The sequence below is a fragment of the Populus trichocarpa genome, chromosome 4 (assembly GCF_000002775.5).
Source record: "Populus trichocarpa isolate Nisqually-1 chromosome 4, P.trichocarpa_v4.1, whole genome shotgun sequence".
Lineage (NCBI taxonomy): Eukaryota > Viridiplantae > Streptophyta > Magnoliopsida > Malpighiales > Salicaceae > Populus > Populus trichocarpa.
The window spans coordinates 18677436-18780902 of NC_037288.2; the positions used below are offsets into that span (position 1 = coordinate 18677436).

At 34.3% G+C, this 103467-nt stretch overlaps 9 protein-coding genes, 1 non-coding gene and 3 pseudogenes across 17 annotated transcripts; 8 read left to right on the forward strand and 5 right to left on the reverse strand.

Moving 5' to 3' along the window:
- The first annotated feature begins 1801 nt into the window (after positions 1-1801).
- LOC7477872 (zinc finger CCCH domain-containing protein 39) lies at positions 1802-5032 on the forward strand. Of its 3 annotated transcripts, XM_002305458.4 has the most exons (4): positions 1802-2049; positions 2355-3090; positions 4105-4346; positions 4553-5032. In XM_002305458.4, exons 2-4 carry the CDS (start codon positions 2496-2498, stop codon positions 4571-4573), a joined length of 858 nt encoding a protein of 285 aa, XP_002305494.4. In that variant the 5' UTR covers positions 1802-2049; positions 2355-2495; the 3' UTR covers positions 4574-5032. The 3 variants fall into 3 exon arrangements, with proteins under 3 accessions (XP_002305494.4, XP_024454607.2, XP_024454606.2); XM_024598839.2 differs by having other exon boundaries at positions 1802-3090; positions 4105-4353; XM_024598838.2 differs by having other exon boundaries at positions 1802-3090.
- Positions 5033-10972: 5940 nt separating this feature from the next.
- On the forward strand, positions 10973-26271 carry LOC18109837 (probable amidase At4g34880). Of its 3 annotated transcripts, XM_006388067.3 has the most exons (6): positions 10973-11528; positions 23560-23588; positions 23943-24157; positions 24297-24542; positions 25327-25522; positions 25606-26271. In XM_006388067.3, exons 1-6 carry the CDS (start codon positions 11033-11035, stop codon positions 25978-25980), a joined length of 1557 nt encoding a protein of 518 aa, XP_006388129.3. In that variant the 5' UTR covers positions 10973-11032; the 3' UTR covers positions 25981-26271. The 3 variants fall into 3 exon arrangements, with proteins under 3 accessions (XP_006388129.3, XP_002305495.3, XP_052308108.1); XM_002305459.4 differs by lacking the exons at positions 23560-23588; positions 23943-24157; positions 24297-24542; positions 25327-25522; positions 25606-26271 and adding exons at positions 11904-12118; positions 12271-12507; positions 12596-12794; positions 12922-13465 and having other exon boundaries at positions 10973-11557; XM_052452148.1 differs by lacking the exon at positions 10973-11528 and having other exon boundaries at positions 22938-23588; positions 24309-24542.
- LOC127905203 (probable amidase At4g34880) lies at positions 15000-16038 on the forward strand (annotated as a pseudogene).
- Positions 26272-26543: 272 nt separating the features above from the next.
- On the forward strand, positions 26544-29134 carry LOC18109838 (dirigent protein 23-like; annotated as a pseudogene).
- Positions 29135-30191: 1057 nt separating this feature from the next.
- LOC7477878 (mitogen-activated protein kinase kinase kinase 20) lies at positions 30192-31143 on the reverse strand. Its single transcript, XM_024600142.2, has one exon. It carries the CDS (start codon positions 31141-31143, stop codon positions 30229-30231), a length of 915 nt encoding a protein of 304 aa, XP_024455910.1. The 3' UTR covers positions 30192-30228.
- An 822-nt stretch (positions 31144-31965) lies between these two features.
- TRNAQ-UUG (transfer RNA glutamine (anticodon UUG)) lies at positions 31966-32037 on the reverse strand. The gene has a single exon. It is a non-coding gene; the product is annotated as a tRNA-Gln (tRNA).
- A 795-nt stretch (positions 32038-32832) lies between these two features.
- On the reverse strand, positions 32833-37843 carry LOC7453634 (translocase of chloroplast 120, chloroplastic). Of its 2 annotated transcripts, XM_024599870.2 has the most exons (3): positions 37679-37843; positions 36278-37381; positions 32833-36232 (listed from the first exon to the last, which is right to left on the reverse strand). In XM_024599870.2, the coding sequence occupies exons 2-3, from the start codon at positions 37365-37367 to the stop codon at positions 33132-33134; spliced, it is 4191 nt and encodes a 1396-aa protein (XP_024455638.1). In that variant the 5' UTR covers positions 37368-37381; positions 37679-37843; the 3' UTR covers positions 32833-33131. The 2 variants fall into 2 exon arrangements, with proteins under 2 accessions (XP_024455638.1, XP_024455637.1); XM_024599869.2 differs by having other exon boundaries at positions 32833-37381.
- Positions 37844-39871: 2028 nt separating this feature from the next.
- Positions 39872-51215, forward strand: LOC7453635 (pentatricopeptide repeat-containing protein At2g21090-like; annotated as a pseudogene).
- Positions 51216-53080: 1865 nt separating this feature from the next.
- LOC7493452 (uncharacterized) lies at positions 53081-54484 on the forward strand. Its single transcript, XM_002305463.4, has one exon. The coding sequence runs from the start codon at positions 53347-53349 to the stop codon at positions 54301-54303; it is 957 nt and encodes a 318-aa protein (XP_002305499.2). The 5' UTR covers positions 53081-53346; the 3' UTR covers positions 54304-54484.
- Positions 54485-61373: 6889 nt separating this feature from the next.
- LOC7470383 (uncharacterized) lies at positions 61374-65172 on the reverse strand. Of its 3 annotated transcripts, none has more exons than XM_002306137.4 (8): positions 64860-65172; positions 64212-64417; positions 63681-64134; positions 63369-63573; positions 62796-62903; positions 62555-62701; positions 62407-62476; positions 61374-61731 (listed from the first exon to the last, which is right to left on the reverse strand). In XM_002306137.4, the coding sequence occupies exons 1-8, from the start codon at positions 65087-65089 to the stop codon at positions 61652-61654; spliced, it is 1500 nt and encodes a 499-aa protein (XP_002306173.4). In that variant the 5' UTR covers positions 65090-65172; the 3' UTR covers positions 61374-61651. The 3 variants fall into 3 exon arrangements, 2 of the variants coding, with proteins under 2 accessions (XP_002306173.4, XP_024454371.2); XM_024598603.2 differs by having other exon boundaries at positions 64212-64385; positions 64860-65090; XR_002981179.2 differs by lacking the exon at positions 61374-61731 and having other exon boundaries at positions 62555-62720.
- A 6376-nt stretch (positions 65173-71548) lies between these two features.
- Positions 71549-72312, forward strand: LOC7453636 (chaperone protein dnaJ 11, chloroplastic). The gene has a single exon (XM_052452150.1). It carries the CDS (start codon positions 71609-71611, stop codon positions 72083-72085), a length of 477 nt encoding a protein of 158 aa, XP_052308110.1. The 5' UTR covers positions 71549-71608; the 3' UTR covers positions 72086-72312.
- Positions 72313-78210: 5898 nt separating this feature from the next.
- On the reverse strand, positions 78211-81017 carry LOC7470384 (uncharacterized). The gene is made up of 2 exons (XM_024599319.2): positions 79405-81017; positions 78211-79190 (listed from the first exon to the last, which is right to left on the reverse strand). The coding sequence occupies exons 1-2, from the start codon at positions 80920-80922 to the stop codon at positions 78759-78761; spliced, it is 1950 nt and encodes a 649-aa protein (XP_024455087.2). The 5' UTR covers positions 80923-81017; the 3' UTR covers positions 78211-78758.
- A 13100-nt stretch (positions 81018-94117) lies between these two features.
- On the forward strand, positions 94118-96598 carry LOC7453637 (uncharacterized). Its single transcript, XM_024598918.2, has one exon. It carries the CDS (start codon positions 94442-94444, stop codon positions 96419-96421), a length of 1980 nt encoding a protein of 659 aa, XP_024454686.2. The 5' UTR covers positions 94118-94441; the 3' UTR covers positions 96422-96598.
- The last annotated feature ends 6869 nt before the right edge of the window (positions 96599-103467 follow it).

Sequence of the window (103467 nt, forward strand, 5' to 3'; positions counted from 1 at the left end):
AAAATGTTTCATTTGTTCTCAAATAGTATTAACTAAGAAATCCTTGGTCAGGGTAAAATGAGATTTGAAAAGAGTTTCAAATCTTATGTAAACGATCAATGACTATGATGTAGAGAACAAACATGATTTAACATGACAGATATACTTCATGCTTTAATGTTAAATCGAAACATTATTGATAAAATGATTACACTAAGAAATCAGTCACTAAAAGGTTAAGTCAAACCATAAATGACTTTTCTAATATTTGAGGGATCATGACACGTTACTAGACGATACACCTGATCTTCAAATCTAAATTAATCAATTGTTTAATTGATAATTAAGTAAATTATTTAATTCTATTTTATTAGAATTATAAATTATATTTAAGTCAACATATTAGGAATATAATAAGTCACATACATTAAAAACCATTGGTCAGAATTTAAATTAGGATGATTTAATTAAGTATAACTTGATTAAAATATATTTTAAAAATTAAAGATTAGAATAAAATTAATACAGGGATTATATTTCTAGACCTAAAAAAAATAAAGTAAGGACTTGATTGAGTTAATTTCTAAATTTTTTCTAAATTAATATATCGATATTATTTAAGGGAAAAATTGATATTTTGCTAATTTATAGGGTTTTTCAGATTTCTCTATAAATAGTAAATTATGCCTCTTATTTTTTTAGAGGTTGTCTAGTAGATAGAAAAACTATGTAAACATAAAATTAGAGCTAGCACTTTAGGCACACTAATCCCTTTATCCTAAATACAGATTTAGAAAATTTCACATTGGTAGTTTGTGTGGATTATCATTGGAAACGGAACAATTAGACGGCTTGTGTTTTGCAACAACCTAACCTTTAAAGAATTATTTAAAATAAAAAAGATCAGATTTTAAGATAATAAATTTCTAAACAACTCTAAATTTATCTAATAAAATTTTAGAAACTTCCAAATAATTTTATTTTATAATTTTTATTACATGTATAATATTAAAAAAAAAAAACCCAACAGCATGGGTATCCTAGACTTGAATGCCATGGTGCTGCTCTTGTCGTTTAGGCGAAATGGAAGATTGTCTCTTGTGGTCGTGGATGACGAAGGCAATCCAACCATGAATGGTGGAAACTAAGAACATAACGAGGGGTTCTTTATTTTTTTTTTTAACTAATAATAATAATTAATTATGCATTAGAGTTTGAAAATTTTCTTCTTTCATCGAAACCTTGCTCTATTATCTATTGTATTAATTGATTCCTTAATTTTTGCATAATTACTTGATCAAAGGTCCATTCTCCTTGCTGGTATTGCATAGTAGAACACAGGATCACTGCTTCTCCTCCATCTCAGCTGTTTGATTGCTTAATTACTTGATGCAGTCCCTTGATCACCATGAACTCAGAGCTATAAATTAAGGCACGCCTTCAAATTTGACCCGACATTGTTTTAAAACAATTAGTTTTTTTATAAATAAAAATAATTAAGACAATAATAATAAAAAACACGTCGTTCAATATTTTTATTTTAACAATTTAAATAGAAAGAGATAACGTCGGTTTAAGAATTTTCTTCCTGGTCAAATTGTCTTAAACGAAATACTAAATCATTTGTTGTTTGCCTCTTTCTAATTATTTATATTTATAAAAAAATTAAATTATTTTAAAACGACGTGCTCAGAGCATTGAGAATAACTATCAGAGTTCAAGCATTAGTCTTGACAGTCAAATTTAACAACAAATCTTAATTTGTCTGATAAATAATAATTTAAGAATATTAATGGACAAATTAAGAGGTTAAGACTTAAGAATTATTTTACTGCAACTCCTGAAACAGGTCTCTTCAGGCTGTCTCCTAAAAGCAAATAACAAAAACCCTATCAAATATGAATTAGCTCAATTTGGCGGCTAGGGTTTAGTTTGTACCATTCCTGTTCATTTTTGGACTTTGTATATAAACCTGTTTGTTGAAGCTATAAACTTGTCATCGTTATGAGCCAAATTTCTCATCTGGGTTTTGTCTAAATTCTTTTATCAACCATTCATTAACTCTCTCAAGTAAGTCCCAAATTCTATTGTTTTTGTTTAATTTTCTTTGGTTTTGATCAAAATATAGATCCGGGTTTTTCTTTCTTTGCCCAATCTTGATTCATTGATTCAGTTCTAAACCAAAAGTTCATATCTTTAGTGAAAAGTTTGTGTCTTGGTGCTAAAGATTGCATCTTTCTTAATTGGTTTGTTAGATTTTAGTGTTATAAATCAAGGGTTTTTGAGGTCTAAGTTAGTTCTTCTCAAGAAGTTTGATTCTACATTGTAGAAATATGAGTTACCCTGATTCCCCTGTTTCTTTTATGGGATCACAGGCCTCGTATCAATCAGGCAGTGATGCTATTGATGTGTGGCCTCAATTTGTAACGAATAACAATGAGCAATTTGAACAACAACAACAACACCAACCTCCTTATAAAAGACCTAGAAACTCTGAGGACAATTCCAACCAATCCATGAGTTCTAGGGTGCCACCAACAAACAGCCTTCCAGTCCACAAGGGAACAACCAACATCTTTTTCAAGACGAGAGTGTGTGCAAAGTTTAAGACTGGTACTTGTAGGAATGGTGAGAATTGCAATTTTGCTCATGGAATGCAAGATTTGAGGCAGCCCCCACCAAATTGGAAGGAACTAGTGAGTGTAGGTGTAAGTAGTGAAGATGATAGGTCAACAGCGACGAATCGGGAAGATGATCTGAGGATAATTCACAAGATGAAGTTGTGCAAGAAGTTTTATAATGGGGAGGAGTGTCCTTATGGGGATAGGTGTAATTTCCTTCACGAGGATCCAGCAAATTTCAGGGAGGACACGGGGAGGTTCAGGGAGAGTTCTGCAATAAGTATAGGGACTACAGACCACCTGATGGGCCAAGGAAGTGGCATCTTTAATGCTGCTGAAGTTAACAGGCCTGCAAACAATGCTGTTTCGGATGCTCCTCGATCAAATTTAATAAAGCCTGTTTATTGGAAGACAAAGTTGTGCACGAAGTGGGAGATGACAGGTCAATGCCCCTTTGGAGAGAAATGTCACTTTGCTCATGGGCTAGCAGGTGCTTTCTGTTGCTTAAGTTGCATTTCGTTGTTATATTTAACCTGTTTGCCACTACAGTAATTGTTAGGGTTATAGTTTGGTTAAATCTTGATGAGTCAGACTATTTGAATTGGAATTCTTCATTTGTTTTCCCAATAGGCTTTAAGTATATGATGATATCTTGATTTATCTTTCTGGAGAGCCCGGTGACTTCCAACTGAACTTGTTTAAATAAATCAGTGAGTCTAAGCTTAAAAATTCCATTTTGTAGTTTTAGTGGCCCCCGAGATACTGGCATAGCTCTTATATGTCACCTTATGTGCCTTCGAATTGAGGGAAAATCCTTGCATGAAAGTTAAAGGCCTATCATTTATAGAGAGAAATTCATCTTGTGCTAACTAATATTCAAATTTCCATTTTCTGGAGATGGATCCCTTGGTCAATCAGTTCTCTTTTAATCAGTTCCTAATTCTATTCACACTGTATCTGTTTAGAATAGCCTGTTAATGTCCTTAAAGAGTCGTGTTTTTTGATGTCGAGTCTTCTTAAGCTAATATTTAACAGGATCAGCACGTCCTACATCTTGATTTTGCTTTGTTCTTTTGACTTTCTGTGAGGCTGTCTTCTTATCTCCTGAAAAGGCACTCATCATTTATCTCTTTAAAGTATATTATTTATTTATCTAGAACAGAATTTTATTTTTTAGTTAGAAACTTGAACCGCTGCGTCTTGTGTAGCAGTAATGGTTTTTGGGTCCTCAGTTCTAGTTCTATGACTAGAGATAGACAGAATTGGTCACAAGCATGCACAATGTTGATAGGAGTGAGCAGTAAGAATTGTATGCAATGCTGTATTTGTCTAGTTTTCTTATCTTCCATTGATTTCTTGACTAGAAAAGTTGATCCTTGTATTTGATGCGTGTTGCGTCATATAATCACAATTGTGTTCCTCTAGAAAAGATGCAAAGAAATCATCATTGATGGGCTCTGTTTTTGTTTTTATCTATTAAATTCAACTTTTCCATTGAACTCAGAGTTGCAAGTTCCTGGTGTACGCACTGAGGTGGACGCAGGCAATGCAGGCTCCAATGTGACTAAAGCACCAACACCTGTTCTTCCTAATAACATGTCTCCAAGTATGACGGTGAATGTGCCTAGTTTAGTTGAAGAAAAGGGTACGAAATGTTTATTAAAGTGGAAAGGACAGAAGAAAATAAATCGGATTTATGCTGATTGGCTTGATGATCTGTCATTAGTGCACAACTCGACAAACCAGGTGCAGAGTTGAGTTTGAGTTCATAGTTAAAGTTTGCACTGTATTCATGTTTTAGTCGAATCAAGAGTTTTTTGACTGTTCTGTTTCCAAGGTTAAAATTTTGTACTACAGAATGTTGAGTTGTCCAAAGTCACAGGAGATGAGGCATTTTAATAGTTTTCTTTTTTCACCCATTGTTTTCTTTCATTGATATGTTCTTTTTGTAGATTGGAACTAGCCACCATTGATTCTTGGTAAACACACAAAAATTGAACCCAAACAACAGTGATAAACACACATAGAATCAGTGTACAGAAGGCGGGCATTTCAGGGGGAAGACATGGTTCTAACTATAACCGAGTTAATGCAATGCAAGTTATAAATCAAAGAGAAGTGCCCAGCAATATTGAACAATTGAAAGAAAAGTGAGCTTGTGAGGGGACAATCAATTATGTTGGAAACAACAATGGTGTTGATGACCTTGACTCTATAATTCCTGGGATCCTCTCAAATCGTCGAAATTTGAAGTGATTCATCAATTATTTATGCTTGACTAGATGATGTTCTTCTAGGACATGCAACTCTATTTTTTTACAATGCCTTTATTTGTACTATTATAAAACAGGGAGCATCATGCCTATACAAGATCACAGTTAATTGAGTCTTGATACACAGAAGCCACACAAACTATTTAGAGTTTCTTTTAATTCTTAGCATCTGCCTTGTTTGACAAGATGGAGTTTCTGTAGTGATGAATCAACAGGCCCCTAGGCCATAACCAGGACGGTGTTGTTTGATGTGATTGTGGGGTTTGATCCAAGAGAATATGAAGCAACGCATGAAACAGCCAAGCCCATAAACCCCTAGCGGTTACAGGAAATTCCTTGAGCCAAAATCACTCTTTTGGATTGTCAAATTTCAATTCGTAACCGATCACTAAGGCCAACAAACGGAATTGGCAGCATTATCAAATTTATCAAAACTGACAAGAGATGGGTTTCAGAAGTTGATGTCAGATAACAAGCTAGATGCCTTGGTAACTCCCAGCGCATCTGTTGCTCCTGTCCTTGCAAATGGAGGATTCCCAGGAATCAATGTCCCATCTGGTTATGACGATATGGGGGTGCCTTTTGGCATTAAGGGTACAGAACCGCAGCTGATTCAGATTGCATCTGGCTTTGAACAAGCTGCTAAAATCAGAAAGCCTCCTACATTCAATGCTGGAAAAACTTCAAGAGAAACGTCTTGTTTTCTTTCTACTTCTATGAATAATTATCTAGGAAAGCGGTGAGCCGTATGTCAATTGGCACAGTGTCACCTCCTACAGGACTTGTTTGAGTCTTCTCGTAAAAAATAAATAAAGGAATAGATAAATACCCGAGGAACCCTAGACTTGTTCATTCAAGTGGTAGTAGTTCTGTGAATCAAAGACAAGCTTGAAAAACATCCAATCAGCAACTCATTCTTAACGGGCCAAGCAATGAGTAGGGAAAGAAGAAAACACCCTTCAAAGCCTAAATCTGGGGACTTTATTCTTTAACTGTAGCATTTGAGGTTGTAACTCTCCCTTCCAAAGAAGCCGAAATTAGGCATCTTTGCACTAAATGTTTAACTGCAGGGGGCTCTTCCATTTTTTGATCTTCACTGCTATTTTTGAGGACTGTATCTGTTCAAATTTCAAACCTTGTCTCCAAACTGTAATTGCATACAACAATGAAGCAGTCACTTCCCGAAGACTAATTAATACTGTCTAATTCGAAGTTATTTTAGCATAATTCACTCATTATGAACACTAAAACAGCTAATAAATTTGATATTTGGATTGGTTTTTGGAGAACTTTTAGGGGTTCATCCCCTGAAAGAAGATAGAAACCTGTTGGCTGAAGACAGACTGTCTAAAAAATGGTATCAAAGGGTATCAGTTGACTTTAATTATCCTGATGGCCATGTTGCATTTGGTCAAAGGGTATCAATTGACTGATTTTGATGTCCCATGAAAGTATGAACTGTCATTGAACTATTGAAACTCAGATACAAACACATAATCCATACATTTATAACACCGAAAAGCAAGAAAACTTCTTTAGAATCTATGGTGAATTGTTGTCCATTTGGCCCTAGCCAAAAGCAGCAAACAAACCATAGAGCAGGACTGTTTCAGTGCGCTGAATACTTTCCACATAAAATAATCTAAAGCTTCAGAAATCATTAAAGAACAAATTGCCAGGAATGGACGGCAATTAAAAAACAGTGCGCGCACAGATTTGCTAGCGATGCCTTGAATGTTTTCCGTATAAAATAATCTATAGCTGCAGCTATCATGCATGAAAAACTGCCAGAAACAGAAGGCAAATACCGGTGAGCCATGAATTGGTCATTCACCAGAGGCCTTGCTGCAGCCTTGACTTGGTCATAAACCAACCAATACCTCAGCTCACTGCTATAAGAGTATTCTATAAGGGCATTTCTTTTGTGCAATGAGTTAAGAAAGCCGATTTTGCCATCATTGGTGCCTTCGCTTTTTTCAAAATTAACCAAAGCATTCTCTTATAATCAGCAACATTAATTATATTGCCACCATCCATAAGGACAAGTAGAATCCTGTCAGAAATAGATAATCCCGGCAAAGATCTGTGCAAAGTTTTAATCAAGTGGCAGTATTTAATTAACAGAATGATTCAAATAGACTGTCCACAATATGCATCGCAGGCACTGGTATATTCATTGTTTCTCTATGTGTAGTCAGGACCATGTTGGGAATTCCGACCGGTGATGTTCTGATAGTTGACCATTAAAGGCTTAGCACACTGAGACACAATATTTAACGTGGTTCGGCAAATCACCTACATCCACGGGAGAGTTTCATATTTTTAGAGATAGAGAAAGGATACAATACAAATATATAGAGGAGAAGGATCACATCCACTCTACTCAACTCCCATTTCTCTCACACTACTGCACAAGACAGCAGGGCTGCTGCCATTGGCAGCCACTTCACTTTCTCTCTTGGTCTCTCACATTCTGCACTCTCTCTCTCTCTCTCTCATTTTGCTCTCTAACTTATGCCTCTATTTATAGGCATAAATGGTTAGATAACTTGGCCATAAATTATGGCACTAATGGTGGCAGCACATGGGTTGCACCATTTTATCAATGGTTGGTGCAGCTTGTTTGACAATACCCACCTACCATTGTAGCCTTTGACAATGGCAATAGGCTACAGATGCTTCATTGTCAATGGACGGTGCAGTCCATTGATGATTGCTGCACATTAATGGCAACAATCCTAACAATCACCCCCTTTGCCATTTATATAGGCAATTGTCATCTTGCTTCTTCAGCACATACTTGCATTATGCAGCTCTTCCTAACTTACCATTTTGAGAGCGTTTGTGGCCAAGTTTATAGGTACTTACCAAACCTTTTAATCACCAAAGTCACCAAAACACCCCTTTGCTCAAACCAAAGGATCACTACAACCAGATGGTCTACCACATAACATCTGAAGAGTGTTAACGCTTGTCTCTGGGACACAACATTCCCCTTCGAGCGTATCAACCATGCTCGGCCTGGAATAATTTTTCAAGCACTAAGGCTTACAACACCCCCTCAAACGGATATTCTCAAGTACGATAGTCATTATCTGAGTATCTCAATATGATCACAAGCTCACCACTCTTCCAAGAGTCTACTCATCCCAGAGTTGCGTTTGCCCTCTGTTCCACCCTAGGAACCACGCCTTACTTCTTCGTGAGTCTCTCGCTCTTAGTCCTAAGAGTTCAGGTAGCTCTCCACCTTTAACCATGAGGGCAGCCCATTAAAGGTTGATTCATATCTATCTTGATACTCTGAGTATTACAATGCCTTCACCGAGCTCACCACCTTGACAAGAGTCAACTTGTTCCAGGAACCTGCGCATGCCCTCTGCTCATTCCTAGCAATCACGTCTTAATGCTCCACAAGTCACCCACTTATTGTCCAAGGCAAATGTCTTCTAGCTCATTGATCTTTAGCATGGAGGCAATATCCATGAAAGTCAATCCTGCATTTGTCTCCATACTCATCATAGCCACTTCATTGACTATCCATACACATGTCCACTTATATTTAGCCATCACATTGGCTTTGGGGTGTTCTGAACTTGGGCTCTTATCATGGCCCTCACACCTTTTCTAAGGTGTTTTCGCCCGTTGTCATGGGGCGGTCTGATCTTGGGCTCATATCATGGCCCTCACACCTTCTCTCTAAGGTGTCTTCACCTTTTATAGGCGGTCGCATCCTCCTTTAGCTGAGATGCTTCAAAGTGGCTCTAAAATTCTCTACCACCATGTGGACTATGAGAGAGATCACTGCCACTGATCACATAGAAAGAGAAATTTGCGGTACACTCCTCCCAATCCTCCATCTTGATTTTTATGTTTGGAGCTTCTACGCCTTTCTGCTTGACAACTCCACCTACACCAACTCTCTTTGGTGTCTTCACCTTTCATAGGCGATCGCCTTTTATCACAGGCGTTTGCACCCCCTCAATTAGGTGCCTTTATAACAGCTCATCTTTCCATCCTTGCATGCATTGGAAAGGTCTTCGCCTGTTGTTTTCATTAAGAGCACAAGAGACTTCCTATTGTACACAATTTTTCACAGTCTCTGCTCTGAGCTTCATCTGGGAACACTTCTTCTCTTTGCACCTGTTGTCTCATTGTAGTACCTCGTTGGATCACAGGTACTCCTGCACAATCTGTGTGCCCTCGTGCAATTTCTATTCTCCAGATTTCTCCATATTCCTTGCTTATGTTTGACAGCAGCTCATCCTGTCACAACACCTATCAAAGTCAAAATAGGGTGTCAATCTTTAACCCCTTGCTGTATTTATCTTCTATTATCAGGGTCTTCATCAATTCTCCCTTCGAGAAATCACAGTCACCGAATCTAACTTCTTTGGAGAAATCACCACTCTATCAGATCCTTGAATATACGAAACTCAACTGTTCCTTTATGCCGTCATCTTGCTAGTCTTCAACCGTTCCATTACAAACTACTATATATACGAAAATAGTACCGTATGGATAATCCTTCAACTAAGCAAGTTCCGAGGAAAGATTAGAGGGGTCACACCGGTCTATCTATCTATCGTACTATCTTTCCGTATATACAACCATTTGCTAGCTTTGTTGTGACTTTCCTTTACAAGTGATCTGGAATATTTTAGTTTTATACCTGATTTCTCAATATCTGGCGAGACTACCAGTGCTTAGATTCGTCAAGATTGGTCTTCATCAATTTCCACTCTCCACCTCAAACCGTCCACATGATCGGGTGTCCAGAGTGTCCCAATTTTGCCTTCCCTCAAGGCAACTGAAATCCCCACTTGCAATTCAACACACATAATTGGGCAAACATGTGTGACTTCTTCTTTTTCATCTTCATCAACCACCATGATGACCTTCAGATGCCTCCTAATTGGGCAATCTCTCTTAATAATTCACCACCATCACTTTCGGTCTCAATCTCAATGATCGGACCGTACCATTGCATCCGGAACGATCAAATTAGCTAGAAACAAGTTTGAAATCGTCCAAATCACATTTCAGACGACTACGATTTGATCAAAACAATTCTGGCCTAATCAACGGCCCATATTCAATCTCACATCCGGTTGCACGTAGGATCAACCACACTGGATCCTATCCCTCGGCTCAAACCCGGCTCGACTCGCGGCTGATGGCGTGGCATGTGGGACCCACTGTGCTGACGTGTCAGCTGACTGGTCGCTGACATGGCATGCCAATTGGGCATGCTGACGTAACAATTGCGTCATGCTGATGTCATCCTCATCCGGGTCATGCACATGGGTCGGGTCATCTAGTATTCGGGTCGGGTCAGCCCATCCTGGCAAAGAAGACGCGTAGGGCGTGTCTGCGCGCGTGGATAGACGCCTCGCAGGCGCATGCGGTCATGTCCGATGTCCGATTTTTGCGTCGTTTTCACCAGTGTGCTGGTCTCTTCCTCCTCTTCACAGTGGTATGGTCAAAATACCATTTTGACAACTTTTATTTTTGGGCAAGAATCAAACACCACTTTAAACCATATGCTTTGATACCAATTGTTGGGAATTCCGACCGGTGATGTTCTGATAGTTGCCCGTTGGAGGCTTAACACACTGAGACACAATATTTAACGTGGTTCGGAAAATTACCTACATCCACGGGAGAGTTCCATATTATTAGAGATAGAGAAATGATACAATACAAATACATGGAGGAGGAGGATCACATCCACTCTACTCAACTCCCATTTCTCTCACATTGCTGCACAAGGCAGCAGGGCTGCTGCCGTTGGCAGCCACTTCACTTTCTCTCTTGGTCTCTCTCATTTTGCTCTCTCTCTCTCTCTTTCATTTTGCTCTCTAACTTATGCCTCTATTTGTAGGCATAAATGGTAAGACAACTTGGCCATAAATTATGGCACTAATGGTGGCAGCAAATGGGTTGCATCATTTTGTTAATAGTTGGTGCAACTTGTTTAACAATATCCATCTATAATTGTAGCTTTTGACAATGACAATAGGATGCAATGCTTCATTGTTAATAGACGGTGCAGTCCATTGATGATTGCTATATATTAATGACAATAATCCTAACAGACCATTTCACATCTCACTCAAACACAAGTTCAACATTGAACACAGTTTTACAGCGACGTACGATATGGTTACCAAGAAACCATTGAGTTCTTCGCTTTTCTCATCACTAATTTTCTTTCTTTTAGCAATATCATGCCATGCATTCTCGATTAGAGAAGCTAGCATAAGTGATCTCCAACTTGCTTTTAAGCAGAAGAAGCTCACCTCAAGGCAACTAGTCGAGTTCTACGTTGGAGAAATCCATGGGCTCAATTCAGTCCTTAAAGGGGTCATAGAAATAAACCCTGATGCACTCTATCAAGCTGATAGAGCCGACTATGAGCGGAGGGTTAGGGCACCAGGTGCTCTGGTTGGCTTGCATGGCATTCCTATCCTGCTAAAGGATAACATCGCCACCAAAGATAAGCTGAACACAACAGCTGGCTCTTTTGCGCTGCTTCGATCAGTTGTCCCTCGCGATGCAGGGGTAGTGGCAAAGTTAAGGAAATCTGGCGCTATAATTCTTGGAAAGGCTAGTTTGAGTGAGTGGGCAGCTTTCAGATCACTTAATGCACCTAATGGTTTTAGTGCTAGAGGTGGCCAAGGAAAGGTGAGTAAGAGGGGTGTTTGGTATTCAAGTTGAATATGTTTTTTATTAAAATTTAAAGAAAATTTTACTTTAAATTAATTTTTTTATATTATTATGATATGTGAATATCAAAAATAAATTTTTTAAAATTATTATTTTAATATATTTACAAGTGAAAAACACCTTCAACAGTTTTAACCCCGTAAACCTTGCCGAAGTTTCTCTGTGTTTTTTGTAGATCAGTTTTTGTTGGCTTTTCGCTCTTCAATTATTTGCTTGAATATTCACGAGATGATCAGCCATGTCCCAAAGAAATATCCATCGTAGTTGGTAGAGTAACGCTCTAGTGTTCTGGATCTTTGTGCAGAATCCATATGTTCTATCAGATGATCCTTGTGGATCAAGTAGCGGATCAGCAATATCGGTAGCAGCAAATTTTGTAGCAGTATCACTAGGGACTGAGACTGATGGCTCCATCTTATGTCCATCTAATGCAAATTCGGTGGTGGGCATAAAACCAACAGTTGGTCTCACCAGCCGAGCTGGGGTTATCCCAATTTCTCCTAGACAGGACACTGTTGGGTGAGTGTTCTTATATTAATCCTATCACATCACCGCATTAATCTTCACTCAATTAGTCAATCATATCAGCAATATATATGGTCTACTTATTGTCAAGTCGTTCCATTGATTTCAGTCAACAGATAATCACTCCTTGGCTTTGTATGGAACAGGCCTATCTGCAGGACTGTATCGGATGCTGTTATCGTCCTTGATGCCATTGTAGGTGTTGATTACAACGATGGTGCAACCCAAGAAGCATCAAAGTACATCCCACACGGCGGCTACAAACAATTTCTCAAGCCTTATGGATTGAAAGGGAAGAGACTTGGAATAGTAAGGAATCCATTCTTGGGTTTTGCCAGTAAAGCAGAGAGTCAAGCTTTTGAGTACCATCTTCAAACACTAAGGTAATAAAAAATATTCTAACCATTAATTTAAGTATTTTTTTTTATCAAATATGTGATTATGTAATACAAGTTTTATCTTCAAATGAAGACAAGGAGGTTCAGTTATAGTTGACCATTTGGAAATAGCCAACATCAATGCTATCTTAAATTCCACTGGGAGCGGTGAAGCAATAGCATTGCTAGCTGAGTTCAAAATATCCTTGAATACATACTTGAAAGATCTGGTGGCTTCCCCAGTCCGAACCTTAGCCGATGTTATTGCATTCAACCAAAAATTTGCAGATCTTGTGAGTATACGGGAACAGGTTTTCTTTCATTTTTTTGTGTACAATGATCAATATTTAAGCTACATCAGTAATTCTAAGAATGCATGATTACATCTTACAATCTTAATATATTTGAATGGCCATACAGGAAAAGATCAACGAATTTGGTCAAGACATCTTTCTTTTAGCTCAAGCTACAAATGGGATCGGCAAAGTAGAGAAGGCAGCATTAATAAATTTAGAGAAACTGACAAGAGATGGATTTCAGAAGTTGATGCGGTATTATAAGCTAGATGCCTTGGTCACACCTGGTGCAGGTTTTGCACCTGTTCTTGCAATCGGAGGATTCCCAGGGATCAATGTCCCCGCAGGATATGATGATAAGGGTGTGCCTTTTGGCATTAACTTTGGAGGATTGAAGGGTACAGAACCAAAGCTAATTCAGATTGCATTTGGTTTTGAGCAGGCTACTAAAATTAGAAAGCCTCCCACATTCAAGGCTTGAAGCTTCAAAAGAATGTCTTCTTTGAAATTCCAAGTTTTATATTGCATTGATCAATAATTATAGAGTTTTTTTTTTCTTTGGTCTTAGGGTATGTTATTTTGTATCTGTTTTGTTGGCTTAAAGGTATGACTATAGCCAAATCTGTTTTGTAACAAAAAAATATGCAGTAACTTGGATCCGAAATCAATTTTATTGTCTTATGTGAATTTAATTCCTAGTAAAATCAGGAAATCTCTCTCCTTCTATGTTTCGGATGAGATCAATACTATATATACCTAGGTACTCAGACTTGGTTTTCTCGCAAATTCATTCAAGCAACCTTCGCGGTTTTTCTCTTGCCAGTGCTCTCTATTCACAAGTTTAGCCTTCTCAAAACCATTAATCCATTGTCTTTCAATCATGGTTTTCAAGAAAACTTTGGTTATTTTCTTCTTGACTACGGCTCTTTGTGGAGTCTCCATGGCTGCTCGTCTTTACCAGGTTGGTGGTTCTGCTGGTTGGACAAGCATGGGGGACGTTGATTACCATGATTGGGCAGCCAACAAGAAGTTTCATGTCGGTGATACTCTTGTTTTCCACCACAGGACCACAACTATCGATTCCACGATGTGAAGCAAGTGACTCGCCAAGATTTCAAGTCATGCAATGTAGCATCTCCAATAGCTAGTTACTACAATCACCACGGCTATGATTCACTGACTCTTAATAGACTTGGCCACTTCTACTTCATATCTGCTTTCCCTGATCACTGCCAAGCTGGACAAAAGATTGATATCTTGGTCACACCAGAAACTTCAAGTCCGACTCCTCCGCCTTTGAGCTCACCTATCAGTGCTGCATCAGCAACGTCCAGTGCTCCATCTCTTCATCTATCTTGGACTCTGAGCGTGCTTGCGTTCTGTCTCTTAGGATTTGCTTGTTAGGAAGTTTTTCAAGCAGATTCTGTGTCCATCTTGGATGGTTTTCCTCTCGTTGTATTAGTTCTATAACCTTTATTATTAACTGATAGGAAAGATTTAAAATTAAACTTACTTTAGGATAGTTTGCAATTCTATCTTTCTTTCGATCTCTTCTCTGAGTCCAAATTCAACTGCTGTCTACATGTAAATGGTGTTACTTACTCTGAATTTTTCTGTTGGCTTTGGCAGTTTGATCACTGCGTCAAATGGAAAAATTGGCAGATATTAATGTCCCGTTTGTACAATCAATAATTGAATCCCAGATACAAACGCATACTCTCTGCGTTGTCACACTGAAAGAAAACAGAAGCTTAATAACATACAATATTGTAAGGAAATGTAATACAGTAGAGCCAAATTTATTTGCTTTTGTCGAATTTTTTCTTGTGATATAATCTGCAAAACTCCAGAGAGAAGAACTTCAAGAAATGGACGGCAGATACCATAAGCCATGAATTGGACAAAATATGCACCAGAGGCCCTATAGGCTTAACATGCTAGTAAATTAGCGAGTACCTCAGCTCAGTGCTTTAAGGATATTTTTCTAAAGTTAATATCAATGCTGCGATATGTTAAGAAAGATGATTATGACATACTTGGAAAGATAAAGAACAGACAATTCTGACAAAGAGCAGTACAAAACATCTCAGCAAGTGTCTATGACTCACAGCAGCAATTTAATTTCTTTGAGTTGAGTTGGACCATTTCTCATCTCGGTCAAATCCAAGTCCAAGCAGAATACAGTTCTCCATTCAGTTAGTCATGGCTACCAAGACAGTACTAAACTTCTCACTCCTCTCGTCACTTACTTTCATTATTTTAGCAATACCAATCCATGCATTCTTGATCAAGGTAGCAAGCATATGTGATCTCCAACTTTCTTTTAAGCAGAACCAACTTACGTCAAGGAAACTGGTTGAGTTCTACATTGGAGAAATTAATAGACTGAACTCATTCCTAAAAGGGGTCATAGAAATAAATCCTGATGCACTTCGCCAAGCTGATAAGCCTGATGACGAGCTTAGTGTTAGGGCACCAGGTTCATTGGTTGGTTTGCATGGCATTCCTATCCTTCTCAAGGATAACATTGCTACCGTTGAACACCACGTCTGGATCTTTTGCACTGCTTGAATCAGTCGTGCGTCATGACGCAGGTATTGTTGTGAAGTTGAGGGAAGCTGGAGCTATAATTCTTGAAAAGGCCAGCTTGAGTGAGTAGGCTGCTTTCATGTCACTTAAAACCCCTATGGTTTGAGTGCTAGAGGAGGCCAAGGAAAGGTGAGCTAAGGTGTTTTAATTCTTCAGATTGCAAGACTTGGACAGAAAGATTATACAGATTTGATAAACTAACTTTCTGGTGTTTGAATCTTTTTGCAGAACCCTTGTGTTCTTTCAGCAGACCCTTGTGGATCAAGTAGCGGGTCAGCAATATCAGTGGCAGCAAATTTGGTAGCAGTGTCTCTAGGAACTGAGACTGATGGCTCCATCTTATGTCCATCTAATGCTAACTCAGTGGTCGGCATAAGACCAACAGTTGGTCCCATCATCGGAGCTGGTGTTATCCCGATTTCTCTTAGACAGGACACTGCTGGGTTAGTGATCTTCTGTTATCCATATCAGCCTATGAGATGTGAAAGACGTATTAAAGAAGCAGGAATATTCTCCCAATCACAAGTAGAAAACGGCTACCAAAAAGAAAATGATTGTCATGAAGATGAATTAAACTTTATATGTATGTTTCCACTGCATTTTAGCAACTTGTAAAGCTATACAGCGTTTCACCTAAAAGAGTATTTGTTAGTCGTCGGGTATAAGTAATTTGTTAGTCATTACAACTACACAGCAAGGTTGTCAAAATCACGATTCAACTCGTAAAATCATACGATTTTACGAGTTGATATAGGCTTTACGTGCTAAATCGCTTGTAAAACTCGAAAATGGGTAAAATCGGGTCAATATCGGGTAAAATCGTTAAAATCGGGTAAAATCGTGATTTTAACGATTTTGCCCGCAGGAAAAAAAAAGCCATGTGTCTGCCAGGTGTCGACCGTCTATTGGATTTAACAAAGCAAATGCAAAATTGCAAATGCAATTGCAATGTTTGTCTTCAGTCTTCTTCGCATTTCAGTTCATCATTCACATTCAGAACCAAAAAAAATCCCTAAATTGAAATCCCAAAATTCCAGTTCCAGCCGTCCCTAAACTGAGGATTCCTCAGTCACTCAGTGTCTCAGTCTCTACTCTCTATCTCTTTCTCTCAGCCGTCCACGATTCCAGTTCATCATTCACAACAGCCCTTGCCCCTCATCGACGACGTCCTTTTCACCAGCCACCGTGAGAACCAGAGTCCACCCAACAACAACGGCGTCTCTCCAGTCTCCACCAGGTAAGTTACTCTGTTCATCTTGTTTCTCTGGTTCTCTCTTCTCTGTTGGTAACTACCAGCGGTTGGGGGTGCTTTTTTTCCCCTGTCCGTTTCTTACTCTAATGCAGTAAGCCAGTAATGCTAATATTTGTTTGATTGGATTCGCAGGCTCCAAGTTTGACTGCAATATTGATCTCCTCGGTGCTCACTGCTCAGAACAGAGGTCAGAGTTTCTTACCATGTCCATTTCTTACCTTGTTTGTAATCTGTCGTGGCTGTTGTTTAGGACCATTAGGTGCTTTAATCTTTACAGTTTAATGATGTTAAAGATTGAGATTTTGATTCAAAGTTTCTGTGACTGTCTATTATTGAGATATTGAAAATCAATTGGATTAAACCGTGCGGTGTGTGTGTGTGTGTGTGTGACTCTGTGAGTCTGTGACTCTGTTTTTTCACATAAATCAATTGTCTCTGTTTCTTGATCTGAACAAGTTGGAGTCAGGTTAGTAATCCATGTGCAATTTCGTTAGTCCTTGTTAGTTGTTAGTAATCTGTCGTGACTGTTAGTTGCTAGTGAATTGGGCTGTGAAGCCTGTGATTATGTTGAAAATGCATGTTGCTTCTGTGTGCCTATGCACCGGCACCCAGCATGCATTTGCTATCATGTATTGGGTGTTTGATGTTTCTGTTTCTTGCCCTTTCCTTCTGGCTTTTATTTCTATTTTTTTTTGGAAGCTGTAATGGTTACCTTATATGCATAAAATGTTTGGATTGATTACAGGGTTGATTTGAATTGATTCTTGAATTGTTGAACTTATGGCATCTAGGAAAAATTCTTCTGGTAATAGGCTTGATGTGGGATGGCAACATGGTATAGATATTGATAAGAATTCTAGAAAAGTTCAGTGCAAGTATTGTCAAAAAATTATCAGTGGAGGTATTTTTCGTTTTAAACAGCATTTGGCTTGCACTCGTAAGGATGTTGAACCATGTCAACAAGTACCAGAAAATGTTAAGCAGATGATTTTAGATGTTTTGGTGAAAAATCTAGAAGCAACTGAAAAGAAAAGAAAGGCCCATCAATATAGTGTAAATGATGATGATGATGATGAAATAAAAGAAATTAGCTCCAGGGACAAAGGAAAGAGAGTAGCTAGTGGGAGTGGAAGTACACAAACAACTCTAAATCAATTGCTAAAAAAAGATATTAGAGAAGAAGCATGTCGACAAATTGCAAGGTTTTTTTACACTAGTGCAATTCCATTTAATTGTGTAAAAAACCCTGAGTTTCTTAAGGCACTTGAATTGGTTGCAAAGCATGGGCCATGTTTCAAGCCTCCATCATACCATGATATTAGAGAGAAGTATTTGAAGCAAGAAGTGGACCAAACTATGAATTTGCTTGAGGATTACAAGCTAGAATGGAAAAAAACTGGTTGTTCAATAATGTCTGATGGATGGACAGATAAAAAAAGACGTTGTATTTGTAATTTTTTGGTTAATAGTCCTAAAGGGACAGTTTTTTTGTCATCGGTTGATACTTCTAATATGTCCAAAACTGCTGATAAGGTATTTGAGATGTTAGATGCCATTGTGGAGAGGATTGGGGAGGAAAATGTTGTCCAAGTAGTCACCGATAATGCTGCAAATTATAAGGCAGCGGGACAATTATTGATGGAAAAAAGAAAGAGTTTGTTTTGGACACCATGTGCTGCCCATTGTATTGACTTGATATTAGAGGATTTTGAGAAGAAGTTAGAGATTCATCAAGTAACTATTGCTAAGGGGAGGAGAATCACCTCATATATTTATTCAAGAACTATTCTTATTTCCATGCTAAGGCACTTTACGAAAGGAAGGGATTTGATTAGGCCTGCTGCCACACGGTTTGCTACTGCATATTTGACTTTGGGATGTTTGAATGATCATAAAATGCAGTTGATGACTATGTTTACTTCCAATCAGTGGAGTTCATGTAGGTTTGCAAGAATAGAAGAAGGGAAACGAATTCAAAATTGTGTTTTGGACATCAGGTTTTGGCATGATGTTACTATATGTATTAAGACAGCGTATCCTCTAATTAAAGTTCTTCGATTAGTTGATTCTGATGAGAAACCAGCTATGGGTTTTATATATAAAGCAATGGATGAAGCAAAAGAGAAGATACAAGTGAATTTTGGTTCTGTAAAAAAAAGGTATATATCTTGCTAATTTCTATTTTAAATGTTGTCATCTATTAATATGAATGTCTTTAGAGATACTTTCAATTGAGATATTCTTTGAGTGTAATGAATTTTTATTGTTTTTTTTATATAGTTATATACCTATATGGAATATTGTTGATGCAAGATGGGAACTTCAACTCCACAGACCTTTACATGCAGCAACTTATTATTTGAATCCTCATTATCATTATAATCCCAATTTTAAGGTTAATGCCAACATTAAAATTGGATTATATCAATGCTTAGAAAGGATGGTGCCTAATGCAAGTGAAAGGTGCAAAATTGACTTGCAACTTGAATCATTCAAGGATGCAAAAGGGTTGTTTGGCATTGAGGCTGCCAAGACAGCAAGAGATAAAAAAACTCCAGCTCAATGGTGGGATTCTTATGGAGATGAATGTCCAGAATTACAAAGGTTTGCAATCCGAGTTCTAAGCTTGACTTGTACTTCATCTGGATGTGAGCGTAATTGGAGTGCATTTGAAATAGTGATTTTTTTTATTTTTTTATTTTAAATGTTGAAATATTTGATAAAAATCTTATAAATTTGAATTCAATTATTTATTTAGGTTCATACAAAACGAAGAAATCGTTTGCACCAGAGAAAAATGAATGACTTGGTATTTGTAATGTGCAATCTGAAATTGAATAATAATCAAGTCAAAAAGCAAGCAGATGATTTTGGTGTAGAAGATGATCTTTCATCTGATGATGATTGGATAACCGAGGGAGAAAAACATTCAAACATTGATTTGCTTGATGCTATTGACAATGCAACACGAAGAAAAAATAGTAATGAAGATGAAAGTGATGAAGAAGAAATTCCTAATGATGCTGAAATAGAGATTCATGGTACTGAAGATGATTTGGAGATTCAAATTGATGATATTGGTGTTGGTACTAGTAGTAGCACTAATGCTCATAATATTGGTGTTGGTACTAGTAGTGACACTAATAATCCTCTTGATGAGTGTCTGAGGAATAATGAGGAAGATGAAGGCAATGAAGCTGGTTTTAGTTTACATGATACACCAGCAGATTATTTGTTTTAAGTTTGTTAATTATTAGCTAATGAATAGTTATTTAAGTTATATATGATTTTTTATTTGAACCATGTATTTTAAGATGCTTGAATTATGTATGGATTTTTATTTGAAGCATGTATTAACCATGTATTTTAAGGTGCTATGAATTTTTATTTGAAACATAAATTTTTTTTAATGTATTTTAAAATTCCTTACGATTTTACGATTTTACGATCCGTTTTTACGATCCGAGTTTGGTTTGCATGTTCCGTGCCGTGTCAAAATCGCGATTTTGACAACCTTGCTACAGAGTACTCTGTTTTGAAACTATTGTATTGAATTCAAGCAACATAAATGCATTTCTTGGCTCTGGATGGAACAGACCTATCTGTAGGGAAGTTTCGGTTTAATTTCTAAAATATATTTTAATTAAGTTTTATTTTATTAAATAATTCTATATTAATTTTTGACTAATAATTTTTAATGTATGTGACTCATTAGGTTTCTAATATATTATCACAAATATAAATTATAATTATAATTAAATAATTTAATTTATTATTAATTCAAAAATTAATTAATTTATATTTGAAAATCAAGTGCATCATCTAGTAATGTGTCATAATCCTCTAAATATTAGAAAAGTTATTAGTGATTTGACTTGACCTTTCAGTGGCTGAGTTTTTTAGTATAATTAATATTCTTTCATAAATAATATTTCGATTTAACATTAAAGCATGGAGTATGTCTATCATGCTAAATTATGTTTTTTCTTTATATAATTGTCATTCATCGTTTGAATAAAATTTAAAATTTTTTAAAAATCTTATTCTACTTTGACCAAGAATTTCTCAGTCAATACTATTTGAGAATGAATAAAACAGTTGATTTCTTTCATAAAAAAAAACATTATATATATATATATATACAGCTCTAATGAATGTCCAGTATTTAAAAAAACATTAACTAGAAACATTTTAGAAATAATGCTTTTATGCAAAAAAAAATTTATAATTTTCTTTACAAAGCATTTTTATTCTATGAATTTTATCTTTACTTTAAATTTATTAATTTAATACTATATAAATATTAAAGATAAATTAATTTTTGTTAATAATAAATATATATTTATATAAATATAATAATATCACATATAACCAATCAATTACTACACAAACATATTCATATTCACATGGTAACTTGGGAGATTATATGTTTTTGCTGCAACATAATTACAGGTAGGACCCATCTATATAAAGACTATTTGTTCTCCTTTAACTTTCGTTGGTAACTTGTGCAGAATCGATGGAGATGAGCCCGATGGAAGCTTTTGCTGTACGAAGAGCAGTTTCTCAAATTTCATTTATTATTATTGTTATTTATCTTGATGAACTGGAACACTTCTGCATTTTTATACTGAAGAAAAAATTCATATAATTGTTTATGGATTTTTAAAGCTTTTGTAATAAAACAACTCAATTACATCATAAAAATTCAAAACAAACCTTGAAAAACTAAAAAATACTAAATATAACTTGGATCCATTCTAATAAAATCTCAAAAGAAACCCAAAAATATGTAGCCTAAAAAAAAAAAACCAGATAAAAAAAACTTAATTAAAATAATTTTGACTTGAATCAGTTTAAAAAAAATAAACTAAAATTAATAAATTTAAACTTATTTTTAATTTAGTTTGATTCAAAAACTTAAAAAAAATAATTTTAATTTAGATATTTATTTTAGTCAACATCGAATTAAAATGTTTCGCTCTATTTAGAGGGTGTTTGAGAGTGTGATGATATTTATTTTTTAAAGTATTTTTGTTTGAAAATACATTAAAATAATATTAATTTTATTTTAAAAAAATATTTTTAGCATCATCATATAATTTAAAAACATAAAAAATAAATTTTAAAAATAAATTATTTTAAAAATATTTTTAACGCACAAGAATAAATAGTAACTTAAGAGCCCCACACCGTGTGATTTTTCCTCCTTGATTGGTGCACTTCTTTTTGAAATCCAATATCCAAAAAGCAATAGCACTGTCGGAGACAATCATTGCAATGCAACATAAAGTTATGTTCACACTCTTGTGCCGAGTAAGCATAATATTAAATTAATATGAATTGACCATCCTAAGCTATGGCCATAAATTAATATCTAGTTAAGTCCTATATTATTGACTCTAAGGTCTGGTCAAGTTTTTTAATATAAAAAATTAAATATTATTAATATTTTTTTAAAAAAAATTAATTGTATAAGAATTAATTTGATATAACGTGATTCAATTTGCAGGTTAAAAAACAATTTACACAACTTCTAAAATCACAATTTGGCTAAAAAAATTAAGATAATATTCTTTTAATATTAAGATAACAACAAAATGGATTGAATTTGGTCAATCTGGTCAACATGTTAAATTTATGATTCGAGTTATGAGACTTTGATAACTTCATAGAAAGTAATCAAAATAAATTATGAAGTCTAATTCTCAATCGAACCAATATTGAAATTTAAAATTAAAAAAAATAAAAAATGATTTAATTGGTCATGAGACCAAGATATCCTCATAGAAAGTAAATAAAAACAAATTATAAAACTTAATTCCCAACCGATCTAATATTGAATAATAAAATTGAAAAAAAAATCAATTAAAAATAAGACATAAAAAACAATCTGAGTATACTCGGGTTAACCCTTTAAGCATTATTCTCAAGTCATGAGGTTCAAATAACATAATAAAAAATATAAAAAATAAATTATGAAATTTAATTCTCAATCAACCCAATATTAAAAGATAAAATAAAAAAAATAATTAAAAAAATAAATCAACTAGATTATCCTGCTAAACTCGTAATTTGTATAATAAGAATATAATAAATCAATAAAAAAAACTAATATTAAAAAATAAAATTAAAATAAAATGATGGAATTTTTTTTTAAAATAAAATAATATTTAATTAATAATAATATGCGAAGAGAGGAGAGGTACCGTACCTTCTCTTTTAGTTTATAATTAATAATTAATTAATTAATTCTATCAGTAACCATAAATTAATATAAATATATAGAAACGTCCTGTATTGCTGCTTCAGCCTGCAGTATTTGTCTACTTAAGGCAGCACCATCTCCTATCTCACCCGTAGCCTACTTCAGACTTGAAAACTCAGCTGGGCAACTCAGTTGAGCACTTCTCATCTTATAAGCTATGGCCAACAATTCTCTACTGTTTTTAATTCTTGCCTTTTTATTATTATCTGGGTTCTTTACCAAGACAAGCAGTGCCTTCTCAATTGAAGAAGCAACTATAGATGATCTTCAACTAGCTTTTAAGCAAAACCAACTAACCTCTAGACAACTCGTTGAGTTCTACCTCAAACGGATCCGCAGACTCAATCCGCTTCTTAGAGGGGTCATAGAGGTGAACCCTGATGCACTCTTTCTAGCCGATAAGGCTGACCGAGAGCGCAAGGTCAACACCCCAGGGTCAACTGGTGGTTTGCACGGGATTCCTATCCTGCTCAAGGACAATATTGCAACCAAAGACAAACTGAACACTACAGCTGGTTCTTATGCACTACTTGGATCAGTTGTGCCTCGGGATGCAGGTGTGGTAATGAAGTTGAGGAAAGCTGGAGCTATCATATTAGGGAAGTCTAGCTTGAGTGAGTGGGCTAATTTCAGGACAGATGGCGCACCCTCAGGTTTTTGTGGGAGAAGCGGCCAAGGAAAGGTGAGTTGCTTAATTACTCGCACAAGTCAGTTGTTCAAGCCTTTCTTGAAATGATTCATCACTTATCCAGGCTTCTAACTGCATGTCATGACTCTGCTCTGTTAAACATTACCGTCATCTCATGGACTTTTGGAGTTATGTCTGAAACTAACAGATAATTCTGGGGTTTGATTGTGATTATAATCAATCATTTTGTAAGATTCAAAAGGTTTTCTAGCTGTTGCTAAGAACAAACAAGCAGGAAGCAGGATTGGCATTCCAATGCTACATGTTCTGTGACGATTGTCTTCCGAATGACTTGTGAATTGCACTGACGACATGAGATAATAATTGATGTGTGGCCTTTATTTGCAGAATCCATATGTTTTGTCCGCGACTCCTTGTGGGTCAAGCAGCGGGTCAGGAATATCAGTGGCAGCAAACTTGGCAGCCGTGTCACTTGGGACTGAGACTGATGGCTCCATAATATGTCCATCGAGTTACAACTCAGTTGTGGGCATCAAACCCACTGTTGGTCTCACTAGTAGAGCCGGGGTTATCCCCATCACCCCTAGACAGGACACTGTGGGGTAGGTGCATTCTTAGCCAATTGTGATAATTTTACTAGCATCAGCAATGGAGATAATGTGAATCAGTATTTGCTGTATTATACTGAATGGTCAGTAAGATTTATGCTGGTTTCTGGTTGGTACATGTTGGATGGAGCAGGCCAATGTGCAGGACAGTATCGGACGCTGTATATGTTCTTGATGCCATTGTAGGCTTTGATTCAAATGATGCTGCAACCAGAGAAGCAGCAAAATATATTCCAAACGGTGGCTACAGACAATTTCTTAACCCTCTTGGGCTTAAAGGGAAGAGATTGGGGATATTGAGGACTCCATTTTACAATTCGGGCAACGATAAAGGATCCCGTCGGCATCAAACTTTTGAGCACCATTTTCAAACACTAAGGTAACAAAAACTAAGTGTTTTTCTGGTGTCACTTTCGTTTTTTGTTTTTGTTTATAAAAAATTGAAAATAAAATATAAAAACTTGGTTGTTTTTGTTTTTTGTTTTCAATAAATAAAAAATGACAAGAAGTTTTCAAAACTAATAAAAAAAAAGTTTCTCAATCTGCATAATATATAACTAGAGTAGTTATCAGACTAAGATCATCTGCGAGACACTTAGATGGGCGAGACACCTAAATAATTTATGATTAGGTGCGGTAATGGTTATTTTTTAAAATATTTTTTATTTAAAAATTCATCAAAATAATATTTTTATTATTTTTTAAAAATTATTTTTGATATCAGCACATCAAAATAATCTAAAAATATTAAAAAAAAATTAAATTTATCCAACCTTTATTTGAAACGCAATACCAAACAGAAGCTAAATCCATGATACTTGAAGGTTAGGTCATGACTCAGGATATATAGCCTCAGGAGTTGGGTTATGACCCGGCTTCAAGGCGACCAAGGGTTGAGTTGAAAGCCAGGAATAGGTTTAAGCCGCCCTAGAGGGTTGGCTTAGGATCAGTCTAAGATGATAGGGTCCAAGTCGGGACTGGATCTAGACGTATTCTACAGCATTGGATATCATGGGTATTAATTCCAATTGAAATTTGAGAATAAAAACAGAAAACGAAAATGATATCGAACGATCTCTAGATTTTTCTAGTAGTAGTTTCAATAATATCATGGCAAATTAGTGCAAGCTGACTAGACATTCTTTATATTTTCCAAAATTAAGACGACAAGGTGCAGTTCTCGTAGACCATTTGCAAATAAGCGACGTTGACACGATCACAGCCGGGCAGAATGGAGAATTACTTGCAACGTTGCTCGAATTCAAGCCAGCCTTGAATGAGTATCTAGAACAGTTGGTGGCGTCTCCAGTCCGATCCTTAGCAGCTGTGATAGCCTTCAACAAAAAATTCTCCAGATTGGTTAGTACATGCGCGACTATAATCGGCATACTGAACCAACACGGGTAGAATCCACATTTTGATTTATTTGATTGGTCTTGCAGGAAAAGACCAAGGAATACGGTCAAGAGCTCTTCAAGAAAGCCGAGTTCTTGAGTCGAAACATAACAAACATTGATGCTACATTGAAGAAACTGGTGTCAACATTCAGCAAACTCTCGAAGAATGGCCTGGAGAAATTAATCAAGACGAACAAACTAGATGCGGTGGTGGCACCTGATTTTAGTTATGTGTTATCATTTGTTCTTGCAATTGGACAATACCCTGGAATCAGTGTCCCTGCTGGGTATGACAGTGACGGTGTGCCTTTTGGCATTTGCTTCGGTGGACCAAAGGGTTCGGAGCCAAAACTAATTGAGATTGCTTATGGCTTTGAGACAGCTACCAAGGTTAGGAGGCCCCCTGCATTCAAGCCTTGAAAGCTTAGCGAAATCCCATCGAGACTTGTTTTGATGCTAATCAAGTACTTACCAGTTCAATAATAAAACTCTTATTCTGGGCAAACACCTTAATTTTCAAGCTCTAAACACTTGCAAGTTAACGTGCTGCTTAGCTTTGTGAATCTGTGGTTTGGTGTTGGGCTGGGTTTCATTCCCGGCATGGCTCTTCGAAATTACTAGATGGGCTAGCAGATGGACCCATTGTCTTTTGGAGCTTGCTCCATGACTATGTATAATTGGGTCATCACGCCCACTATATATTATCTTAGATCCACGCTGAATAAAAAATAATGAACTTTGTGGTACATTCTTGGATCATCGAGGCTTTCAAAACATTCTAGACTTGATTCTTAAATGGGTTGAGGATTTTGGATGAGGTCCTTGGCAGTCTTACGCGGGCTTCTGTATATAAATTTTCTTCCCTGTTTTTTATTTTCTATTTGTAGAGAGCCGGAGCCGAAGTTTGCAAAGTTACCTACCAGTAAAAGATTTTGTGCTAGTTTTTCTCAATAAAAAGATTGAGAGATGGCTTCCAGAAGTTGATGTGTGATAATAAGCTAGATGCCTTGGTGACTCCTGGTGCAGCTGCTGCTCCTCTCCTTGCAATTGATATGGACATATCGCCCATGGGTGAACCATTAGATGACGGCATTGTGCTATTGTTCCTCTCATCTCCATGGTTTTTTCTTCTTCTTTTTAGATCCTTGCTTTTAACCTGTGTTTTTTTTCCCCTCTCTAATTGAGGCTGTTAATGACCGTTTCCTTTAAAGTATGGTGAGCAAATTTCAGAACCCATGTCAACAGATCAATAGATACGGACTGCAGGTGTCTCAAAATCGGCATATGCCATAATATCCGCCCGAGTGCTCTATGAATCTGCCTATTCTGGTCCATGCCATCATGCTTCCTGGTTAAAGGTAAATAGCACTGCGTATGTATGCTATCCTCGCACAATCATTGCGATGTGACCTAACCTAATGCATGCTCATAATCTGGTAGTGAGGAGACACAATTTGGTCTCAAAATTGGCATAAATTCCATAATATTCGGCCGAGTGCTCTGTGAATTTGCCAATTTCGGTCCATGCCATATCTACTTCTTGGCTGCTGCTTTTCAAAATCCACTGCGCAGAAGGGAAATAGCACTGTGTATCCATGCCATCCTCACACAATCATTGCGATGTGACCTAACATGATGCTTGCTCATAATCTGGTAGTGAGGAGACAATGTGGTCCAAGTTTTATCGAAATCTAAATCATATCTAATTAAAAATTAATTAACATGTCAATATATGTTATATGTGGAATGATAACAAGAATGAATCCCATTCCATTTAAGGAGTCTAATTACTATAGTTGGCCTAAATGAAAATAAAAATTAGTTCCAGTTGACTTTAAATTGAAACAAAGATGAAAGCCAGATATTCGGTTCCTAGATATTGTCCAATTGCAGGAACAGATGTTGCCAGACAACAAACCTCAGCCGAAACTCAAGATTGTAGGGAATGCGCGAGGGCTCTATATATTTATCATCAAGCTAGGATATTCGGTTCCTAGATGTAGTGGTTTGTTTTCAAAAATATAACTCTTTTAAAACACAAACTGGGGGGGCCGCTAGAGAGTTTGCCAAGATCAAAACCAGTTTTTTGTTTTCAAATTAAATGTAACTTGAGCTGCTCCAATTTAATTTGTTTGCTCAAAATGTGATTTTTCTTCCGAGGCTAGGAACATAGTTAAATGCCTTGAACCAATATCTATCTCCATCGTTAAAAATGGTAGCATTATTATTTCAAGGTATCAATGACTAACATCTAGAACACAAGTCCTATAAAAATGGGTAGAGGTGTTTTTTATTTTTTATCAATAAATAATTCGAGAGGAATAAATAAGGATGGCAAGAATGGCAGCATTTGCTTGTACTTCGATCATTTGTACCGTTATAGTTCAAGCATACGGTGAATCTCACGAGTAGGCAAGTAGATAAAAAGGAGAATTAATTGATATTATTATTAAATTTAGTTTAATGAATTGTTGATTTTGAAATTTTTTGTCTTGATTTCTTGTTTAATTTAGATTTAAAATTAAATTATGTGAGAATTTTTTTAATATTACCTAAACAACTTGGAGAGTTTAAATGTAATCCAAACAACAACAAAAAATGTGATTTGGTTTTAAAAAATACTAAGAAGTTGATATATTGGATTGGCTTAACAACTAAATTCATAATCTGGATGATGGATCCACTTAGTTTAAGAACTTTGTTAAAAAAAAGTATTTTTGTTTAATTATATGATAATAAAAATAGACACTCATAAAATCAAGTATAAATCAAATTACAATATATTTATTTGAGATTGCAATAACCTCATATAAAACAAGTCAAAAAAATTTATGAAAATAAATTTAAAATGAAATAAATGTTGAAAGATAAAATTGAGATGAAAAAAAACCTAAAAAAAATGAAAAAAAAATCATTTACTAAACAGTGAAGAAGATGAGTTGATATTCTAACTCTTTTTTAGATATATTACATAAATTTTTTGAATCCATGTTTTTTTTTCCTACCCGTTTCATTAAAAGAGAAGGGTTTTTTTTCGTACCTCGATAGATTGACATTATCATTGCAAACATTGCGAATGGTAAAAATTACTGGGTCCTAATCCATCCTATATTTTAGTTGGGCTTGAAGATTTGAAGCTGAAAACGAGAACGTGACCAACCTCCAATTCTACTTCCATGAACATGGTCAGTGGCATAAATCCTACAGCTATTAAAGTTGCTCAACCAAGTGAAGCTGACCTATTATGATGGTTGATGATCCATTGACAGAAGGACCTGATCCAAAACCAAAGCCTCTAGGCCGAGCCTAGGGGATTTATGGGTCAGCTGAGCAGAATGGAGTGGCCTTGATCATGGCGATGGACTTTGCATTCACTGACGGTATCTATAATGGCAGCTGCCTTAGCCTCCTTGGCAAGAATTCGGCAGTGAATCCAGCTCGTGAGATGCCAATTGTTGGCGGAACCGGCCTTTTCCGATTGGGACGTGGTTAAGTCAATATTGCACAAGCTTATTGGCTTGATGTTACCACTGGTGATGCCCTAGTTGGCTACAATGATACAGTAGTTCACTAGATGTTACTTTATTGTTTCAGAAGAGTATAGCCATGCTCTTTTTATCAGCGTGGTTTGCCATGAGTTGTTTACCTACTTTTAGGCTATGACATTTGATGCAGCAGCACCATGCATGTTGATTACAATTAGTATAGTAATCAGACGATTACAACTTGGTTCATTCTTGGAGTTTTTCTCCCTAATTAACTTGTGAAAATTAGTAATTTTTAATATTCATGAGATCCAACCACTTTTCCTTCCTTCCTTTCCTCTTTCCACGGTATTTGAGGAAGGAATCAAAGTCAGAAAAGTGTATGGCAAGCTGTTGATTGGCGTTACTGCTGTTCTTATTAATGGTAGTTTTTAGAGCAGTGGAAGTAAATTAATGCTGCTTTACTTGCTGCCTCGTCATGTGATTTAAACAAAAGCATGGCCATCAATATAATTTAACAGGTTAAGAAAGGATTGCTAATACTGTCCAGAAAAATATTCAACTTGTGATGATCATGATCAAATCTTGCTACTGCACTACTCAGAACCAGAAACAGCTTAGAGACTAAAACTTGTAACTAATTGGATTGAATAGTCCAGAAAGATGACCTTGAAAGTTTAATAACTTGTTCCCGGCAATCTTTAGGCATGTCTCAAAGCTTTGAGACAGTCTCTTTTGCTCACGTTCCTCGCAAAGCTAACAATGTGGCAGATTCTTTGGCAAAACAAGGATTGTCCAGAGAGCCCGAACTTCTTGCTTGGCTCCTGACTGTTTCTGCTCCTCTGTATCTTGTTTTTGGATGTCGGTTGTATTGGGTCGATTTGGGACTATTCAAGTCTTCAGGCTATTTCTACACGAAGCTCTCTCCCTTCTTTCGCTGCAGCAATAATCTAGCGTAACGGTAAGTTGACGATGTAGAGCAGTGGAAACAAGCAAAGGCCTGCGATAACCAGTAAAAGGAGTTCTGTACTTGCAGCAAAAAGATTGAACATATCTAATTTCATTCTTTCAAGCAGTCCTTTTATGCCCTGTCACCAGGAATCATAACAAAACAAATGGTAACCATATTTTTACAGCTACTGACTCAAGTTTATCAGAGCATGCACTTTTTCTGCCTGGAAACCTAATTTGAACATAATACAAAATTGACCACAGACAGAACTACACCATCAATGTGGGAGCTCGACAATTCTCCAGTCTTCGTTTCCACTGGCGGCAGTAGCTCGTCGAGAATGAAAGAATGAGTCAGGAGGCTATCAGCAGACCACCTCTCACAGTGATCTCTCTCAAAGCACCCCCTCAAGAAATCTTTTCCTTTCTCTGGCATATTTTCAGGAATCATTGGTGATTCATTCCCACGGACAAGCTTATTGAATAATTCTTTCGAATCCAAAGTTACCCAAGCAATCCGTCCTTTGATCATCTCAACAGCAATGCAACCAAGAGACCATATATCCAAAGCCGATGTGATCTCAACAAATTGCACAGACTCAGGAGACATATAGCATGGCGTCCCGCGGTATTGATACATATGCAACAACTTATCCGAATCGTCCTCTCCAGGCTCTCTAGCCAGCCCAAAATCAGCAATCTTAAGATGATGACCCTTTACTCCATGATCTCGACAAGGAAAAACCAGGATGTTTGCAAGTTTAAGATCGCAATGCACATGACCATTATAGTAAATGCAAGATAACCCCTTCAGCAGCATCTGCGTGTATTTCCTGACATGGCTCTCCGGACCCCTACCTCCATAATCTTTCATCAAATTTAGAAGAGAGCCCTTAGGAGCATACTCCAACAAAAGACTGTACTTGAACACCCCTCGTTCAACACTCACACAATCTCCATAGCATCCTATAACTTCATTAGAACCAAGAAATCTTCCTAATATCCTTCTCTCCTTCTGAAGACTAAAAGAGTCTTCAAGTTTCGTACTTTTCACTGCAAACAATCCATCTATATCATTAGCATCTGTTGATGTTGTAAATAAACGGTTCCATACGATCCTTGGCCTAGGTTTTTCAATCTCGCCCATTCCATAGTTAAGAATAATCAAAAGCTAAAAACAAACGAAAGTAGAGATTAAAAGCAGGTCACTAAAGAAGTATACGAAAGTGGAAGAAAGATGTAAATTACAACACGTGAATATATATTCCAAAACATTATTTGGATATGGTATCGAGTTTACACCTGTTTTTTATTAAAATTTAAATTTTTTTATTTTAAATTAATTTTTTTAATATTTTTTAATCATTTTAATATGTTTATATAAAAAATAAAATTTTTAAAATATATATATATTATTTTAATATATATCCAAACAAAAAACCATTTTAAAAAACAATTTCTACAATATCCTTAAACATACCCTAAAGATTCTACCAGGTAAAGTACTGGATTCTTTTTCAGTTTAGATATCTCTTTAAGAATTATTGATGTATATGATTTTTTATAAATTAAATTAATTAATGATCAGTTATAATTTTTATTTTTTAATCTGATATACATGTACAAGTAATTTAGATATTAAATAAGATAGTTTATTATTAGATCAATATAAAAAAATTAAAACATGAATTTCTTCAAAAATAAAACTGAATTAATTTTTACAGCAACCAAAATCAGTTAAGTAAAAAGAAATAAATGCAATACAGGAAAGATAGATTTGCGTTCAACAACAGTCTTATATTGCTTCAGTTGATAAACTAACTTTATTTTATTAAATCCAAATTTCAAAATATTAATAAATTTTTGGTTATTTGATGATAAAAAAATATATATATTATTCATCCGCAAAGGACATACCCAGTCAACTAAATAATACATTTCGTAAAAACTAAAATGAAAGGTTGTACAGAGGTCCTACCGGGAGTCGAACCCAGGTCGCTGGATTCAAAGTCCAGAGTGCTAACCACTACACCATAGAACCATGGAGTGTTGGTAGGCTCATAAAGCATTATCAAATATTAAATAACCGTATTTATGTGGGGATTGCATTGACATATTTTTTTTTGTAACAATTAGGCCGAAGAAAATCCAAAAAATGGAAAAGATAAATGTGATTGACAGTCGGAGGAGACCTGTATCTAAAGATTATGTGAATATTTATTTATGTGTTTTAAAAAAAATCATTTTTTATTTTAAATTAATATTTTTTTATATTTTTAGATTATTTTAATATGCTAATATTAAAAATAATTTTAAAAATAAAAAATATATATTATTTTAATAAATTTTAAAATTCAACCATTACCGCACTTCTAATCTTAAAAGTTTTCTTCAAAGAGGTAAGGTGGCAGTGTAAAATCTCGTGTGTTGAGGCCAAGGTAGCATACGACGACTTGTTAGCTCAGCGGCTTTACGGCTTTGCAAATGAGCAGCAAGAATTGGGAAGTTTTTAAGGTGGTAGTGTAAACTGTAAAGTCTCGTATGTTGAGGCCAAGGGAGCATACAAGAACAAGCTCAGAGGCAGTGGCGCCATTTACAATTTGAGATAATTGTCTATCAGTTCCGTGGCAGGTCCATTCATCACCCTCAAGCCGCTACCTTGGTGTGCTCCTTTTATGCTCTTCGTCTCTCTTTTTTGTGCAGACAGAAGTCGAAATGAAGGCAGGTTCAACAAAATTCACAATGATATTCTCTTCTCACTGATTATACAACAGGTGATTCTAGCATAAACCTACAAACTAGAAACGCAAGAACTATACACAGCAAGCGATCAAGATTGGTACAATGCAGATCTATTTCAACAGCACAAAGTGCTAAAGATTCTAGAACCAGGCATGGTTGAACAAGAAGCAATGATTAGCCCCAGTGGCTTGATAAGAAGAAAAACCACTTTATGAAAATATCTAACAAAGAAATTACAACCACTAATACCAAGCAAAATATTGTTGTAATCTGACAAAAAGAGAAGGGGGGGGAGAGGAACAATAAGTAGCTCAACTTCACTCGCATTCCTTGATGACCATCACAAGATGGCGACATCAAAAGTTTCCTGGCAAGTATAACCTACAATTTTCTTCATTGTCCATATTGCATTTGTTGAGAATAATCAATTAGCTTCTTCAATAGAGGAAAGAGGCTAATCAAAGCAAGTTGAAGCTGTTCTGAGCTATTTACGCGAATACTGATTTGTCCAGCTCCCCTGTTATTTAAATTTGCACGACCAATCAAATTTGTGGATCGTCCTATAGGAATCTGGGATTGTACATTGCAGCCAATAGCGAGATCTCCATGCCAGTCCATGACGGAAAGCCCAAGTGTTGATAATGAACGACCAAGAGGATAATCTTTGTCCCTCAGCTGGACCTCCAGACTGCCACCATAAGCCACATCACCACGACCAGCCATTGCACCACCAGACATTACCATTTGGAGCCGTTTACCAGCAATCAATTTATCCTCGACTTTCACTCCAGCTGATAAGACATCACCCAACAGAGTAACCGATAGACCAGCTGTAGCCTTATTTTTCCTAAAATTACTGAACCGAGTTTCACTTCGAAGAGTATAGGCCAAGTCTTTTCCCACAGTCTGCATATCAAACCCCAGTGAGGTTGCTTTTCCTTCTCCATACTTTAAAGAACTTGCTAATTCCATTTGAACATTGGCATCCTTCTTGTCCTTCGTTACCTGGCCAGAAAACGATATAGGGATTTTGTCTTTAACCACAAACAATCTCTCCACATTTATACCTTCGTAACCAACATCATGGTCCCAACCATGAGTTTCTAGAACTGGCCTCACAAGCCACTGGTTGGAGGTATCGAGGTAACGGTACCTATGAGTGGGATTATCAGAATCAAAGGAAGCAGGTAAGGCTAGATCCGGCATGGGAACAGGAACAGATGCAGCTCCACCTTCTTCCTCTGCATTTTCAGCATACTCGCTGGGCAGGTCCTTAGCAGCTGCAGCCATTTTCTCCATCAACTTCCGTCGCCTTTTATCGTCCTTTAACTGCTTTTTCATGAAAAGTTTCTCTCTGTATTCCAACTCATCAAAATATGCCTTCTTCTGAACTTTAGTAAGCTTTGCAATCTGAGCCTTTGTCAAACTTTTAAATGGTGGCAATTCATCATATTCTGATTCATCCTCGGAATCTGATGACTCATCTAAATCATCATCTAAACCATCCTCATCACCATACTGTTCCTCTGGTAGCTTAACTTGTGGTCTTGACTGGAGAAGCGACGAAAGAAGGAATGGTAAAGGAGGTGCTCTTGCTCGAGTTGCAAAAGGCTTTGCAGGTGTACTATCTTGCAACTTCAAAAGTGCATTTGCCTCGGCGAGAATCTTAGATGCAAATGAGAGCAGCAACAAGTGGGGCTTCCAAACCTGACCGTTTGGCAACACTCTCTGCCCTGCCCTATTAGTTCTACATGCTGAGTGATTCTCAACCAATGAAACAGGATTCATGAGTCGCATATCTCCTGCTGCCAGACGAATTGCTTGTTGGACAGCATGTGAACGCTGAGTGACAAACATGTCATAACTTGAAGCAGTTCCATTGGGACCATCAGGTGGAGCTGAGGCAGCATGAGTCAGGACAACAATTGCATTGAACCATATAGATGGCCCAAATATGTCGGTGATGGTACGCAAGAGAGGCATATCACCAAAATCCCTGCTTTGCATATCCAACCTGTCAAGATACAACACAATATCTGGAGGAGTTTTCTTGATAAAGCACTTGACAGAGTGAAGGATCTTCTCATTCTGGCGCTGGTCAGACCATGAAGGAAGAAGTCCTGGTGTGTCAATGACTCGTACCTTTATCCCCTGAACAGTACCCACAACATCCTGAACCTTTTTTGTACCCAATTGAAAAGCATCGGTGCCAAACTTCACTTCATCAAATATAGAGTTGATAGTGGCACTTTTACCAACACCTGTCTTTCCAAGAACCATAATTGTACAAGAGAAATCAAGGGGTTCCTGCCCAGCAGCCTCAAGATGCTCTGCCATTGCACTGGCACGATCAAAACCAGCAACACGACCACCATTTCTACCTCGCAGCTGCTCAGCTAATCCCAGTCTGTATAAAACCTGTGCAACAACAACATTATGGGGAGTCTGCCCAAGTCTATGTGCAAGCCGCAAAAATTTCACCCTGATCATCTGAAGTTTTTCACGTGTCTCATCAAACTCTTCTGATTCCCCGTTTGTAGGATCTTCAATCTGTTGGGATTGCATATGAGAAACAGTTCCATTAGCACGAAGTTGCGGGGTTGCCCTGGGTGCAGGTTCCAATAGTGGTGCAGCGCGCCCAAGGCCAGCTGGACGAGAAGGTGAGGGGGCTGCACTCAGAGACTTTGCAGATGAAGATGCAATCTCAGGTAAATGCTGAATTTTACGCTCTATATTTGCTGGGGCATTTTTCTTATCCTCCTGACCCTTTTCTGCTGTCTTCTGAGGTGATTCAGTCACAGTAGTGTTTTTGCTGGCTCTGTTGATGTTGTTGTCAGCATGGTGTAATTCAGAACCCTTGTTATCCTCTGATCGCAAAGTAGATGCATGAGCCTGAATCTCCTCATTTCTCTCCATCACAGAATTCTCAGAAGAAGAAGAGGCAAAAACTTCTGGTGCCAGCTTCTCTTCCTCCACAGTCAGTGGGATAGCTGAAGCAGCTTTCAGTTCACTTGTTTTCCCATTTTGGTCTGAATCTATAACAGCTGAAACATCTTTCAAGTTCCCATTGCTACCATCCTGGTTTTCTATGTTTACACCTGCTGAGATGTCCCTGAACTGTTCACTCTTATTTACCTCATTACCAGAATCAAGGCCCACTATTGCACTTTCAAAATTCCCATTTTTCTCAACCTCGTGTTTTATATCTTTTCTTTCCAGATTCTCATCCAATCCTTCACTCTTATCATCTTGAAGATCACCTGATCCGTTAAATAAATCATTGGCCTCCTGATATTCAGCACCCAATTTATCCTCCTTCAGTTCCTCTCTCTTACCATCTTCTGGAAGAATCTCCATGTTCAACTCAATTTCTTGATTGAAATGGGACTCATCCTCACCCTTCAAAGCCTCTGTTCCTCCATTACCAGCAATCTCAGAGACCTCCTCACCTCCACTCATCTCATTGTTCTCTGCTTCCTGAGAAGACTCCTCACCTCCACTCATCTCATTGTTCTCTGCTTCCTGAGAAGACTCATCACCTCCACTCATCTCATTGTTCTCTGCTTCCTGAGAAGACTCTCCATCACTTTTCAGTTCCTTGCTTGAATCAATTCCGCTATTAAAATTGGCCTCATCCTCACTCCTTAAAGCTCTAGTTTCTCCATTACCAGCAATCTCAGAAACCTTCTCACCTCCACTCATCTCATTGTTCCCTGCTTCCTGAGCAGACTCTCCATCACTTTTCAGTTCATTGCTTGACTCAATTCCTCGATTAAAATTGGCCTCATCCTCACTCCTTAAAGCTCGAGTTTCTCCATTAACAGCAATCTCAGAAACTTTCTCACCTCCATTCAATTCATCATTCCCAACTTCCTCAGCAGCCTCTCCATCATCTTTCAATGATCCACTTTTGTCATCCAGATGTTCGGAATCCATTTTTATCAAATTCTGGCCCGTGCCCTCATCCTTATCCTCTGAAATCTTAACAGAATTGTCACTTGTCGCCTGATATTCAATATCCAACTCATCCTCCTCCTTTACCTTCTTCTCATCATCCTTGGGCAGAATCTCCTCAATCAATTCAGTTTCCCGCTTAGAATCCACCTCACCTTCACCCTCAGCCTTCAAAACCTCTGTTCCTCCATTGTCAATAATCTCAGCAACCTCTCCTCCACTCGATTCATTGCTCCCAGCTTCCTTTGCAGTCCCTCCCTCATCAATCTTATCAACACTATCTCCACCCACCAAATCCTCTACCTTCTCTTCACCAACCACTCCACCTAGCTCCTCTGGATTCCCATTATCAGCAGGAACAAAAATCACCTCCTTGAATTTCTCAGTCTCATTTCCTAGATTCAAATTCTCATCGTCAAATGCTGGACTCGACTCACCAATACTCTCAACAAAACCAACTGACTCAACTTTCATTCCCTCCTCCTCCTCCTCCTCCTCCTCCTCCTCCTGCAAGTGCTCATGTGACTCAATTGCCTCCTCAAAAACCTCATCTTCCAAATCTTTCGATTCATCAGACCCCACCACAACTCTCTCCTCCTCTACCTTAACCCCAAAACCCTCATTTCCCACATTGGATTTCTCTTCCACAACAACTCTCTCCACCCCATTTTCCATTTTTTCTTCAAAACCTTGATACACATAAAACCCACAAAATCAAAACACAGAACTCATTTCAATATCATCACAACCAATCACATAACCAACAAAAAGAAACATCATAAAGCTTCCATCTTTTACTCAAAAATCATGACTTTATATAACAACAATCCATACAATATCCAAATTGAAACTTTCAGATCTCAATAAGCAACTTTCACAGGTTTTCATTAGGGCTTTGCACCAAAAAAATGCAATTAAATCAATACAAAATCATAATTAATTAACTAAAACACATAAAAAAAATCCTTTTTTTTCTTTTTGCTTACCTTGTTTCCTAGAGAGAGGAAGTGAATGACTTTCAGAGCGAGAGAGAAGGAGAGTTAGTGAACGAATCCTAAATGTAATCTACTGGCTGCAGCTGCTATGGCTTTACCATGTTATATGAATTAAGGAGATAAGAATTTTTTATCGGACGGTGTAGATTTGGAGTTATTGCGTTTTGCTGATCGGACGGTGGAGGAATTTTTGTTGGGTCTGATGGATTGCTTGGATATCATCGTTGAAAGACGCCAAATCTTGCTGACGTGGATTTTCTTGTATAAAATTAGGGTTTAAGTCTAAACCTGGAATGGTCATTAAACTCTTAATTTTCTTAATCATGGTCTTCTACCTTTTTTATCTACTACTCCGGTCCCTGCATGTTGTGCTTCGTCTCTAAAAATTTGTAATAGTGTGTTATTGATTGAATTTTTTATTCTCAATTGATGATTTCTTAAAAAATTCAAGTAGCTCGAAGGTAAGATTTTTTATAATTGATTAATTTTTTAGTTTTAGTAATCTGATTTATTTTTCCTAATCAAAATGGCTGGTGGCTGGTGTCTATTATTTGCAGAAGGTTTCTTTTGGTGAATTTAAGAAATTATTCAATGCTTTAAATAAGTATCTTTTTAGAGAAAAGACAATGATATTTTAAAAAGAGACTCTAAAAATAAATATACAGTGGAGATTCAGAACCTTTTTTTTAAGGATCTAATGGGTTTTTATAGGTCATTATTCTTATCCTTTTATCGAGGGGGTGGCTCAAAAGTTTTTTTTTTCTTGATAGAATTTAACCCTCCTTTTCAAATAGAAAAATATCTCTAACTTTATCAAAGAGGAAAATCTTTGCATGCGTGAGGGCTCAACATTTGACTGAACCTAAGGATGTGATGTTGGGCAGTTCACCAGACATATAAATGCTTAGGCTTAGCGCTTGGCTGAGCCCAATGACGTTGGGTCAACAGTTCACCAAACTCATATATGTTTGGGCTCAATACTAGTCTGGGTAGAAAAGTGTTTCCTTTATAAACCTAATCGTTCTTACCTTTATCTTTTTATTTTATATAATTTTTGAAAAACTACTATGTTAAAAACCCCTAACTATTTTAGTTCTAATCCAATGAAACAAACTCATTAGGTATTTTCCACCACCATCTTCTATCCTTTTCTACTTTAAACCAAAACATGGACCCAAAAGGAGTCAGATTTATCCCTAAAAAAAGGGATATTGCTACCTCTAAAAAGGAGTTCAGGTTCCAACATGAGATTGCGGGAAGTGGTAGGGGGTAGGGGTTCATCTAACTAGGCAACATAACTAGAGAGGGTGATACTCCAACATCAATCTCTAGTAGGGAGGAGAGTAGCTCTCCTCATAGAAGTCCTTCTCCCACCATCACTAGAGATTCCCAAGAGAGAGGGAGGTTACCTCAGACTTCTGAGGATGACGTTCCCAACACTTTAGGTGAGGAGGACATAAAGTTTGTTTCTCGCCTTCAGTTAGGAGAGTACACAACTCAAATGTCTGATTAGGTTGAGCATATCAACCAGAAAACCTTGGGCTATGCCCTAGGGTTATTTTAAGATTACAACATTTTCTTGCATGTACACGATGGTGTGTTCCTTCCTTCTCCAATGATTTATTAGGGAAGTGTTCAGATATTATTAGCTGGGTTTAGGGTAGCTACATCCAAATCGGTGAATGATTATGTCTGTCTTTGATAAGTTTTGTAGGCTTGTCAGAATTAAGCCTACAATCAATGTCTTTAGAAGTTGTTACCATCTGATTGTTGGCACCAGTGGTGGCAATAATGTATATTGGTTATTCACCTTTGCCATAGGCCTAAAGGAGCCATTAAGGGAACTCTTTGTGGAAAGCCTGTGCGTGTTAAAAAATATGGTGGGCCAGTCAATCCTGGAGGTGAAATGTACAAAATATAGGGATGTTCCTATTATTGGAAGGTTCCTTCTCCTGATGTAAACAACAAGCCTCGTCTAAGCTTGGATGAGGAGAAAACATGTGTTGTGCTGGCCTCAACTTCAACAAAGTATGAAGTCAATAGAATAGCCAAAGGATATTATCAAACCATTTTGCAAAGTATGTAACTTTCTTATTCTCTTGTTTCTTTATTAATAAGTTTATTACTAACTTTTTGTTTTTTTATATAAGACAAACAGCTGAAAGAGAATAAGAAACTTCAGCGATGTTTGTAGAAGAAAGTTCAACAAGGAAATCTTCAACTCTTGTCATGGTTAGAAGTAGGGCTGAAGAACATATAAAGGATTACCTCGTCATTGTTGATGAACTCTATGTTCTTGAGGGCTTTGTCCCTAAGAAAACAATGGTGAAAGTCATAACTCCCACAGAAAATGAAGTCGGGGGCGGTCGTACTCCCCCAATTGAGGTTCAAACATATTTGACTTCCCTTGAAGTGATTACAGGTGTTGCTACCCACTTTAGGAGGAAAAAGATTTCCACCTTTGTATAGTTCAATGTTTTAGTCTCGATTGTAAAGGTTCTCTTGGTGGCACCTTTTCTGCCTTAACTTCCAGCTTTATCGGTAGAGGTTGCAGCAGTTAGGCCTTTTACTTGGGTTGTTCCAGTGGAGACTGAGTTCAAAGATGCTTTCACCCACCTTGCTTTTTACCAAGCTCCCTTCAGTTTTTCCACCCTGACCAAGGAAGAGAGGGAGTTTATGGAGGCTATTGTCGGTAGGAGGTCAGTTATTAGAAAGACTAGCATTAAGGTGGTGAAACTACTAGAAAGGATTCTCATCATCCCATCAGACATCATAATAATGTCTGATGAGAGCTACAATCATTATTTGGCTTTAAATGGTCAAATGGCCTTTATTATAAGGAATTTTATATTTCACCTTTTTGTTTAATTCTATGACTATTATTCCTAATATTTGTTATTGAAAAACTTTAATGATATACACTAATTCCATGAGACGTTAGGTGGCTGAGAGAAATCATGTAATGGAGGTCATTGCTATAAACAGGGAAAACCAAACTGCCTTCGAGCAGCTAAAACAAGAAAAAAGTTATTATAGAGGCCGAACTAAAGAGCCTCAATATGGCTTGTGCAACGCTGAAGGAATAAATATAAGGCATTGTTCTTCAGTTGGGCTCCAATGACAAACTATTTCAGGTCATCTATAACCAAGTGGATTCCCTAAAGTAAGAGATCCTTAAGATGAAAATCATTCAAGATGGTCTGAGTATGGAGCTTTTTACTGCCAGGGAAGAACCTAAAATTCTCAGGCTCAGTTGAAGGTTTTGAGGAACTCTCTCAAGGACTTTCATGGATTTTTTAGGGTTTAAGAGCTTTGACTAGAACAGTTGGGAACACGATCTTTCTTGCCATATACAATATGTATTTCTTCAATCAATCAAGGGGGATGCAGGTGGACTTTAGTATTGCATTTCATCTAGTCCCGATGCCTGACTTTACAAATGTGTTCTTTGTCATGACTGTTGTTTCCCGACATGAGAAATATCTAGTTAAGGAGCCTGAGCTAGATATTTAAACCTCATTTCCCCCTATCCTCTTATAAATATTGTACACACCCCTGTTCTTACAGGGTTTATCCATGTAACATTTATCTTTTATTTTATAAAATTTTAATTCCTTTTATTTCTTTGTTTACTCGTGTGTATAGATCTAACGCCTATAATAAACATTCCATGTAGGATTTGAAGCCCTAAGAAAAATCTTTAAAATTTTATATAGGTCCAGCACCTATACTTGAAAAAAGTTAAAGGAATTCCCTAAACAATTGGTGCGAGACCAATGCCCACATTATAATTTCCATATAGGGTCCAGAAACCCTAAGAAAATTGTTAAAAAATTTATAGGTCCAACGCCCGCACCTAGAAAAACATTTAGTAAATTTGAACTTTAAACTTTATCTAACCATAATCAAGATTTAGAAGAGATTTACCCATCTGGAATCGAGATGAGATCTTGGTTTCAGGTATATTCCTGTCAATTTAGATGAATTTATAGTGGATTAATGAACAATCATTAGGTAGGACATGAAGATTAGTGTTGTTGTCCTTATGGTGACCATGTCAATCCCTTACAATATGATTTGTGCAATCGCACCAGGGAGACTGAGTCGATCCCTTTTAAGGTGAATTTTGTAATCGCACTAAAAAGACTGAGTTCATCCTATCCTTGGAAGGTTATGAGGTTGTTGCCCTAGAAAGATAGTGTGTCAATCTCATTATTTGAGATATGTTTAATTGCACTAAGAAGGCTCATGATCCATCATTCCTGGGTAAATTGGGCAATCATACTAGAGATACTGAATCTGTCTCATCCTCAAAAGGTTACGAGGTTGTTGCCCTAAAGAGATGGTGTGTCAATCTCATCATTAGAGATATCTGCAATCGCACTAAGGAGGCTTTAGATTCATCATCTCTAAGGTAAATTATGCAATCACACTAAGAAAAATGAGTTCATATCATCCTTAAAAGGTTGCGAGGTTGTTGCCTTAGAGAGATTGTGTGTCAATATTATCCTTAGAGATATATGTAGCTGCACTATGGAGGCTCCATATCTATCATTTCCAATGTAAATTATACAACCGCAGTAAAAAAACTAAGTTCATCCCATCCTTGAAATGTTGCGAGGTTGTTTTCTTGGAGAGATGAAATCTTAATCCCATCATTGGAGATATATACAAACACACTAGGGAGGCTTTATATTTATTCCTTCTAAGGTAAATAGTGCAATTGCACCGGGGAGATCGAGTTGATTCCTTTCAAGGTAAATTATGCAATTGTACTATAAAGATTAAGTTCATCCCATCCTTGAAAGGTTGTGAGTTTGTTGCTCTAGATATCACTCAAATAAAAAAAGACATTGTCACTGTGAATAATTTAAATTATATATAAGAAACTTACATTCCTAGTCATTGACCATGATATATTTTTTATTGACCTTTAAGATATAATCATCTTGATAATATTTTTGTTGAAATCATGATCTCAGCTATAAAAGATGAGAGAATAGAGTTTCTATGATAGATGTCTTTTGGGTGGTTAACAACCAAACTTCACATGTTTTACAGTTTGAACCAACATTCCACTTATACTTGTTAAAAGCTTTCCAAAATCTTGAGGCTCCAACTACATTCGTGAAGTTGGCAAATGTTTAGCCAAAACTTGCTCATCTCATTAAGCCCATGGGAAAGTAGAAGAAATTATACTGACTTACAACAATCAAATTGCTACATAGCTTTTCTTAATCATTAAAGAGTTGTTGAAGCTCTAGTGGAGTAGATGTGTCAACAACTATAGGAAGGTTCGTGACACGTCTTGTTCCATGATTTTTTTTATCTACTTTTAATGGTGATTTAGGATGTCAATAAACCAATTATGGAAGAACTATCGATGAATTTTTAATCAGTTTCTCATAGATGACACCAGTAATGATGTACAAAAAAATTCAAGTAGCTTGGGGGAAAAGCTTAGATCTTGGATAATCAGTTAATCTTTTTTTTTATGGAAATTTGATCTATTCTTCCTAGCCAAGGTGGTTGGTATCTAATACCTACAAAAGGTCTCCTTTAGTGAATTTAAAGACTTTTTTATGCTTAAGGAAGTATCTTTTTTAGAGAAAAAACAATGATATTTTAGAAAGAGACTTTGAAAATAAATATGCAGTAGAGAATGAAGATTCAGAACCTCTTCTTTTGAGGATCTAATGGGTATTTATAGCCTACTCTTCTTACCATTTTTATTGTGGGGATGGCTCAAAAGTTTTTTTTTCCTGATAGCATTTAACCCTTATTTTCAATGAGAAAAATATTTCTAACTTTGTCAAAATAAAGATATCTCTGACTCTATTAAAGAGAAAACATCTCTGACTTAATTAGAAAAGAAATATCTTTGTACATGTTAACCCTCATTTTTAAAGAGAAAAATATCTCTAACTTTGTCAAAATAAAGATATCTCTGACTCTATTAAAGAGAAAACATCTCTGACTTTATTAGAAATATATTTGTACATGTGTGGGCTCAGTGCTTAGCTGAACCTAATGATGTTAGGTCTAGCAGCTCGCGGGGTTCATATATGTCTGGGCTTAGTGCTTGGCTGAGCCAAAGGATGATCGGTTTAGTAGTTCACCAAACCCATATATATTTAGGCTCGGCGCTTGGTGAAGCCTAATGATGCTGGGTCTGGCAATTCGCCAGACCCATATATAGTTGGACTCGGTGCTTAGCTAAGCCCAATGATGTTAGGTTATCACCCAGCCTCTAGTTCCTTTAAATAAGGATCCAAAGAAAATAAAAATAGGAATAAAAAATGTTGATCCATCATCAAGAATAAATAATTTCTACATAAAATACATACTTAAAATGATGCATTTGTAGAATTTTTTTTCTTAGAATTAGTTAAATTTAAATTGATATCATAAAATTTTTTGTTATTAAATTTGGTTTTTTCTCCAATTGTATTATTTGTGTTGATTAAATTTTATTTAAATAGTTAAAAATATTTAAAAATACTTTTATTAGTTATTCAATCATGAATTTGATGAATAATTAGTCCAGAACGTGATGTAAAATATATGAATTAGTAAACATAGAAATAAAGGATTTGATTTGAAAGTGTGAAAAGAGAAAAAGTAACATATGTAGAAGGGTCTAAAATAAAATGAAAAGAAAAACAAGAACAAAAATAAAAATGCTTATGTGACTGTTGGGGGGAGCGAGACGAAGGCATGTCTGGAGATGAATGTATGTTTGTTATTGTGCGTGGCAGTCTTTTTTTTAAAAAAAATTGCTTAATTGTTTTTTAGATTATATTAATGTGCTGATGTAAAAATAAAATTTTAAAAATATATTAATTTTTTTTTGTTTCCCTTATGCCTATTAATCAATATTGTTTTTAATGTTATAAGATTGCTTTGTTAAATCGCGATAATGTTAATTGTATTTATTCTTTAAAAAAATAATAAATGTATTTTGAGAATCTTGAAATGATAATTGTGTATGTTAACATGCACAATAAATTATTAAAATCTACATATTACACAGTGTGGCTCAAATGCTTACCATTAGATTTATGATTTATAAGGGTTATTACCGTGGCTTGTATACAACTTTTTTTATGTGTTCATGATCAAGTATTTGTTGTGTGTTTATGCTAAATAGCTACTTACATCACTGAATGCACTCTATTTGTCAATATAATAAATGTAGATATCATTTATTTATTATTTTTTTATATTGTGTTCAAACCGTAAATCAATGTAAATGTAGAAATGAATATAAATTAACAAGATAAACGTATATTTGGATGTATTTAAAACTAAGCTCAAATAGATGTAGAAAAGTACAGGAAAGGATAGTTGAGAAATAGCTTTCTAATGTAATACAAGGGATCAAGATCCAAGAATGGCTGAAAAACAGATAAAGGGAAAGGAAGTGACTCTTTGACGTCAAATATACAAGCAGGCAAAGACAAAAACACCTCGATGTTCATCAATCCAGAATCAAAATGGAAGGCACTTGTCGATGAAAGATCTGGATAGGTTGGTTGGTGGCCCATCTCTCATAAAAGTCACAGGATCATGAAAAGGGGATCGGCTCGAGGCCAATGAGAGAGGAGTATGTATCTAACACATCACATTGTTTGGAATTTGAACTTTTAGGGGTACATAAGCTCAGCTCAAAATCGAGAGGACCATGTTGAGCTGTGGCTCAAAACTAGTACAGATTCAAAGATTATTTTTTTAAAAAAAGTTTATATGGTTGGTGGGTTCTTGATGGCTAAAATGTCCATCATTTTTCACCGACCATTTTATCAAGAATTAGTACTCGAGCCAACATCTCGAAGTTGATCGATCCTCGAATGAGTGGGGATAACATGTCTCTCACCCACCTCAGCATCAACTTTCATAGTTTTGCATGAAAAAAAATAGTGTTAGCTTAATATCTTATATACTTGTGCTATGTTGTATATCAGGTCAAAAAAATTTAAATATAAAAAATTTTTAGATATTATTAATATTTTTTCTTTAATAGAAAAAAATCTAAATAATATGGGTTTATCCTAATATAATCTGGTTGATTTTGCGAGTCAAAAAACAACTTGGACGGCCATAAAAATATAGTTTGACTAAAAAAAGTTCAAATGGAATTTCTTTTTAATATTGAGATAACAACATATTGGATTGACCTATATCAACCTCGGTTAACATGTCAAATCTGTTATCCGGGTTATGAGACTGATAACTTCATAGAAAACAAATGTTATCCGGGTTATGAGACTGATAACCCCATAGAAAATAAATTATGAAGCTTAGATCCTAACCAATCTAATGTTGAATGATGAAATTGAAGAAAAAAATCAATTAAAAAAAAGACCTAAAAAAGCACTTGGGTTAACTTGTTAAACCTACAACCCAGGTCACAAGACCGATATAATATCATAAAAAGCAAATCAAAACAAATTATGACATTCAATACTCAATCAACCCAATATTGAATGATGAGCTTAAAAAATAAATCAATTAAAACAATAATATAAAAAAATAACTCAAGTCAATTCACCAAACTTATAACTTGAAATGAGACTAAGATAACCTCATAGAAAAAAAAATTAAAAAACGACTTGATTTGAACCAGGTTAACCTGCCAATTATATGACTCTGATCATGAGACTAAGATAACCCCACATAGAGTAAATCAAAACAAATTATAAAAAATCAATTCCTAATTGACCTTGTCAGATCCAATGTTGAATAATGAAATTTGTAAAAATTTTAAGTAAAAAATGATACAAAAAATGAGTCAAGTCAACCCGAGTTAACTCGTTAGGCATTATTCTCGAGTCATGAGGTCGGGATAACCTAATAAGAGGCAAACCGGAACAAATCATGAAGTCTAATTCCCAATTAAACACAATATTAAATGATGAAATTGAAAAAATATCAATTAAAAAAAATAAGATAACTGGGTTAACCTGCTAAACCCGCGACTGGGGTCATGAGACATGGACGACCCAGTAAAAAAAATTCAATGTTGAAAGACTCATGAGACAAAAATAACCTCTTAAAAAGAAACTGAAAAAATAATCAGATTTAACTGGGGTTAAAATATCAAAACCTCCAACACTCATCATGAAACCAATATATCCTCGTAGAAAGAAAATAAAAAAATTATGGAACTTAATCCCTAACCAACCCAATATCGAATGATGAAATTAAAAAAAAATCAACTTAAAAATTGACACAAAAAACAACTCGAATCAACTCAAGTTAACCTATTAAGCACTATTCTTGAGTTTTAAAACTGGAATGACCTAATAGAAAGAAAACAAAACAAATTATGAAAATTAATCCCCAATCAACTCAATACTAAAGGATTATTTAGGGAAAAGAAGTTAATTAAATAAAAGAAACAAAACATGAATCAACCGGGTTAACAGGTTAAACCCACGATCCATATCATAAGATTATGATAACTCAATAAAAAAAAATCTAATATTAAAGGATATATATATTTTTTTAAAAAAGCATTGATTCAACCCAATATTAAAGAGCAAGATTGAAAAAACAATAATTAAATAAAACCTGAGCCAATTATGTTAACTCGCTAAACTCAAGATCTATGTCATGTGAGCGAGATAACCCAATAAAAAATAAATTAAATACTAAAAGAAAAAAGCATTGATTGAAAAAAAAATTCTAATAAATAATACTTTGTAAGGAAGTACAATAAAAACTTTTTATTTTTTAGTTTTGTTTTTGTTAACATATATCTTAGTTTTGAAAATATAAATTTATTATGATTAACTGCTACACCTATTAGAAAGCTCGAATATAAAATTAAGAGTTTTAGTCATGAGGTTATTATCACTTCCTTTGAGCACCCACCTTAACATGATGCTTTTACTTAGAATTCAAAAAATAAGTTACCAGATAATTTCAAAGGATGACAATAGTATTTATGGGTTGGATTTTTTTAAATATTTATATTTTATTTATTGGATTTTGACTATCTATTATCTGCTATTATTTATTAATTAATAAAAAAGTAGTTAATATATATATATTTGAAGTATGTATATATATTAAATGATAAAATAATATATATTATTAATATATATGTGTTTTATATTAATATTGAGATATGATGATATATTGCATTAAAAAATCTAAATATTCTACAAATATATTTATATAATATAAATATATATATATATTAGGTTAAGTTGGGGTGAATTTTAAATAGATTTTAACAATATCTATATTTTATCCATTATTTATCAAGTCCAAAAAAACATTTATTCATTGAAGTTGGATATAGTCAGTATAGATATATTTCGATTTAAATTGCTATCCCTACCCATTAATAGTGAACATACTTGTATGAAAGAGAGGAGGTAAACATTTTGAATGTTTGGGTATTGAAAATAAAAATAAAAATATGATATATAAGGACACGATTTTAGCTTAATTTCTATGAAATATTATTTAGTTTTACATGTTATCTCACACTTTTACATATAAAAAATAGCGGCCCGGTCCAAGGCTCGGGTTTTGGGTTTTGACCAGGTCGTCCGGGTCAATTCCTATTTTAAAAAAATCAAAACGACGTCGTTTTAGTAAAAAAAAAAAACAAAAGTCAATGAGTTGCAACCGGGTTTTTGACCGGGTTTTGCCGGGTCACCGGGTCAACCCGCCAAGTCATGATTTTTTCTATTTTTTCTTCAACCCGACCCGGTTCCAGCCTCAGGTTGGCTGGGTCCTGGGTCGACCCGCCGGGCCGGGCCGGGTTTCAAAACTATGGATATATAATTGAAAAATTGATGGTTTACCTAAATTTAAAATTACTTTAATGTGCATTAGACGTAGACAACAAGCTTGATGTAAATTATCATAATACTGTTTAAGCATATGTCCACTTAAAAAGGCTTGTTTTTGTAACATATTCAAATAAATACTCATTGAACTACATTAATAAATTTAGCTTATTTATTTATTTCCATGGAAGATTATATTAGAACTGTCCTTATTCCAAATAAAATAAACAAATAACTAGTTGCAAATTGCCAAATTGTGAGAGAGATTGGTTTCCCTCTTCTGTGAAAAACAATGGTAGGACACTAATGGGTCCCCACTCCCCACCAACCAGGACCGCCAGAAAGTCCCCAACCCTCCGCCTTCCGCCTTCCGCCTTCCGCCCACCATCCACCCCTGACCCCACTACACATTTTACTGGACCTAAAGGCCAACCACCACCTCCACCACCACCAATGAAGAGCTACGCATCGTTTGCCCACCCTCACATTGGTTCCCTCTCTCTCCAACGCCCTTCCTCTCTCCTCCACCAAAACTCTACAGTCTCTCAGAACTTCACTCAAATCCCACCACACGTCACATCGCCACAAACCTTCCTTGCATAACCCAACCCTTCGCTAACATCTCCAATCAATCCCTGCTCACACAAGCAGTCTCTTCTCTTCAGATTTTATCATGCAAAGGCATTCATTTGCCTTATACAACAATGTGCAAATTGCAGGTCTCTTGAATTAGGGAAATGGGTTCATATTCATTTGAAACTAATTGGACTAAAAAGACCCAGTTCGTTTGTATACAATAATTTGATCGGATGCATGTACAATGCGGTGATCGTGTTAGTGCTTATAAGTTGTTTGATGAGATGACCGCGAGAAACTTGTACTCTTGAAATAATATGCTTAACTTGTACTCTTGCAATACTATGCTTTCTGGGTATGCTAAATCAGGCATGACAAATCCAGCTAGGAAGTTGTTTGATAAAATGCCTAAGAGAGAAGTTGTTTCCTGGAATACTATGGTTATTGGGTAGGGCAAAGCCGGTTTTTTGGTGAAGGTTTAAGGTTTTATAAGGAGTTAAGGAGATTAGGGATTGGTTATAATGAGTATAGTTTTGCGGGGTTATTGAGTGTTTACGTTAAGTTTTAGGAATTGGTACTTGTTAAACAGGGTCATGGGCCGCTGGATTTTTGTGTAAGATGGTGATTTCAAGCTTGGTTGCTGATGCATACGCAAAATGTGGAGAGATGAGTGATGCGACGAGGTTGTTTGATGGGATGAATGTGAAGGATGTTCTTGCATGGACAACGATGGTTTTGGGGTATGCACAATGCGGAACATGGTGGTGGCTAGGGAATTGTTCGATTTGATGCCTAACAAGAATTCAGTCGCGTGGACGGCTTTGATTTCTGGGTATGTTAGGCATGGTTTGGTGTATAAGGCACCTGAGTTGTTTACGAATATGATGGTGTTAGGCATTAGACGGAATCAATTTACTTTTAGTAGCAGTGTTCGCGCTTGTGCCAGTTTAGCTTCGGTTAAGCTTGGTAAGCAAATTGATGGTTACTTGATAAGAAAAAATTTTAGACCTAATACAATTGTTGTGAGTTCTCTCATTGACATGTATTCCAAATGTGGAAGTTGCGAGGCTGGTTTTTTATCTTATGGGTAATAAGCAAGGTGTTGTCTTGTGGAACCCCATGATTTATGCCTTGGAACAACATGATCACGGTGAAGAAGCTATTCAGATGTTTGATGACATGGTGGGAAATGGATTAAGACCAGATAAGATAACATTGGTTGTCATTCTCAATGCATGCAGGTCTTGTGGAGGATGGGCTCAGGTTACTTGAATCCATGACTGGGGGTAATGGTATTTTTCCCGATCAGGAACATTTTGCTCGCTTGATTGATCTCCTGGGTCAGGCGCGGCATTTTGACAAGTTGATGGGCCAACTTGAGAACATGCACTGCAAGATCAATGAACAGATTTGGAATGCTTTAATTAGCGTTTGTGGAATCCATGGGAACATTTAGTTAGGGAAAAAAGTAGCTGAACAACATATAGAGTTGGAGCCACAGTCCCCTGCAGCTTATATACTGCTATCAAGTGTATATGCTGAGCTTGGGAGATGGGACCTGGTAGAGAAGGTCAGGCAGCTTATGTATGAGAGACATGCAAGAAAGGAGCCAAGCTCCTAGTCGGATAGAGATTGAAAATACAGTGCATGCTTTCACTGCCTCGGATAGGTTACACCGTTTGAAAGAAGTAATATATTCATTCTTGGAACAATTAGTTGGCTGGATGGAAGAGGAAGTTTCATCACCTGTTGCTGAAAGGTAGAAGTTTTTCATCTTTACTTCTGCCAGGCAATATTGACGGGTACCTACATAAGTTGTATTTTTGGTACAATTTTCCCAAACTCGTAACATTTTTTTCTACTCCAATGAGAAGGTCTTCTAGTGTTGAAAGCTGTATTTCTGTTTCACATCTCATAGAATTGAACCCCCACATCGTTACATCTGCGGAATTTCTTTCAGTAATTAGATAGAAAAATCATTGTTTTGAATAACAGCGTATCAAATAAAACTGATACAGAGATAATTGTTTGCAATCGTTTTCCATGTTGTGGTATTTGATTACTTTTGTAACGTACAATTGTTTGTGCTTTGTGGCTATGGAGACTTTTACTGCCTTGATTGAATAAATACATATAGGTTGCAGGTATTTTCTCTTGTGAAACCTCTGATATCACGAAATTTATTATTAGCTCAGCTCAATTCATCAGTCCATCATGAAGTATGTAGAATGTGTTGGGGCTGTTGTTAAGGACTTCAGATACCTGATACGATCCGTATCGAATCATTCATTCTCTTAGCTGCTTCATCAGTCGGGATTTTCTCGATTTTAGATGTTCTTATTGCTTGAGTGAAATCGGCACTGTTTTTCTGTTCTGGCAAGTTCATCAATACTTCATCGATTGATTTTCAAAGGAACTACAGAAGTTAGGTCAGTGGAATTGACTCTGAAGACGGAAGAGGAGGAAGAACAAGTTAGATATTACGCCTAATTATTGTTGTACATAACTTCAAACACTGACCACTTACCTTTCTTGATTTCTTAGAAATACGTCTAAACTATCTTACATTGCGATTGATTTCCATGAAGTCCATTGCCTAGTGATGTCCTCGCTGCAATGCAAGAGTTCTCTTTCATGATGAATGTGTGTGAAATCATGATTTTTGCATTTTATATCCGCAGTAACATGATTCAATGGATGCCAATGAGGTTGTGGTTCGACTGGTACTCATACCCCTACTATCTTAAGAGGGGAGCTTCTTCTTTATAACTAGAAAAAAAAACACATGATTCAATGGATGCTGCCTGCCTTTGGCCCTCGTACTCATGTTCCACATCTCCAATTCAGACACGAGATTATCCATTTTCTACTGAGGTAGGAGGGAGCTTGCGTCTTATGACTGCCTTTGAATCATTGTGGCTTGGTCCCTGGATACTAAATGCACATGGCGGGCCCGATTAAACCTCAATGTTCGAGGTCCACGGAAATTTCTTGCTTATCTATTCGAGTAGAGACATTAATCATCATCTCTTGAGGGCCACTCAAGTCTCGAGATAGACTTTCAAGTCCTTTTTTTTTTAATAATATTCGGGACATCTTTTGTGAGTTTTCATGTATCGAGATTTCGCCCTTCTCTAATCATCTTCTAAGTGAATTGATCGAATGTTAATGCATTTACATAACTTTTCTTAATATATATTGGAATTTAAACGTGAAAGGGTACCATTGGAAGAAATCAACCCTATCCAGTTATCTCAAGGATGCCTTTCAGCTCGTTTACTAGTATCACCATGTGGGCTCGGGAGCTGGTATCTGTTTTATGAGTTTTTTCATGCACAATACATGTTAGTTCTTTTATTCCTTCGTCGACTGTTTCTTTTCTTTTTGCAGTTGTTGTAACTTGTAGGCTGTAGCTATCTGGTTGCTCGATCTCTGTCCAGCCAAGTGTTAACTGGTCAATGAGAAGATAGGGATGGGAAGATACTTAGGTATAGGCATCATTGATGAGGTACAATGCTTACTGGCATCAATGTGAAGAAGTTGCTGGAAAAAAAAAGGTGAAGAAAACAGCTATTGATTGATTAAGAAGACCTTGATCCATGAGTTTTTTTAATGGGGAAGACCTTTATCCAAGATTTTTAATCAAGAGATGGCCCACTCCATCTTTTATAAAGGTCATGGAAGAGGACAATTACCTTGAATCATGGACATGATTAAGTGGTTGAACCACAGTTTGAAAAGTTCATTAGGGTAAATAACCATGTGAAAGGAGCTGTAGTTTCTGCTGCCAAGTTGCAGTTTATCAAGGGCAAAACCTTTATTACCATGGTGGATTTGGCACCTGTTTTGCGTAAGGCAGGTGGGCGAAGCTGCACAGAACCAACAAGCCTCAAAATCATTTTGGACAGCCACACATGTGGACCAACCAAGGAAACTTATCTGGATTATAACTCTACACCAATAATGCAAGCAAGGCAACCAACTAAACCAAAAGAAACAAAGCATGTCCTTGTCATAATCAAGATTATTGCGGGAAAAAAAGAAAATTCTCTGGAGGGAAGGAAATGGTCTTTCTAATCTGTTTTTATAATCTCAGAAGTATTTACTGTATAGTAATTACTTCCAATTAACGTTACAATGCTGTGTATTAAAACCCACAAACCAACTCTTTTTCTGTGCAATAAAGCCTGCCCACGGCCCACCTACCTACAACCAGAAAAGGCAAGGAAAAGGAAGAACTCAACGTTCTTCTTCTTCTTCTTCCTGACATAAGAAAAAATGGGTTCTCAGGTCTCTAAACAGTTGGAAAAGCGTAAAGCAATCTCAACAGAGAAGAAAGCTCTAGTTGATCTTGAAGGGAACTCTGGAGAAACGTATCCTGGTTCTGATTATCGCCCTTCTGACAGGAAGAATTGGATGGCTGGGCTCAACCCAGAGAAGCTTCACATAAACCAAATTGTATGGCCTGGAACCCATGATTCTGCTACCAACAAGATTGGCATCCCAATGATTACTCGACCTTTCGCTCAATGCCAGTCTTTGTCCATCTACCGTCAGCTTTGTGTAGGCACCAGAGTTCTTGATGTTAGGGTTCAGGAAGATCGTCGCGTCTGCCATGGAATCTTGACAACATATAGTGTTGATGTTGTTATCCAAGAACTCAAGAAATTCTTGTCAGAAACTCAGTCAGAGATCGTAATTCTTGAGATCAGGACGGAGTTTGGTCATGATGATCCTCCAGAATTTGACAAGTACTTGGAAGAACAGCTTGGAGAATATCTGATCCATCAGGATGATAATGTTTTTGGCAAGACAATTGCAGAATTGTTGCCAAAGAGGGTAATTTGTGTATGGAAGCCAAGGAAATCACCAGCTCCGAAACACGGAAGCCCGCTGTGGAGCGCCGGATATTTGAAAGATAATTGGATTGACACAGATCTGCCATCAACCAAATTTGAAAGTAACATGAAGCATTTAAGTGAGCAACCACCAGTATCGTCAAGGAAATTCTTTTATAGAGTGGAAAATACTGTTACACCACAAGCAGATAATCCAATTGTGTGTGTTAAACCTGTGACAAACCGGATTCATGGATATGCTAGGGTGTTCATAACACAGTGCGTCTCAAAGGGGTGTGCTGATAAGTTGCAGATCTTCTCTACAGATTTTATTGATGAGGATTTTGTTGAAGCATGTGTTGGATTAACACAGGCAAGGGTTGAAGGGAAGGCTTAATTTGTCTCATCTTCCGGAGTTCTTGTTCTCATTTTAGATTATGAGCCAATATCTCATGTGATTAGTTTCTGGGTGGAAGAAATGCTCCATTATCCTTAATGGGGCAGACTGTTCATTTGTCTGTATGTATGCTAAATTATTTGTTTGTGATGTATAAAGGATTTGTATGTTGGTGTTGGAAGATTCTGATTGGCACACATTTGTTTTTGTTCTTTCCAGCATTGCTCTTTTACCTTTTAAAACCTGCCTACTTACTGTTGCGATTTGATGAATTCAGCCTTTGATATTGCCCCATCACAGCTTCACATGTAGAAAGTAGAAACTTGGAGTTTGGAAATGCGCTTGAAAAGCATTTTTTAAAAAAATTAAAAAAAATTTTTGTTTTAAATTAATATATTTTTAATACTTTCAAATTATTTTAATGTATTAATCTCAAAAATAATTTTTAAAAAAAAAAACATTATTAACATACTTTTCTGAATGAAAAGCACTTTGAAAAATAACTACAACTACACTCAAACATGCAAAGATAAAAGTAGAATTCAATCTTACACTAACTTCACTGATTAGATTTTAAATTTATTTTTAAGAAGTTGTTAGTTCGAGTATTACAAATCTTAGGTTTATATAATCGTTAATTTTAGGATTTTGAATTAGTTGATGTACCTGTAAGCTGGTTCGAATATCTATTATTATAAAATAAAAATAAAAATAAAAAATAAAAGATTTTCAAATCGAAGAAGAAAAACAAGCTATTATAAGTTAATAAGATGATGTTGGTTCACATACCAAGCCGGGTCTTATCTAAGCTCAATTTGCTGAAAAGAGATGGGCAAGGCTTTGTTGCTGCACTTGTTATCATCACATGTTCTTATCTAAGCTCAATCTGCTAAAAAGAAAAACTTCTCATGAATAATCCACATCTGGTTGGCCTAAAACCTGAGAAAAAAATTGATTTTATTTTATGAAAATTTATCAGAAAAGACCCTAATTGTTTTAAAAAACCTTCTCCAGAAGGTGGTACATGCTATTGACTTGCACTTCCATGTGCATGTAAACTAATAATATCATTTGAACGAATATTTGATGTATTAAATACATTTGAACAAAACAATTAATAAAAATTATAATTTTTTATACGAATTGATCGACCAATTAAGCTAAAGAATTGATAATGAGGCTATTACCCATCCCAACAATAAATTCCCTAACATCTAAATCCAACAACAAAAATATTTTTTATAAGGTTTATTATTTATTTTGTTAATCTCACTTTTAATTTAGTTAATGATTTTAGAGAGTAAAAAAATTTTATAATTTTAACAAAGTTTCATATATATAGAAACTATACCCAAAATTTTATCCCGTTTTAAAAAACTTGTAAAGAACCACAACAACCAAAATCAACAAGTTCTCGTCAAACTCAACAAATTCTCACGTATCATAATCACAAGTAGCTTCAGGAATGAAAAAAAAAATTTACATGCAAAATAAATCTAAAATACTTCAATAATACAATATTCTAATTATTGAAACCCTAAAATATATAAACATAACTCATCTATCTATCTACGTCGTCTACTCGATGATCTGAGCTCATTAATAGCAAGAAACCAACCTAATATTAATAAAATACTCATGATAAATTAAAAGATCAATACATAAAACTCAATGTTTATAACATATATTAATTATAAAAGACTTGATTACTTACGTGATTTTGAATCCGTTGTGCATGTTGCTCGTACTGCATGTATCTAATTGGAGGAACCTACTCGAGATCCGGAATAATAACCCGACGTGTGATACTCATGTACCAAATCAAATACTTCTCATCTCTAATCACAGGATGCATCTCTCTAAATAACACGTTTCTCTGAGCATCCCATTGTGATACATAAGCTTTATGGCAGGTTAACCAGTTGTAATACCCCGATGAGTTATGGCCTGCAAAACATCACTCGTATCAATATCGACTAAAATGTGATATTTATAGCCGAATTATCGCATTACTTGATCTAGGTAATATAGCTCAATCATCTTAAAAAATATTTGCTAGACAACTGATGTCCATATATCTATCCCGCTAATGTAAACAACCAGAGCAACTACTAGTCTTTCGTCCAAATAAAGCATCCACATAACCCGTAGAATATAAGTTTCTTAAATATTAAACAACAATAATTCAGTGAAGTTAATTTCTTTATTTAACAAATAGTTTAGAAAATACTTGGATAGCATGTTGCCTATCTAACTCACTTTGATAAAATTCTAACACATGTGTTAGGTTATTTTCAAATATTCTACCAGCACATCACCCAACATTACAAATACATGTAATTTTAATTGTATTTTTAAAAGTTACAATTAGACAATACAAATTTGCACTAACATTGCAAAATAACTTTGCAATACCAGCGTCCTAGTAGAAGCTGTAATGTAACCATTATAGTCTGGATCATTGACAACAATCTCAGTATTTATAGCCGACCAACATAAAAATGCTCACAAGACTATAACTATTATTAAATTAAAACAAGTTGATTATTTATTGTTAAGGATAAATATTGAATGTTAATACTTATAATCAAATTTTTCGATTCATACCTGAAGAAGTAGCAAACATCCCTTAAGCTGTTTGACCTTCTTCATGTATGCCAGACATAGATGTTTGTACTAGTATACTAAGACAACAAATCTCCAGCTATATGTGGAGATGACATCAAAGTCATCCAGAAGAATTAGATAAATTAATGGCACATATCTCACTATAAGACACGTGAATAATACACTGCCAAACAAATGGAATATATATGCTCCAACACACCTGCACAACACATTAAAATTATCATAATAATTCACGCAAACTTAAAAAATAATTAACACATTTAAATATTATTCAAGTCATAATTTAATTTGTATCTCCGCAAGATATCATCGTCAGCATCATTTGGTGATGTCATAAATATCTTCTCAATCTATTTAAAATGTATGTTACTCCTTTTCAATTCAGAAGGAGAGGGTGTCAATCCAAATAATCGTTCGTATAACACAATCCGATTACAAGCGCCAGTAGATGTGATTATTCGTCCATCAACAGGCAGTCCAAGCAAAACCGCCACGTCTTCCGATCGATGTTGAATGAGGACGCTCAACATATATAATACTTTTAATATAATTAAATTAAAAATATATTAAAATTAAATATACTTACAATAATAGCGAATACGTTATTCGATTGATGTCGATCCTCGCAAGATAGAAATGTCGGCGAGCCTGATAAGCATGGATTGTGACTAATGTTCTTCATGATCATAATCATGGTCTCCTTGCTCAATAGTCATTATACCCAGAAATATCATCATCCAAATGAAGAAGCTCAACATGGGTAGACGATCCACCATCTTGAGTGTGCGACAATCTAAGTAATAATATCTATAATTAATGTGAAATTAGATAAGTTTAATATGCTTAAAAAAATATAGCAATATATCATATCATATTTTGCATATAATTATATTGTCATACATCCATTTTTTATTAGAACATGTTTTTCAATTATAACCTATATCATTGCATATCTCACACCTATAATATGCATGACCTTCTCTTACATCCATCTCATTGTGCAAACGAGTAGAAATTCATCAACCACACACTAACTTCCATCTAGATGAGTCTGCTTCAACTCAAGGTTCATTGTAATCACTCCATTCTAGCTCGTCTGGTAATGGACAGAATGACATGTCATATGCTGATCTGTAACTTTGAATCTCATAATGATCATTAACAAATGGTGTGAAGAAGTCTAAGTGATTTTCAGCACAACATGCAAGAACATGTGAACATTGACATTAAAATGCATGTTATTTACCACATGTATATGTTTTATCATTCAAACTAATTGCATGTTTGACTTCTTTTACAACACCCAGTTTAATAGGGGTGTTGACCTAAAATACATGTTGCTCAGAGTCAAATAACATTATAGTATGATCTCTTGATCTATCTCTACTCATTGTCAACTCAATCTGAATTGTTAGGGGCCAAATTTTACCACGTTGAATATAATCATTAGCTTCACGTCTCTGCTTAACCCAATAACTATTACACTTGTAAAATGTTAATTGCACTAGAGCTGAAATAGACATTGCATAAGAATCTTTCAAAACATGATTAAAAGATTCTAAAAGATTAGTTGGCATATTACCATAATGGTGATCGCCATCATAACTTAAAACCTATTTTTCCTTTGGTTCTCATTCAAACCATTCTTTATATGTTGGATCCAGCTTACACATTTTTTCATACCACAAATCAAATTTGCATCTTGAAGGCTCGTAACACATCCTTGTCAATTCTTTTTCCATAGTTGGGTCTTTGAATTTATGATTGAAGTTGCTAACAAAATATCTGGTACAATACCAATGGTATCCTATAGGTCCACACCAAACTTCTTCTACACCATTCTTGATGCTTGCATGTCTATATAATATTATACAAATACTTGTTTTATTACCAATAACGTATCTTTATATGCAAAGCAAAAACCATCTCCAATTAAAATAATTTTATTCATCAATAATTACAAAAGTCAAAGGGAATAACTCATTATTTGCATCAAAAGCAACTGCAATCAATAACTTCTCATCATATCATCGATAAAAATATGTGTCATCAATACTGATGGGTGGTTTACAGTGTTTGAAACCTTTAATAGAAGATCCAAATTACCAAAAAACTCTTCAAAAACCACTATACTATCATCAAGATTTCCTATGTGCATCCAATCAACAACTGTTCCAGAACTTAATTCACTTAATTGTCAATAACAACCTAGGTGATTTTTCGAAAGACTCCTCATATGAACCAAAAAGATGTCAAATAACCTTTTATTTTGCAACTTATACTATGTCATATGAAATTTTATACTTGTAATATAATTTTATTTCATCATGTATGCTTGCAACCATAATTGAAAGCTTATTTATCACGATGGTTGATATAACATTAACAATAAAAATTACATCAAGCTGATGGTGGTCTTTTTTGACAAGGGTCGAAACAAATGTGTATTGCCTTTTTAACTTTGCTACCTCAAATGAACTCATCCTTTTATGATACCCCTATATAAATATCATTTACATTCAGGTGCCTGTACACATTATAATTGAACAAATGTAAAGTTCGACCATTGGATTCGATATTGAACTGAATGTGTACTGTGTGTCATCATTTAACTGCATTAATCAACTCATTTTTACTACTGAATATTTGTCTAACCTCCAAATTAGACCTTTCTAGCAAACGTATATGAATAAGTATCTAATCATTAGAAACAACAAAACTAAACCCAGAAGCATCTCCAAATTCAGGAACAAGAGGTATGATTTCATCATCAACATCATCATTAACATCATCATCATCAACATTCACCATCACATTCAAGTCTAACGTATCATCATCTTTATTGTCACTAGACTCGGAATAGTCAAATCTATGTTAATCAGCAAATGGATTATCAAATATAATATCATTTATCATTTGCAACAAATCATCCAAGAATAAAATATCTTTAGCTCTACTAATTGAATTTGAAGGACTAGCAGAAGTTAGGATGAGACACATAAATTTTGTTCGACTAACCATATACAATACCATCATATTCAAACCACTTTAGATGAAAGAATCAATCATTGTCTTAAAACTACCATTACACACAACCAGTACAAGATAATATTGATGTTCACCAATATGACACCTCAAAGTTATTTCAACATCAATTTCATTTTAGTTCCACCCAAGTCTATAACAAATGATTTATTTTATTTAGGCATACGACATGCTTAAATTACCATTTAACAACAAATTGCTCTCGTCATTGTATAGGATACTATTGTTCACATCATGAACAATAATGACATTGTAATGATATAAAATAAATATGTTATAAGAGATTTTATAAAAAGAAAAAACAATTTGGATTTTGAATTTTGGTAATTGGACGTAATTTTAACTAAATTGCATTACCCCTACCCTAATTGGCAAACTTCATATCAAATTCAATCAAATTCCCAACAATACACACAAAATCCCTGATTCAACATCTTAACATCAATTAAACGCAACACATAATTAATTGAAATAATTGATTCAATTTATTTTCATGTTCAATTATATCAAATCAACCCTAATTTATGATAATCTTAACTAACTTAATATTAATTCAACAAATCTTAAATTCATTATAAACTCTAAATTCAATCTAAACAATTATTTCATTTCAACCAAACCAAACTAAACATAAATTCATAGCTACGCAGGATATGCACCTTGCTTGCAAGACAAGAAAAAAGGTTGGGGTGGCTGTTGCAACAACAAAGGTAACGATGGATTTTTAACACAAAATATCTAAGAATAAGCTCGATTTTTTATTGTTTTAAAAGAAAAATATAAGTGTTTAATGGGTTTTTTTTTTTTGAGAAACTAAGAGCATCGATCAGTTTTTTGAGAGAGAGAGACAATATTTGTGTGTTCTTCGATCTAGAGAGTATAAATTTTAATGGATGTCGCGCTTTATAAATGCGACATCTTAAATTATCACGTTTCAAAAACATGAAATTTAATTTAACCATGTTATGCTTTTTAATAACAATATTTACTAAGTTGTGTTTATTTTGTCAAATCCTTTTTAAATGATGTTATTTAACTATATCTTTATGTTTACTATGCTATTTTTTCTTTTTCCTCTCCTGCACCCACGTCTTTCTTTCCTCTAATAATTGATAATAGACCTCTCATTGGAATGCCAAAAAGACAAGCCATCATGTATCACACGGCAATGATATTATCGTTTTTATTTTCTTTTCCTTCCCCGTTTTATTATTTTACTAGTTGCAATGGATAATAATAAGAATCAATTTCACTTGTAAAGCTCAAACCAATATCCTTATGGGAATTGTCAATAAAGAGAATAAACCAAGGCACAGTTGTACAGAGTAAAAAAGAAGAAGCAAAAACCAGCTACGTCCCAACAACTAAACTCGAAGATCTAGCACATAACAAAGTAGTGAAAAGAGAATTTTGCAACAGGACTAAAAAACAAAAGTCAAAGAAATTCAGGGATACAGACACCACAGGAAAATGATGTACATACCAACACCACATTACAACGCAGTGAATGAGCTTGTCAAACATACGGTATACAATTCAGCTGTATGAACCTCTGAACTAGACACGTACAAACTAAAATCCACTGTTTCATGGTGGAAAACTATCAAGACACCATATATAAGATTCAACTTCATCCCATCTCTAAAAACTTGTAGAAGGCTGAATCGGATGCAATTTAGTTGTGAGTGGCCTTTTCCCTACAAAACTTGCATCTCAAAGTTTTCTCCAATTGTTGGATTGTCAATGAGAACACTCCTGTAAAAGAAAGCCCGAGAATTTAATATATCAGTTATGAAAATTTGAAAACAACAATCTTTTGCAGGAGTATTCTCATTGAGAATCCAATAATTTCAGGAAGCATTGACACGAGTTTTGCAAGAGAAAAGGCTGAGTCTTGACTAAATTTTGTGTAATTCAACCATGCACGAGTCTGCAGAGATTTGATCAACTCGCACCTCATATGTTTCACTATTCATCTCAATAGGTTACCGCAATTGCAACTATAAAGATTGGATGCATAATGGTGAATGTTAGTTCTTATTTATCTAGTTCATAAGCCCTCAGGTACTAACTTTCAGAATTAATCATCTTATCTTAAAAATTTCATGGCGGTAACCTATCAAGAAACCATACATGGGGTACTGAGTTCATTGAATCTCCAAATGACTATACATGGCTGAAACAGACCACATTCAGTTGAGAGTGGCCTTTTCTCTATAAAACTTATGTCTTGGAGTTTCCTCCAATTTCTGGATTATCAATTAGAATACTAGTGCCAAAAACAACACAAGAACTTAACATAAAGTAACACCAATTTAACAAAGTTTGAAAGTAGGATCTGAAGACTAATTTCTGTCGTAAATATCAAATTAGTGGGGTTACTCCTAGTATATTTGACAAAAAGACACAAAAGGAGTGGTAGCCTAAAACCTGGGACTGGGCCATCTCCATGCTGTAATGATGCTTTCACCAAAAGGGTGCCTGGGATTTGCTGAAACACCTGGCAGGAACACAAGGCAGTCATGTATAAATTTATTAATGTCTGTTCTATTCAAGCCAGGTAAGGAGGTGAGCATACCGATATGCAAAAAGATAAGTTATTCGAAGGAGGGTGCAAATAACTCGAACTATGGGATGCCTCCAAAGGGTTGCAAGTGGCGGCTCCATTGGGATGCTTTGCCTCGTCCCTCAGGATTGCTTTGCACTGGTCATTTGAGGCAGTGATCTAGTGAAATGAGATAGTACTGCATGTAAGGACACAGAAATATGATAAACAACATAGACAGAGAACTAAGTAACCCAAGAATCATGGTTCTTACATCAACAACAAATGAAGAGGCATTCAATTTGCAGGATGCACCCCCAAGGCAGAAAAAGGACTCAATAGATTGTAATACATGAAAGGCACTGAATTGCCGTTGAAGACCCTGCTAGGCAGTCAAAATCCACTTGAGATGCATTAGTACAAAACTACCAGATCACATGGTATTAGTATAAATTTTGAAAGTCATGCTGCACTGATTTCTTTTGCAAGCTTGGATAAACAAGTATATCTGGTAGCCAATGCTGCCACTTTTCTTCAGAAAATGGTCCATGCTGTCATCGCACAGCAATGATAGCACCAAAAGAGAAGGAAGGATTCTAGTGTTCAAACTCTAAAACTGTATAAGCAAAGGGACATATGCATCTATATGCAAATTCATACAATGTGCGTGCATGCCTGGACAAGTTCAGACTTTAAGGGGGATAAGAACAACAAGTGTGGCTGACTGAATATATGCCATGAGAAAGATCCATGCCTCCCTGTTGCTTCAGGTATAGTTGGAGTAATGAATAAATAATTTTAGGGACAAATTTACAAGAGAGTTAAATTGAGAGGGACATATCCATACCTCAAGAGTGAAAGATAGGCTATTCTTCTGCACCAGAGGAGATATTATTTTCCTGACAGGAGGCACAAAAGACCAAGCAAGCCCCCACCGACAAGTTTGCCCTTGGACAAATTCAGTGGTCTTTACTATAGTGACTCCAACTTCCCGAAGCTTTGAGGTAAGGAATTTGAGGTTCACTTTCCTTCCAACCATTGAAGTAAACCACCTTCAAACAAAAGATGAGCTAAAGATCAATATTCCAGAACTGAGTACCCAGATGGCCAGACATGTTGGATATCAATAATAGCAAATGTGACAGGAGAGAAAAGTTACCGAAAGGACTCCTTCAACACTACACTATCTTCAATTATACAAGTGATAAAAGCCTTCTCTCCACCAGGGCAAACCATCTCCTCAGGAGTCCCACCACAAGAAGTTTTGGGATTCAGTCCTGCTTCCTCCATGGTCTCAAAAAATGGGGGATTACACATGCAGAAATCAAACTTCTCACCATCTCTGACTACACCAAGAAGTAAAGGTGGTCCAGAATACTTATTCATATCCAATGGAGGATCAAAAGAAGATGAGGGCAAAAGCTTTGCCTCCTCGACCACAGTCGCATTTCCATCCATTTTATTTTCACAATTGACCGACTCTCCACAATTTGAATCTTCAATAGAAATGGTGCCTTGACAATCTGTGACCTTTCTGATTTCAATTAGTTCTGATATATGTTGATTACATTTAACATTTTTCTCTGCCCACTCCACTGCTACATCAGTCACATCTGCAACCAGAATCACCAACATATTATAAAACAAATTATGAGCAACACTGATCCAAAATGACCCAAAGAAAAGCTACCTGACCCGACAAAAGTCCATCCAAGAAGAGAGGCACCAAGTAGAGGGTAAATGCAGTTAGCTCCAGTGCCTATATCAAAACCTCTCACAATATCACCATTGTTGTTATTCTTTGGAATGATATCCGATGACAAAAGATCCTCGATCCAATGAATGTAGTTCGATCTATTTGGCACTGTAGGGCATAACTGGCCATCAGGAATCCACCTATAATGTTCAATTGACAAAAGACATTTAATTTACAAAAACCCAACAAATACAAGTAACCCCATAAACCATAAAAAAAGAAACAACAATGCTACATAAACCGAAGTACTACCAACCTCATAGACCAAACTAACCTTAAAAAACAACCATAACATTCACACACACACACACACAAAAAAAGACTAAGTCTTCATTACTCATTTACAACAAAGTAACATAAAAATGCACCTCGAGAGTTTAACCCCCAGCTCCAAGCAATCTCATAGACCAAAAACATATGAAAAAAACAACATTAAAATTCACAAAAACGTTTCAATCTTTATAGCTGATTAATAACAAAAGAACCTAAAGATTCAAACTTTCACAGTTTTCACTACATGGATCTTGCTTACACTAAACAAAACATCGTTTATATAGTTAAAAGAGTCGAAATGATTGTTACCAGTTGAGGCCATGATCATGGAGAAGCAGGACCCGGGTGAGTTCTCGGGTCGAGTTGTAATCGGTCCAGTCAATTCGAGGTCGACCATCGCGAGAGTAAAAAACAAAAGGCTTGAGAGACGGGTAGAGAGAAGCTAAGACAGAAAAATCAGGTGGGTTATCGGAGTATTTGTTTTTGGGGTGGATGGTGGGTCGTTCGGGTCTCTTTCTCTTGTTTTTCTTGCTTGGCATTGTTTTTTTCTTCTTTTTTTTGAATTCTAGAGAGCAGAGAGAATGGAAGTAGCGAAACCTGAAGTATTTACAGAGAAAGGTGAGGGATAGTTCTTCTCGTCGACGACGTGTCTTTTATGATGGACTGGATTGGTTAAGCTTGGGCTTTGTGCGTTTGGGCTCTTGGTACATCTTGGGCAATTAGCCATGCAAGATGGGCTGATTCTTCTTCCATAAACTGGGGTCCAGGGACTTAAGAGTTTTCTACATGGGCCTTAGGCCTTTTGGTTAAACGCACCCTCCACCCAGAAAAGAGTAGCTTCTAGCTAATGCTGCTCTAGAAATCCAAGGATTCTTGTCAAATGAAAGTGATAGAAAAACTTAAATCAGTTTTACTAGCAATTAATGAAGGTTATATTTCTGAATGGCAAAACTTTTGGGTCTTTTACCAAATTAGCATGATTTTGTAAAAGATATCATGTAATATCACATGATAGACAATGAAAAAATAGCATATTTTCACTCAATCGCTAATAAAAATCATGGTTTTATTAATAAACAGCTAATTAAAATAATGATTATATTATATGTATTAAACAACCGTTAATAACAATGCTAGTTCTTCAATACACGGACGCTAAAATGAATAACGGTTGTATTATCCCAATATAATTTTAGTTTAATTTCAACCCCAAATTTAACATAAAACAAACCTTAAACCACCACAAACTGAAGCAAAAAAAAACATAAATTACCAAATCTTAAACCCATGATTGAAAGTATGATATTTTAACATTATTTTTATTTGTTAATTATAATCTCAAATTAATGCATGTTATTTTTAAACATTGGTTTTATTAATTATTTTTAAAGATAATTGATAATGAAAAGAACGAAACATGACAATGTGTATTTTTTAACTTATAAAAGGATGATTTGAAATTTTAAACAATTTGTTCACATGTTCACCTGTTAATTAACAATTTTAAATCATGTTAATCTAAAATAAGTATGAAAATACATAATATATAAGACAACATTAAAATCAACATGATAATTAGCTAAAACAATATTACAAAAGTAATAATAATAAAAATAACTTTAAATCAAAAAAATAACACAACATAATAATACACTCGAGCCAATTTATGTTTTCTGTGATGATAAGTGGATAGGTCAGCTTCATCAGTAGCACAACCTCCACCTATCTGTATGGTCTTATCCTCTAAGACAATATTATCTAGGCTCAACGTCTCTCATAACATGTCAAGTATAGTACAACATGTCTCGAGCCAAGAAGATACATAATAACGAGTAAGTCCTTCATCATCATCAAGATCATGAAGATCAGCGCAACACCTCGTCCATCATGTAACAAATTATCAACCTAATATAAAGTAAATATGAACTATTGATTCATAAATAAAACGCAACAGCTTTGTCCAAGTCTATAAAAAATTAATAAATACGCACGACATTTTGAATCTAACATACATGTGGCTCGTACTCTATCTCCTCGTACCCCAACTATATAGTGAAATGAATTCAAAATCCTCTCATAGTGGTAGGTAGAACAAGGACATATACGTCTTATTGAGATCCGTGAAAAATATAATGCCAAACATATGAAATATGTATACTCTAGCATAGTTGCACAACAACAAAATAGAAAAAAAAAATAGTAGAAAGACTTGTGGAGATAAAGGCATAATTTTGAACCCGGTCCGGCGGGTCAACCCGGGACCCGGGGCTAGAACTAGGCTGAGTTTAAGAAAAAATAGGGAAAGTCAAAACCCGGGGTGACCTGGCTGACTTGGTTGACCCGATCAAAAATCTGGTTGCAACCCGTTGACTTTTGTTTTTTTTTTTTTTACCAAAACGACGTCGTTTTGATTTTTTAAAAAAAATCAGAATTGACCCTGGAAACCCGGTTAAAACATGAAACTCGGGCTTTGGACCGAGCCGGCTACCAGGCCGGGTTTAAAAACTCTGGATAAAGGGAAGATGATTCTGGTGTTTTTGTGGAGGATTAAAGGTTGTTTTTGGTGATTTAAGGTGATTTTGTTCTAGGTTTTTTTATTTTTAAGGTTTTTCTTTATGCAAGAACGGCGACTATGGAGAATAGAGTGTCGTTTATATATGCATTGTAACCATGATTCTAAATCACATTTTATATATAAAAAAATAAAATTAAGAATCGTGTTTTTCTTTAAACTATACTGTTTTTATCAAAATCTCTTTATGGTAAGTGCCTCAGTTTTTTTTTTACAAAAAAAAACTGGAGAATTTCAGATGCTATAATCTGAAGGCAATGTCCAATACTACAAGACTGCCGGTCTACAACTACAGACCACCAGCTAGGTAGCCATGTTGTGGCCTAAACCAAGAGAAAAGTGGGGCAAATGAACGATGAGATCACAGGATATTTTGGTAGATATTTCGTAGACCCAACCCTCTATTCACCATGCGTGTTTATCAATTGCTTGTCTTCCAAAAAGAAAACAGTAAAGGACACAGCATCAACTAAAGCATACAATTACAGCATCAAGTTACCATCTTCGTTGATCCAAAGTTTCTTGATTTTCGTAATAGCTAACCCGTGGCTCCATAAAGTACAGCTAAAAGCGACAATTAATGAGCCAAAACCAGCATTCAAAAGCAAATCCTGCTCTGTTTATTGCTAGTATTCATTATCTATTGGCGATTAAATTTTTCAGCTTCTCAATTTCATTCAACAACGTTGTCCCATTCCAGTTCCCGACAAGAAAAAAGGAAAAAGGAAAAAAAGAAATGTCTTATCCTTTAAGATGTTGTGTTCTGCCTTACGTTTCATTTTTCTGTGGTCCTCTTTAAAGGGATTGCACAAGTGTAATGAAACAAGATCATCTCCCTGTCTCTCTTTATCTGGCTAGTAATGGATAAGACAGTAACTTTTACCTGGAGACTCATCCTAGCCAAATACTATTACATGCAATTTCACAAACTATAAGGAGGTGAACTCTAACTTGCTAGCTTTGGCCTTGTTTTATCAACTCCATTAGTGGCAAAGATTTCCATTCCTCTCGTTCAATGCCTGGTTTCGAGTCCTACGTGAGATTAGCGGCAATTCTGCCTCCTAAAACTTTTATTGGCAGAGGTAACTCACTTTTCAGTATACAAGGTAGAGGTAGTGATTATTTTTTATTCTGTTGAGTTTTTATATAAAAAAATTAATTTAACTAAAATTATTATTTTTTAAAATTTAAAATCCAAACCAATTTAAACCGTTAGTTTTCATTCGGTTTGGTTTGGTTTCTATTATTCCAAAACCAATAAAATCGAGAAGTAAAATTGATTTACGTTGTTCAAGAACTTGTTCTAGTTTACATGACCAAGACATGATTGAATTCTATTTAAAATAGAAACAAAATCAGAGTTGCAAATTACAACATAATGGAAAAGGTAAACACCCCCAAAATACCCCACAAAGTATCAAGAAAATAGAAGCTAGAGATCAATCAAGACCAGAAGGAAAACAGATCTGCATGGTTGTTGTGCTAGGCAGAGCAGGACTCCTTGAAGAGGCAGAAGAGCTAACAAAAAGCATGCCAGTAAAACCAGATGCCATTATATAGGGGTCTTTACTTTTCTATTGCTGGGAGTACGAAAACATTGAGATGACAAAACAAGCAACGAAGCGTGTGAATGAGTTGAATCCAAATGAGAGCTCAAGTTTTGTACTTCTATCAAACATTTATGCAGCCCATAGTCATTTTGAAGAAGTAATTGAGCAAAGGTTCTTTTTGAAAGAGAAGCAGATAGACAGAGCCTGGATGTAGTTTGATTGAAGTGAATGACAAAGTTCATGAATTTGTTGTCGGGAGAAAAAAAAGAGTATGATGGAAAAGATAAGATGCATGAATGAACTTAGAGAGATGAGAGGCAGAGAGAAAAGGAGGACTGCGGGGGCCATGTTGGTTTATGTTAGTACTAGTTACATACCCCGCGATGTCGCGGGTCAATTTTTTTTGCATTTTATAAAGAGTTAAGATCTAAAAATATTAGGTTTTTTTGCAAAGTTATACCCAAGAGTCTTAAGTTTAGTTGCAACGCCTAATCCAATAGTAATATTTATAATATTAATAATAACATTAAACTTGCATGGCCTAAATTTAAGTGGGTTTGACTGCAATACCAGACCCAATAGCATTGGACGTGGGTCTAGCTGCAAGGTCGTGTCATAAATGTGTGATGATTAAATAGATTAGTTAAAAAGAAAAAAAATAAAGAAAAAAAACCAACAGGAAAATAAAAACTAATAAAGAAAAAGAAAAAAAATATGAATTAACTGGGTTAACCCTTCAAACCAGGTTAACCCGTCATACCTTGAATTCGCATAGTGAAAGTTTGATAATTAAAAAGAAAAAAAAACAAACTAATGGGTTAACCCAGAATTAACTGGCCTAACTCGTCAAACCAGGTTAACCTGTCAAACCCGGAATCCGTGTCATGAAATTTTAATAACTAAATAGAAAAAAAATTAACATTAACAATTTAAATTAAACAAAAAAAATTAATCAGAAAGAAAAAAAACAAAAGGATGAGCCTTTTTACTGTGGACTGTACTGTGCAGTCCACAGTCAAATGCATAAAAACAACAAAAAAAAACTAAAGGCATCGGCCGAGAACTACTTAGAAAAAAATTTAATATTAATAAACTAAATTAATTAAATAAAATTAATTAAAAAGAAAAAATAAAAGAAAAAAACCTCTAAGAAGAAAAAAAAACTAAATAGAAAGAAATTTAACATTAACAAACTAAACTAAACGAAAAAAATAATTAAAAAGAAAAAAAAGCAAAAAACAAATTCCAGGTTAACTCGTCAAACCAGGTTAACTCGTTAAACCCGGGATCCGTGTCATGAATGTCTGGTAACTAAATAAAAAAAAAGTAAACATTAACAAACTAAACTAAACGAAAAAAATTAATCAAAAAAATTAAAAAAAATCCGGGTTAACTCGTCAAACCATATTAACCTGTTAAACCTAGGATCCATGTCATGAAAGTCTGATAACTAAATAAAAAAAATTTAACATTAAAAAACTAAATTAATAAAAAAAATTATGAAAATAAAAAACAAAAAAAATTGACGGGTCAACCCAGAATTAACTGGGTTCACCCGTGAAACCAGGTTAACCCGTGAAACTCGAGATATGTGTCATGAAAGTTTGATAACTAAATAGAAAGAAATTTAACATTAACAAACTAAAATAAATGAAAAAAATTAATTAAAAAGAAAAAAAGCAAAATAAATATATTTCTGGGTTAACTTGTCAAATCAGGTTAACCCGTTAAATCCGGAAAACGTGTCATGAAAGTCTGATAACTAAATAAAAAAAATTTAACATTAATAAACTAAATTAAACAAAAAACTTTTGTTAGAAGAAATAAAATAAAGAAAGAAGCAAAAAAAAATCTCGAAAGGCATAAAAAAACAGCTAAAAAAAATAAAACAACTTAAAAAAAAAAACCAAAAACGGATCAGTGTTTTACTGTGGACTGCACTGTGCAGTCCACAGTAAAACACTGATCCGTTTTAGTATATGTTACAATTAATTAAAAAGAAAAAAAAATTCGGGTTAAATCGTCAAATTAGGTTAACCCGTCAAACCCGGGATCCGTGTTATGAAAATTTGATAACTAAATAAAAAAATTAACATTAACAAACTAAATTAAACAAAAAAAAATTCATTAAAAAAAATACACAAAGAAAAAAGCAAAAAAAAAAACTCATAAAGGCATAGAAAACCAAAAAAAATAAAAACAAAAAAAAATAAAAACTGAAAAAAATGGGAAAAAATAAAAACAAAAAAAAACAAAAAAATGAGAAAAAAATAAAAACAGAAAAAAAATGGGAAAAAAAACGAAAAAAAAAAAAGACTTGCTCAGCGTTTCACTGTAGATTTGCATAGTGAAACACTGAGAAGTTTTAGTTTTTTCTTAATTAGAATATTTATAGTTTTTTAATCTATTTAAAGTGATGGTTGAACCGGTTCGGTTCGATCTGGTTCAATCAATTTCAAACATTTAAAATTAAAACCCAACCGAACTAGAATTTTTTTTGGATTTTCTAATTGTTTAATTTAATTTTATTTTAATTAATTTTTTTTTATTTTTCTCAATTTAATCAATTTTTCAAGTTTTTTATCACGCCTGCAAGGAGACTCTAATGTAATTTTACAGTCCATCTCTTGTCTTGTAGCATATTTAATCCCCACTAAATAACACTTTCCTGCATAGATGGAGTGCATTTTTTGAGGTGCCAGCCCTGAACTAAGAGGAGGAAGTGGGACCAATGAAGAAGGGAAGGCCTATCCATATCAACAGTTAGCTGAGTCAGCTCAGTACAGTATCCTATGGATAAGCATTTCAACACAAGCAAATGCAAATAATAACTGAAAAAACCACTAACCCTGGATGAATTCTCACAGCATCTCTATATAAACAATCACATCCCCTCCCCTTTTATCCATCACAGAACTCCTCTATCCAATACTTTCATGCTTGCAACTCCTACCACTTCATTTCTCCAAATCACCACCACAAAGACACCTTGCTCAAGCCCTTTTAGTGGCGAGTCCTATCCACTTAAACCTAGAGCATCTTTTACTACTGCTTCACAGGCCAAAAAATCACAAGGGAGCGTTGACTCAATGGCTACAACCTCCTCATTCTACGAAGTGCTAGGGCTTCCAATGAGTGCTAGTGGCCATGAAATAAAGGCTGCTTATAGAAGACTAGCAAGAACTTGCCACCCTGATGTTGTGTCCATGAATCAGAAAGAAATGTCATCCACTGAGTTCATTAAAATCCATGCAGCATATTCAACACTGTCAGACCCAGATAAACGCGCAAGTTATGATAGAGATCTTTTTAGAAACAGTAGGCCTTTCGGGTCTTCTTCTATGAGGTCGGCAACAATGGCAGCTGCTTCTGGATATACTAGTAGGAACTGGGAGACTGACCAGTGTTGGTAGTTCTTTTTTTTACGTTTTCAGATTTCCATAGCGCATGTAATGTAAGTTATTAAGTTAGCATGAAAATGGGTGTTGAACCCTGAAACTCTGCTCGTATCGTTCTGTAATCAATGCTTTTGATTGAAAACAGAGGAGATAAAACAGGGGAAAAGACAGAGCTAGTTTGTACGTAGTAGAAATGGGCACTTTTTAGTGTAATTTAATGTGGATGTCAGATTCTTTTGTTACCTTCTGCTTATAATTTGAAATACCATCGCCCTTGTATTTTTCGAAATCTTAATATATTAACGTAAGAAATCCAGATACAATTCCTATACAATTGAGGTAAATGTTTTGTAGTGATTTTTCTACAATCTCTTCAAAATTGCCTAACTGTCGTGTTTATCTTACAATGGATACCAATTTGACTAGAGAACAAGATCCTAACAATTGTAGAGCATACATTCACATTTCAAGAGCCTTGAGGCTATCACAAGTTGACAATAACAGCATAATGGATAAGGGGGCAACAAGCAGCAGAACAGAACAAAAAATGTACAGGTTATTAAGGTTATTAGTTCACCATGCATCGGCTGTCTTTCTCCAAAATATTAAATATTAAAATCACACAATGATCCACCATCTGAAGAAGACATTATTGATAGAGAAAATCATAAATAAATCTATAAGTTGCCAATATGGTCAAGTTGATTGCGAGTGGAACCCTCATAAGATCCATCAGTTAACGAGCCCCACTCGTTCAGAACTCAGTTGATGCCTGGAATCAACCCACAATACCATCTTCTTAAACTTAAAAAAAAATGCATTATCTCTTGATTAAGGAGAGTTAATTAATGGCATGCAAATACATTGATTATTATATACTGGGGAGTGAGAGTAGCACCTCCCAAAAATCATCATAGTTTCCTGTAGTTGATGCGCTCCTTGACTTGGGGAAATTAATACGATTAATCAATAGAAAGCAAATTACTGGTGGATGCATCAACTGTGTATGAACAGTCTACTTCTTACTGTACCAGCTCAGTGAGTTTTGTCCTTAAACATGATGCATCAAGCTCTAGGCATTGGCGGCTTAGAGGTCACATTTACACCAATGGTCAAGAGAAGGCGGTCTGAAATCATCTACATAATGACAGGAGGAGAACTGTCTTTGGTTCCATATACTAATGTCTTGTTACCAAAAACATTTTAATTTTGATTTTAAACTAGTTTTCATCTCTAAAACTCAGGTTTTAAGAGAATTATATAGTTTTTTTTGTGGATTTTCTAACATAAATAATAAGCTCATTAATCGATTAGATTATTGTTTTGAAGTTAGAACAACTATCCAACTATCATGTCTGCCTTCTTTTTGTAAAAAAGCACAATACTTTTTGTTTGAGCCATTGAGATCTTTTTCTTTTCGCCGTAAAGAATTCCACTTTCATCAACCATTATTACTTTTTCTGTTGAAAAAAAAAAGTTGATTGAAACTGTCCATGTACGTTTTACACGTGAAATCACATCGATTTTTAGGTGTTTTTTTTTTCATTTTATTAGCTTAAAAATAAATTAAAATATTTTTTTATTTTTAATATTAATATATTAAAACAATTAAAGAATATTAAAAAATAATTCTTTTAAAAACAGTATTTTTACTGCAATCAATATTTAATACTTTTGCTGAAGAAAAAAAAAGTTGATTGAAACTGTTCGTGTACGTTTTATACATAAAATCATATGGATATTTATTCTTTTTTGCATTTTATTAGCTTAAAAATAAATCAAAATAATATATTTTTTTATTTTTAATATTAATATATAAAATATTAAAAAAATAATTCTTTTAAAAATAGTATTTTTGCCGCAAAAACAAACAAGTTTTTTAAATAGAATTTAATATTTAATACTTTTTTTTTCTTTATGTCTAAAGAAGGGTTTCGAGATCCAAACCGATAAGAATTATGTGCGTTCATTATATTTCTTTTTAGTGATTAGAGCTAGTTTTTTCACCCAATTCTATCTTAGATAAGCAATTCGTCCCCAAGTATTCTGCATCTGTGAATTTTATAGTATACCCCACTCTATTGAAAGAACGGCTAAAAACTATAATTTCATCGATCCCCATTACAGTCCGAAGCAGTGACCTCTAATAAATTATTGACCCCCTTTTGTCCTGATTCAGACAGATCCTTGCCTGAGTTGTCAAGGAATCCTACAAGGCAACTACTAGTTTCAAAGAGATAACCTTTCAATACCCAAAAAGTCAGGGGAAAAAATAGACTTCTGCACTAACTTGGTGAATATTTGTGCCAAAATTGAAGCCTTATCTATTCCTATAATAACCTTATCTGAAACACAGATTCAATGGTGTTCATGCAACCTAGGTAAACAGGCAGGAATCTTACAGTGTCATTACATTTCAAGCTATGAATCTGAATTGAAATTGATAATGAAACTTCTGTGGCCATCCCTCCTCTCACGTGCTGTGGTGTTCTGCTGCTTGCAAGTGGCCACCAGATAAAGAATCATGGATGCGTACGTGTGAGCTGCGTGTGGAAGATGCTAAGCTTCGAAAAGAACCAATCAACTACATGCTACCATGTATCGATGTATCGATACGCCAGCAACACCTGTCTCAGACTCACCTGACTTGCTTGTATTCAATATATAGTTTGTTACTTGGACTGGTAGTTCAATGATTTATATGGTCGGTTTGCCGATAAATATTCCGAGCAGCTCCTCGTTTATTGTGGGTATGTGGTGTGATTTGGCCTGCCTGAACTTGGCAAGGAAAGGAATTGGTCTTGATTCATGAGAATAATTGATTCAGAATATCCTGATTGGAATTAAAGAGAAAAAAAAACTACTAGACTGTACAGAAATCCTGAAGCGATATCAAGACTTCAGAGGGGATCATGCCCGCCTTATGCAAATCTACAAATCGTGCACGTCTTATGCAAATCAATAATTCTGGGACCAGAATTCTTTCACACGAATGACAATGCTTCAAGCACATGAGAATTGTTAATGACTATGGAACTGATTGATAATTGATCTAACTAAGAATGTAGAGGAAAAAACAAACTGTAACTTTAGTCTGCAAGACCTGCAAAAGTAGAAGGTTTGTAACAAGAGCCCATTACTGTTAAGCCTGCAATGGTTAGATACTAGTTTCAGCCCTAATATGAAGCCCCAGCCCACCCGCAAGCTACAAACATGATTTCGCAAGAAATTTGAAGTTCTGTTCAGAAATTATTCAATAGAGGAAGCGTCATGGACTGAGCGTCATAAAACACTTTAACGTTTAAGTGGGCACATACAATAAGAATGTTGCGTTAGAAGTTGGGTAATATATTGCAAGTGTCGTAAATAAAGATGATGAAATGAAGGAGATGCTGTGGAGGAGATTATTTTTCTTTTGTTTATATGTGAGTTAATGAGTTTTTTATTTGCTAGGCAAAGGATACACCTGAATCTGACAAATAAGATACACTCAAACATAAACCTAAGCTCAAAAGTGTTACCTAGGGTTCAAGACTATTAAAGCCTAAACCCATCACCTATGTATTCATTAAAGTAGGTTTTTTTGCTAGTCTTTTTGCTTTTCAAAATGCATATGTTTTGAATATATTGTAAACATATATAGAACAAGGTTCTAAAAAATTATAATTATAATTATAATGGCTAGAAACACTAAAATAGATGATGGTTTTATTGTGTATTGCACTATTTTCTACAGTGTGATCTTGGTTTTACTATTTTCACACAAAATAATGGGCTAGTTATAGGGATAAGATAATTTTTTCATGAGAAATATTTGTCTTTACCATATTGATTGAGGGCAAATAAATCTTATAGCATTTTATATGTACAATACAATGACTTAAATACCTTTAAAGATAATCTTTTTAGAGCTAAGGTCTAAAGACTTTTCAATCTTTTTACTTTCATAATAAAATGATTTTATTTCCTTAAAATTTTTTGGCATCAGGTGGTATTTTTGTATTTATAAATTGAGGCAAATCATTCTTTTCAAAAAATTAAAAAATATATTAATAAAAAGAAAAGGTTACTGCTGAATGCAACGTCTTCTGGCAATGAAATCTTTATCTCTTCCCTTTTTCTCTCTCTCTCCTCTCCTCGGGATTCACACTGGTTCAACCAAAATTCAAATTTGTCTTCCCATTTATTTTTTCTTTCAATTGTAGTTTTTGTTTTTTAAAATGGTTTTATTTGTCTTGGATTTTTTATTGGTTTTTGTTTTTCAATTTCATCCCTTACCATTTGGTTTTTATATTAAATATAGTCCTCATTTTTATTATTATTATATCTTTTTTATATATATCATTTTCTTAATTGATTTTTTTTCAATTTAATCCCTCATCATTTTAATTCATTTTATTTTTATGTCGGATTTGATCATTATTCTTTTTACTTTAGGTCCTTTTTTGAAATTGATTTTTTTATCATGTCCTTCAATATTCGATTGGTTGATGATTGGGTTTCATGATTTTTTTTTATGCAGTGATCCTAATCTTATGATCCAGGTCACGAGTATTAAATGTTAGCCCGAGTTGACATCGATATTTTTTTACATTGATTTTCTGTCACGATTTTATCGTTCAATATTGAATTTATTAAGGATTGAGCTTCTTTATTTTTTTTTTATTTGCTTTCTATGAGAATAAATCGACCTCACAACCCGAGTTGTGAATTCAAATTGACTCAGACCTTTTACATCATTTTATTTTTGTGTCATATTTAGTCATCATTCTTTTAATTTCTTTTTCTTTTGATCTTTTTTTGAAATTGATTTTTTTTAATTTAATCCTTTAATGTTTACTTGTTGAGAATTGAACATCATAATTTTTTTCAATTTAATTTTTTTATGTTTTAAAACATGTTGACAATAGGGGTGAGCAAAAAAACCGATAAACCGATTAAACCGAGAAAACCAGAAAAAAATAACTGAAAAAACCGAACCGAAAAAAAACCGAATTAACCGATTAAAAAATCACAAAAAAATTCCGGTTCGGTTCGGTTTCGGTTTCTAAAGTCTGAAACCGATTGAACCGAACCGGTTCAACCAGCCACCACTTAAAAAAAAAAAAACAACTATAAATAGAATATTTCCTAACCCTAAATAACATTTACCCATCAGCCGCCCCCCTTCCTCTCCCTTCTCTGCATATCTCATCTCTCACTTTACTCTCCACATTGATTTTTCTCCCCTCCCTCTACCATCTATGAGATTTTTGTCTTGCTGTGGCTTCTTCCTGGAAAGCACGGGTTCTTGAGAAAGCAGAGATTAATCAACAATGACTTTGTTTGTTTTTGTTGGATCTGGTGGATGGAACCCCGATCCTCTCTCTCCTTTTCTTGCTGTTTCTTGTTCTTCCCCTCTCTGGTTTTTGGGTTTTTCCTTTGTTTGTTTTTGTTGGATCTGGTGGATGGCATGGAACCCCGATCCTCTCTCTCCTTTTCTTGTTGTTTCTTGTTCTTCCCCTCTCTGGTTTTTGGGTTTTCCCTTTGTTGGATCTGGTGATGAGTTTCCTTAACATTAATGACGCATCGTGGGGTGAAGGAAACTGAAACAAAATGGGATTTGTGGTAGACAACCAGATCTACAATGTGGATTGGATTTGATTGTGTTGATGGTTCTAATAGAGGCCAACATTTATTTTTCTTTTTCAGGCGGGTTCTTGTATTCCAGAGGAGGAAGAGGATGAACAGTGTTGGTAGAGGACCATTGGGTTTGAACCGGTTTGGAATGGAAAAAAATCGAACCGAACCGAACCGAAATTAATCGGTTTGAACCGGTTTCGGTTCGGTTCAGTTCAAAAAATTAAAAAAAAAATTCGGTTTGGTTGTTTAATTTGGTTTAAAACCGGACCGAACCGGAAATGCTCAGCCCTAGTTGACAATGCTTCAACATTGTTTTTTTAAATTAAAAAAAAAAATCTAGCTCACAACGAAGCGCATGCCATCATAACAATGCTAAGCATGTTTGGGAATGCGGCTGGCTATGCATTTTCAAAAAAAAAAATTATATTTTTAAATCGTTTTGATATGTTAATATCAAAAATAAATTTTTTTTTTAAAAAAAAACTATTATTTAGATGCATTTCCAAGTAAAAAAACAATTTAAAAACCAATCAATACCTTAATACAGATACACTCAAAAACTAAACAGGACAATCACAATCCATATCACAAAGAAAGTGCAAAATAATAAAATAAACGCCAGGTTGAACTCCTATTTTTCAAAAAGACCTTCACCAGCTAACCTCCACTTCAGTTCAGATGCCTCCCCTAAGCACTTGTCTATGAAGCTAGAACCCACGATTTCTTTGGACGCCACATGCCCACGTCTCTTCTGGAGTTCTTGTAATCTTGCTCTTTTATCCACCAATAATGCTTCTAATTTTTTAACATCTTGATCAAGCTCTGAGATCTCTCCATCTATTTTCTGCAGGTTCTCCTTTTCTGCTTTAGCTTGAAGACCATAGTAAGCAAACACAATTCTGTCCAGACGGTCTAAGGCGAACTGTATGTTGAAACCTGCAAAATGCACCATTTTCAAGATCTTCCACCACTTCGACAGTAGTTCTTGGGAAATATCAACAACTCTTGTGGTGCGCATGCTGTTTATTGTCCAGCATAACATAAATCTGAAATAGTCCACTACCGGTTAATTTTGCAAAGTGGGTTTTGCAAGGATAACATCACCTAGTGCCTCCCTTATGTATGCAAAGTCTGACTTCAAAAAATGATCTTCGACCTTGAAAATCGGCCTATCTTCTTTAAATATATCTTTGCCTCCATATAATAAGTTCATAAGAGTAAGAGCCTCATTTGGAAACAGAGAAGCTTGTGATCCCATGCTCTTGGTGGTATCATTCTGAGCCCAGTGTCTTGCAGCCATAGAAATGCTTCGATACAAGTCTGTGTCCTCAATTCTGAAACGACTAATAATTTCATTGCAATCTTCATTCTTTGTTCCACTGCCCCTTCCAGTTTCCTGAGGAGGAAGATAATATTTGCCAATCACCTTCCCAGCCATCTTAGTGATCAAGGACTTCAACTCCACTTCTCCATTATATCCCAATAATGAACGTTTTACCTGACAGCAAAACAAGTAGAGTAAAGGAGAAACACGAAGCCTAGTTCTTGTTTTAATTATGAGTGTGAAGGCACGGATCATGTTTCAATCCCCACACTCCATCACTCGGACGAAATGACATTTTTTTTTTCATATAATCACTTCAAGAATTAGATAATTGTCTACAAAAATTGAAGTAAAATGTCAGATATAGAAAATATGGTAGAAAACGTACCTCGGATATTACGCATTTAATCTCAGCAATGTAGGGGCAGCCCTCAGAGCAACAATAAACTGGCAGCCTTGGATCTCTTTTGTTTTCGCACTCATCGCAGTAAAACACATCCACGTCATTTTTGTCTTCGCCGTCCACCGGAGAATAGATAAGCCTGAGTGGATGTGTATGTAATTCACTTTTGAACGGAATGATACACGGTAAGGGACCACATTCAACATGAAGATTGTAATTGCATCGGGCACAACGAAACAGAGGTGATGATGATACGCAATCCTTGCCGCAGGCCTTGCACTTTATACCTTTGAATTCATTGTTGTCGTCAATATCATTGCCTATGATGTTCTCGATAAATGTAAGATTGTGAGGGTGAGCTTGATATGTTATAGTGGAAACCTCCACCGGACATTTAACGTGCACGTTGAATGGTAATGGTAAGCCACCCAGTTTTTTTCTCACTTTCTTCGGTAATTTGGACGGAGTGCGGTAGAATAAGCCATTGCATAAATTATAACAGGAAATGCATCTTGCTTTAGGAAAACATTCTGGAGTCAACTTTAACTCGAGGCCTGGATAATGCGGTTGGAATATCTTTTCAGGAAGAAGGAAGCATTGTTGGTGGAGGAAAAACCTGCATACCCCGGCCCAACGACAGACATAGGCCTTGTCACAACAGCTTTTCTGGCAAGCGACGCAGTGAATTGCTTCATCATCAGTTACATCAACAAGTGTTAGGGGATGCCCGTGCATAGGGTGGTGGTAGAGCTGATCTTGACCTTCAGATTTCATTTTTTCAGGCAATAAAGCGCAGTCGACATCGAGCCTGAAGTTGCAATTGTCGCAGAGGTAGTGGAAGCCACCACGATTCCTCAAACAAGCATTGCAAGTATAAGGATTTCTTTCGGTGCATAGAGCGAGAGAGCAACGGTGATAGAAGTGATCCAAACATTTTGGCAACTTCAATTCAGCACATGATTTGTGAAGATAGAATCTGCAGGGTTCACACTTGTAGAACAGGACCGAGCTAATTATAAATTCCCAACACAAGTAGCAGCATGGGGGGTCATCATTAACATCCTCCAGTTCAGTAGCAACTAGGACTAATGGATGAAGATGGGAAAAATGGATTAGAACATGATCTTCATCTTCTTTTATGACAGGTCTTAGTAAAGCACATTCAACATCTAGATAGATGAGGCACTCATTGCATTTGTAGCCATAGGTGTAGCCATCTATTTTCCTAAAACAGGCGTGGCACTGAAACTGTTCCGGCTCGCCTATCATGTGAGTCTGAAAGATTGAAAGCGTGTGGGGATGAAAAGGATTTGAGAACCATGATGGCAAATTTGCACATAAATCATGGAGGTTTAAATCGCATACGCTGCAACTAAAATAATACGGATCACGACAGTGTTCCTTGCAAGCTTTACATACAGCTAGATTAGCTTCGTCAACCTTCTCGATCAGCTTCAATTGATGCTCACCTCTGAAATGCTCTAGGTACTTGATTCCCTTCATCTCTCTCTATGTGAAATGTTTTGCCTGGCATAAAGAAGTTGTTGTTACTGAAGTTTCTTCTTGTTGAGAGATTAAAAAGAATCTGTCGCCCATTGATGACTAGAATCTCAATTAGCTCGGCCATTTTGTTTTATTTTTGAAACAGAAAAGACTTTGGAACAAATTTTTTTTATTTACTGAGACGAATAGTGTTTAATGGGAATTCTTTATTCCATTCTCCCTCTAATAAAGGAGGTTTTCGTAGATTTTAAGGAGTTTTTCGTAGATTTTAAGGAGTTTTTTCTTTGGCAGGTGCTACCTACTACCACGTTCGTAGGAATAATTCAACTCAACTAGTCACCATCACCTTAAAAATATATCGTGCTGTACTCGTCACAGATTAAGACATCAAATTGTTTTTTAAAACTGAAGATATCAGATTATTGGCTCCAATTTTCTATTTTCTAGAATTCAAATCTTAAAATTAATATATGTACTGGACGAATATGAAAGTTATGATTTAAAAAATTATTTAAGAGTAATGATTGATGCAATATGATTTCTATTATTTAAGAATAATGACTGATAAAATTTTACCAAATCTCTTTTACATATATTCTTTACATGAATTCATCGAGGAGAATTGTTGTTAAATAATATCTTTTTATATTATTTAATAACTTAAATTATTAGGTTAAAATAGTGTTTTAATATAGTATTAAGATTTTGATTATTAAGTGATCATGAGTTTAAATCTTATTAATTTTTTATTTAATAAAAATTAAATATAAAATAATATAAGCTGATGGATTAATTTTTAATAGTCATGGGCTGTGGACTGATTCAACAAGAGTTTTACCTGTTCAATAATAAAGTGGGTTCAAAGCTCGTAGGCCCATTTAGCACAATTCTTTTGTTCAAGAGATGAATGGTGAAGTCATATATAATTTGGGACTCTTGGTTTTTGGGCTATCGTCTCTTTTGAAAACTGAAACACAACTAGGTCTGCAATTTTGTGTATGAAAACCGAGTCAGTCTTTTTGCTTTTAATAATGCATAGTTGTTGAATATATTATAAACGTCCAGAAACAGGTTCTGACAAATTTAAAAATAAAAACAAACTTACTTTAATTTTACTCCATTGTTACTCTAAACTTAGTATATGTAAAATAAAATAAAATAAGGATAAAATCATATTTTTTATTATTAAAAAAAAAGATACTGTAAATATTAAAAAAAAAACATTATAAATATATCTTAGAAAAAGATAAATGATGCTATTGAACATTGATTTTTATACTAAGTAATAAGCTAAAGGGTGTGAGGAATTTATTGTTCACCCGCATCCAATGCATGTGGATTACAACAGTAATTCATAGTGCATTTTTTTTTCCTTTTATCTTTTTTTTTGTCACTTTTTTTTTTTTACTTTTTTTCCCTTTTCTGTTTTTTTTTCCACCAAAATTATCTTTGTCAATTTTACTTTTTTAATATTGAGTTGGTTAAAAATTTTGCTTTGTAATTTTTTTCCTTTAAAATATTGTGGATTGCTACGGTGTTTTCCAACATGGTTTTTCTATTTTATTTTTTTATTTTCTAAAATTATATTTGTCGATTTTATTTTTTTAATATTAAGCTAATTGAGAATTTAGTTTTGTAATTTTTTTCTTTAAAACATTGTTGATTGCTACAGTGTTTCTCCACAAGGTTTTTTTTATGATTTTCTCCAAAATTATCTTTTTTATTTTATTTTTTAATATTGAGTTGGTTAAGAATTACAGTTACAATATGTGAGTGAAGCACTGTAGCTTTCCTCGTAAATTACTGTGGAGTGCTACAATGTTTTTTCCCACATATTTTTTTTTATGTTTTTTTCTAAAATTATCTTTGTCAATTTTATCTTTTTAATATTAAGCTGGTTAAGAATTACAATTACAAGTTAATACAAGTAAGACTAAATCATGTGAAAACACTGTAACTTTTCTCATAAAACACTATAGATTGATACAGTTTTTCCTCACATGGTTTTTTTCTAGTTTCTTTTGTGTTTTTATTTTTTGTAATATTTTTTTCTAAAATTATCTTTGTCGATGTTATTTTTTTAATATTCAGCTAATTAGAATTTAACATTGTAATAAAGCTTAATCATGTGGGGAAAGCACTATAGCTTTCCTCACAAAACACTATGGATTGCTACAGTGTCTCTCCACATAGTTTTTTTTTCTTATGATTTTTTCAAAATTGTCTTTGTCTATTTTATTTTTTAAATATTGAGCTAGTTGAGAATTACAGTTATAAGTCATTACAAATAAGGCTAAATCATGTGAGGACGCACTGTAGCTTTCATCACAAAACACTGTGAATTACTGCAGTGTTTCCAACACGGTTTTTTTGTCCCTGTTTTTTTTTGTGTTTTTTATTTTATTTTATTTTTTCAAAAATTGCCTCTGTCGATTTTATTTTTTTAATATTGAGCTGATTGAGAATTTAGCTTTGTAATTTTTTTTTCTTTAAAACACTGTGAATTGCTGCAGTGTCTTCCCACATGATTTTTTTATGATTTTTTCCAAAATTATCTTTGTTGATTTTTTTTTAATATTGAGTTGGTTAAAAATTATAATTACAATAAAACTAAATCATACGGGGAAAGCGTTGTTGTTTTCCTCACAAAACACTATAGATTGCTACAATATTTCTCTAAATGGTTTTTTTTATGATTCTTTATAAAATTGTCTTTGTCGATTGTATTGAGAAAAACATTCTAGTTTTCCTCACAAAACATTATCAATTGCTACAACGTTTTTTCTCATGGGTTTTTTTTCCTCCCAAAATTATCTTTGTTGATTTTTTTTAATATTAAGTTGGTAGAGAATTTAGCTTTGTAATTTTTTTTGCTTTTTGTTAACAGAAAAGCTAAATCATGTGGCGAAAGCATTGTATCTTTCCTCACAAAACACTATGGATTGCTACAAATCATTTTGTTCAGTCTCTAAGTTTTTGATCACCATCACAATTTTTTTTTCCGTCATGAAATATTGGCTACATCATACCTTTAGTTTCTATTACTTATCTAGCGCTGGTTCACAATTATAACACTATCAAGTATATTTATTTTATAAGCTCGCAGCAGCGCGCGGGCATGCCATCTCGTAATATAACTATTAAACATCAAACTTATGTCACAACATGAATTCCAGGTTCATGATCGGTAACGCAGGAGCAACATCATGGCGGTATCTCACTTGCACTAAGCCTTAAACATACTTATCATAAAATAAATTATACAAATTCATAATGTTTTGTAAACTTTCAAAATATTATTCAAAATCAATAAAAATAAATAATAATCCATAATACTTATTAAAATATCAAAATCTAATCTTTAACTAAAAACAGTGGAGCACTCTATACTAAAAGAAAAGTTTTGTGGAAGCAAGTAGGGCAAACCGATCAAAAGCGAAGAAGCAGGAACTCTCAATAAAGTCAACTTGCCAACAGAAACTGAGAACCTGAAAATAATATTAAAAAGAAAGGTGAGTTCAACTAACACAGTAGGGGGGATACCATTTAATATATATCTTAAATATTATAAATTGAAAGTCGTACATATATTGATATAAATATATATACATACTAAGCATATTAGTATATGATACTGGAATATATGTCAGATTAGATAACAAATGAAACCTTAAGGTTTCCATAACAAAGCATCGTGGGATTATTAGTTGCGCACAGGTCAATGTCGCTCTCACCAATTAGGTATACAAATACGATGTGCACAAAGATTAACTATTTTTTGTTAGTATGGAATTTTTGACAAGTCTGATATCAAAACATAACATATGTTCACATAATTATCAAAACAACTGAATATCATATTGAATAGAATTTAATTCAACATAATGTGAATACATATTCAAGAAACTGATGATGAGTATTTTGAAATAAATCAACATAGATAGATATTCAAGAATGTCATCCGTACTTATCATATAATCAACATGCATAGTTTATTTATATTAATTACATAAATATTAAAGATTATCTTATTCATCTGAAAAAACAAAGGTAAAAAACAAATAGACATAGAACTAGAAATCATTGATGATCGCAAAGAGAAACGTCAGCAAAACTTCTAACAAACACAAAAATTACTCGTGACAGATAATATAAAAGATTTCAACTCTAATAGGAAAGAACAAAACATAATTACAAAACCAGAACAGATCCACCCAATCAATCTTGTACATCTCTCAAACTAATCGAACTGAAAAGAACCGATCAAACCCCAATCCTCAATCAACCGATCGATTGAAATAACCAACCAATCAACTGTCACCACAAGACAACTGTTCAGTCGATTCATACCAACCGGTCAACCGGCACCATCAAGTCAACCGACTCGCCGGTTCAGCAAACCAGTGATCGGGACTTCAGAATCCTGATATGCTATTCTTCAAAAGTTTTGCAGATCCTTAAATCCAAAAAAATCTAGGCTTCATATCAAACGATTTTAAGCCAAACTAGCACCTTAAAACATCAATTAAACCTCTCAAATCATCCGTGTATCAAATCAATATATAAATCATAAAATATCAATATATTTCTTTAATCCATCAACTATCAAATCTCCAATCGAAAAAAAAAACAGAGATACTTGTTTCTTCAAACCTCTTTTAAAACCCAAAAGCTTAAGTTTAGAATTGAATTTCTTAGTATTTTTTAGAGAAAAGTCACGATAAAGGAAGGAAAAGAGAAGAGAAAGAAAAATCTTTGGCAAAAATTTTCTTTGGATACATAGGTTAGATTGAATTCTTGAGTTATACTTGGGCTTGGGTATGATGGGCAAAAACATAGATCTTAAAACTTAGATATTGTTATTTTAATTTTTTATGAGTATAGAGTTTTATAAGACATTATAAGTGTCTAACCATTAATAAAATTATTGAATATGATTAAATTTATAAAAATGTCATTTAATATAGAAGGGTTAAGTTTAATTAAAAAAAGAATGAGAATCTAAGTATCATTAACTAATAATATGTTTTTTAAAAAATTATGAATTACTTATTTTTTACCATAATTTTATTATTTTCTAACAAATTCATTATTTATTTGTTATTCTAAGGGTTGTCATTTTTTTCCAACGATTATATATAGTTATTAAAACTGTAATAGCTTCAAGTTAATGTAGCAAGCACCGTCGATATTATTTTTAATAAATTAATTTTTATTTATATTTTTAGATAGTTTTGATATAACGATGTTCAAAATAAATTTTAAAAAATAAAAAATATATATTATTTTAATATATTTTTAATTAAAAAAACACAGGTATGAATAGATGAGATGACGAGATTGATTTGCAATTTGATAAGAATTTTTTTCTTTCCCTATCCATATTTGGTGGTTGGAAATAAGATAAAACAAGATAAGAGAATGTCTAATTTAACCCTGCAGCGTATTTGCCGAGCATGATATGATGGTACTCTCGTGTAATCTTCGCACACTGAGACAAAGCGTGTAATTGGGCTGGGCCTTGTACAAGTACTGATGCATGCATCTACGGACCAGCCCATCTAACCCACCGACAAATTAGCTTGCTGAAGCAACTTCGTTGTATGTCCTTGAAGTCGTATTGTTGAGATGGATTGGGCTCTGTTTGGCAGTTAGTACTGTAGCGATGATACTTCGTACTTAGAGTATCCTTTGGAGCATGCACAAGTGTCCTGTTCTGTCGTCTCTGGCTAGGTTGAAATTTTACTGCGATTCTATTCGCGTAACCGTGCTATTTAATGTATTGCATTTAGAAAATGTTTTTTAAAAAATTTAAATTTTTTTTATTTTTTATTTTACTTTAAATTAATATGTTTTTTATATTTTCAGATATTTTAATCTGCTGAAAAATAATTTTTAAAAATAAAAAAAATATTATTTTTAATATATTTTATATAAAATATACTTTAAAAAATAATTATTAACACACCCCAGAGTTTACGTGCTGCTGTTCTTTAAGGTACAGACATGTAATCAACGCGAAATGCAATTTACAGGGTGGCTTGTGATAGCTAGGTTATGGATCAGTGCTTATCGACAGAAATGTTTCTTGCTTGCACATGAAAATTCAAGCTCTAAGTGAGAGTTGCTATAGTATCGTCGGTGAATATAGTAAACAGGCTTTGAAACGTGGAATTTATTGTGTTTTTAAGGTATTAATTGATCTCATTGTATTTATTATAGGGATAAAATAATAAACTTTTAAAATACAGCAAAACCTTAAACTTATAGGCATAAACTAAGTTTACTAAGAAGTTTTGTTATGTTTGGTAAACATAGACAAAAAGTTTACTCTGAAAAAAATTAGAGGGAGAAGAAAATTATTTCTAATTAATTTCTGTAAACATCAAATTGGTATTTATAAAGAAAATAATATTTTTTTCAAATCAATGCATTTGTAAAGTTTAGAGACACATCTCTTCAGATCAACCAATATATCTATATAATTTAAAAGATAACTCCTTATTCAAATTATTTTGAGCAACTTGATAGGAGATTTCATACATAATTATTAAATTAATTAATTCTAAAAATTTAATTAATTAACTTAAATTAATTAATCCCAAAAATAATAATAAAAATCATTTATATTATACAATGTCAAATGCAAATTTATCTGTATATCCATCTAAATCTATTGATTTGGTGTCCCTTACATTATAAAATACAACAAAACATCTTACTTTTCTAATATAAAATAAAATTCTCTTTAACTACCTAATATACAAGCTAAATTTTAACAACATCTACTTAAATAATTTGATTACAAGGATGGGTCATGGTCTGTATCAAATTCTGTCGGGGAATTACCATAGGCAATTAGCTGTCCTCCCCAGTATTGTTTATGACATTGAACTTGATAATTATATGATCAATTGTGAATATGCAACCTCTGCACTCCGCAGAGATTCATATAAAATAAACCAAGTTTATAAGAGCATCCCATGCTCGTATCAATCCAAGTTTTTGGTTAAGCTGGCAGCTGAAAATTAACAGGAAGGTTCTATAGCAGAACAAGGCGCTGCTTCCCTTTTGTCGTTTCTTCATATGTGAATCCTTTAGACCACATGATGTCAATTATTGGTATTCCAAATGCATAATAATGAAGTTCATGTCTTATGCAACAATCGTCGTCACGTACAATTGTGTATCTGTAGCTTACTGACCTTACTCCAGTCAAGTCCGAGCTCGAGCCTCGAGGTCTTTCAAACCTTTGGATGAGCCAGAAGATAAAGAAAATCTAGGCATGGGTTATGTATTAATACGATTTTGTTTGTGCAATAATTTAGGTCACTGCATGCATGAAGACAGTCTTAGCACTGCGGGATCCACGTTTAAAATCTTTGAACATTGTTAGTGAAAAGAAAGACAGTTGTAAATACAGTCAGGGCCTGAGTAGAATTCAAGGGACACTATCGAATCGGACAAATCTAATTGGTAGAAGATGAAAGGGATCCATCACTGGTGATTTTTAATGGTTTGTCTTAGCTTCTTCGGAATCTTCATTGCAGTTTCCAAAGGATGCTTGTCGGGGACAAGCAGAGAAAAGGTACTGTAGCCTAATTTGGGTATGGTAGGAACTTGGATTTAATTTCCAATCGTTCATGATGCCCTTGGTTTTTTTTTTTTTGTTGATTCAACCAGTGGCCAATTTTCTGTCTCGCTCATGGAATCAAACCTGCAATTTTCTGTCTCCACTTTAGCAATTATAAATCTATTTATAGGTCAAGTAAGGAATTAAACTAAATAAAGAAAAATCTAATCTAATAAGAAAAAGTAATTATGTTAACTTAACCGGTAAACAATCACTCTGTTTTTTTAGAAAAACAAAAAATCTAGCTTTTGCACCATTGACGCCAATTATATAATTAATGATTAGACAACTGAAGCATATGATGGTAGCATACACAGCTTCCTTCTAATACTCGCGACAAGATTCTTGCGATACTGCTTGAATTGCATCCGTACCATGAATTTCTGTTCCTGATATGTAGACACATTAAAGTGAAATTCTGACTTTTTAAATGGGGCATGAATTATTGTCATGATTTCGCTGTTGCTATTTGTGTTGTGTTCGAATAATGTATCAATTAGATCTAGGAATTGGCAACGAACAGCGATTCGCATTTGGTGGATGCCTTTGGCCTACGGATTGCACAGTACTGGACTAGGGTTGTATTAGATTACGTAAAACTGAAACAGATTGCTGAAACATTTGTTGGCTCACTTGTAAAGTCATGCTACATTTTCTTCTTTGGTAATGATGATCGTAGAAATAATGTTTCCATCCATATGTTGATGAAGTGAGGTAGGCTTTTTGATTTTAAGACGTAAACTAAATTTAACTTGTGCTAGCATTAATTGTAGGTCCCAGAAAGACATTAGAATTTTCTGCAGCTTCCAATGAATAACCTTGCTATACAATACAGTGGACATTAATGCAATGATCAATCACATGTTTGCTTCAGGAATATTTCAGCTCTACCTTTACTGTGCAGCCACTGAACCAAATATCGCTGAAACAATGAAGGTGATCTAGCACACAGCACAGAAGTAGGGAGGGAAAACAGGTTCTGAGCCATCTACTTACGCACGATTTACATGAGTAGCTTAGTTCTGTTCTAATTGATTTTATTAACTCCCTAAAGCCCACAATACTAGTCCTGCTCCAATTCTATCACTATGTTTTGTTTAAATCACTGCACCAGATTCACTGTTCTTTGCAGCAGCAGCAGCAGTGCAAATAGGCACGCCCCAGAAGGTCAAGTTATTGATTCTTGCAAAAACTAGTGTAAATCTTGGACAAAATATACTCTCAATCTTGGCCTGTGAAGGCAGAAATAGAATGTTGGTTAATTGCTCAAGTCGTCTAGAGAAAACAAACCAAAAGGACTCTAATTCAATACTAACTCATACTGCTGCAGTAGTGAAAATTACAAATAATGATACCTAGCTCTAATTCCACTTCCAGAGAGAGTTAAAAGAGCCCGAGAGGCGACTTTTCAGCGCACAAAAATATCTGGCTCCGGTGAAAAAACTGACACAAACCTGATGATTCCTAGTGAGGCTAAGAATGCAGATATGGATGCAACATTATTCTATAAATATGCATACATTTTGATAACCACTGGTTCACTCCAATGAGTAGTACCGACACCAGACACATTGCATATATAAAGCCCAGCTAGCTCAAATTCAATTACCATAAAACATGAAGATTTTGGATTATGTTTGTGTTGATCTTTGTTCAATTTTATAATGTTATTTTCATGAACATCAATTCATCAGCACACCCATTAATGCCAAGGATTTGAAAGGCCCTGGTGCGGATAACGTTTTCAATACGTTCTTCAAGCATTGGTTAGTTGGAATGGAGTCGTCAGGTTTCTGTATATGGTGAGGTGATTGGACTGGAATTATAAATTACGATGCCCATTATTGAGAATGATCCAAGATGAAAAGTCTTTGGGACTAGTCCTTCAAAATGCCATCATCCTATCCTAATGGGTGAAAGGCCTTAAATTGAATTTTTTTTTTTGTTTTCTTTCTTACCTATTTATGGTTTGATATTTGTCTTTTGTTTTCAGACCCCTGATTACATTGGCAAAGCTAGATTGTTTGCTAGTTTTTTCATGGCCGAGAAATAAGAAAAGTATATGGATTGAAAAGATGAAAAGTATAAGGATTAGATGGGAAACTACAAGAAAAATCATGAGAGTAATTATTACTTTTAGTTAGACTTTTAGTTATCTAATACTAGGCTTTCTTGTTAATTAAGTTTATTTTCTACATAATCACAATGAAAAGATCCCATTTAATATTATGCTAACAATTACTTTTAAAAATGTTTTTTTTATTAAAATAATATTTTAAAAAAAATTATTATTTTTTACTTCAGAACATCAAAACAATCTAAAAAGAAGTTAATTTTAAAAAAATAAATTCAAAATTTTACAAAAACATTTTACAATCACAAAAATAAAGTATAAGGATTAAAGGGGAAATTACAAGAAAAATCATGAGAATAATTGCTACTTTTGGCCATCTAAGACCAGGCTTTTTTATTTATTAAGTTTACTTTCTACAATATCACCATGAAAAGAATATGTTTGATATTGTGCTAATATTTACTTTTTAAAGTGTTTTTTATTTGTAAATTTATCAAAATATTTTTTTTTATTTTTTAAAATTTATTTTTGACATAAGAATATCAAAACAATCTAAAAATACTAAAAAATTAATTTAAAGAAAACAAATTCAAAATTTTACACAAATGTTTTACAACCGTAAAAATAAAGTATAAGGACTAAAGGGGAAATTACAATAAAAATCATAAGAGTAATTGCTACTTTTGGTCATCTAAGATCAGGCTTTCTTGTTAATTAAGTTTAGTCTCTACAGTATCACCATGAAAAGAGCACATTTGATATTGTGGTAACAGTTGCTTTTTAAAATATTTTTTAATTGAAAATGTATCGAAATAATATATTTTTTTAATTTATTTTTGATATCAGCACATCAAAACGATTAAAAAAATAATAAAAAATTTTAATTTAAATAAAAAAAATTCAAAATTTTATAAAAATATTTTACAATTGCAAAAATAAAGTACAAGGATTATAGGGTAAATTACAAAAAACAAATCATGAGAGTAATTGCTACTTTTGGCCTTCTAATACCAGGCTTTCTTGTTGATTAAGTTTAGTCTCTACAGTATCACCATGAAAATAACATGTTTGATATTGTGCTGGTAGTTACTTTTTAAAGTGTTTTTTGTTTGTAAATGTATCGAAATATTTTTTTTTATTTTTTAAAATTTATTTTTTACATAAGCATATCAAAACAATTTAAAAATACTAAAAAAATTAATTTAAAGAAAACAAATTCAAAATTTTACAAAAACGTTTTACAACCACAAAAATAAAGTATAAAGCTTAAAGGGGAAATTACAAGAAAAATCATAAGAGTAATGGCTACTTTTGGCCATCCAAGACTAGGCTTTCTTGTTGATTAAGTTTACTCTTTACAGTATCACCATGAAAAGAATCTATTTGATATTATGCTAGCAGTTACTTTTTAAAGTGTTTTTTATTTGTAAATATATCAAAATAATTTATTTTTATTTTTTAAAATTTATTTTTGACATCAGCACATCAAAACGATTTAAAAGTACTAAAAAACATTATTTAAAGAAAAAAATTCAAAATTTTACAAAGACATTTTACAATCGCAAAAATAAAGTATAAGGATTAAAGAGAAAATTACAAGAAAAATCATGAAAGTAATTGCTACTTTTGGCCATCTAAAATCAGGCTTTCTTGTTGATTAAGTTTAGTCTCTACAGTATCACCATGAAAAGAACATGTTTGATATTGTGTTGGCATTTACTTTTTAAAGTGTTTTTTGTTTGTAAATGTATCGAAATATTTTTTATATTTTTTAAAATTTATTTTTGACATAAGCATATTAAAACAATCTAAAAATACTAAAAAAACTTAATTTAAAGAAAACAAATTCAAAATTTTACAAAAATGTTTTACAACCGCAAAAATAAAATATAAGGCTTAAAGGGGAAATTATAAGAAAAATCATGAGAGTAATTGCTACTTTTGGCCATTTAAGACCAGGCTTTCTTGTTGATTAAGTTTACTCTCTACAGTATCACCATGAAAAGAGCTCATTTGATATTGTGTTAACAATTGCTTTTTAAAATACTTTTTAATTGGAAATGTATAGAAATAATATTTTTTATTATTTTTTAAAATTTATTTTTGGCATCAGGACATCAAAACAATCTAAAAGTAGTAAAAAAATTATTTAAAGAAAAAAAATTCAAAATTTTACAAAAATATTTTACAATCATAAAAATAAAGTATAAGGATTATAGAGGAAATTACAAGAAAAATCATGAGAGTAATGGCTACTTTTGGCCATCTAAGTCCTAAGACTAGGCTTTCTTGTTGATTAAGTTTACTCTTTACAGCATCACCATGAAAAGAACTTATTTGATATTATATAGCAGTTACTTTATAATGTGTTTTTTGTTTGTAAATGTATCGAAATAATTATTTTTATTTTTTAAAATTTATTTTTGACATAAGCATATCAAAACAATTTAAAAATACTAAAAAAATTAATTTAAAGAAAACAAATTCAAAATTTTACAAAAATGTTTTACAACCTCAAAAATAAAGTATAAAGATTTAATGGGAAATTACAAGAAAAATCATGAGAGTAATTGCTACTTTTGGCCATCTAAGACCAGACTTTCTTATTGATTAAGTTTACTCTCTACAGTATCACCATGAAAAGAGCTCATTTGATATTGTAGTAATAGTTACTTTTTAAAATACTTTTTAATTGGAAATATATCGAAATAATATATTTTTTATTTTTTAAAATTTACTTTTGATATCAGCACATCAAAACGATCTAAAACCACTAAAAAAAATTATTTAAAGAAAACAAATTCAAAATTTTAAAAAGACATTTTACAATGGCAAAAACAAAGTATAAGGATTAAAGGGGAAATTACAAGAAAAATCATGAGAGTAATTGCTACTTTTAGCCATCTAAAATTAGGCTTTCTTGTTGATTAAGTTTATTCTCTACAATATCACCATGAAAAGAACCTGTTTGATATTGTGCTAGTAATTAATTTTTAAAGTGTTTTTTGTTTGTAAATGTATTAAAATAATATTTTTTTAATTTTTTAAAATTTATTTTTAATATCAACACATCAAAATAATCTAAAAATATATATAAAAAATTAATTTAAAAAAAAAAGAAATTTAAAATTTTACAAAAATATTTTACAACGGCAAAAATAAAGGGACCCCTGAGTTAAATGTATTGTTTTTTTTATTTTGCAAATTAGAAATTATATTAATTTTAATGTAAACGCTTTGTCTAAAACCCAGCTCTGAATAAACAGACTCTCTGTGTTCCCCAGAAGTATCTTGACTGTTCAATTTTCCAAGGCATATCACCAAAAGAAAGAAAAGAAAAAAATTGCAATTTTTTCTTTAATATTCTTGGAGCGTGGAAACCAAACACGTAACCGACGCGCTTGGTGTATCACTTTCTCATGAACTAAAATTGCTTAATAAAGTTCTGACCAACCAAATTCCCTTCCTATATATAATGCAAGAAAGAATGGTAGCGAGTTCTTTCAATATGGAAGATAGAGAAAATTACGTTTGACCATTACAACTCCTGCCCCCTCTTCCTTTCACAAAACTCACCGGCCACCACCACCAGAACAACCACAATCTAAACCACCACCAGCTAAGGTGGATACAAAGTTATCAGGCATAGAGAACATAAATAGCCGCACAACCAATTGGCTCTTCTCAGGGACACACAAAGGACACAGAAGCAACGCATCAAGACCCTTTTGTCTCCCAACAATTCTCGATTGTGAATTATTTCCTAACAAGCCTCGTTGATTTGAGCTCTACGATTCTAGTCCGCTTGGGCCATGGCGGACATCGTGAAAGAGATCTTGGCAAGGCCAATACAATTAGCAGACCAAGTCACAAAATCAGCAGATGAGGCACAATCTTTCAAACAAGATTGTCTAGAACTCAAAGCCAAAACAGAGAAGCTTGCTGGGCTTTTACGCCAAGCCGCTCGTGCCAGTAATGATCTTTACGAACGTCCAACGAGGCGAATCATAGATGACACCGAACAAGTCCTCGACAAGGCCCTCACTCTTGTTATCAAATGCCGCGCCAGCGGAATTATGAAACGAATGTTCACTATCATCCCTGCTGCCGCATTTCGAAAAATATCGACGCAGCTAGAAAATTCAATAGGAGATGTTTCTTGGCTCTTGCGAGTCTCAGCTCCCGCTGATGATCGCGACGATGAGTATTTAGGCTTGCCTCCTATTGCCGCCAATGAGCCAATTCTGTGTCTCATATGGGAACAAATTGCAATACTTTATACGGGGAGTTTAGAAGACAGATCGGATGCTGCAGCTTCATTGGTTTCCTTGGCTAGAGATAATGACAGGTACGGAAAGTTGATTATAGAGGAAGGTGGGGTTGCACCATTGTTAAAGTTGGCTAAAGATGGCAAAATGGAAGGTCAGGAAAATGCTGCCAGAGCTATTGGGTTATTAGGACGTGATCCGGAAAGCGTCGAACAGATTGTGAATGCTGGGGTTTGCACCGTGTTTGCCAAAATCCTCAAAGAAGGTCACATGAAAGTTCAGGTTGTGGTGGCTTGGGCTGTTTCTGAATTAGCTGCACATCATCCGAAATGCCAAGACCATTTTGCGCAAAACAACACAATTCGATTTCTAGTCAGTCATCTTGCGTTTGAGACTGTCCAAGAACACAGTAAGTACGCAATTGCAAGCAAAAATAAAATGTCGATTCATTCAGTTTTGATGGCTAGTAGTGATACTAGTCCTGATGAAGATGAACCCGCCACAAAAATTCATCATCCAGCGGATAATAAAACTCCTGCTCCCATCCAGATGCACAGTGTGGTGGCCAATACCATGGCAATGAGAAGTCAGACTCTTAGCAATAACAAACCAGCACAAACCCAAACCCAAACCCAAAATCTCTCAACAAATCACCCCAATACTAATCATCCGAACCATGCTAAAGGCAACCACAATATTCCGAAACAACAGCATCATCACCATGTGTCATTGGCCGGGACTAGCATCAAGGGTAGGGAATTTGAAGATCCTGCTACCAAAGCACAAATGAAGGCAATGGCAGCAAGAGCACTTTGGCAACTCGCAAAGGGAAACGTCACCGTATGCCGTACCATCACAGAGTCAAGAGCGCTTTTATGCTTTGCAGTTTTGTTGGAGAAAGGTCATGATGAAGTTCAATCCTATTCAGCAATGGCATTGATGGAAATAACAGCAGTAGCTGAACAAAATTCTGACTTGAGACGCTCCTCGTTCAAGCCCACATCCCCTGCTGCCAGAGCAGTTGTTGATCAGTTACTAAAAGTGGTTGAGAAAGCAGTCTCAGACCTCCTCATACCATGCATCCAAGCTATTGGCAACTTGGCTAGGACATTTAGAGCAACAGAAACCAGGATGATTGGGCCATTGGTGAAGCTATTAGACGAAAAGGAACCTGAGGTTACAATGGAGGCAGCAATTGCCCTGAACAAGTTCGCATCGCCAGACAATTTCCTCTGCGTGAATCACTCCAAGGCTATTATTGCTGAAGGAGGTGCCAAACACCTAATTCAACTTGTTTACTTCGGTGAACAAATGGTTCAAGTTCTCTCTTTGATTCTCCTTTGCTACATTTCATTGCAATGCCCTGACAGTGAGGTTCTTGCGAACGAAGAGGTCCTTATTGTGCTAGAGTGGTCAACAAAGCAGGCTCATTTGTTACAAGAACCTGAAATCGAATCTTTGTTACCGGAAGCAAAGAGTAGATTGGAACTGTATCAATCAAGAGGTTCGAGAGGATTCTATTAACTCAATACCTTCATGCAGCGTGATGAAATTCTTCCATCTTTTTCCTGTTTTTGTTCTTTTTCAGTGTACATAAATTAGCATTACTGTTATCATTAATGTCGTGGTAACTAATTGCTTAGGAAGGTAACAAAAGCTTCTCGCATTCAATTTCAATTGTTAACCAACATCTTCTAATTATCTCCTACCGAGTAGCCTGTTTTTCATCTTGTTCGATGTATACTTGTGGACTGAGCCTTGTCTATAAGCTTCAAATTAAAAAGGAACCCCAGCCTGAGGTCACATATGACATAGCTCCGCTCGAATCTTGTCACCATCATCGCTACTGCAATTATCAAGGACCACCACCACCGATGCTCAGCATCCGCCGCTGCTATTGCGATGGTCCAACCATGAACACATGCGGCCGTGATAGCTGCAATTCTGACTCGGCAACGTGTACTTCCTTTGTCGAGTAATTTGTTGCGAGTAAAGGCATCAGGCTTGCCTGTCCAATTTGAAAATAGGGTCCATATGATTTGTGCATCATGCCAGGCTCAGATGATAACAAATATCACCAGTATTCGTCGGAATCACATATTGTTGTGGTAAGGCTGACATCTTAGCCATTGTCCTTGTTCTGGCTGAAAGAAACTAGTCTCCAATGTTAATGGCATTTTCTGATGGCAAATCTCAAGATTAAACATAGAGGTAACTAATCATGAAGGGTTTATTACAAGCAAATTCAACGGTACGATGTGTCTATGTTGCTAAAAGTAGATCGTTAAAGTTTAATCTGATGATTAATAATATATTGTGACAATGACAATACCTACCTAAATACTCCATGAGATTTGAAGCTACTCAAAACTTTTGCCATTTTAACTAGTTGAATTAAATATTGGAGCTTGAGCTTGAAATGATCATCTTAATTGATAACACAGAACTGTTAGGTAATGAGTCTCTGTTTAGAGGTCTCAAATCCTTGGCCTGGTCATGTCTTGAACTGAGTTTGGTTCTTGCCATAGCCTCAGTTGATGTTTTACCCAAATATTTATTTTAGTAAATTGAATAAAGGAATTAATATGTGCCAGCTATGCATGGTCTTAGGCAATCACTAATGATAAATTTTCTATTTTCAACATAGTAATTTTATCAAATGAATTAGTACATACTAATTTTATATCACCGCACTACATTGCGGCGGGTCAGATTAAAAATTCCTTTAAACTAACAAAAAAATATCAAGATCATAAGAAATTATAGAGCATTGTTATTAAACCTAAACCAACATAACAGTCTTAAAACCTCTCAATCTAACTTTTTATCAAGCATGGATTTAAAATCAAATTATATGGGAGTTGTTTCGGCGTGACTTGATTGACTAGACCGATCCAAATACAACTTAAACAACTAATAAAAAAAATCTAATGATAAAATTGAGAAGCAGAAAAGACAAAATTGAAAGGAAAAAAACAAGAGGAAATGAAAAACAAATTGGGGTGTAGTTATCCCTTCACTGTTCATATAAATTTTAGTAGTAATTAGCTATTTGATTTACGACATTACGGGTCATATTTTTTTTGTTCTACAAAAGAATTCTATATGCTAACTTATCAAACGCGTATTTCTACATAAAACAATATAAGTGTAAATTAAGAAACTTAGTCATACATGTAATCAAATAAATTAAGAACTATCTGTATTAAAAAAAACCATCAACAATAAATGAAGATGAAAATGGAAAAATCAACAGACATATATAGATCAAGATATTTGACCTTGCAGCACATGCTTTTGACTCGGTTGTGTTGAATGATTTTTTTACCAAAATAGTTTTTTTATTTAATCAAACGATGATAGAAACAAATATACATGAAATTGATTGAATAAAATAAAATGAAAGAAAATATTATGCAAGGTTACACATATTAAAAATATTATATAAAAATAAATATTTTTTATTTATATTAAACATAAGAAAAAAAATCATAGATGAATTGTAATAATCTCTTAAAAACTTAAATACATACAAAGTAATTAGAAAATAATCGTCATTTAAAAGAGATTATATAAACAAAATAAAAGAGAGAAGAGGTATTAGTTTAAATATAAATAAAAAAAATACTTTTGAAAAAATACATATAAAAAAGAATCAAGTAAAATATAATAAATTTAGAAAAAAAAATATTTCTAAAACACCACGCATCTTTCCCCCGTGTTTCATTTTAATTTTTTATCTTTTAATTTTATTTTTTCTTAGAATTTCAGCCAAATTAGCATTCAATTAAACACTTAAAGAGCGAAAATAAAAAGGACTAAAAAAAACTCATGGGCACCATGAATCCACGGTGCCTATAAGTTTTATGTGTCTCTGTCACACTTTTTAGGTTTTTTATTAAATTCATCCCAGTGTTTTATTTTCCCAAAACTATTGAATTTTTTCCAAAGGTAAGTACTTTTTTCCAGAGAAATAGTGAAAAATGTTCTTTCATCTAAACTAACAGAATAGTCACATAACGGAAATTAAATGGAACAGTAGATTGTGGGCCTGAGAAGACCTGTCGGCCTCCGTTGAATATCTGTGCGGGACTCGATTCTCCTACATCAATATAACGATGAGTGATGAAACTGGGCCGGACAAGAGCCTGAAAGCCACCAAAGAGTAAGCCCACGTAATGATTTAAAAACAGAAATTCCTATCTCAACAACAACCACAACAACTCTCCTTGATTTGTTTTATAGTGACAATAGTTATTTTTAAAAATAATTTTTATTTAATAATATATTAAAATAAATTTATTTTATTTTTTACAATTTATTTTTAATATCAATATATAAAAATAAACTAAAATCATCGATTAAATTATTTTAAAAACATTTTTAATTTTTAAACAATTACAGTCAAAACGCCCTTAAAAACCCTCTTAATTTGATTGTCTAAAACACCCTAAAAAAAAATTGATGTATAAATTTATCCCTTTTTTTTTATTTTCTCGATACTAAATTCATATCTATGGTGTAATTCAACAAAAAAATATTGTGAAAAATCATGGTTCTAAAAAAATCTATCTGCCTATTGGCAATAATATTAAAAAAGACCATCGGTCCTCTATGGGCCCACTGATTTGGGTACATGGCCTCGCCTATTTTAGAAGTTAATAGAGTTTTATCATATAGAAGGGGCTGCATTGTTTTATTAACAAATTAAACGATTAGGTTATTCATCCTAAGAACACATGGTCGGCAGCCACGAGATTAATGGGCCACAGAATACTAATAGGCCGGGCCTAGGATTAACCCTTGATGGCCCATAAAACTCCCTGCTGACATAATTGCTCAAGATCCGGCCCATGGAGAAATGAAAGGCTTGACGTGGACAAAATTGATGCCTACCCTGGGGACCGCCTCCAATATTTATATCTAAACCATGATTGGGAGTGTGATAGTGGTTGTTTTTTAGAGTGATTTTCATGCTGAAAAACATTAAAATATTGTTTTTTTATTTTTTAAAAATTATTTTTGAGATCAACGCATCAAAACAATTAAATAAATACAAAAAAAATTAAATTTTAGCAAAAAAAATTAAATTTTTTATAAGTACAATTTACACCGTGTTCCCAACGTTTTCATCATAGATGTTATTCAAATAATGATCCGACAAAAAAAAAATTTGAGTTACATTTATAGTTTACATGAACTAAAAGTGATGTAATTTCCTTTTTCCGGTCTTATGCCAAAAATCAATCCTAAATTAAAGATTTTCAAGATCTTTTGAGAAGACATCAAATGAAATTTTCCAACGACTTTATGGTCAATTTCATATTTGGAACCCCTTCCCTTTTTCTTTATGACTTTTCCTTCTCATTCACATTATCAAGGGAAAGAATTTTCAATGGATATCCTTAGAGACTAAAATATTTACAATTACAGTTATCACATCATCCAATTTCCGATAATTTAAGAGTCCGATTGGAAAAATTATTTAAATTTAAAAATCTTATTATCTCCATAAAGGTGTGGAATACTTTTGCGTTGTTCAGGAAATGAGTGGAGGATCGTCTAGCCACCAAAAATTATTTTCAAGGCAACGATTTAAAGGTCTTGCTGATCTCGACACAATAGGGTGGCGCGTGCTCCAAACACACACAGCGACACACAGGGATTAGTGCTAATAGATTCTTTTTTTCACCTCTCCCCACCTTAAATTCCGCATGAGACCATTTAAAGACTCCAACCAATTTTTGTAATTTATTTCCTCTTCACATTGAATCTATATCCTTTTGATTATTATTTTTTTATTTTGAATAAGCTATAAAATTATAAGTGTTTTTTAATTTCATCTCTTTTAATTTTTAATCTTTCAGATTTGATTTTTATTATTTTGGTTAATATTTTTTATTTTTAATAAGCTATAAAATTACAATTGTTTTTCAATTTTACCCCCCTTTATATTTTTCTTTTAAATTTAGTCATCATTCTTTCTATTGTTATTTATATTGTTCGGGATTATTTTTTAGTTTTTTTTTTTAATTTCATCATTCATGGCTTTTTTTTCTTTGAAATTTGATCTTCACTCTTTCTATTGCTATCTTTTTTTTCTTTGAAAAATTTTTAAATTATGATTTTATGCTTCAAAATTAAATTAGTTGAGAATTAAGTTTCTTAATTGAACACAGTTCAAGAATTTAATGGGTTGTGAATTTTAGAGATTAGACCGGCTTTAAAATGTTTGCCCAGGTTGGCTTTTTTTTTTTTTCCTTTTCAAATGCTAATGCTTTTTTTACTCTTTTTTTAGTTTTTTGCTTTATTATTTTCTCACGGGTTGCCTTCTATAAGATTAGTCCTAGGTTTATAATCAGAGTCACCAGTTTCAATGGTTGATATGAGTTGACTTTTGTGCTTTTTTATCATTTCTTAAAATTGATTTATTTCAATTTCATCATTCAACATTTTATTTATTTGAAATTGATCTCCCCACCCTTTTTTTTCTTTCCTTTCAACTGGGTTATCCTCATCAAATGCTCATAATTGCAGAGTTAGCGGGTTAACATGGGTTAACTAAGATCTTTTTGGTTGATATGGGGTTAATCCTGAGTTCATGACCAAAGTCATTGGTTTCAAAGAGTAACACAGATTGACTTTCTTTTTGCTTAAAAATTTAATTATTTCAATTTTTATGGAAATTGGTTTTCATACTTTTTTTTTTCTATTGGGCTATCCCAATCATTTTTTTATATAATTTTATCATCCATCGGGTTTTTTTTCTATCAAATTTTATCCTCGTTATTTTTATTGGTATCATTTTTCCTTTAACAACTTTTTCATATTGATATTATTTTCATGATTTCATCATTTAAAATTAAATTGGTTGGAAATTAAACTTCTTAATTGAACTTGGTTTAAGGACTTCTTGATTTACATGGTCGCGGGGTTTGCAGGTTAACCCTGGTTGACTCATATTATTTTCCATTGTGTTTTTAAATTAAATTTTTTTTTTTTTTTTGTCATTCAACATTAAGTTGTTCAATATTTGAGGTTCATGATAGTATTCATTTTTCTTTCGAACTTGGTCACTTGGTATCACGACGGGGTTAGAGACTTTGCATCGTAACCCAGGTGGGCTTGGATCGAGTTTTTCAACCTTTTTAAAATTATATTTTTCTTGATTTTTGTCCTTCAACATTTATTTGCAAAAGATTGAGTTTTACCTTTTATTTTTCATTTTTATTTTTTTAGAGTTATCATTTTATCATTTGATTTCATAGAAATTGATCTTCAAACTTGTTTTTTCATCTTTTTTTTATATGAGATTATCTCAATTTTATGTTCATGGTCGCAAAGTTTGCAAGTTGACCTAGTTTAACTATGGGTTTTGTTTTTGTCATTTTTTTTCTCAATTCCTCCCTTTATCAATGAGTTGTTTCATAATTGAGGTTGGCTCAGATCATTTTTTTTTTTTTTCATTATCATTTTTTTCATTTGTTAATTTATTGTTGGTGTATTTTTTTAATCATATTATTTAAATTACAAATTGAAGCAATGACTCGGGTCTCAAATTTTTTTCCTTAAACTCTTTTTTTACATTGAAAATGTTTTTTGTTCAGGCTGCAGCGGAGCGCCCATAAAAATCTACTAGATATACCCAAAAAAAACCCTCTTTCATCATAGAAATAGCATAATCAAAAAATATTATAGTTTTTACTGTAACATGTACTACAATGATGACAAATATGTAATTTTATATTTGATATTTATCACTTTATAATTGGCCTATTTATCACCTCTTTTTTTTCTTATCTTCATTCTCTTGTAATATTTTTTTTTTCCTTTTTTCTCTTTACTGTTTTTTGGAAAAAAAAATATTAATTTTATTCTTTACACTTGGAATATTTATGACTCTACACTTGGCCTATTTATACCATTTTTTTTTATATCTTCATTATTTTTTAATTTTTTTTAGTAATTTTTTCTTTACACTTTTTTTTAAAAAAAACTATACAAAACGAAAAGTAAAAGGTGTTTCAATATAGCAATAACAATATTATCCTATTTTTCTACTACTTTAAAAATTAATTTAAGATCTAACATCCTTATTAACACCTATGATCTTCACTTTATTATATTATATATAAGTATCGGCTTTTTAATTCATAATTTTACTTTTTACTCAATGTTAAAAAACTTATTAATAATACCTATATATTTATTCTTTTGTATTATAAAAAAATGATCCGTCCCATTACAAGGCGAGTTGAATAAAAGCATCAGAAACGGCTGAAAAAGCAAGTAAACTATCTAGTAGATTTTGTACATTTTGTATCATGAAACCCATAAGTAATTGAATTATTTGTATGCATTAACATACCATTGTAGGATCTTGTCATCATAATCATCGAGTAATTTAAAAAAGTTTATCCAAAACCATCTTATGCATAGAATGTTTCCATTAAACATTTTAGAAGGGAGTACTCCTTTGAATGCACTCTCGCATATAATGACCTTATTTTGGATATCCATGGTAGTAAATGCTCACCCATCTACAGGCAAGCCAAGCAAAATATCAACGT

Coding starts and splice junctions, on each gene's coding strand:
- LOC7470383 (XM_002306137.4), bottom strand. CDS start 65,089: ATGCCAAGCAAGAAAAACAAGAGAAAGAGACCCGAACGACCCACCATC. Junction 62,904..63,368: donor GCCTATCTTTCACTCTTGAG/GTATGGATATGT, acceptor ACTGCCTAGCAG/GGTCTTCAACGGCAATTCAG. Junction 62,477..62,554: donor ACTTATCTTTTTGCATATCG/GTATGCTCACCT, acceptor TGTTCCTGCCAG/GTGTTTCAGCAAATCCCAGG.
- LOC7453634 (XM_024599869.2), bottom strand. CDS start 37,367: ATGGAAAATGGGGTGGAGAGAGTTGTTGTGGAAGAGAAATCCAATGTG.
- LOC7493452 (XM_002305463.4), top strand. CDS start 53,347: ATGGGTTCTCAGGTCTCTAAACAGTTGGAAAAGCGTAAAGCAATCTCA.
- LOC7477878 (XM_024600142.2), bottom strand. CDS start 31,143: ATGGGCGAGATTGAAAAACCTAGGCCAAGGATCGTATGGAACCGTTTA.
- LOC7453636 (XM_052452150.1), top strand. CDS start 71,609: ATGCTTGCAACTCCTACCACTTCATTTCTCCAAATCACCACCACAAAG.
- LOC7470384 (XM_024599319.2), bottom strand. CDS start 80,922: ATGAAGGGAATCAAGTACCTAGAGCATTTCAGAGGTGAGCATCAATTG. Junction 79,191..79,404: donor TTAAATGCGTAATATCCGAG/GTACGTTTTCTA, acceptor TTTTGCTGTCAG/GTAAAACGTTCATTATTGGG.
- LOC18109837 (XM_006388067.3), top strand. CDS start 11,033: ATGGTTACCAAGAAACCATTGAGTTCTTCGCTTTTCTCATCACTAATT. Junction 24,158..24,296: donor CCTAGACAGGACACTGTGGG/GTAGGTGCATTC, acceptor TGGATGGAGCAG/GCCAATGTGCAGGACAGTAT. Junction 24,543..25,326: donor CACCATTTTCAAACACTAAG/GTAACAAAAACT, acceptor TCCAAAATTAAG/ACGACAAGGTGCAGTTCTCG.
- LOC7477872 (XM_024598838.2), top strand. CDS start 2,313: ATGAGTTACCCTGATTCCCCTGTTTCTTTTATGGGATCACAGGCCTCG. Junction 3,091..4,104: donor CTTTGCTCATGGGCTAGCAG/GTGCTTTCTGTT, acceptor CATTGAACTCAG/AGTTGCAAGTTCCTGGTGTA. Junction 4,347..4,552: donor TGCACAACTCGACAAACCAG/GTGCAGAGTTGA, acceptor TTCTTTTTGTAG/ATTGGAACTAGCCACCATTG.
- LOC7453637 (XM_024598918.2), top strand. CDS start 94,442: ATGGCGGACATCGTGAAAGAGATCTTGGCAAGGCCAATACAATTAGCA.